This window comes from Martes martes (genome assembly GCF_963455335.1).
Source record: "Martes martes genome assembly, chromosome: 11".
NCBI lineage: Eukaryota > Metazoa > Chordata > Mammalia > Carnivora > Mustelidae > Martes > Martes martes.
Genome location: NC_137899.1, coordinates 47,559,504 through 47,703,682, shown reverse-complemented (window position 1 = coordinate 47,703,682; position 144,179 = coordinate 47,559,504). Strand labels below are relative to the sequence as shown.

The 144,179-nt window shown below is 39.2% G+C and overlaps 1 protein-coding gene across 2 annotated transcripts; it reads right to left on the bottom strand.

Moving 5' to 3' along the window:
- Positions 1–23,278: 23,278 nt before the first annotated feature.
- SCIN (scinderin) lies at positions 23,279–122,466 on the bottom strand. Of its 2 annotated transcripts, none has more exons than XM_080819076.1 (16): positions 115,528–115,843; positions 108,650–108,804; positions 102,854–103,015; positions 76,959–77,108; positions 56,251–56,343; positions 51,264–51,396; positions 50,755–50,843; positions 49,721–49,936; positions 47,533–47,654; positions 41,320–41,410; positions 38,653–38,823; positions 31,234–31,411; positions 30,834–30,955; positions 27,834–27,911; positions 25,627–25,687; positions 23,279–24,360 (listed from the first exon to the last, which is right to left on the bottom strand). In XM_080819076.1, the coding sequence occupies exons 1-16, from the start codon at positions 115,724–115,726 to the stop codon at positions 24,233–24,235; spliced, it is 2,148 nt and encodes a 715-aa protein (XP_080675202.1). In that variant the 5' UTR covers positions 115,727–115,843; the 3' UTR covers positions 23,279–24,232. The 2 variants fall into 2 exon arrangements, with proteins under 2 accessions (XP_080675202.1, XP_080675203.1); XM_080819077.1 differs by lacking the exon at positions 115,528–115,843 and adding an exon at positions 122,220–122,466 and having other exon boundaries at positions 23,519–24,360.
- Between the last annotated feature and the right edge of the window lie 21,713 nt (positions 122,467–144,179).

The following is a 144,179-nucleotide window of genomic DNA, read 5'->3' as shown; positions in this document are numbered from 1 at the left end:
TGATATTTATGTCTTGGGAATTAAACATGCATGTGTACAAAGGCAGAGTATATCTGCACATATGTACAATATTTATAGAGTCTCTTCTTGCCAGCACTGTGCTAGGCTCTGGGGAAATGAGATGCATATAGATACCTATTTATAAAAAAATGTAGAAAATGCAAAATGTTCTTTACCTGTTGTTACAATAGATCTCACTGCATGTTATATTCCTTCATGAGGTTAGTGCTCAACACACTATAAATTATTTAACCAAATACATAGAACACTAAAATTTGAATTTGCTTGGTTTTCCCTGTGTGTCTTCTATGCACATAACTTTAAGTGACTAAAAGAGACCAGGACACCAGATTTCTCGTGTGCCATCCTGAGGAGCTCTGACAACAAAACGTTTCACACTTGGAAGGAGGAAACTTTTGGTTCTTTCTTAGATTTTTAAGATACCCGAAATTATCTACTAGAGGAACTCTGGGGACTGTCCTGAGACGTCCGGACTTTCTGCATCATCCACGATGTTCTGGAATCACAGCCTTCGCTGAGGTAAGAATTAAAGGTAATTGCATTAGAAAATCATATTTTTTTCCCCAGGAAACCCTCAATTTCAACACTGTGGTCTGCACGTAGCAGTTGAGGTTCGAAGCTGCCAACAAATGAAATGAATCAGTTCCACTTAGTTAAGCAGAAAGGGAACATATAAAATGTCAGATAGCTCTTTGAATCTGCGGGAGAGCCAGAGACCCTGGCTTAGGGGCTGCACAGCCAAAACCCATGCCAAACTTCTTTCAGGAATTTCCTGTACTAGCTCTTTCTATGATGTCACCTCACGCTCCCTCCTCAGCCCCTGGGCTCCCACGGTAACTGCTCTCACAGAAGTCAGCAAAAGACTGTCAGAGCCGCATCCGACAGACAGTGCTCGGATTTTATCTCCCTTGATCATTCAGCAGCTTTGAGACTGAAGACTCTTCTTTGCCCCAGTTTCCTCAGATACCACAGTCCAGTCTTGTTTTCCTTTCCCTCCGTCTTTGGCCTTTTCTTCTGAGGGTCCTTGGAAGATTTTATTTTCTAGTAGGGAAATTTTCTTTTAAGATTTTATTTATTTTTTTTTGAAGAGAGAGAGATCACAAGTAGGCAGGGAGGCAGGCAGGGGGCGGGGGTGGGGGCAGCAGGCTCCCTGCTGAGCAGAGAGCCCGATGCAGGGCTCAATCCCAGGACCCTAGGATCATGACCTGAGCTGAAGGCAGAGGCTTAACCCACTGAGCCACCCAGGCGCCCCAAGTAGGGAAAATTTTTTGAGTGTTTTTCTTTCACAGCCTTTGACCTTGACCTTCACCTTTTCTTTCTCCACAGACCTCTTAGGGCTTCCGCATTTCCTCTTACTGTTCCGAATATCATCTAAATGATGACGACTCCCAGATCTATATGCTGGAGACACAGCCTAAGCTCCTGATCTGTGTTGCCAGCATTTATGTTCGCATGAGCTCATGGACATCACAGACTGAGAACACTCAAAACCGAGCTCATGTTCCTCCCAAGAGCTTGTCTGTTTCCACACTCTCTCTCTCATGAAGTGACAACACCGCTTGCTCAGCTGACTAAGCCAGAAAACTGCCATCACCTTTATTCATCTATTTGTCTCACCCTTTATATCCAGCCATAGGCAAAGTCCCTACTTCAGTATCTCTCGGGACTATTCACGTCTCTCCATCTTTGAGGCAGCTACTCTAGTTTTTACCATTACTGTTCCTGTCTGGATGGCTGCCAGCTTCAATGGTGGTTCTGCCTCCATTCTTGCCCCTTCCAGTGCATTCTCTACCCTGCAGCCAAGGAAACTTTCTATTATGCAAATGTGACGACTGGCTTCTTTCTCTAAAATCTTTTAGTGGTATCCCGAAGGCTCCTAGGGTAAAGTCCAAACTCTTTAACGTGTTTCAAGGTCTTCCACTGATCTTGTTTCTGCTTTCTTGTCAGCCTTAATCTTCATACACAATGCACCAGCCGTCTGCACTAGATGAGATTACACCCAACTATATGTAACTAGTGACCCAAAATCACTGAAATCGGAGGGAGGGCCCATTATTATTTACCATATCAAGAAATTCAGGGGTAGGGAACCTGGGTGGCTCAGTGGGTTAAAGCCTCTGCCTTCGGCTCAGGTCATGATCTCAGGGTCCTAGGATCGAGTCCTGTATCAGGCTCTCTGCTCAGCGGGGAGCCTGCTTCTCCCTCTCTCTCTGCCTGCCTCTCTGCCTACTTGTGATCTCTGCCTATCAAACAAATAAATAAAATCTTAAAAAAAAAAAAAAAAGAAATTCAGGAGTAGACAGTTCAGGGTTAGAACATTGACTCTACGATATCATCAACCTCCTAGGCTCCTTATTATATCTTTCAACCCTACCACCCACAGCTCGGGCTTTTCTCCTTATGGTTACTTCATGGTTTCAAGATGGCTGCTTCATCTCCATATTCCAGATAGGCGAGAAAGGAGGAAGCAACAGCGAAAAGAGATAGAAGCTGTAGCAGGAGAGTAAAATTTACCCAAATCACCTAAACATCTGCTTATGTCTCACTGGCCCGAACTCTGCCAAATGGGCCTTAACTGTAAGTCAAGCAAAAACATGTAGTATTTTTTGTGTTTGTTTTTTATCTTTTAACCTAGATGGTTTTCTCCTTTGAATAAAATCAGAATTCTGTTCATAAGAAAAAGTAAAAATTCCATATGGACTAGGGACACCTGGATGCCTCAGTGGTTCGGTGGCTGCCTTCAGCTCAGGCATTGTTCCCAGGGTCCCTTGCTCAGTGGGGAGCCTGCTTTTCCCTCTTCCTGCTTCTCTCCCTGCTTGTGCTCTCTCTCTCTCTCTCTCTCCTTCTCCCTCTGACAAATAAATAAAATCTTTTTTAAAAAAATTACATATGGACTAAATAATAGCATTTAGCATAGGAGCTTTCTCTGAATTCCTGAAATATGAAACATTTTCTGCAAGGACCTTGTGTCATTACCCCTGTTACTCTTTCCCCTGGAACAGTTTTTCATGACGCTTATTTGACTGGTTAACATCTACTCATTCTTCAGGTCTAGCTTAATGTTACTTCTTGTAGAGCATCTTCTGTGAGGCCCTCCTATCCTACTCTCCCTCAAATTTCAGACTAGCCTCCTTACTACTCTCAGTATGATTGACTGTTTGAAATGTGATATAATTTTTCTTTAATGCTCTGACTTTTCCACTATACTCTGCCTATTTTGATCACCACTGTATGGTTTTGTTTTTTTTTTTTTTTAAGATTTTACTATTTATTTGACAGAGAGAGAGAGATTACAAGTAGGCAGAGAAACAGGCAGAGAGAGAGAGAGGGGGAAGCAGGCTCCCTGCTGAGCAGAGAGCCCCATGCAGGGCTCGATCTCCGATCTCCATCGAGGCTTTCACTCTGTGCACAGTTATACAAGGAAATTTGAGTCGTAGTGTTCATTTGTACCTGTGAATGTGATCTCATTTCAAAAAAAACATTCTTGCCGATGTAACTATGGCTCTGGAAATCAGATCATCCTGAGTTAATGGGGTGTGCCCTAATTCTGGTGACAAGTGTCCTTATAAGAAGAAAAGACAGTGAAGGAGGCCTTGTGAAGGATTGGCGATGAGCCAAGGAAGACCTAGAGCTTCCAGAATCTGAAAGAGCAGGAAGGAGTCTGCCCTAGAGTCTTCACAGTGAACGTGACCCAGAGGACACCTTGATTCTGGATTTCTGCTTCCAGAGCTGTGTGAGAATAAATTTCTGTTGTTTTAAGCCACCAAGTTTGTGGTAATTTGTGATGGCTGCCTTAGGAAACAGACAATTTATGAGAGTAATAAAATAGCTACAACTAAATTATCTGATTCGCAATCCTCCCGACTCCCTCACCCTTCTAAGGAGGCAAGGCTCTCCCCTCAGCTCGGCCAGCTATCGCGTGCTTGTTCGCTTTTGTTGCTTTGGGGCTTGATCATGTTGAAGGGCGAAAAGGAGAGTAACAGTATGAGCAGGAACTGGGCTGGCGGCTGGGAAGAGATTAAGTGGGAAATACAGCAGCTTCTGCGAAGAGGAGATTTGGGGGAAGGCCTGCTCTGTGTTCTTCTATATTAAACCCCCTTTTGTTGCCTTCTCAAGAGAACTTCAACCAGCCCTGGAACAACTTCAGAGGCTTCCTGGAGCAGGGTCTTTTTCTCTTTAGTTAGCATTATTAACTCAGATTAGTGTGGTGGTGAGAGGCACGTAAATTAGGTTACATTTTTATAACCAGAAAATAAAGGTGATTTCTCCGTGACAAAACAAAATATGTGTGTGTGTGTGTGTGTGTGTGTGTGTGAACACCAGGGTACTCTTGATATCTTGTATTCAGAGATGGCTACAGATGTTCAGGAAAAGCAAAGCTTCTTTTACTTCCGCCCCGACCACGGGCGCCCCGACCCACCCAGACTGACAGCACCAGGATCTGTGCCTCCAATTGGACAACAGATGTTTTCTGCTTGTCTCGATAGCTTTTATCTCTGCATGATTTACCTGGGAAACTGACCCCGAAAGTATTATTCCCTTATCTAAAAATGTAAATTACTTGTCAAATCTGCCTTCTGGGCTCCGTAAGCACCAATCCAGCCATGATCTGCTGTAGCCTAGAGCAGAGGCAGAGAACCCCCAGACTCTTCTGTCTCTGGCCCCATAGCCTGCACACGTTAGCCCTGCAAGTGTGCCGTGATCTACAGGCAGGGCGTCTCCCCAAAACAACAGCAGCAGCAGCATTAGCAGTTTTATGAAACCCCTTAAATCCCAGCAGCCAATGTAATGATGAGGCCCAAACCTGAGAATACCCCTGCTCTGAACACTTAGCTTTTGTTAATTCCCATCTGATTCTGAATGAGTGAGATCATCGTGCATACCACACACTTACATATAGCAGGCTGCATCTATAAAAATTCCAAGGCTAAGTGTGGTGTGACCTGCGTAAAGCTGGGGGCTGTATACTTTGCATGCAGAGGGCAACCAATGCCCAGGATTTGCCACGGTACCATTTTAGCCAACCACCATATTAAACATATATAATGTGGTTTAGAATAGGGACATTGGTTTGTATTATGTTTACTCATGTTACCTGTCTCCAGGTCAAGTAGTAGTCAAATGGATTATTCAAACATTTTCTTCCCCTGGTGACCACAGAGACACTTATTCTGGATTTTATTTCCTTCCTTAACACAAAGCTATCATGGTGGTGTCATGTATTGACACCAAAATGGCCCATGGTCTCTAGCACACCTCTTACCTCCACCCCAGACCTCACCAGTTAGGGCATCTCCTGACTTCATGGACAGGTCTCACTATCTGACATGTGGCTTCCGGCTTTTGAAGGTGGTGCTCAGACATGGTCAAGTCTATATTTGCCTGTCTACTGTTTAACCATCCATAGAGAAGTGGGTTCAACCCATAGACAAGTGGGTCAGTAAATGTGCTCTCAAAAAGCGTATACAGCAGCCCTGAATCGAAAAACACAGCAGCTCCATCCAGAATGGGTCACGCTCTCTAGCAACTAGTTCTGTTTTCCATATTCCACGAACCCTCCAACTTCAGTGACACCCGGAGGTAATTTGGATCTGAAAAAAGTGATAGGATTGATAATAAATACCTCCAGGACTCCTTCCATAGGCAGAGGGCAGGGAGAAGCAGCAAGCTAGAGACAGATCATACGAATGAGCCTTGGCAGCAGCTTTCGCCACAACCTCCCTTTCCAAGCATCTGAGCCTTCTAAAATGAGGGAGACAGTCACAGTCCCCCTCACTTCCATTGCCTGCCTGCCTTTTTCATCTTGTTCCCCGAACTCTATCTGACATGAGCTCCGTGATGCATAATAAACACCTAAAACGTTAAGCAAGACTGTTTTCCAGAAGATACAGTTGCTAAAGACTCCTTATTCAGCTGCTACTTCCCGTTCATTGGAAAAGGAAGAGGTCAGGAGGGATTTCCACCTGTTAGCATCTTTGGTGGGTCAATGTTCCAGTGACAACTTGTCCCCATTCATCTCTTCCTTTGACCATTCTAAGGAGCTGAGGGCCATCCCCTGTCGTTCTTGTTCCACTGAAGCCAGGGATCATCAGTCCCCTGGGAGGAAAGATCTTATAAAATACATCCCAGCACACGCTAATGCCAATGTCAGATAATTAGGAAAATTGAAATGATCTCATTCTTGTTTATTTGTTTACTTGGGAGTTGACATTAGCTAGAATAATTTGGATAACATCAACATTAATCTTAATTCATGAATTATTAAAACAGACTGTGTCACAGCAAATTTGCAGGAATAATATTTTAATTCAGTACTGTTCATAATCAGTATGGAAATGCATTTTATGATCAAGCATTTTTAATAATTTCATTTTTATCATAATAACCTTAAACATAATCCCTCTAAAGAAAATGGACTTTGTCAAAGTAACTACATCAAAAGACCAGTGTTTTTCAGAGGTTCTAGAAAACATTATGACTACTGAGAATTATGAATTCTCATTCTGGCATTAGGAAGAAAATGTATTGGAAATCATCATTCCGAAGAGATGGAGACAGGATGAAATATGTGCAAATATCATAGTCCATTCTGTGCTGAAAATGACATCTTAATTCAGGACTGGTGTTATCAAATAAGTCAGCTGCCATTCACATCAGTATGACAGAGAAAAACACAAGTTGCAAAGCACAAAGCAAATAATACCTCCAATTTGCCTTCCACTGATTGCATTATACAAGGAAATGGTAAATCAGTATGTTCATTTCTTCACCAATGCAAAAAAATAAATTTATCACTTAAAAATTGTTATATCTTTTGGTGCACTTTTTGTATGCATTATCTGTTGGGTGTATATCATGGGGTGAAATTTCTGGGTCCTGGGGTATGTATGGATGTATTCATTTTAATCAAAAGCGGAAGTTTTTCAAAACCAAGCTATCAGTTGCAACTTGAACCAGCACTGGCTGAGACTTCCAGACACACCACACCCTCCCTAGGATTTTTACTTGGTATTGCCAAGTGAAATATTTTATTTTAGCCACTCCCTAAAGAAGACTGGAGTTGAAGCACTTTTTATAGGTGTAATGGCTTCCTTTGTATCATTTTTCATATAAAGTTATAAGCCTCTGGCCCCACCCCCAGGTTGTTTGTCTTACTCGGGGACAACAGCCAGCTAGAATGAATGGTCATTCTACATATGCTGGGCATATGCAGGCCTTTGAATCCAAACCCTGTTCAAATGCATCAGGCTTAAAGTGCACGTTAGGGTTTTTGCCCTTCTAATTGAAAGTAAGTTTCAGCTTACTGTTTTGTAGTCAAAGAGTTGGTTTCTCTACACAGCAGTATCGGTTCACAGCGTGGAGCTTTGGGAAATGGCTGGTCAAGCTCCCTCGAGGCTGAATGATGAGCCTGGCGGACAGATGCTTAATGTTCCAATCTATAGCGGGCTTCTCACCATTACTAGAGGCCAAACGTTCCTAAAAATACAGTACAGAGGCCATTCTCTTTACCAGGAGGAGTAGGTGGTGTGAAGAATAATTCGAGAAGCTACTGAGATAGGAGATAGGAATATTCAGAATTATGCTGGAGTAAGTACAGTGGATCTCTAAATGGCTCTCCAGGGTGCCTGGGTGGCTCAGTGGGTTAAGCCTCTGCCTTCAGCTCAGGTTTTGATCTCAGGGTCCTGGGATCGAGCCCCGCATCAGGCTCTGTGCTCAGCAGGGAGCCTGCTTCCTCCTCCTCTCTCTCTGCCTGCCTCTGCCTACCTGTGATTTCTCTCTCTGTGTGTCAAATAAATAAATAAAATCTTTAAATGGCTCTCCACGGCAGAGCACTTCTGACTGGCTGTATTTTCTTGTAGGGAAGCGTATCATATTTTTTTTTCTTTGATGCTCTCTGAGAGCATATGTTATTGCTGTGATGCATTCAGAAATCACATTGCGATGCTTTCTTCTCTTCTCTTTCTTTTGGGCAGGTTACAACTCCACAACCAAACTGATTAATCAATTTAGGCTTTCGCAAGCTTATCATCTTGCCACCTATCCTGTCTGAGATTGCCATTCAATAGAGGTTAACTAAGATCCTTCTCTATGCCTTGAAATCAGAGATAAGAAAAAGCCACTAGATAAACTACAGAACCATAGTAAAATACAATTTACACTGAGTCACTAATATTGCTCTTTATTAATTTTATGAAAAAGTACTAGGGCGCCTGGGCGGCTCAGTGGGTTGAAGCCTCTGCCTTCAGCTCGGGTCATGATCCCAGGGTCCTGGGATGGAGCCCCGAATCGGGCTCTCTGCTCAGCAGGAAGCCTGCTTCCTCCTCTCTCTGCCTGCTTCTCCGCCCACTTGTGAACTCTGTCTGTCAAATAAATAAATAAAAATCTTAAAAAAAAAAAAGTACTGTTTCCTTCTCACCAGCCTTAAACAAGTACAATATTAAGCTTTCCTGATCCTTACAAATATTTTTTTATTATTTTTCATTTCATTATTATTCCTAGAAAAATGTGCTTTCCTATATTGGTTTTATCGAATGCTCAAGGGCCGTCTTCATTAGTATACAGATTAAGCTTCTGTAGCAAGAAGAGTCCTTTTTAGGGAAACATCTATTAGGTTAACATCAGTACTGAGTCACTTGGCCAGGATGGGCTCCAAGTAAGGCTGAGAAATTTTGGTTTTACCTCATCAGCCATGTATTTGCTAAAATTTTGGTCGATGCTATGATTAGAAGGAATGAAGGGATACTGAACACTAGGGTACCCTAAGTAGCTTCTACCATGACATATTCATATGATAACTCAGTTATCCCCTGTCTCTTTCATCCCACACACGTCCTTTCCAAGAGGGAGCAACGCAGAGTTCACTGCCGTGTGTCCAGCCCCCAAGTCCCCACACACAAGTGCAAATATCCTGACATACAGCGATGAAATAGAATCAGGAAAACCATAAGAAAGATTCCTACTTGGACATGCAAAGACTGGGAAACCTACAGAATCACTTGTCTTGAGATCTTTCTGGGCAGAAAGGGTGAAGACTACCCTTACTAGTGGTGGAAAAAGTTCCTTAATGAAATCCTGCTTCTCTCTCTCTCTTTTTTAAAAAAAGATTTTATTTATTTATTTTTTTGACAGAGAGAGAGAGACAGTGAGAGAGGGAACACAAGCAGGGGGAGTTGGAGAGGGAGAAGCAGGTTTCCCGCTGAGTGCGGAGCCCAGTGCAGGGCTTGATTCCAGGACGCTGGGATCATGACCCGAATGGAAGGCAGATGCTTAACGACTGAGCCACCCAGGCACCTCATCCTGCATTTCTCTCTGAAAAGCACCTTGTCCTTTTGGTCTCCGGGCTTTGCCCTTTGGGAAACTCTCTTCCGGCCCAAATTCCCGGAGGCACGACTCCTATGCATGTTGGAAAGCATCCCTTCTTTTCCATGTAGATGGGATGATAGACAAGGAGTTCTAGGTTTTGAGCAGAATTTAGCATGAGTTTCTCAGCTCTCTGCTGAGAGGATCTCAGGAGATGCTTTATGGCTAAATAATCACAAATGTTTGTAGACTAGACTTGTAAGTTCTTTAGTGGTATAATTGGCTCAAAATCAGAATTGACTCCTTGTCTACTTGGTTCCTGGTAGTTGTATATGAAAGAAACCGCAACTGGAGGCTTTATCTGGATATCATCGTAACAATCATCCCTCTCTCCCTTAAATTGAGAGCAGCTACAATGAGAGGAAAAACACCCTTAATCTGATTTTGGATTGGCTCACATTCCTGGCTGAGACCACTTAAAGGAAGGCTCCTGAGCTACAACTTTATCTACTGTTATTTTGTTTATAGAAACAGTTGGCTTTTCCAAGTTACTAATCCCTTAGTCAATTTAGATTAAAGGCCACCTGCTGAGAAGAGAGCAGCCTTAGATCCCCTTTCATCTTTGCTCTAAACTGATTAATTCCCGCCTGACTTCATCTCTCTCTTAGAGCACATTGCTAAAAGCTGCAAGGAACCCCCAGCACACATTAACATTCTGCACTTTCTCAACCTTAGCAGGCATCTAATCTGCCTTCTTAGTTACCACTGGTAACAGTTTTATTTACTGTTTTACCATATAAAGGATTACGGGTATCTCAGCCTATAATACCTACCTACTCACTCGTAGCACACCTGTCATTAAGGCAGGTTGCCATATATTAGAACAATTTTAATTTGTTTGTATTTATTATTATTATTATTTTATATTAGAATATTTTTAGGAAAAACTCTACTTCTGGAATCGTTTTTTATATTAATGAGGGTACAGGCTGAACTGCTCTAAAGAGACTCCAGGATACAGTGGCTCAAATATGGCAGGATGTAATTTCTTTTTTATTTATCAATCTTAAAATAAGCAGGTCCAAAATCTGTCATCTACTACATGAGGCTTCTGTCTCTGGGCCCAAGGTAGCCATTCAGGCTCTCATCACTTTCCAGTGAGTGGGAAAGGGAACAGAAAAGTGGAGGACAGATAACTTCCTTTTTAAGGAATTGACTAGAAACATGCCCTTAGAACTCAAAAGAACTTCTGCTCATATGTCAGTGGCTGGAATTTGGTCAGACGACCACACCTTGCTTCTGGGAACGAGAGAACGTGAACCTTGAAGGCATGTAACTGGGTTTCTATCACTAAAAGGAAAAAGGCTAGAATGGATAATACAGACTGATTAGCAGATACAGATACCCCATTAATATTTTTTTAATTTAATAAGTAGGGGTTTTTGTTTGTTTTTTTTTTATTTTTTTTTTTTTTATTTGACAGACAGAGATCACAAATAGGCAGAGAGGCAGGCAGAGAGGGGAGGGGGAAGCAGGCTCCCTGTTGAGCAGAGAGCCCGATGCAGGGCTCAATCCCAGGACCCTGAGATCGTGACCTGAGCCAAAGGCAGAGGCTTAACCCACTGAGCCACCCAGGCGCCCCCCATTAATATGTTTTGTTCCCCTCTTGCTTGTGTTTTTGACATCACTTTAAGAGAAATAGCACACATGTAGAAACAGTATTTTTAGTTCCCAAGTTACATATAAAATTACATATTTTCAATCTCGATTTCATATCTTTTGAGTATTCAGACTGTTTATCAGCACCAAGTCACTATCAATAAAAATATTTTTTACTTGCAATACATTCTGCTTTTTTATTGTTCTTTGTCCCTTAAGTTCCACTCAGTCTTTTTCAGAGCTAGAGAGAACACCTCTTTGGACTTCTACCTTCTACTTTCTGAATGTTCAATATAATTACAATGTCTTACTGATGTGCTGGATTATAGAAAACTGTATCTGGTAAATGCAAAAAGTGTGTGGATATATAAAATGGTTAATAACATTCCAACATCCAAGAACTTCTTCCCCAAAAACATCTTCCGTAAATAAAGTAATTTTCCCTACCTTCTACTTAGGTGTTGTTTATTTAATTTTTTACTTCTCACCTTTGCATATACAGTAAATCTCATGGAGCACAAAGTATTTCAAATCAGGAAGAGAGTTTCTGGCGCTCAGGTTTCTTCCCCATTGCCCCACGCTCACCACCATTATTGTTTTATTTATTCTACTCAATCCTTGAGCTTCTCCCAACAGCCCCTCCTCTTCCTGCCAAGGTCTCTATGAGTAGTGAAAAATTAATTATGCTTAAAACTCCATTCCTCAGCATATCCACCTTTTGACACGCCCATGAATTTTGGTTTTGCTCACGCAGTTTATCTTGTCTTCTCCATATTCTGTACATTGGAGACTGGCCATGCTCTTGTTCATTGTCTCCTTCTCTTGTCATTTGGCTTAGCCTGGGGTGGCCGCTAATGACCTCCCCTGGTTTCCGGTGTTTTCCCAGCATCCACACTCCCCAGTGAAAGCTATCTTGTATGTGGATTGTAAGATGAGGAGGCAAGCAAATGTATGCTTACCTATTAGAGAACCCGAGGTTAAAAAGTAATTAAGCAATTTACCTAATATCCCCATCCCAACTAGTAATGATACAGCCAGGGTCCTCCCAACGTTTCTTTTAGTTAAAGGACCTATGAAGACACCATGCAGTGTTTAGTGGGATGTTGGTATCAGAACCAACTACATTGCTTTCTGACAAAACAAAGGAAGTCCAATAGATCAGTCACCTGTCCATTATATTTCTATTAGATGCCATCATAGGGATGCCCAGGGGGGACTCTGGTTCTGCTGAGACTGGAGCTGTTTCCTTTCTGTGGGAAAAACCAGGCCTGGAATGAAATTACACCCTTTCCTTTTTGGACTCATGTAATGATCACCCTAAAAGTCCATAAGTACTAAAGACATTAAAAAATAAAAACCCATGCAGCTAGAAATTCTAGGATCGTAGAATATTCTCACTAACTACAGAGTACCTGTGATCCTTACCAGGAAATAGAACATAATAACTTTGCTGTTGATGTTTTTTTTTCGTTAAAAGCTGTGGAATTATTATTTGGTGGCTATTTGTTCCTACACATTCTTTTGAGCTTATGGCAGTTTGGTACTAGAATATGAAAGGATTTGCTCCTATGTATCATTTAGAAAATTCCTTGAGAAATATATGGTCTTTGGCAGCAACTTCTTTTCCTAAGGAATCTCATCATGGGAACATAAAACAGAGGGTTGTGTGGATTCTGGAGGGATGGTTAGGCTTTATATAAATTTTCTACTTTGAGTAACTGATGACCTCTTGGGGCCTAAAACATTACAAAGGCAAATATAAAATACAGACTTAAATGAGCCGCTGATTCAAGGATTGTAAAACCAGATGTTATCTGTAGTGCCCTCAGAAAGGTTCATGTAAAATAATACTTGACCTAATAAAAAATATGACCTTTTTTGAAGTACTTTTATATTCAGAAGTCAAAATTTCAAATAATGATTCTTCTCATTCAAACCCGGGTTGAATATTATGTACCATTAGAAGTCTGTTGGCTAACCTCACCGATGACCTGCTGAGACTATTATCATTCTAGCAATGTCTCTACTGTATCGAAAATACAGGCATTCACAGATATCCTGTACCTGAGAATAGAAAAATGCCATTCTCAAAAACCAAAGCTCAAAAATCTCTTATCAAATTGGATTCTTCAGTTGTTCAAAATATTTTGGTTTTGGCTAAAGCCCAGTGAAATATTATTGTACCTACTCCCTTGTCCCCATAATTGTCCCATATTTACTTTTGTCTTTTCCAGTAGTGTTACTATAATCATACAGATAGCAACTGCCTATGTCAGCCCAGGATGAAAGATTTCCTTCTGCCTCCATATAAGATTCTCAGGTTGGAGCAAGGACAGCAACTTGGCAAGAACTGGGAAAGAAATGAAATGCTGACCAGATTTCCTTCTAGCTACAATTATATTTGTCGTCTGTTTCGGAAATGAGGTGGTTTTTTTTGTTTTGTTTTGTTTTAGGATTTTTGTTTATTTACTTGACAGAGAGAGATCACAAGTAGGCAGAGAGGCAGGCAGAGTAAGAGGGGGGAAGCAGGCTCCCCGCTGAGCAGAGAGCCCTATGTGGGGCTCGATCTCGGGACCCTGGGATCATGACCTGAGCTGAAGGCAGAGGCTTTAACCCACTGAGCCACCCAGGCGCCCCCGGAAATGAGGTTTTAAGGCTGAAGGTAGAAGAGATGGAAGAGAGTTGGAAAATCTGTTTCTCAGCTTTCCCCTAATATGCCAACCACTAGAACACTGATTTCACTAGATGCCTTCTTACCTCGTGTGGTAGGTAGAATTTACAAACCCTCAAAGACAACCACAACTTGCCTGGAACCTGTGGGTACATCACCTTACATGACAAACGTAGGAAGGAGTCGAGGTAGGAAAGTCAGTCGGAGAAGGGGACGTTACTAACGGTCACATAGCAGAGGTCAGATAGGGAGAGAGAGAAAGATTTTTGAAAATGCTACACTGCTGGCTTTAAATATGGAAGAAGTGGCCACAGGCCAAGAAATGGAGGAGGCCACTAGGAGCTGGAAAAGACAAGGAGAGGGATTCTTCCCCAAGAAACACCAGAAAAATCCAATGCTGGTGATCCATTTTATAATTATGAGCTCCAAAACTGGAAGACAATATATTTGTCTTGTTTCAAGCCACTAAATTTAGGATAATTCATAACAGCAGCAATAGGAAATGAGTACACATCATTGATGATAAAATTGATTGAAAATTGATTGTAAAATTGATTCAACATCAATTTTAAATATTGCATCTCAAAATTGTAGTGATTAAAACTGAAGAAAAGGCTCTACACACACACACACACACATACACACACTGGTGTCCATATATTTTAATATCTGTTAAATAAGTAAGTCTTAGGTATAGGTTCCCTATTTCATGATGAAAGAATATGGCAAATTGAGTTAATCTGAAGATCTCATTTGTCCTTTATGTGAAATATCATGTTAAAAAATGCAGCTGTCCTATCATGTGGTAATATCTCATTTTAGCTTCTCTCCTTAAAATTTCTCTGGGGTAACTCACTACTTTTTTTCCATTTTGAAATGCAGATCCTCTAGGTTTGGGATTCTTGGACTTGGTGACGTCGACTTGTTGGACTAAATAATCCTATGTCGCAAGGGGCTGTCCTGTGCTGTAGGATGTGGCCTGGCACCCCCGGGTTCCACACGCTAGATGCCAGCAGCTCTCAATGTGCCTTAGTGTGGCAACCCAAAATGTCACCAGACATTGCCAAGTGTCCCCTGGGGAGCAAAATTCACTCTGGTGGAAAGTCACTGTTTTAGGGAATGCACAATTTGGTGAGAAATGCCCCTCAAGCATCCACTACAATATTCACAAGAATATGAGTATATTGTGGGAACATTATCAAAAAGACACGGGTTGTTATGTGACTAAAGGAGGCTGACATCCTCACCGTCATGAATGCCCTTGGACTTCTTGCCTCACTTTGGTCTTTTTCTCATCTTCTTTGCTGCTCCTCCCCACCTCTCGTGCGTCTTCACGGTGGAATATCCTGGGACTCAGCTATTCTGTCAGATGCCTTCTTTATCTACACTCACACCTCATGTCATCACGTCGGCTCTCACACCTTTAAATGTAGCCATGCGCTGACTCATAGCAAATATATGTCCCTGGCCATGAATTCTCTACTCAACTTGACTAGCCCACCTGACAACTTCCACTGACAGTCCAATAGGATAAGCATCTCAAAAGGGAACATGCTCAACTCCTCCTTCCCAGTCAAACGCCTCCTCCCACAGCATTTCCCAGCTCAGTAAATGGCAATTCCCCTGAGAGTCAATTTCTCTCATTTTCTCACAGCCATTATCAAATCCTTTATTCTCTTATTGGTTTCATATTCCAAACATATCCAAATCCAGTCCCTCCTCACCACTGCCACCATCAGCTCTGGCCTGGATGACTACCAAATCTCTTCACTGGCCTCTCCTTTCAAGTTTGCCATCCTCAGTCTCTTCTTGACTCAGCAGCCAAAGCTATCCTCTCAAAATGTGAGACAAATCATGTCACTTCACCGTATCTTACCCAGAGGAAAAATGAAAGTACCACAATTTCTAGGTGATCTATGCTTCTACTACCTTTCTGCCTCATCTCCCACACTTCTCCATCCCTCTCAATCCTCTCCAGCCACACTGGCCTCCTCACAAAGCCTTGAAAAAACCAAGCAGCTTATTTTCCCTCTGGTTGAAGACTCTGCTGGATCTGTCCAGAGACACATCCAGGGTATTAGTCATTGGTCATGATTCTCCAGAGAAACAAATCCAGTAGGAGATGTGTGTGTGTGTGTATAATTGAGAATGATTTTTAAGAAATTTGCTCACGTGATTCTGAAGGCAAAGTCCCACGATACTCTGTCTATGAGCTGGGGACCCAGGAGAACCAGTGATGTAAATTCCCATCTGAGGACCAAGCCCTGAGAACCAAGAGAGCTGATGATGTACATCATAGTCCTAGGGCAGAAAGCTGGTATTTCAATTCAAGCAGTTAGACAGAGAGAGCCAATTCAACCTGTCGCCACATTTTTGTTCCATTCAGGCCCTCTACAGATTGCATGATGCCCACCCAGGCTGGGGAAGGCCAACTGCTTTACTCAGTCTACCGAGTCAAATGCTAATCCCTTCGAGAAACACCCCACAGATAACCCAGAAACGATGTTGAACCAAGTATCTGGGCATCTCATGGCTGGGTCAATGGGACACAAAGTTCACCATCACAGACTCATCCCCTTACTTCCTTTAGATCTCCGAACAAATGTCAGCTTACAGAGGCCTTTCCTGTTCCCTCCATCTAACATGGAATCCCTCATCCCACAAATGTTATCCTCTCTGGCCTTAGTCTTTTTTTTTTTTTAATTTTTTAAATTAAAAAATTTTTTTTTATTTATTTGATAGAGAGAGAGAAAGATCACAAGTAAGCAGAGAGGCAGGCAGAGAGAGAGAGGAGGAAGCAGGCTCCCCGCTGAGCAGAGAGCCAGATGTGGGGCTCAATCCCAGGACCCTGAGATCATGACCTGAGCCGAAGGCAGAGGCTCAACCCACTGAGCCACCCAGGCGTCTCTCTGGCCTATTCTTTTTATAACACCTATTGCTATACAGCAGAAGACATATTTGAGAATTTGTTTCTTTTCTATCTCTGTCCACTAAATTGTAGCTTCACTGAGGACAGGGCATCCTTAACTGTCTGCTCTCTGCTGTATCACCAGGTCAAGGATATACATGAGGATTGATTTATCTATCTATCTGTATCTATATTGTATAGATACATTATAACAGATATTATAGATGTATATCAATACAGATATATAGATATAGATAGATATCATACATATATCAGATAGATAGACAGACACATAAATATGCTAGGATATACATGCCAGGCTATCTTGGCATGTAGCAAATATATTATAAAAATCAATATATGATTGCACTCTGTTGAACCTCAAATTTAGAGGATAGTATAACATATTTCTAGAGTGAGAACACAGCCACATTTGACCTGCCTAGAAGCACTATTCTTTTTCAATCTAAAATAAAAGTAAATATGACTATTTTTCAGTGTTTTGACCAACTAGTAAAGTCTGTCTTTATTAACATGGAGGAAGAGTGCCCTCTACTGAGCTGTTTAGATGTACGCAGTTCTAAAGTCTTTTTTAAAAATGTCTTAATTTTTGTTTTAATCAGGCAGAACATTGATTTAATGAAGTTGAAGAGAGTTACAAATAGATAATGACCATTCTTATTGCTTTAAAATAAAAATCTATGTCTACAGTAAATGGAGAATAAATCTTATGCTGTGGGCATGCAGATTTCTTGTACCGGGATAATTACTACCTCAAATTTGATTCAAGGCTAGAGTAGGACATGGAAAGAAATTTTAAGTCAAAGGCATGTTTGGCAATTATCAAATACTGTGTTTGAAAGATAAACAATTATCATTTTTGCTGTTCCTGCATATAAAAATAATATAAGTATGCTGCCTGGTTAATGAAGAGGGCTCCAAAGCTGGAGAGAGCTGTGTTTGATTTGCAAAAGGCTCTAGTAGGTCTCTACCCTTGCTGCATATTATAATCACCAGGGAGCATTTAAAGACTATTAATGCCCAGATCACTTTCCTTTTTTTTTTTTTTTAAGATTTTATTTATTTATTTGAAAAAGAGAGATCACAAGTAGGCAGAGAGGTGGGCAGAGAGAGAGAGGAAGAAGCAGGCTCCTCCCTGAGCAGAGAACCCGATACAGTGCCTCCGTTCCAGGACCCTGGGATCATGAACTGAGCTGAAGGCAGAGGCTTTAACCCACTGAGCCACCCAGGCACCCCTCCAGATCACTTTCACCAAGAATATTTCTTTTTCAATCTTTGAGCTTTTTAGGTCTCTGTCTTATTAAAGTGGGTCTCCATGAAGGGACCATTGTGCTTCTCTATCTCCCCAGGGACTTTGCAAATGTCAGCGGGCATTTTCAGTCGGTTCACTGTTGGTAGAGGAGGAGAGTGCTACTGGTATGGGGTAAGCAAGGGCCAGGGACTCTACAAATCAACGTGTAATGCTCAACCCCTCCCCCCGACACACTTAAAACAAAGAATTACAAAATCTCAATAGTGCCAAGGTTCAGAAGCCCTGCCTTATTACACTACTTATAACCCCCAATAAAATTTGGAATAGAAAAGATTAGAACAAACAACTGTATTTTGCTCCAGATCTTACTGAGAAACGTTTGTTTTCCTCTTTCAAATAGGATGTACATTTTCTGCAGATCAAGAAACTCCCATTCTACTCCTACTTCGTTGGGAGCTTTTATTATGAATGATCATTTATTAAATGCTTCACTGCATCTATTCAGATGTTCATATGGTTTTTCCTTTTTAGTCTGTTAATATGGAGGATTCTTGACACAGTCTTAAGTGTTAAGGTGGGTTCCATGACAAACTCCTTCAATTTTTACATATTGTTGGATCCAATTTGATGTATTTTAAAGGTTTTGGTATTTATGTTTGAGAAATGCTGGTATGTAGTTTTTCTTTCCTATAATCTGCTTCTTCTTGGTATCAGGATAATATTGGCCTCATCAACGAATCAGGAAATGCTCTCTCCTTTTTCTTTTTATCACCTTTTAGTATGTATATAGAATTGGTTTTATTGCTTTCTTAAATGTTTGATAGAAGTCACCAGTGAAGCGAAATAAGTTAATCAGAGAAAGACAACTATCATACGATCTCCCTGATATGAGGAAGTAGAGAGGCAACATGGGGGGTTTGGGGGTAGAAAAAGAATAAATGAAACAAGATGGGATCGGGAGGGAGACAAACCATAAGAGACTCTTAATCTCACAAAACAAACTGAGGGTTGCTGGGGGGAGGGTGGTAGGGAGAGGGTGAAGGGGTTGTGGACATTGGGGAGGCTATGTGCTATGGTTAGTTCTGTGAAGTTTGTAAACCTGGTGATTCAGAGACCTGTACCCCTGGGGCTAATAATACATTATATGTTTATAAAAAAATAAAAAAATTCAAAAAATAATAAAAATATGCAAATCTGCAAAAAAAAAAAAAGAAGAAGAAGAAGAAGTCACCAGTGAAGTCCAATTAAGCCTAGGCTTTTTTCTGCTAGGAGATGTAACTATGAATTCAATTTCTTTAGCATGCACGCATTTTGCTACGTAGGTGGCTGGAATACTTTGAGTTAACCTGACTAGTCTGTCTCCCAAGGAATTTGCCTGTTCATCAATGTCAAATTTATAAGCATGAAATTACGTCTCTTATTTTTTTAGTGTCCATAGGTTCTATGGACTCTTTTTTTCCAATATTAGGAATTCATATTTCTTCCCTTTTTCTGGAGGAGTCCATATTAGTCATTCCCATCTCCCTGCTTTCTTTGGGTTTAATTTGCTCTTCTTTCAGTTTCTTAAGGTGGAAGCTTACATCATTGATTTAAGGCTTTTCCATTTATGTTACATTAACATTTAATGCTATAAATTTCCTTTTAAATACTGAGTTAGCCAAAAATTTGATAGTGTGCATTCCAATTTTCACTGAAATAAAAATAGTTTCTCATTTCCCTTGGGATTTCTCCTTTCATCCAAAGATTTGGAGATTAGCCAGATATCTCCCTGTCGTTCACATCTTGTTTAATTTCACTGTGGTTAGAGACCATCGTATGATTTTTCAATTCCTTATATTTGTTGAAATTTCTTTTATGGTTCAGAGTATTATTTTCTGTCTTGGTGAATATTTTAAATGTTCTTGCAAAGCAAATATACATGCTGCTATTACTGGTGGCATGTTCAGTACGTATCAATCAGGTTAAGCTGGTTGAGAACGTTGTTTGAGAACTCTATGTTCTTACCGATTTTCTTCTCACTCTACTAGCTGTTGAGAGATGATTTCCCCATTGAGATGTAATTCCGTGTTTTCTTCTGTTTTTTTTTTCATAGTTTCCTTTTCAGTTTAACTTTTTGAACCATATGGACTTTATCTAGGCACATACATGAAAATGTGGATCCAACTTTTTCTTTTTCTTCTACCAGAATCAAAGTAGCTTATCATTAATATTTTAGGTAGTATGGTAAGATGGTATTTGAGAGAAAATTATTCTAGATAATTTGTAAAATACATAGCATACTTTAAAAATATCTAATGTAAGTCTTTAAAACTAAAAGGGAAGAAGTCATAGTGGAGAATAAAGACAGCAAGAAAAGTTTTGATAACACATTTTGAACTACAACATATGCATCCTGTACATATAAAAGGAATACTATTATTCTTTATTTTGACTAGAATTCCATCCCTCTGAATAATTTGTCTAATGTGGAGATTATTTTGAAACCAATTTTCTAGTGGTCTTGCAAAATAAAACAAATGGTAAGATAAAATAGTAGTTCATTTTTCATAGATTCCTCATTTTCTGGCCTTTTGCTCAAAGTTAATGTCACAGTCTGATTTCTTATTTAAAATTTCTGATATTGGGGTGCCTGGGTGGCTCAGTTGGTTAATTATCTGCCTTCAGCTCAGATCATGATCCCAAGGTCCTGGGATGGAGCCCCATGTGTGTGGGGGGGGGTCCCCTGCTCAGCAGGGAGTCTGTTTCTCCCTCTCTCTCTGCCCCTTACCCCCTCCTCGGCTCTCTCTCTTTAGCTCTCTCAAATAAATAAATAAAATCTTAAAAATCATTAAAATTCTCGAGATGTGCTACTTCTGCCTAGAATATTATTTCTGGTTAGCACTTGGTTTTCCTGGATTCACTAAATTTTGTTTTCTAGTCATGCATTTCATACAAAAAGGAGTGTGTTATATTATTTCAAGTAAGGAAAGGTCTGTAAAAGCACTAGTCACTGAGGACAGCTATATTTTTTTTTATTTTTCATCCCAAAAATCCTTGAGGAAAATCAAAAAGAAGAAATCTAAAGTTCATATTAAAAATTAATAAGCAATAACTCCATTCAAGAAAAATAGAAAGTTATGAAACTTCTCTATCAATTAGGCTGTACAAAACTGCAGTTTAAATCCAGAAGATGAATTTCCGTGAGGATTTACATAAAATCTGAGTTTTAAAATGATACAGTATCATGGAATAACCACCCTTCTATAATCCACCAATCGCCTTTTTAGAAGTAGATGGTTCCCCTCCCCTCATAATGATTTTACATGATTTGCAGGTGTTTCTTCAAGCCATAACAGCTTTGGGTATGAAACTCAAAAACAGCAATTCCCTAGCTCACCCTTTCTAGGTAATTTTTATAAATCTTCTTTTTCCCATCTCTCCACCAGCTGCCCTCCACTTTCCTAAATGTCAGGTTTATAAGTCTTCTTGACACAGAAGCCATGGTTGCTGGTAATTTCTGCAGCCACCTCCAGCGTTGGAGCTGGGCACCGCTGCTCAAGACATCCATCCTCCCCACAATGCTTGCGTTGACCACCTGGCTGGCTCCTTCGCGGTCACCATCTCTGCCTCTGAGGACTTGGGTTTGGGTTTACGAAAGCAATCTCTTCATAGCTCAGGCTTAAAACAGCAGTTCTGCTTAAGATGAATTTGTTCTAGTTCAGTGGTGACAGGAGAGAACCCTAAGGGATCTCCCTGCTTCTTCAGAATTTGGGCGTGACAGAATGAAGCCATTCTATCAGACATGCTCCCAGCACCTGTGTTCTTGGGATTCCCTCAGACTGGCTGCGATCACAAGGTCCATTCTTTCCCCATCGAGTCCATGTTTTGTTATCATCTACCCCAAAAGACCTTCTATAATGACTCTATTAAAATTGTACTCTGCCCCACTCTCGCCTAATATTTCCTGTCCTCCCTCCCTACACGTCTTTCCTCCATAGAATTTACATTCTGATATATTTTATATATTTTATAGTCCTCGCTTATCCACAGGGGATATATTCCAAGATCCCCAGCAGATGCCTGAAACTAAGGTTAGTACAGAGCCCTATACATAGTATTTTTTCCTATACGTGCATAGCTCTTGTTGAGGTTTAATTTATAAATTAGCTCTTAGGAGTGCTTAACAATAATAACAAAATAGAACGATTATAATATACTGTAATAGAAGTTGTGTGAATGTGGGCTTTCTCTCTCTCACAAAGTCTTATTGCACAGTCTTATTCTTCCTGGGGTGATGTGAGATGATAAAATGCCTGTGGGACGCAACAATAAATGGACGAACCATTGCGTCGTCGCGTTCAGCTACTATGGGCCTTCTGAGCTTACCTCAGGAGGATCATCTGCTTCCAGACCACAGCGGACCGTGGTTAATGGAAACCGTGGAAAGCAAGACTGAGGGTAAGTGGGGACAACTGTATCTACTTCCTGCCTTTGTTTTTGTTAGCTTCTTCCCTGGACTATAAACTCCATGACAGTTTGGATTTTGTCTGTTTCACTCATGTTGGATCCGAAGTGCTCAGAATAGTGCCCCACACCCGGTAGATGCCCAATAAAAAGATTTACTGACTGAACAGTCTCTAGAAGTGCAGCTTCTCGCCGCTTCCTCACCACTCACACAAGCTGTGGGTCCCCGCACGACCGCTCGCTTTTCTGCCACAATGGTACGGGGCTCGATTCTGCATGCCAGGACCCATGCTGGGACCCAGTCTGGAACACAGTCATCCTTCATTTCCCCCAGAGACAGAGTGAGAATTCCTCAGATCGTTCCTTGGCTCTGAGTCCCCTTTCCATGGAAATGTGACTCCTGCTCCTCCACGAGTCACCTCCTAGCCTACTGCCAAAGTTCGTTTCTGTTTTACTGGTGCTCCTCCTTCTGGCCCAACTCCTATCTTCTGGGGTCTGTTAAATTATTTAAACAAGGAGGCCATTAGACTGACTCGTGGCTCTAACGCTGTGGAGACCTATGCAGGCAAACCAAAATCTAACCCTACAGATGCCTCAAGGTTACAAAATCAAAACCTGAGGACAACCACTCACAAACGGCCAACTGGGCGTTCAGCCTAGCCAATCAAGAATTTCCTTACTTTGGGATGCCTGGGTGGCTCAGTCACTTAAGCATCTGCCTTCGGCTCAGGTCGTGATCCCAGGGTCATGGGACTGAGTCCCGCATGCAGCTCTCTGTGCAGCAGAGAGCCTACTTCTCCCTCTGCCTGCTGCTCCCTCTGCTTGTGCTTGCTTGCACTTTCTCTCTCTCTGACAAGTAAATAAATAAAATCTTTAAAAAAAAATTTCCTTACTTTGCTTTAATTTTTCTCTAGAAAAGTCTTGCCCTGCACTTCTGCTGGTAGAAGGCTCCTAACTGCTTTTAGTTTGGCACTGCCCAATACAAATTGATTTTTGCTCAGATAAACTCTTGAAATGTTTAATACTGTTCATCTTTAACAGGGCCCAGATTTCATACGCACTGATATTTAAAATCTTTCATAATTATGTAACCTTGGAAAAGTTGTTTAATTTTGACTACTTAATGAGGATGAATTAAGAAATATTAAATTCGTATTTATTTATGCATAGAAGTATTTAACCTTAAAACTAATTGTGTCATTAACTCACATGTCATATTTAAATAAAATGTCACAACAGAAAACCTTTCCAAAAGAGATTCATTTTAATGATGAAAGACAGCATTAATGAATTTTTTCGTACGTAACCTTTGTGGTATTAAACATGTACTGTCAAGTACATATATCTAACTGGATGAGACTATAATTATTTTGTCATGAAAAAGCTGTGATTTCAAAGGCTTTTAAAAAGGCAAACATGGTAAAGTTACTCTTAGAAGATGATAATTAGGAGTGAATGGTATCAGAGTCACACTGACTGAAGAAGGCAAATAACAAACATTTAAACCATCTTAACCTAAACCTCATTGCAAATATACAATTCTTTTGAACACAGCACATGGAAAGGAGAATAACCTCCAAGGCATTATGGCTTATGTCTCTGGCATATAAAGAACTAGTTTGGCTAAAGTTTCCTGAATTATAAAATTCCCTGATAAACTCCTCTGGATTATGCATAGTTTTTCAAACTTTTAAAAGGTCATACAAAAAGAGACAAATGAGTTTTCAGCAGAGCTAATATTGGTCCATAACAAAAATTTACTTTAGGTTATTTTAAAATACTGACATAAGAAAATTCTAGTTTAGAAAGAATTCCAAACCAATACAAGGCATTAAAAAATTGTCATAGGGCTGAGGTTAATTTTCTAAAGTCAAACAAACAAAAACCTTTCTTCTCCTCAAAACAGCAATGGGACAGTGGCTCCAAAATTTTTTTTTTTTTTCCTACAAAAACCTGTTTACCACCTTCTGGAATCCCAGCCCAGGAACCAGCCTGTAAATGTGGGTGGCTCATGGCCCTGTTTTACGATGACTATTGGTGTTCTCTTGTCTCTTCCAGAAGGGTCTGTCTCAAGATACATTTTGGCTATAAAGAATTGAAAGATAAACATATTCAGTTAGTTGTTTTTAAAAAAAAAATTATTTAAATTCAGTTTAATTAACATATACTGTATTATTAGTTCCAGAGGTAGAATTCATCAATTGCATTTAAACACCCAGTACCATTACTTCAAATGCCCTCCCTGATGCCCATCAGCCAGTTACCCCACCCCCCACCCACCTCCCCTCCAGCAACCCTCTTTGTTCCTTATAGTTAAGAGTCTCTTATGGTTTGCTTCCCTCTCTGTTTTCCTCTTATTTTATTTTTCCTTCCTTTCTTCTGTGTTCATCTGTTTTGTTTCTTAAATTCCACATATGACTGAAATCATATGGTATTTGTATTTCTCTGACTGACTTATTTCAGTCTTAAGTCTTCTGACTTAGCAGAATACACTCTAGCTCCCTTCATGTTGTTGCAAACGGCAAGATTTCATTTTTTTGATGGTTGAGTAGTACTCTATTATATATATGCATATATATACATATATATGTCCCACATCTCCTTTATCCATTCATCTGTCGACGGACACGCGGTCTCTTTGCACGGTTTGGCTATTGTGGACATTGTCGCTATAAACACTGAGGTGGTTATGCCCCTTCAAATCCCTATATATGTTTCCTTTGTATAAATACCTAGTAGAGCAATTGCTGGCTCATAGGGTCAGTTAGTTTTGATTAAACTAAAATAACTATGGAGTGAAAAGTCTCCCAATAAAAATAATGAGTCAAATTTTCATTGCCCTGAAGAGCCAAATACCGTTCCATATGAACAATTCCTTATTGATTTCTCTCCTCTGCCATGGATTGCACATGAGAGTCTAATGATTGCCTAAAAAGATTTCAAACTTTATAGAATTATCCTTATGGCATAATTATTCTTGTACTTTTCAAAAATTAAAAAAAAAATTGTTCCAGAAAGAGCAGCATTACTCAAAAAGAATTTTTTAAAAAATCTAGGTTATCATAGTTAGAGGTTTTACTAGTTCTATAATAAAGTGAATTTGAAGTTTTCAGAATAAATTGATGTAATCATGTTCTAAATTAGGTAACACAACATTTTTCTTATTCTTATTCTGAAATACTTCAGTTCAAAAAAATTCCATTACACTTCAGTTCAGAAAGCAAAAGCTTATTAGATTCTGCCCAGTTTTAATATGTGATTTTGAAGAAAGTGGTGAAAAGAGCAGTCAGGATAAATGCCATAATAAGCACTCAGGGTAAATGCCATCATTGTCCGTGGGATCTCGCTTACCAGACTTCAGAGATTCTGTCCTCTCAACTTCATTGGCGTCTTTGCCGACCCAAATAAAAATCTGAAAAATGAAACAACAATAATACGTACTGTTTGGGGAGTGCTGGCTCGGTGCAATGCCTGTACCAAGAGCTTCTCACGCATGGCTCACTTCATCTTCACAGCAAGCCCCCAAGTTAGGAACGTGGAGAAGGAAGTACAGGGAAGGTGGTCCATCACTTTCCCAATGTTTGCATTTATTAGGAGATACTCAAAACTGATATCCAGCCAGTTTGGCTCCAGAATTCACATCCTGATATTTCCAGTTTATATAGTATTTTCTAGTTCATACACTTGCTCAAAACAACACATTGGCTGTTTTCTGCAGCCGCCCCTTTAAGGTATGTATGTAAGGCAGTCATTATCCCCATATTATTTTTCTCCTGCAGGGACCTCAGCCTCCCTTGCAAAGCCTCCGCCTTAAGCCTATAGTGTACACCTAAAACTGTATCTTCTAATACATTGGTAAAAGTGCTACAATGTTTAGTATTTAAATATTGAGGTTTTAAAAATTTTTTTAGGTTTTTTAAAAACTGATATAATTAAATATTCTGTATGTATCCTTCTTGTCAAATGCATAGGTTGTGAACTTCAACGCTGAAACATTCTCTTGAATTACCTTACATTTATTTATTTTTAAATATTTTATTTGTTTATTTATTTGAGAGAGAGAGAGGGCACATGAGAGAGCAGGCATACCCAAGAGCTTGGGGAGGGCCAGAAGCAGCTCCCCGCTGAGCAGGGATTCCTGATTTGGGGGGCGGCGGGAGGGAGAGGTGCAGCTGCTCAATCGCAGGACCCTGGGATCATGACCTGAGCCAAAGGCAGACACTTAACCAACTGAGCCATCCATGTGCTCCTTATTTTATGATTCTTCTTTTAAAAGGATTTATTATTATTACTTTTTTTTAAAGATTTTATTTATTTATTTGTCAGAGAGAGAGAGAGCGCGCAAGCACGGGTAGACAGAGTGGCAGGCAGAGGCAGAGGGAGAAGCAGGCTCCCCGCCGAGCAAGGAACCTGATATGGGACTCGATCCCAGGACGCTGGGATCATGACCTGAGCTGAAGGCAGCAGCCTAACCAACTGAGCCACCCAGGTGTCCCGATTATTATTACTTTTTAAAAGATTTTATTTATTTATTTGACAGACAGAGATCACAAGTAGGCAGAGAGGCAGGCAGAGAGAAAGGGAGAAGCAGGCGCCCCACTGAGCAGAGAGCCCGATGCGGGGCTCGATCCCAGGACCCTGGGATGATGACCTGAGCTGAAGGCAGAGGCTTTAACCCACTGAACCACCCAAGCACCCCTATTTTATAATTCTTAATACACAAAGATGTTTTTATTGACATGATGTTTTAAATTTCATATCTACAAATATGTGATCCATTCACCTGGGGACAATCTGTGACTAGGTTTCAAATTCTAATATGTTAATTCTAGACCAAGAAGCTAAGGGATAATATAACCAAATGATTTTAACAATTAAGAACAGAGCTAGAAGTCTTTACTTACTGGTGTTGACTCTAAGAGTAGGCCTAATTCAGATGCAGGTATCATAGTTGTTCCATACATTTTAGTTCCTAATATATCTATTTTCCCTTCTATTATTATCAGTTTACACAAAGGCTAAACAACAACAACAACAAAACCCCAACTATCAGATACGGCATGCCAAATCCCCATTCATTTCCTCCTAAATAAAGCCACACATAACAGCAACATATTTTCTGTATAGAGTCACAACTCTTCTGCGTCTGTTTCTTCCCCAGGGGAAAGGTCCCCTATGGTGACTCCTTGTTAGATTTTAAGAAAAACTCTAAATCTTTGACTTTGCCATGGTACTGTACGCCCAAGGCATTGTACCCACTAATGCATTTGCTACTTAAATGAATGGATGAATGCATTAAGAAATGAGGAGTGAATGAATTTTACACATGAATGAAAAATGGAACTTTTATGCCTAAAACTACACAGCCCCAGACGGTAGCATGGAATTTTTTCCACATTTGGAAATAATTTGCAACAGGTATCAGTTTTATTTTTTGCCAAACTGTGTTGAGTCTTTCTAAAATGCAGCCTAAACCCACAAGTCCATTTATTATTAGACTTGCCATTTTTCAAAGCCAGTTTTGCCAGCTCCCAAATACACACCAAATACGGTTTTACCTGTTCCCAAGCATCTAGTAACATGACATCATCTTCTGCTAAATCATCCTGGGTGAACTCTCCTGGAACCTCTTCAATCTGAAATGTTTGAAAAAGCCTTAGGATCAAAGAGTAAAGCAATAATTTTTCTAATACTAGGGTACCAATGCATTGTATTATTTTAAAGCACCATAAAAATAAAGCTTGGTAGTCATTTTTTTGTTCTTTCTGGGTAATAAATATTTAGGTAATTATTTGTTTGTTTAATCGTCTCTCACAAGCTGACGGAATCTGATCTGGGAAGCACAGTTCTTACGACAAACATGACACCTGAATGCATCAGGGAATCTATAGTCCATTTGACCACAGTTCTACTGCCAGTCCCTTGTGACAAGCTGCTTCAGAGATCTCCGTTGCCTTCCTAGTCCCTAAAGACATTTGAGTTTATGGTCTAAGTATTCAGTTGTCTTTTATTTTGTAGGTCAAGATTATTATAATAAAATCAATAGGTCTGGTCACTTTCTAAATCAACAGTTCTTTTTTTTTTTTTAAGATTTTATTTATTTATTTGACAGAGAGAGAAAGAGAGCCCAAGTAGGGGGAATGACTGGCAGAGAGAGAGGAAGAAGCAGGTTCCCTGCCGAGCAGAGAGCCTGATGTGGGGTTCGACCCCAGGACTCCAGGACTATGACCTGAGCTGAAGACAGATGCCCAACCGACTGAGCCACCCAGGCGCTGCCTAAATCAACAATTTTTGACACAATGCTATTCCATATGCAAAGTTTTATTATTATTATTATTTTAAATGTGTTAAATCATGTTCTCTGTAGTTAACTTTAAAGTTTGCTAGGGAGGGTTAGTTTAATGCACATACTACCAGTGGGCAGATATTAATCCAAAGTTCCAAATTTTTAAAGGATTCTGGATAACGAAGCCCCTCACCCTTAGGAAGGTATGGTAGACGGGACTATAGTTCATAACTCTTCACTCCTTCCCTCTGCTGTGTGACTCTGTAGTGCAGTCAAGTAAGTGGAGATAGTCTTGGCCTTGGCCATGTCATATTAGCAAATGTGACTCTTCAAGGACCCTCTTGTGCTCCTGGGCTCAGTTGTGGGAAAAACAGGCATGAATCCAACCTGTACTCCAAAGGAGAACCTTCCAGCTGGGCCAGGCCTGGGTAAACCTGGTCCCAGGCAATCTGCAGCCTTCTGACCTTAATACATATTTATTGTAATCTGATGAAATTTTGAAACTGTTATATAAACAACAGACAAAAACTACTTACAGAAGGCAAAAACTTAGTTTATATCATCTTTTTTATGGAATATTTATCAATCACATAATGACTTAAAAAAAAAACCAAAAACTTTAAATATCACTCCATGTCAGGCACTGTTCTAACTCCTTTATATGAACAATTAATTTAATATTCACACAACTCTCTGAAGTGGGTACTAGGATTATCCCCATTTTACTGGTGAGAACACTACAGCACAGAGAGGGTAAGGAACCAGCCCAAGGTCACAGCTAGTAAGTAATATCACCAAGTAAGTGATATTGCACAGGCAGATTGGTTCCAAAACCTATGCTTTTAACCCACAGGCTCTGCTGTCTTATGTGAATCTATAGGTCTAAGGCCTGCTTTTTGATGATGATAACTAGATCAAATACTTGCCAGTCACATTTCTTTTCCTTAAATTGTGAAGGGAATAGTCGGAGTTCCAAATATCAAAAAAGAAAATGAGTAGGTGTAGAGGAAAAGTATATTTCCCTTAAATATGTTCATGACAAAAACATATTTTTTTAAACCTGTTAAAAAAAACAGATTTTTTTAAACCTGATTGAGAACAAAGCCTAGGTATTATTTTTGTAAAATACATCTTCATTGGAGACAAGCATGTTATTTATAGCAATAATAACAAATAATACTAATAAGAAATTACAGAAGCATTAATTGAAAAAAGTTGATTAGATGCCATATCAAATCAACAGTCAAAAGAGTAAAATAACAGATTTTTTTCTGGCAAGTTTTTAAAATACAAGGATTTCCTAGAAAGTCGGTGAGCAATGTGGTGCCCAACAACCAAATATTTATCACAATTTGAATCTTTAATTTAAACCTTCAAGTTTTAGGTCAAATCTCTAATAATCTTCAAGTGTGGTTTGAACATGAGCATTTTCTTCCTCAAAGCATTTTATTTCTAGCAAGCAATGTAGCTGGGGAATGATTTAGACAATTCATGTGTATGTGTTGAAAAATAAAGCTTGTATTCACCAGGACATGGTGACCAAATCTTTGTATCAAATTTTATATAAGAAAGAAGTCTGTTCTTTAAGCAAAATATTTACTCAAAAACCTAGCATGTCAAACAGAGAAAACAGAATTTTTACGCTTCAACTGAGATGAGGGGCTGCACCCCAGGATATTTTAGAGCCTGATATAAAATCAGTCTTGTACACCAGATACTTTGAAATGTCTACAATTCAAAGCCTGTGAATGACTATAAAATAAAACCTTCTTGCTGATTTCACTCAATTTGCAGGTGCATATGTAGCTTTCTATGATTCTGCCCAATGATCATAATGTTTTCATAATATTTCTAGTCAGTCAACATGGTGAAACTTTTTATTCCCTAGGACATTGAAGTGTAAAACTGACACAGTTTGATCAGAAACCACCACGGTTTCCCACAGAAAGTGTCAAATTATTAAATTAGTAAATCCAACCATATGCATATTCATAGAGCTACAGTCTCATGCTGACACAGGTGCCAAGTAGTTGACATTTTTAAAAGCAGCTTGATTTATGTAGTACTTTACGGTGTTCCTATGCTTTCACATCCATTATGTCATTGACTCTTAAAATGAACTTTTGTAGAGGTAAGATGATCACCTGTTTGCAGATAAGCAAGCTAAAACTGAGAATCAGAGCACTGACATGGCTGAAAAGTGTTAGAGCCCCATGAGAACGCCTCTCCCAATATTCTTCGGTTCTACCCCCATGTTTTGTAAGACACTCACGATGAATCGTCCAGTTTTGTTAGAGCAGCCGTAAAGCCGAGGTGGATGATCTTCAGCCTGGGTTTCTAGCAGTGGAGAAGTCTGGTAGTGTTTTCTCCCTCCAAGGGAATCCCAAAACTCTTCTGTGAAAAACACAATGAGTTAGCCAATACACTTCCAGGAGCCCAGAGATGGTCTTGCCTTTACATTAACTAATGATATTATTTCATCTTGACTTTAATGTTAAGAAATTACTTAAATATAGCAGGTCCCATCACCCACTTTTGCAACTAAGGGAAGGATCTGTAATGCCCTATAATTGTTACAAAAGTCCTGTTTATGAAAAAGTTTTAAAATTACATGATTAGCAATTATACCAAATACAAGTCCTGGCTAGTGTCCTTGATCCCACAGTACACACCTGGTTCCTCGCCTTCCTGAATCTTTGTGGTTTTGCATTTGAGGACACTTGCCACATACTCTGCTCCTCTCTCCTCCTCCTGGCTGGCACCTTTTCCTATCCAGATGTAGCCATTGTTTTGTCGCAGTTTCAAGACAAAAACGTCATTGGAATTCAAAGACTGTGCATCAACATCTACCTAGAATATAAAGAAAAATAACAGAGGAATTCAGATTCGCCGCTACTCCCTCAATAAACACGTCTGAAAAGTTGTGACAGGAACAAACCATCCATTACCTTCTGTCCTGATCCCAGGGTGGCACCAGGACACCACTCTGGCATTAGAAACAGTAGTAGTACTTTGCTCTGTATCACTTATATGTTCAACTGCCCACAGACAGTGGCAGAGGGCTCTAAGAATAAAGTTGGCCAAACTTAAGTGAGAAGGAACAAAGATAATATTTAAAGAAACCATAAGAATAAGCATCGACTATAAGTGATGTTTGGAAAGTGGGTGTGATAGATACAAATGACACACATAAAGCAAAGATGTTCAGTTTTGGGGACACGTGGGTGGCTCAGTGCGTTAAGCCTCTGCCTTCAGCGTGGGTCATGATCTCAGGGTCCTGGGATTGAGCCCTGCGTCCAGCTCTCTGCTCAGTGGGGAGCCTGCTTCCCCTTCTCTCTCTGCCTGCCTCTCTGCCTACTTGTGATCTCTCTGTCAAATAAATTTAAAAAATCTTAAAAAAAAAAGATGTTCAGTTTTTCTTTCCCCTATTTACGAGGTTTTCCAAATAATCAAAGGGATACCTACCCAAAACAATTTACAGATTTAATGCAATCCTTGTGAAAATGCCAACAGTATTTTTCCACAGAGCTAGAACAAACAACCCTAAAATTTGTACAGAACCATGAAAGACCCTGAAGAGCCAAAGCAATCTTGAAAAAGAAAAGACTAGATGTATCACAATTCCAGACTTCCAAGATACATTACAAAGCTGTAGTGATCAAAACAGTATGGTACTGGCACAAAAAGACACATAGATCAGTGGAACAGAATAGAAAGCCCAGAAATACAGCCACACTTATGTGGTCAATTAATCTTTGACAAAGGAGGCAAGAATATGTAATGGGAAAAAGACCGTCTCTTCAACAGATGGTGTTGGGAAAACTGGACAGCTACATGCAAAAGAATGAAACTGGACCACTTTCGGGTGCATGGGTGGCTCAGCTAGTTACGTGTTTGCCTTTGGCTCAGAGCATGATCCTGGGGTCCTGCGATCAAATTCTGCATCAGGCTCCCTGCTCCATGGGGAGCCTGCGTCTCTCTCTTCCCCTCTTTCTCTCTCTCTGTCTCTCATGAATAAATAAAATCTTTAAAAAAAAGATTTAAAAAAATTGGATCACTTTCTTATACCATACACAAAAAGTAACTCCAGCTGGATTAAGGCCCTAAATGTGAGACCTGAAACTACAAAAATTTTAGAAGAGATAAGAGGCAGCCATTTCTGACACTGGCCGTAACAAAGACTTTCTAGATATATCTCCTGAGGCAAGAGGAGCAAAAGCAAAAATAAACTATTGACACTACATCAAAATAAAAAAAAACTTCTGCACAGCAAGGAAACAACTAACAAAACTGAAAGATACCCTACTGAATGGGAGAAGACGTTTGCAAGTGACATATCCAATAAAGGGTTAGCATCCAAAATATATAAAGAACTTAAGTAACTCAACACCAAAAGAACAAATAATCCAATTAAAAGTGGGCAGAAGACACGAATAGACATTTCTCCAAAGAAGATGTCCAGATGGCCAAAAGGCACATGAAAAGATGCTCAACATCACTCCTCATCAGGGAAATGCAAATCAAAACCACAATGAGGTATCATATTACACCTGTCAGAATGGCTAAAATAAAAAACACAAATGTTGTTGAGGATGTGGAGAAAAAGGAAACCTGGTGCACTGTTGGTGGGAATGGAAACTGGTGCAGCCACTGTGGAAAACAGTATGGAGTTTCCTCAAAAAGTTAAAAATAGAACTACCCCATGATCCAGTAGTGGTGCTACTGGGTATTTACCAAAAGAATCTGAGAACACAAATTCGAAAGGACACGCATGCCTATTTTTATTGAGCCATTATTTACAGTAGCCAAATTATGGAAGGAGGCCAGGTGTCCACTGATACATGAGTGGATAAAGAAGAAGCAGTATACATATTATTCAGCCATAAAAAGCAATGAGATCTTGCCATTTGTAACAATATACGTGGATCTATGGACTATAAGACTAAGCGAAACAAGCCAGGCAGAGAAAGACAAATGGCAGGTAATTTCACTCATATGTGGAATTTAAGAAAGAAAACAAATAAGCAAAAGGAAAAAAAAAGAGAGACAAACTGAAAAACAGACCCTTAACTATAGAGAACAAACAGGGTTACCAGAGAGGTGGTGGGGGGAGGGACGGGTGCACTGAGTAGTATTTGGAAGTGTTCAATCACTATATTGCACACCTGAAACTAATATAACACTGTACATTTACTATACTGAAGTTTTTTTTTTTTTTTTTTTTTAAAGATTTTATTCACTTACTTGACAGAGATCACAAGTAGGCAGAGAGGCAGGCAGAGAGAGAGGAGGGGAAGCAGGAGGCTCCCTGCTGAGCAGAGAGCCTGATGCGGGGCTCAATCCCAGGACCCCGGGATCATGACCTGAGCCGAAAGCAGAGGCTTTAACCCACTGAGCCACCCAGGCGCCCCTATACTGAAGTTTTTTAAAAAACACAAAAAACCCACAAAACATAAAAATCATAAAATCATTAAAAAATCAAAATCATGGGGCGCCTGGGTGGCTCAGCGGGTTAAGCCGCTGCCTTCGGCTCGGGTCATGATCTCAGGGTCCTGGGATCGAGCCCCGCATCGGGCTCTCTGCTCAGCAGGGAGCCTGCTTCCTCCTCTCTCTCTCTGCCTGCCTCTCTGCCTGCTTGTGATCTCTGTCTCTCTCTCTGTCAAATAAATAAATAAATAAATAAATAAAAAAAAAAATCAAAATCATAAAAAATCATAAAACAGGGACTGGAATCCAATGTTGGCAAAGAGATAACAATGCAAATTCACTAAAGGGTTCTCCAGGCTCAGATAAATTAAAACTCAAATTGTAAAAGGCTATAGCAGATTAGTAACAGCACTGACATGCCCTTTCCTTTCAAGCAACAAGCTGTGGCCACTGTCTGGGATCTGCCCAGGAAAGCACAGCTGTGCTCCCTGTGGCCACGGAGGAACGAGGAGGACCCACATGGGCCCGGACTCTGTCCTAAGGAGGAGGCAGAAGGTGGAACATCAGGGCAGGACAAGCAGGTGCAGTCTCAGGCCTGGGAGTGAGCCCAAGGGCCCCGTGATGGGCTTGTGCCTTCATGTCTACGGTCTTGGGATTCTGTGACTCTTGTCAGACTCTGCGAGAGCCTCTGTCTGACCACATGGCCATGTGACTATGACAGGATGTGTATGACTTTCGGCACCACCGTGGGCCTCATGGTGATGAAGAAGAAGCAGTGAGCACGTCTGAGATGGAACAGCCACGAGAGAGGAAGGAAATACAAGTCTGGTGTTCTGAGGGCATTTCAAGAAGGTGCCAGATGATGGTGTTTGGCCAACCGGGTCAAGGTGCCGTCAACTATGCAGACAGCTGAATTTCACCAGGTTCACCAGGACCCTGTCTCCAGAGAAAGCCCTAGAGGAGGAAGGAACAGTTGTTGGAACTTGTATTTTTTATTTATTTATTTTTTATTGAAGTACCGTTGACACACAATCTGTTAGAAATGTTAAGGATGTGTTCCAGGGGTTGCTAACATTCAGGGATGTGGGTATCGCCCTTTTGTAGGAGGAACAAGGCCTCTTGGACCCATATTCAAAGGAATCTACCAGATGGGATGATGGAGACTGATAGGAACCGGCACGGCCAGTTTCTCCTCCGAATGTCTCCTTTTTGGCACAGAGGGAAGAGCTTGGAAGATAGAGAGAGAGAGGACAAGAGACGCAGACACAGACTAGTGTGGCTTCAGGGAAGTAGTTCCAAAATAGAACATCATAAAGCTTTAGCCTCCCAGGAGATGAAAACAGAAAGCCTTACAATGATGTTGATGAGCACACTTCAGAGAGTCTGGGAATGTGAAGGCCAGTTTGAGAGGTTACAAGCCAACAAAGAACCACACCGCAAGCAGCTCATATGCCTCCTAAACACATGCCTGCTGGGAAGGGACTAGGAATGCAAGTGTTCTAGACTCTCCCATCTGAAGCCAGTTGAGAGTGCCTGCAGAGGAAAGCTCAACCGTTAACTTGACAGATGAAAAAAAAAATTAGTCATAATAGAACATATGAGAATCCATGTACAGAATGTTCTAGATGAGGTCAATATACATGATGGCATTTAAATGATAAGACTGAACGAGATCGCCATGGAGAGGGCCAAGACTGAGCCCAGGGGTTTTGTTTTTTTTTTTTTTTTTTAAAGATTTTATTTATTTATTTATTTGTCAGAGAGAGAGTATACACAAGCAGGCAGAGAGGCAGGCAGAGGCAGCGAGAGAAGCAGGCTCCCCGCTGAGCAAGGAGCCCGATGCGGGACTCGATCCCAGGACCCTGGGATCATGACCTGAGCCGAAGGCAGTTGCCTAACCAACTGAGCCACCCAGGCGTCCCTGAGCCCAGGGGTTTTGGAGGACGGGCAGAGGAGAAGCAGAAACCGGACTGGTATAAGAGGTGGAGTGAAAACACTCTTCAGAAACTTGGAAGAAATCCTGGTAAGTGTGGTTGCTTCAGAGGCCTAGTGAAAAAAAAATAGTGTTTCAAGAAGCTAGGGAAGGGTGACTGTGGCAAAGGCCAGTGGAAGGTTAAGGAAAGGGGTTAGAAAAGATACTTCTGTCTCCGTGAAAGGCAGGCACTAGGTAACAGGCTAGGAGTGGCTGGACTGATGCCCAAGGAGAGTGGCTTTCCGAAGAAAGAGGCTTAACCACCAAGACAAGGGAGGGACTGAGGCCGATGCTTTTGAGGCTCTGTGCTCTCTTAAGAAGGGCGGAGAAAGGATATGGTAGCTGGGAGGGTTGGGGTTAAGAGAGGGTTTTTAATGGAAAACGGGAGTGTTTTGAAGGCATGCTTATCTGAAGTAAATGATCCAGAAGAGAATACATTGATGATAGAGAAGAGAAAGGTTACTGCCCGCCATAATGATGAACAGGAGGTGAAGTAAGAACACGGGACAGGGGCACCTGGGTGGCTCAGTGGGTTAAGCCTCTGCCTTCGGCTCAGGTCATGATCTCAGGGTCCTGGGATGGAGCCCCACATCGGGCTCTCTGCTCAGCGGGGAGCCTGCTTCCCCCTCTCTCTCTGCCTGCCTCTCTGCCTACTTGTGATCGCTGTCTGTCAAGTAAATAAATAAAATCTTAAAAAAAAAAAAAAAAGAACACGGGACAGAGGGGAAATCCAGGAAAGTCCGCAGGAAGTCAAGAGGGTTGGGACAGAAGTTGGGGGTAGTGGTAGTGGTAGGAATTTGGTTTCAGGACAGGAGTCACATTTTATTTATTTATATAATAAATATGTATTAATTTATTTACCAATATATGACTTTTCACAAACATTACTTTGTAATACTAATTTATGGGTAAGAGTATATTGATATTAATTTATGAAATAATTTAGTATTTATATCTAAGTAACTATTATAAAATACTTATAAATTATTAAATATAAATAAATTGCATTCACTTCATGAAACAGGCAGGAAGGAGAATATATGTGTGCAGACAGGAGCACGCTGGTGACACTGGAGGGGAATAGATGAGGTGACTCTTGTGATTACATTTATGTTCTCTGAGAACTCCGACTCAGTGCTCAGTGGAGAGCAGGCGTGTTGGAGGTTTGGAGAGGGAAGACATGAAGGGTGTGTTGGATGGAGAGGGTTCAGGGACTTAGGTTTGAGACTGGAAATGGCTAAAATGTGCATCCTAGGGCAGAGGGACCAGACAACAGGAGAGGGTTGTCAGTGATTAGATGCTGGAAACAGATTTTCGAGGTGCTAAAGTTATAGCAAGTTTCAGTACAGGACCACATGAGTGTGACATAAAAGGGGTCAAGGACAAGACTGTTTGATGAGAGAAGCCAGAGGGATGGTGTCAGTGAGACAATGGCTGAAGCCACCAAAGAGTAAGAGGGGAAGGGCTGGCGGCTCCATGGATGACGGCACAAGGATGCTGAGGGACGGGAGTCTGATAAGAGGGACAAAAGTCAAGGAGGCAAGAGTGGGCCAGGAGGGTACCCTACTCGCCCCCATACCTGGTAAGAGGGCACTGAGGAAAAACAACTTGCACTTGCGAGGGCTATATGGGAATCTGTGTTCTCAGAGGACGCCATAGAGCAAGAAGGTATAGAGGGAGGCTGGTTTAGAGAAGAGATTGTAGGTGGAAGGTATGTCACGCCCCAGCTGGTTTCAAGGGCTCAGAGTAATGGCTTGTGCCAAGGGGAAGGGTTGGGAGGTGGGTCCAGGTGTGGGGATTACAGAATGTGGTGGGCAGTTTGGGGGTGACTGGGGAGACGTGGATTTCAACAGTGACGGAGATATCTGCATTATGAAATGTGATGGTTGGTCCCAGAGGTCAAAACACTCAGCCATTAAGCACCTGGGCCTGCTGGCTTGTCCATAGCTAGAGGTCTTCTTGTCTTCTGACCTGTGACATGGAGTTTGATTTGTTTCCCAGCTGCTGTCAGAGACAGCATATTTGGCTGGTTGAGTTATGGTTGCAGCCCAATACGGTGAAGCCTGCTTTCCACATTTGTTACACTTGGACAAACAAGGGTTTTCCCTCTTGAATTTCCCCTGTGACTACCTGACCATCACCTGCCATCCATCTTCCTCCAGGCCTTTCTAAACGATAAAGCTTCAGGCCTTTGACCATTTAATTTGTTACATTACTCTTAAAAATCTTTTTTTTTTTTTTAGTACAATGCAGTTGAAAAGTGTGAGAGGCCTGTTATCCAGAGTTCACTTTTTTTTTTTTAAGATTTTATTTATTTATTTGACAGACAGAGATCACAAGTAGGCAGAGAGGCAGGCAGAGAGAGGGGGGGAAGCAGGCTCCCTGCTGAGCAGAGAGCCCGATGCGGGGCTCGATCCCAGGACCCTGAGATCATGACCTGAGCCAAAGGCAGAGGCTTAACCCACTAAGCCACACAGGTGCCCTCAGAGTTCACTTTTTACTTGGTTCTCCTGCTTTTGTTTTGTGTCTGTGTGTGCGTGTGTGTTTTGTTTTGTTTTTGGTGAACAATGGATTAATTATCAAAATAGAGGGAATCTACTTGCCAATTTTTTGAAGACTAATATTTGTTGACGGCTCAGGTCCACAGGGAAGTCCATAAATAGGGCACGTTTGATTGAATGTATGGCATTACCTCCATGATTCTGGTGATGGATGCCAGGTTTCTCCGGACTTGAAAGAGGCGTGTAGGGGGAGCAGGTGCCTGACCTCCTTTCTTTGATGTTCCATTCTTGTAAATAATGAGCGGTTTGTCTTTGAACAAACTCAGCAGGTGCGCAGGCTCTTTGCCTTGGGAGACTCGGATCTGGGAGCAGGGAGGATAAAAGAAACGTAAGGAAGGATGCTATGAAGGAGGATTGTATTTCTACACGTGTTAGCTTCCCTTTTGAAAACAAAGCAAAAAATAAAAAGTATATAAGAAATCAAGAGCAGGAGGCATGGCGATTAACAGAAAATATAGGTGAATGCTAATGAAGCATGGTTTTCTGGCTGAGTTAAGCGTCTTTGACTCCAAACACAGCACACTGAACTGTTTCTTCCAGGGGGAGACAGCATTGTATGGCACCGTGTCCTGCTTCCAGAAAGTCCAAAGCTGTAAGTGTGTTCATGTACATCTCCAAAAGAGAAAAGACAGCAAAGTGCTGATGTACACCATTGTTTGTAAAAATTACTCTTTTTTCAAGAGCACTGACACTTGACAGTTGTGTAGTGACACAGTTGTTTCAGAAATGTTTTGGATCTTGTTCAGAAGGTAAGGAGATGTGCATTTAAATGCTTCCAAAAATAAGACGACACCAAAGCATAGTCATTATTTCTACATCTCTGTAATCATGAGATGAAAAAATGATGACAATCTGGCTCCCAAACATCAAAATCTGGCAAAAATAAATAGAATTTTTTTTCTACTTTTTATTCATAGGGATGGTAATAGATTTGCTTGATATAAGCACTTTAAAAATATGTAATATAAGGACTTTTCAGGACAAGGAAATTAAAGAAAGTAAAAGGTAAATTATTTACTTTCACTTGTTAGTTTAACACCAGACATTGGATTAGAAATGAGTTTCTTATTTCTTACATAAATTGTTGATGCAATTTTTTACATAAAGAGTTCAACTTTTGTGTCAGCTCTCTATTTTTTAAATTATTTCAAATTTTCAATTATTTTTTAATTATTATTTAAAATTGAACTGTCTTATGCACCCTGGTGTGCCTTTCTCTAGAAGCCCAAGTAAATGGGAATACTGATGCACACACCCTAGCAGGGAGGCCGAGGGAGCACTAAAAATAATTAACCTCACAGATATCTTTTTTTTTCATTTCATTAAAAAAATTTTTTTTGAGTAATTTCTCTGCCCAACGTGAGGCTTGAACTCACAACCTCAAGATTAAGGGTCACATGACTCATGACTGAGCCAGCCAGGCGTCCCCCACAGGTATCTCCCAATTAGTAGACATTCAAGTAAGCAAGTAGCAACTCACAGAAATCTTTCTTAAGTCATAACCCCAAAGCTTAGGATGAGGTTAGCTAGGATTACTTAAAACTGTTGCTGGCCTGGCATTTCCCTTAACACTGAGAAAACCTCAATCGCCAACATAGAAAAAAAAGGGGGGGCAATAATTAAGATCCGTTTTTCCATTGTTAAATTAAAATAAAAGAGATAAAGGTTAAGTTGAAAATGTTTCACTACTGTTAGCATATTCTACAAAGGAATTTAAAACAGCCCATCTGGGAATGGAGTTGTTTAAACATTACTGTGAACTATACTGCCATCTAGTGATTAAAATAAACGTTACCATTTCATTGAGAATTTGGGATGCGAGAGGCTAACAATAGAAATTCATTCATTGGGTATATCAAATATTTTATTACAAAATACAGAATTTATAAGTCACAATGTATGTCTTCAAAGTTTTTGAATAATTTGGTAAGGAACACTTTAAATGTTAATTAAATGATACTCATGTCAGTTCTTAACTAGAAATATTTCATTCAAGAAGTGAATATAGGAGCACCTGGGTGGCTCAGTGGGTTAAGCCTCTGCCTTCGGCTCAGGTCATGATCTCAGGGTCCTGAGATCGAGCCCCGCATCAGTCTCTCTGCTCAGCAGGGAGCCTGCTTTCCCCCTCTCTCTGCCTCCTCTCTGCCTACTTGTGATCTCTGTCAAATAAATAAATAAAATCTTAAAAAAAAAAAAAAAGAAGTGAATATAATAGTTCAGGGGAAAGTAGAGTTCAGTGCATTTAAAGAATTCAGTCATCTTGCTAATTTGTAAAAATATTAAAAAGTTAATATGAAACTTCAAATTTTAAGATCTAACTTGCTTTATATATCGACTGTCAAGTACCAAGACAGGAAAGAAATCAGCTAGAAGACCAAATTTGGCGTCCACATCTTAAATTTTATGTACTAAAATATCTGACTTACCTCAATGTTTAATTATTATCTTTTAAGAAGTAATTACACACTTACAAAGATCTGAAAACTGGAAAGTGATCAGCTGGGAGTAATAACTTGGGTAGAACAGTTTTATGTCAAATAACTGTCAATTCCTTTGGTTCCTTTGATCTGTTACTAGTTTTTTGTTTTTGCTTTTGTTTTTCAATTTTGTTTGCTCCCTCTTTTCCAGAATCTGAGAGAAGTAGAATGGCATGAGAGTAGGAACCTTTAAGTTGCAAAATGAAAAAATATAATATTTAGGAAAGGCCAAATTCCCATCCCAACTGGAGAGGAAGTCTTTAACTAGTCACTGGGCTAGCAAATAATGCGGGTGAGTTCTGGGAGAGAAACTACCCCAACCTGCACAGCCTGTCCTCCGAGGGACCTATCCAACTGAACGGTCAGGAATGCAGATGTTGTCAGCTCATCTCTTGTGGCATCTGCTCCTTGCCTGGAGGAACCAAAATAAAGAAAATTAGCTTGTATTTAAGTTTTAAGACTTTCTAGTGTAGGCGTTTCAGAGATTTAAGTCATTGGGAAAGACCAAGATGAAACCATTTTGACATGATACGGCCAGGGAAGCTATCGTTTTTCTGAAAGTGCTAAGATTGACCCATGAATTGCCCTGTGTATTGCCTAGAACTCCACATGATAATTATATTTTTTATCCTCATTTTATAGGAAAAGAAATTGAGGCTTATCTCCTTACATAACCTAGCTCAGTAATCAGGTCTGTCTCATTTCAAGTGGGGGCTGCCTATTTTGGGAAATCATCTCCACAGTAAAAATAATCCATCTGAGTATATTATGAGCCCCATCTATTAGGCTGGATATTAGAAGCATCCCATCTTTACATCAACATTTGGTGACCATAGTAACAAATGTCTGGACCCAGAAAAATCAAGGAAAGAATCATCAGAAGTACGTGACGGAGTGGTCCCATTATGTCATGCTAACAATTCTTTAAAGGTTTTATCCATAAAACCGTAAGAGTGGCTCAGTTGCCGGAGACCCAGACAGGGGTCAATAAATCAGTTCATCCAGTTCATTTGCAATTTCTCTTTCTAAGGTACTTTGTGGCTATAACTCCAACCACTAGCTTAACCTGTACAGTAACCTTTGGGAGATCTGCTTGTTTGATGAGTTTGTGGGGGGAAAGCCGAAGCACTGAGCATGGTTTGTTTCCAGCCAATTATCCCACCTCTGCCTGACTAGGGGTTAGCAGGAAAAATACTAATCCTGGAATCGAATTTCAGAAGCTTAACCCTATTAGGATGTCAGGGTGGCTCAGTCGGTTATGTGTCCGACTCCTAATTTTTGGCTCGAGTCATGATCTGGAAGTCATGAGATCGAGCCCCGCATCAGGCTCTCTGCTCAGCGGGGAGTCTGCTGGAGTCTCTCTCTCCCCCTCTCTCGCTGCCCCTCCCCCCAACTCACACACGCACACTTGTTCTCTTTTTCTAAAATAAATAAATAAATCTTAAAAAAAAAAAAAAAAAGAGTCAACCATATCTTTTCTTCTGAAACCTTAAGAGTGACCTACTTGTCCAATACCCAGAATAGATTAGCAATAACCTTCCATCCTGGGCAATACACATATACACGTACACATACCCCAAAACACTGGGTACAGGAAACAAGTTTTGTTGATTTCAGAATATTTCATTGTACCACAACAGAGTCAAATGATAGAGAAAAATTCTACAAAGGGGGGGAAGACATGCTCATGTAAGGCACACATTCAAAAGAAAATTAAAAATGTTTTCCCTAATAAAGGCTTACTCATAAAAAATAGTCTTTTAATGCCAATAGCTTAAATTTTTCAGGAGCCTATAATGTTAACAAACACTTCAGCAAGCCTCTGGGAGCACCAAGTAGTGAGTAACACAGAGCTGGGGATGAGGGCTGGGTCTGTTACCACCTGTCCTTTCTCTGTCACATCTGCAGTTCCCTGCCTAGTTCTCTATTTCCTTTTTTTTTAATCTGTAGGAAAACATTCAACTGACTATAGACATTATCACCAAACTTTGTCTCAATTTCCATTTTTTTTCCTTGAAGTATTTCATCCAGCAAACCTAGAAACTCTCACCAAACTCCTGCCTTCTGATGCTCTTAATAAATTTTTCACTACTTACCTCCAGTTCCTCTTCCACTTCATGTCAAAGTGACCCTTGCTCCTATCCACACAGATTCAGACTCATTTGCTTTATGGATCTGTGACCCAGGGGGTCAAACACTCCACCACAACTAAGACATAATAAAGTTGCTCTTCACCTCCAGTTTTGAAAACCTACACTTAGGGGCAGTGGGGGTGGGAGGGAAGAACTCTATTTTGACATGATTTCTTCTTTATAAATCTTTGGCACTTGTTACTCATTTCAAATAAATGCTGCAGGAAAATAGAATTTACTGCTTTGAGAGATTCATCATTGCCATTGTTCAACGTTTGTTCAATTTCAACTACCTGACATTCCTGAGAAAAGATCACATTTTAGAATATAAGTGGTTTCAGAAATTTTTTTTTAAGATTTTATTTATTTATTTATTTGACAGACAGAGATCACAAGTAGGCAGAGAGGCAGGCAAAGAGAGGGGAGGAAGCAGGCTAACCCAGTGAGCCACCCAGGCGCCCCGGTTTCAGGAATTTTTTAAAAAGCCACAACAAATATGTGTATTCAGTAGTTGATTTAATTCTAGTCCTTCATCTTTTACTGTGCCTTGGACTTAACCATTTACATTTCTTGCATCAAAATGATCACATAACCTGGGAAGCTGTTTAGTTTGAAAGCTAATATTCAAGAGATCTACTTATTTTCTAAACGTCTCTACACTGCCTTTATACAAGCTTTTGAAGTCCTGCAAACCACACAACGTTAACAAACTGACATATTTAACATCCGTGAAAATAAGACTCTCAAAAGGACCCTCAAATATCTAACTTATCTCCTTGATATCTCAAAAAATGATAAATTCTCATCATAGGAACCTTGAACACATAAAATTGGAAAGAATAAATTAAATGACCTCTTCTTCCACCCTAGCCCCATCCCAAAGAGAGTAATTATTAAGAATATGGCATCTTCTCACTTTTTTCCTCTGAATTTTTTACAGTGAGGACCAAACCTGCCCTCCTCCTGAGTTTCTTATCTCAGTGAATGAAACACTACCCATGTGTGCATGGACCAGAAATCGGGGGCCACCTGTGATTTGGTCATCTTCCCTGTTTCCCATACCCAGTCTTTCCGATACCAATGCCTTAATACTACAAACTCATCTTATCCCTTCCCTCCCTGTTGCTCTAACACTGAGTTCTGGCCACATTATCCCTTGGCTGAATTACTGCAACACATTCCCAGTGGCTTCCCTGCCACCGACCTTCTCCCATCAGCCCATTCTCAAAGATGTCAACCAAAAATAATTTCTGTAAGAGGAAAGCCAATCATATTGCTCCCTGAGCAAACTCTTTGACTGGTTGCCAATGTCTTGAAAATAAAGTTCATCCTCCCTAGGATGATTCCAAGGCTGTTCACAGGTTGGCTCCTTCTGACTTCTCTGATGTTATCTTTTGCTCCCTAACTTTGCTCTAGCCATAAGTTGTTACTAGTAAATTAGAGCATATGTCCCCTGCATTGCTTAGTACAACTTCTCTATTTGCTTGCCTGCCGACCTGCTCCTCTGTTCCCAGTTAGATGTCACTTCCAGGAGGCCTAGGGGTGGGCTTGGTGTCTGGTCTAGAATTCCCCAAAGATTGAGCCTGGTTTTATCTTAAAATCCTTCATACTTCATTGAAATGCCTGTTAATCACCTGCTTCTTTTTAAAGTATCAAATCTTGGGGCTCCTGGGTGGCTCAGTGGATTAAGCCTCTGCCTTCAGCTCGGGTCATGATCTCAGGGTCCTGGGATCGAGCCCTACATCGGGCTCTCTGCTCAGCAAGAAGCCTGCTTCCCTTCCTCTCTCTCTGCCTGCCTCTCTGCCTACTTGTGATCTCTGTCAAATAAATAAATAAAATCTTAAAAAAAATAAATAAAGCATCAAATCTTGGGACACGGGCCATTTTTTTTTTCACCACAGTATCTTTAGTATCTATCTAGCACAGTGCCTGGCACATAGAAAGTGCTCGGTGAATACTTTCAAATGAGTTGAGAAAAAGTAACTGCATTTAACATTTATCATCCAATTTAGTCTGTCTTCGTTATAGCCACATAGTTGTTTACGTAGATGGTGAATTATCAATTTTTCAAAATATGCTCTTGAGCTGCTTGTTTCGTCTCTCTTGTTTGAGCTAAGTGCCACAGTCAATTAGATTTTTTTTATACACAAAAGAGAGTGGAGAGAAAGACCAAGAAACAGAATGTAAAAGAAAAGCTGACTGAGAACAACCGATTTATCCCTGTAAAGGCCATGCTTTCCAGAAACACTTTTCTGAACTAATATTTTGGAAGAAGAAATTGCAAAAGAAGGACAGAGCTTACACCAGGGTATAGGGGCACTCAGCTTTAGACTTAAAGAGAGGTGTTTATCAAAGTGTGAAATGCTCCTTCACCAGGTACAACAGTTGTGAATTTGGGCTAAGTTACTTCATCTTAAGTTACTCCCCTCCCTTTCTGTCTTTCAAAAATAACCTAGTTGTGAGGAAGAAACATAATAATGGAAACACCTAGCACTTTGCTGGCACAAACATGCTGCTCAAAAAAATGGTTGCTATGAAGATGACATCATAAACAGAGTCAAGTAGCTAAATACATTAATGATTGACAGGATGTGATGGGAACTGTTGCCTAAGGTGGTACAGGGCCTGTTAATCAGGAGAGTGCATGTGGATCATCTGGGGATCTTGTTCAATTGCATGTTCTGCTTTAGTGGGCCAAAGGTGGGTCCTGGAATTGTACATTTCTTTTTTTTTTTTTCTTTAAGATTTTATTTATTTATTTGACACACATCACAAGTAGGCAGAGAGGCAGGCAGAGAGAGATGGGGAAGCAGGCTCCCCGCTGAGCAGAGAGCCTGATGCAGGGCTCAATCCCAGGACCCTGAAATCATGACCTGAGCCGAAGACAGAGGTTTAACCCACTGAGCCACCCAGGCAACCCAAATTGTACATTTTTAACCAGCTCCCAGGTGATGCTGATGTTTCTGGTTCCCAGACCACCCTTTGGACACCAAGAGCCTATAGGATAAAGATGATCATCCCATCTCCTGAACTTGGTTGGCCTCAAGGCACCGGTCAGGGTAAGTGGTAAGTGGTTACACTGTCCAGATGGAGGTGACTGTCATCTGGTAGGACCCTCACCATAGAGAAATGTCACCATATCAACAGAGACCCGTGTCCATGTACTCTCAATACACCCACTGAAGGTTGCCATCACCATGTAGGCAAAAGTAGGATCCTGCTTCACCCCTGTACCTTCCACCCTGATTTCACTTAGTAAAAAGTTGGAGAATCTGACACTATATGATTTGTTGCAGAATCCCCATCCCTTTGGAACAGCCCAGCATGGTAGGTATACTTAACTTACCCGATTGGACATTGCCCACTGATCAGAGCCTTGGCACTGGACTCTAAGTAAACTTAACCTTCAATCAACTCAAATTATTATGCAAAACCACATAACACGTGGGTGTGCTGGCATTTTTTTTCTCCTTTATTGCCACAAATTTCATGGGGACCAAGAGTAAAAATGCATCAATTTGAGGTCCCTGGGGTATGAAACAGAACCATAAATGATATACGTCCCCCAGAGGTTTGCCTCACTGCCACTTTGCAGTTCCAATTACGAAGGACCTCAGTGAATCTTAATAATAAGAATGCATGGTAGTCAGTACTAGCAAACTGGAGTTAGCTTGCACAGGAGGCGAGATATTCAACCGCATATCTACTAAAAGAACACTACATTTGGATACCAAAATCTTGTTCCTAGACTAGAAAGGATGATTTTAAAAGAATTTATTTACTTATCTGAGAGAGAGAGTGAGAGCATGCATGAGTGGGGGGAGGAGCAGAGGGAGAGGAAGAAAGAGAACCTCTAGCAGACTCCCCGCTGAGCTAGGAGCCCAACTGGGGACTTGATCTCACAACCCTGAGATTGTGACTTGAGCTGAAATTAAGAGTCAGAGGCTTGACCAGCTGAGTCACCCAGGGGACCCTAGAAAGGATGATTTTTATCTAACCCTTCCTGCTTGTGGAGAAGAGCTACAAAATAGAGTCAAAATCATATTGAAAGAAAATACTATATGCATGCTATACAAATCTCACCGGGGTAACTATAGGATAATTCTACCCCTTGTTCCACGGAATTTTTTTTTAAAGATTTTTTATTTATTTATTTGACAGAGATCACAAGTAGGCAGAAAGGCAGGCAGAGAGAGTGGGGGGAAATAGTCTCCCCACTGAGCAGAGAGCCCAATGTAGGGCTCGATCCCAGGATCCTGGGATCATGACCTGAGCTGAAGGCAGATGTTTTAATACACTGAGCCACCCAGGCGCCCCGTCCTGTGGAATTTGATGAAATGTAACTTTGGAGTAAAATCTGTCCACCTTGACACTTGAGATTTTAAGAAAGAGGAGAACTTACCAGGTGTAGATAATCTGTCCTCTGGGATAAGTATAGAGTATAATGTAGCAGTCACCACCATAGAATTCACCATAGGAGTTCTGGTCAATTTCAATCCTACCATTATTTTCTACACGCCATATCTGAAAGGAATGGAATGTCCGTACCAAAATTAAAATTTTCTTGATCTAATAGTACTTCTCAGGAGTTAATTTTTTTTTTAGATTTATTGTTAAACAACTTTCAAATTACTTCTCTAACTAGCTTAAAAATTAAACAACAGGAAGAAATTTTATCAGTTTGACGATTGGTTCACTGATTTTTTAAGTGTTTATATATTTTTTGCATCCTCAGTTCCTCCAGAGTACTTACGTCAGTTTGGAGCCTATTAATACATACCTACTGTTCGATCGATTAGTGAAAATAACACGAGGCTCTGATGGAATAATGAACTAAAATACTCGGCTCAGAAATATGTCTCTTAACTTGCATAAAATATTTCATTCATTGGGAGACAACCTGTTTGTTTATTAAAAAAATTTTTTCCCTGCAGAGTAAAGCATGATTATTTCCTCAGGCAAGAGTGGCAGATAGGGACCAAATAATCAAGATGCCAATTGCTTGACTATTTTCAAGAGGTCCCATCTAGGCATAAGACTGAAAAGATAAAAGTAGGCAGAAAAATTTTTTTTTTTCCTGGCTTCTCATCCTCATCACAGATTAGAGACACTCCAAATTGGAGAGATGAGAGCTGTAGATGAACCAGGAAAGCAACACGAGGGCCTGCCAGGCAAGGTGCGCATGCGCAGCCTCTGGGGGACGGGGAGGATACACGCCTCCCCTTGAAATTTGGCGATGGAGGAGAGGCAGTGCTTTCAGAGAGAAGCACGACATCCTGGTGAGCAGAGGAGAAACAACAGCACTCCCGGGCTAAACCCAAAAGCCTAGAGAAAGCCCCCAGACTTCCTAAGTCCGGGGCCGACTCAGGAGGGCATCTCAGAGTCAACACAAGGAGACTGCCCCTGGGACCTGGTGCTGGGGAGCCAAATCTGCGACGAGGCCCTCCTGCTATGCTGAGCTGCAGAAAAGCGCATGTGAGCAGGAGACAGACCCAGACAGCAAGCTGATACCCCTCGGACAATGGCCATGTGGGGCCTTTCTCCCTCGCAACCCCTGGATAGCTTAGATGCACACCTTCATGTCTTTGAAAAGAGGCAAAACTACTTCTTAAATTTCTTTCCCATATACTTCGCTCCAAACATTGTAGTAAGCCTTGGGAATACAAGGATAAAATATTCAATTCCAGCCCTCAGGGAACTAAGGAGAGGGCCAGGAAGAAAAATAAACTGTTTCGCAGTCCTTAGATGATGGTTCTGTGAGAAATACCACTTATGGTTTGAACACAAAGGCTGTTCCAGGACGGACAGAAGGCTTCTCAAAGAGCTTCAGCTTGTGACTGAACTGAATTTTGCAGGAAAAGGAACGGAGACTTTAGCCAGAGGGAGGAGGGAAGAGCCCTCAGGCACTGGTAGAGTGAGGCAGCCAGGAGAGCAAGGATCAAATCCTGAAAGACCTTGCAGGCCCAACTGAAAACGGAAAGCCATTAAAATATTTTATAATAAGATGCAACATTACCCAGTTCTCATTAAGTTAGATGACTCAAGAGTAGAGAGTGAAGAGAGTTGAATTAGGAATATTTATTAGGGGGTTATGGGCAATTTTTAGTCAGAAAAAGAGAATTATCAACAAACAATTTGAATGGTCTAAAAATATCTGTGAGTTTAGCACGTACCCAATTTGCTTTTGTGAATGACTGTAAAGTGCAAGGAGAGGTCTAACTAATGGTTGCTGGTACATTCAGAGCTACTCGCCCTCACTGGACAATCCCAGTTCCAGGAGTGGGAGCAATTCTGGACCAGGAAACAAGATGGCTGGGTTCCACAGCATGTCTAATACTAATGAGGTGATCTTGCACAGATCACCTAACTTCTTGGAATCTCAACACACAGATTGTAAAATAGGATTGAAGGTCAGAGACTGTCTCTTCCAACTTTAAATTCCCTGATTTAATATACAGTCATGGACCACCTTTATTAATAAGTAGAGTAAAATGACAAAGTTTGTAGTCTTCTGAAGTTACATTTCCAGGCGTACTGGTATAAATGGGCTTGATGAAAACAAACAGACACAAACAAAAGCAGCCAATTACCTCCACTTTGCCAGAACCATCATCCACCATATTGTGCTGGGCAGCCATCTGGGGAGAAGTGTGTAGTTTTGAGGCATCAAATGGAATTTGTTTTATTTGAGCCACTTTCTCGGTGACATAGACTTTCCCAAAGCCATCACTCTGATCTTTCTCTCTCCAGTCCTTAAAGAACTGTTTAAAGATTGGTGTTTCCCCTCCTTCTGGAAGAACTTGAATCTAAAATTTAAAACAATGATAATTATTCTAAAAAGAAAATAGATGGAGGAAAGACATTCATCTAGGAGAGGAGAAAAAAACTAAGGAAAAGACTGTCTTGGTTTCTGTGATGACAGATGTAAACCTAGAAGCGGGGATCCGTGAGTCAATGTAAAATGGAAGATTATCAGATATGAAGGTGAAACAATCCACCTCTGCTTTTTGTCACAACTAAAGTGATTGCCACTGAATTTGGATGCTTGAAGTAAGAACAGAGTTCTGTCATGTTACCATTACAGTCAAATATGTGTGACTCTTATTCCGTATTAGGTTTATAAGAGACCTGTAACCTGGAAGAAATGATTTCATTGTGTTCCTTGTGTGAGGACATAAAACTGAAGAGAAAGGATGAGACTGAAAGACTCAGAAGAGGAAGAGTAACTAATCAGGTGTCTAAGCTGATGTCAGTGAAGCCAAATATTATCTGGCTATTAGCCCAGGTCTGCACAACCTGCTCTAAGGACTAACTGAAAAGTGCTCTCAGTGCATTCAACTGTGGTTGATCACCTTGACTGAAACGCCGTGGAGGAAGCAGATGGGGTCTTTTTTCGTAATGCAGCCCCATGGAAGGTCTGATCTCCAGTTTCTGCAAAATTCCATCCTCCACAAAGCTATGGTTTTGGGGACATGGGACACAGAGTGGCACACACACAAGGGAAGAATGGCTTCCATGCATAGGGTACTTTGACCCAAATTCTCACACAAGTTTTGTGGAGACAGGATGAGCTCCCACATTTTAATTATTTTTTTCTAGCCAGCTCATTTCCACACACACTTACTTGGGTATTGCTGGAATAATTCATTTGCTTTAGGAATTCTTCAGCTGTCTTCATTGCAGCTTTTCTCTCCTGTGGATTAGCATCTTTACCTAAATGGAAGATAAATGAAAAGGACAGAATATCAGAGAGGGAAAACATTATATGATTATGAAACATTTGCACACCCCAAGCAATAAACACGATTATCATTTTAATTTAAATATGACACTGAGCATGGCAAAACTGTCCTGGCATGTTAAATATATTTCATAGTATCCTAATGATTGCCATATATATATAAAAGATTCTTTTTATATTGTCCAATGCTTCCTTTAACCTGATCATTCTTGGCAAATGATACTAGCAGGAAGAAAACACAGTTTTGATATCTGCATTTTATATGAGCTATTTACAGATTAAGTCTCAAAATGATAGGCTTTCTTTTTTAAATCAGAAAAGGTTTCTTTACCTTTTCAAAGAGATAGCCATTAAGTCTGCAGTGTGGTTACTATGTCAATGGCATTTCTTACCCTTCCATACGAAAATTTGTTTTGCAGCACCATGGTCCAAAATAAAGCATTCTTCAGAAAGCAGCATCGCCATGGAGAAAGGGTTCTCTTCTGCAACCACAGTCACTCTCATAGATCCACTGGCATCTGAAACCTAATATAAAAGCCATGAGCTTGTTTGCAGATAATAAAAATGTTCTAAAATTACATCATGGTGATGTTTGCACAACACTGTAATTATAATAAGAACCATTGAATTGCATACTTTAAATGGATATGGTATGTAAGTTATATCTCAACAAAGCTATTTAAAAAAAAAAATCCATGAGCCAAGTTATACCCTAAAAGGCTTTTAATAAAAGATTTTATTTATTTCTTTGACAGAGAGAGAGAGGGAGAGCATGAGAGGGGACACAAGCAGGGGGAGTGGGAGAGAGAGAAGCAGACTACCTGCTGAGCAGGCAGCCCGATATGGGACTCAATTCCAGGACTCTGGGATCATGACCTGAACAGAAAGCAGGTACTTAATGACTGCACCACCCAGGCACCATACCTAAAAGGCTCTTATTTATTTATTTTTTAAAAATTTTAAAAAGATTTTATTTATTTATTTGACAGACAGAGATCACAAGTAGATAGAGAGGCAGGCAGAGAGAGAGAGGGAGAAGCAGGTGTCCCGCTGAGCATAGAGCCCAATGTGGGGCTTGATCCCAGGACGCTGGGATCATGACCTGAGCCGAAGGCAGAGGCTTAACCCACTGAGCCACCCAGGCGCCTCCCTAAAAGGCTTTTTAAAGGTCCTTTGGACAATCAACAAAACTAAATGACAATCCACAGAATGGGAGAAGATATTTTTGAATGACATATCTGACAAAGGGTTAGTATTCCAAATGTATAAAGAACTTACATAACTCAGCACCAAAACTCTCAATAGTCCAATTAAAAATGGGCATAAGACATGAACAGACACTCCTACAAAGAAGATATACAGATGGACAACAGACACATGAAGAGATGCTCATCAACGTTTATCATCAGGGAATTAAAATTCAAAACCATAGGGGTGCCTGGGTGGTTCAGTAGGTTAAAGCCTCTGCTTTTGGCTCAGGTCATGGTCTCTGGGTCCTGGGATCGAGCCCCACATCAGGCTCCCTGCACAGCAGGGAGCCTGCTTCTCCCTCTCTCTCTGCCTGCCTCTCTGCCTACTTGTGATCTCTGTCTGTCAAATAAATAAATAAAATCTTTTAAGAAAATCAAAACCATGGGGCGCCTGGGTGGCTCAGTGGGTTAAGCCTCTGCCTTCGGCTCAGGTCATGATCTCAGGGTCCTGGGATCGAGCCCCGCATCGGGCTCTCTGCTCAGCAGGGAGCCTGCTTCCTCCTCTCTCTCTCTGCCTGCCTCTCTGTCTACTTGTGATCCCTCTCTCTGTCAAATAAAAAAAATTAAAAAAAAAAAAAAAAAAAGAAAATCAAAACCATAACGTGATATCACTTAAGCCTGTCAGATTGGCTGAAATCAAGAACACAAGAAACAACAAGTGTTGGCAAGAATGAGGAGAAAAAGAAACCCTGATGCACTGTTGGTGGGAATGCGAACTGGTGTAGCCACAACAGAAAACAGCATGGAGGTTCTTCAAAAAATTAAAAATAGAAATACCATATGATCCAACAATTCCATTACTGGATATTTACCCCCAAAATGCAAAACACTAATTCAAAGGGACAGATGCACCTCTATGTTTACAGCAGCATCATCTAAAATAGCCAAATTATGGAAACAGCCCAATTGTCCACTGACTGATGAATGTATAAAGAAGATACGGTGTGTATTTAAACAATGGAATATTACTCAGCCATAAAAAAGAATGACGTTTTGCCATTTGCAGCAACATGGATAGATCTAGAGAGTATACTGCTAAGTGAAATAAGTCGGAGAAAGACAAATACCGTATGATTTCACTCATATGTGAAATTTAAAAAAACAAAACAAATGAACAAAAGAAGGAGAAAGAAACCAAGAAACAGACTCTTAACTATAGAGAACAAACTGATGGTTACCAGAGGGGAAGCGGGTGGGTGGATGGGTGAAATACATGAAGGGTTTTAAGAATGCATTTATCATGATGAGCACTGAGTGATATATAGAATTGTTGAAACACTGTATTGTACACCTGAAACTAAGATAACACTGTATGTTAACTATATGGAATTAAAAAAAATTCTTTTGGGGTAAAAAAACCATTAACACAAAGTTAAGTTTCAACACTGACCTAAAGAACCAGAAAATAATAATGGTAATAGTAATGGCTAAGGTTTGTTGAGATTTCCAAATAATAGGCACCAGGCGATGAACTTTACATGATTAGTTACTAATTTTTATAGCAATCTTTACAGCTAGGTAATAATCAAAGACTCACTGCACACACATTAAAGAAAAAGCTTAAACCTTTATTCATTCAGCATTTATTGAGTGCCTACCATAGACCAAGAGCTATGCTAAGAAGGCAGTGGCACATTACAGTCTATGCATAGAGACTATTTCCAGATTAGGCCCTGTAATTTAAGTATACTTTGTGTAAATTGTCAAAGTAAATTTCTTCTGTCACAAATATTTATTTAGACTCTCAAAGTTTGGAAACAACCACAGAACATTTCTTTTTTTAGGGGCTCAGTCAGTTACACATCTGCCCTCAGCTCAGGTCATGATCTCAGGGTCCTGGGATTGCCACATGGGGCTCCCCACTCAGCGGGGAGTCTGCCTCTCCTTCTCCCTCGTGTGCGTGCACACACACACACTCTCTCTCTCTGTCTCAAATAAATAAAATCTAAAAATAAAAAAAAGTTTTTAAAAGAACAATTTTTTTAAAGGTGGAGGTGGTATTGAAAAACTGGAAGTGATACTAATGCCCATGTCAGAATTCCCTGTTTTTCAAAGGCCAGCTTGTAGGCTGCAAGGTAATCACCCAGGTACTTGATAAATATGTGGATTCTGGGGCCTTCCCTAGATCAGTGGTCAAGGTGTGCAGCATTATGTTGGGGCTTGAATTCTGTTTTTGTTTTGTTTTGTTTTGTTTTTTAGATTTTATTTATTTTTTTGACAGACGGAGATCACAAGTAGGCGGAGAAGCAGGCAGAGAGAGAGAGGAGGAAGCAGGCTCCCCGCTGAGCAGAGAGCCTGATGCGGGGCTCAATCCCAGAATCCCGGGATCACGACCTGAGCCAAAGGCAGAGGCTTTAACCCACTGAGCCACCCAGGCACCCCGAATTCTGTTTTTTTATAAGTTGCGTAGGTGACTGCTTCCCAGCTGTGTTCTTCAATCCCCAATCAAATTTATATACAGACTTGGGTGTTTCACATATATGCAATACATTTTATATCCACTAGAGGGAGGAATGATTCAGGATTAACATCTTCCCATTTTAAAACATTTCTTCAGTTGCTAATGCTGTCCAAGTGGGAGAATGGTTTTATTTGATGATGTGGCATAAAAGATTTGTTAAGCTTTAAATGGGTTTTAGAAGCAGTAGTGAAAAAAAAAGGTGCCATGAAATCTTTATTTTTTAATATTTATTTATTTATTTATTCGAGAAAGAGAAGAAGAGAGAGCAAGAACACATGTGGGGGGGAGGGGGCGGAAGGAAAGGGAGGACAAGCAGACTCCGCACTGAGCTCACAGTCTGGTAGTCGTGCCCATCCCTTGACCCTGAGATCATGACCTGAGCCAAAACCAAGAGTCCATGCTAAACTAACTGTGCCACCGAGACACCCCCTCGAAGTCTTTAGAATAACAATTTCTGTGTGGTTTCTATTAAAATCATCAGTACTTAGCAGAAGTCATGACCACATCTTTTCCCTTGCCATCGAGGAAGAAAATAAGTCACTTACTCTTTACAAAACGCAACCTATTAGACACAAGTTAATAACTTGACCTTCATTCAAAATCAGTTTCTGAGCTCCAAGTTCTCTCAGAGCAGGAAATGTAATTCCTTCCTGTGGTGGCTGATGACTACTTAGTTCTTCAGGGAGATAAGCGGTCTGCTCCAAATCATGTGCTTGGAAAGTTACAAGGCGAAGGAACTCTTGCAGGATTCCACTGACTATTCTCCTCAACTGGTGTATCTGTGGCTTCTGTTACCTTCACCAGCAATAAAATCATAAAATTCTGGAGTTCTAAGGAACCTGAATAATCTTCTAAAGGAATCTGTCTCTCTTTTTTACAGATAAGAAAACTGAGACCCAGCATGGTCGTATCTTGCCCAAGGTCATCCGGTGGGCCATCACCACAGAGGTGACATGGAACTAGGTATCCAATGCCCAGGACAGGGTCGTTTTTACCCTGCTTCCTCCCAGCTTTTTGATTTGATAGCTTTGCCCTCCTGTAACAAAGAAAGTCTTCATTATGACTAAACATGATATTTAAAATAACGTGAAGATTTTATAGTTTATCAAAATTTTGGGGTTCCTGGGTGGCTCAGTTGTTAAGTGTCTGCCTTTGGCACAGGGCATGATCCCATGGTCCTGGGATCCAGCCCCGTATTAGGCTCTCTGCTCAGTAGAAAGCCTGCTTCTCCCTCTCCCACTGCCTCTGCTTGTATTCCCTCTCTTGCTGTCTCTCTCTCTCTCTCTCTCTCTCTGTGTCAAATAAATAAATAAAATTAAAAAAAAATTTATAAGAAAAAGCTTACTTAGTATTTTTATTCCATGAAGGAAACATTTTAAGAACGTCATACATCAAAATCTATCTTTGCAAACTAGGACGGCAACACTATATTATTTTATATAAGTTGTAGCAATAATTTCACTGATTTGACATTTTTAATAAAAATAACTAAAAGTAATAAAAAGAGGAATTTTAATAAACATACTAGAGGAAAGAATGGATTCTACTGACACACTTCTCTTTGCGAGCAAGGAGAATTATCAGCCGTAGCAGAGTCCCTTCCAGAACACGTCTCCCGGCTGCATCCAGTCTAGTGAAAACAATAGAACTCACTAACAGTGAACTCACCATGTAGAGTTTAGCCATTTTCCTGTTCGTTATGTCTGCTATGGTGTCATCGTCATCGTCTCCATCCGGAAGCTCCGGCTTTGTCCCTAAAACCTGGAAAAAAGTGAACAGATAAAAGATAAAGACCTCTCACTAAAGGATGCAGAGTTAAAAAAAAAAAAAAGCAACCTATCTTGTATTTCTAAAGACATAAATTATAACATATTTACAGTTTAAATGACCAGACTCAAACATTTCTCACCAGTCATACTGCATCGGCCTTTGCTCATGGATCAAATGAATGAATTGACTAAAGTAAACAAACACTGAGTTGCTCATGATGTGAACTTCCAAGAAAGTAAAATCCTACACCTGAAAGCAGAGGTGTTCATATTACTGAAGACTAGCGGGAATCAATTAATAGGTGAATTCTAAATTCACTTCTGTAAGAGATTTCTTGTGACCTCTGCTTCTTAGGAGCAAACTGTAGGTTGAATTACAACAAATCCTGGATCAAATTACTATTTGAGGGGAAAGGACCATTATAATTAGATAAAGGGCAAATCCTGGAGTACATAATGCTCTATTTCCTGCTGTATATTTGGCACTTACAAGTGTCTGGAGCATAAGAGATGCTCATTAAGTAATTGTCAAATGAATAAATGAATGTGTTTATGTATTTTTTGCATATATGATACAATCCAAAATTTAAGTATATAAAGCATTAGTAGAAAGTATTAGTAGAAAGTATATTTGAATCTGCTTTGATTTTCTACACACTACAAGCACAAAAAAAATAGGTATACAAAGGAACTTTATTTTTAAATTAACTGACACAAATATAGACTGCTAAGGACAGAAAAAAAATATAAACTTACCCTAAACAGTGTGACTTTTATAACAACATAAGCATAAATTCAAGTTTAGAAATGTGAAGAAGGTATCCATTTAGACTCAATAAATATATCATATACAGTGAAATTCCTTGCAGAATGTGTCTTATTGCTCTCTACAAGACATTGTATGAAAATACATTCTGCCAAATACCAGGCAACAATAAAAATGTATATAAATTCTAACTGGGCACTGCCTGGAGTTTCAAAGCACATTAAGGAAGTTATCTTCTCTGGGAACATGCTCATCTTTTTATTGACACAGTGATCAATAAAACATTTTAATTATTGTACATACTAAATGATTATAGTACAGTTTTTCTTTTTTGCTAAAAGTAGGATCAAGACACAAATTAAAACACTTGGAATCAAAGGTGCTTTTTTAAAACAGCTTTACTTAAAATCTTTTTTTAAAAAATAAATAAATAAAACAGCTTTACTGTGTTAGAAGTATGTATCTTCGAAGAGCAGGAAAAGCCTCTTTGTGTGCCCTTTTGTGATTCTTCTGTAACAAAGATAGTAGTTTGGAATCGACAATTTGTGTTGAGGACATATCTAGGACTTGGAAGTTTCCCAGGGGGCCAAGTGAGTCGGAGACTTGGAGCACACTCTAACTTTTAATTTTCAGACAACAATTCCCATATGAGCCAAGTTTCTTAATTAGCCTCTCAAAGGGTTGTAGCACAATTGGGAATTGAACCCATGGTATTTACCAGAAACAGGCTTAACTGCAGGGATAGGGGGATGCTGTACATTGTTAGATATCACCAAGAATCATTTTAAAATTTAGTACAACAACTAAGCATTTACCAAAAACCTCACTGGGGTATACAAATGAGTTTCTAACCATCTTCCTAAATCTGAAGGACTTTACATCTTGTCTAGAAAGAGAAAGATAACGAAACATGTTCTCTTTATCATTTATGCCATATATTTTGACCTTTGAAATAAACTATAAATACAGCTGTTCTTTTTTCTTTTTCTTTTTTTTTTTTTAAATATTTTATTTATTTATTTCACAGAGATAGGAAGAGAGGCAGGCAGAGAGGGAAGCAAGCTCCCTGCTGAGCAGAGAGCCCGATGTGGGGCTTGATCCCAGGACCCTGGGATCATGACCCGAGCTGAAGGCAGAGGCTTTAACCCACTGAGCCACCCAGGCGCCTCCTTTTTTTTTTTTTTTTTTTTTTTTTACAAGTGGGATAATACCTAAATTTTAAACACAGTCATTTTAGGTTTGTCAAGTGATTAGCATTTAACTTATGTAATCCTTGGTATGTGAAAAAACATATATTTTATAACAAGTTAAAGAGGAGGGGAGTGGTGACTGGGTGGCTCAGTTGGTTAAGCTGCTGCCTTTGACTCAGGTCATGATCCTAGGGTCCTGGGAAGGGGCTCCCTACTTCTCCTTCTGCCTCTACCTCTGCTCCTCCCTTGACTTGTGCTATCTTTCTCTAAAATAAATAAAATCTTTTAAAAAAATTAAATAAACTTTAAAGAGGAAGGGAAAAAGGGAAGCCTTATCTGAGGATGTTTCTTAAAAATTTCATCTATTGTTCTAGCCAAGACCTGTCACTCAAGCTTGGGAGGCTCCCCACCCGTCCCCTTCCTTCAATTATTTTCTGTAAATTTCTACTTAAAAGTATCATCATCCTTTAACATGCTCCAAACTGAGCATAAAAGCAACCATTCTCAATTCTCCATTTGCATCAGTGAATCTCTGTTCTATTCACCTGGACTTCAAATCAGAAGGTCAGTTCTGAACACTGCCTGTCCTCCATATTGAATCTCCTACCCACTTGGTCATTAAATTCTACTTCTTTGTAATAATGTTTGGAGTCACCTTAATTCCCACCTTAGTGAAGTCCCTCATCACCTGAGCGATGGGTTACACCTATTCCTGTCGGTTCCCTCTGCATTCAGGCTCACCTCATTTTTTCATCCAGAAAGTTATCCTGTACACTGGCTGGAAGGCCCCTCATTTTATTTTACTCCCAAATTTCAAGAATATGACTCCAGAAAAAAGACTTACATCCTTTATCTGCACCAGTGACTCTTATAAAGCTCTGTGTGCTCAAGCAACATCTGGGTAACCTGATAAAATAAACAATCTCAACAGCCAGCTATTAAGTCATTAGCTCTGGGGTGAGGCCCAGGGAACTGCCTTCCAGATGATGCTGAATTGGCTGCTTATCGACAGAGCCAAAACTTGTGTCTGGATTCCAAAGCCCCTTCAGAGCTGGATGTTACCCATACCTGCATTATTTCTCAGCATTCTCTACCATCTCCCTTCTCTCACCAAGCTGATGTTTTCACTGTCCCTTGAGGGAGCCACACACTTGCCTTCCCCAGGGCTCTCCCAAATGCTGTATGTAACCTCTACCTAGGTTGACTACGTGTGGTAGAAGCAAAACTGAGCAATTATGCTTTGGTTGGCTCAGCTAATTATAATTAGCCCAGGAATAGTTACTGCTTATTGTGTGTCTACTGTGAGTCACACGCTGTGTCAGGAGCTTTGGACATGTTTCATCTTAATAAGAGATCCCATGAGCTAGATACAGTTATCCTCATTTTACAGAAAAGCTCACTGATGCTCAAAGAGGAGAAGTGATTGTTCCACAAAACTGTTAAGTGTTGAGACTTAAGTTATGTCACAGATCCCTTCAATGCCATAATTTCAATAATTTTTAAAAATTTTTCTATTTTTAATTTTTATTTTTTTAGAGAGAGAGAACGGAGTGAGGAGAAGGGGTAGAGGGAGAAACAGAGAGAATCTTAAGCAGGCTCCATGCCCAGCATAGAACCTAACCCAGGTTTCAGTCTCATGACCTTGAGATCATGACCTGAGCTGAAATCAAGAGTTGGACACCTAACCGACTGAGCCAGCCAGGCGCCCTTCGGTCATTTTCACAATAATTAGTTGCATACTTCCTTAAATCAAGAGAAACTAGGGAAGTTTTGGAAACAGACAAAAGGATTCTTTCCAAGGATGGTGTCTAAGGGCTCTTTTTGGTGATCTGATACCATAAAGTTACTTTCTTTCCTTGTCTTTGTTTTCTAATTCAGTAGAAGATTGATAGCAGCAAATGATTTTTGTCCACAGAGATGCACAGGAATTTTGTCTGGTGGAGATGAAACTAATTTCTGCCCTGTGGAAGAGGTCAGCTTGCATTTATCCACAAATTGATCTTAACACCAATACCCATTCACTTGTCTGTTCTTTGAATTCTTCTTCAAACTAATTACAATACCTTACTAGTTCTCTTATTTTTTAAAAAGATTTTACTTATTTATTTGAGAGAAAGAGAAAGAGAGCACGAGCAGTGGAGAGGGGCAGAAGCAGAGGGAGAAGCAGGCTCCCCGCAGAGCAGGGAGCCTGATGTGGGGCTTGATCCCAGGACCCTGGGATCATGACCTGAGCCACGCAGGCACCTTTTATTAGTTCTCTTATTAATGAATGACTTAAATAAAAATCTTTGATGTGGGTTATTTTATATTTGTATGAGACTCACGATTTTATTTGTTTGAAACTACCTTTTAACACCTAGTACCCATCTTGTCTAAACCACGTATATTGAAATCTATTCACACATTTATTGTCTTTTTTATGTATTACATGTCTTCAGCTTACATTTCTGAAGTGCTACTGTGTGCCATATTAGGGACTTTATAAATTTTGTTTAAAAGATCCTTCCAGGGGCACCTGGGTGGCTCAAGTCAGTAAGCATCTGACGCTTGCTTTCAGCTCATGCCATGATCTCAGGGTCGTGAGATCGAGTGCCACATGGGGCTCTACCCTGAGTGTGGAACGTGCTTTGGGTTCTCTCTCTCCCTCTCTTTCTGCCCCTCCCCCCACTCTTGCATGGGTGTGCTCCCTCTCTCTCTCTCAAAAAAATTAAAATTAACAAAAATAAAAAAATAAAAGATGCTTACATATCACTGCTTACCAGACACTGGTCTAAGAACATTGGATTTATTAAGTCATTTCATCTTCACATCAACAGGGCACTGTTATTATCCTATTTTACACCTCAAGAAACAGACTAAGTAACTTGCCCACCGTCATGCAGCTTACAACAGATGACAAAGTCAGAATTTGAACTCTGGCTCCAGAGTGGGTGCCCTTACTTAGCCCGCTATGCTGCTTCTGTGGGCACTTCAAAAAGGTCTTCGCAATTAATTGTTAAGGCCTGGTCTCTGGAGATAAAGTAGAAGGTGTTTTGCAGCAGCGATTGTAGAGGGAACACTCTTAGGTCTCCCTTTCTTTTTTTTGTTTTTTTTTTTGTTTTTTTTTTTCTTTAAGATTTTACTTATTTATTTGAGTGAGAGACAGTGAGAGAGAGAGAAAGCACGAAATGGGGAGGGTCAGAGAGAAGCAGGCTCCCTGCTGAACAGCAAGCTTGACGTGGGATTCGATCCTGGGACTCCAGGATCATGACCTGAGTCAAAGGAAGACATTCAACTGACCAAGCCACCCAGGCATCCCTAGTTCTTTCTTTCTGATGAGAGCAATACCAGCACGTCTATCATGCAGCACACACGCTAGCTGATATGTGACAGAGTTCCTCCCTCCTCACTCCACTGCTGTTGTCATTTCTCTCCAAATCCTCTCTCACTCCCCTTCCTAGCAACTCTGCCCATGCTGTGGGCATCAAAGGCTGACAGAAGGAAGTTCTTCCATCACGTCAGGTGTTCTGTGAGCAAACAGCCCTTCAAACAAGATACGACAGTGTTCAACCAACCTGAGAATGCGACCAAGGAATGTAAAATAAAGCAAAAAATAATTCTTCATCCATAAAATTGTTACAAGTTAGGAGTCAACTGACAACATCCGATGCTGGGAAAGATTCTGTATTCTACTAAGAGCTCTCTGGTAAGAAGTAAGTAACAGAAATCCAAGAAAGAGACCAATTATTAAACCCAGTAATTCTATTCCAGTGGTTTATTCCAAGGGAATAATTAAAATACATGCAAAGAATCAACCTAATAAATACATCACAGCATTTTACAATAGTAAAAAACACAAACCATATAAATGTCCAACATGAAAGGGATTCATTCAATAAATTAGGCTGTATCAATTGAATGGAAAACTACACAGATATTAAAGTATTATAAAAATTATGTGATGCAAGAGGAAATTTGGAAAGAACCCAAATACATGGAGACTAAACAGCATCCTTCTAAAACATGAATGGGTCAACCAGGAAATTAAAGAAGAATTGAAAAAAATCATGGAAACAAATGAGAATGAAAACACAATGTTTCAAAATCTGTGGGACAAAGCAAAGGCAGTCTGAGAGGAAAATATATAGCGGTACAAGCCTTTCTCAAGAAACAAGAAAGGTCTCAAATACACAACCTAACCCTACACCTGAAGGAGCTGGAGAAAGAACAACAAAGACAGCCTAAACCCAGCAGGAGAAGAGAATTAATAAAGATCAGAGAAGAAATCAATGAAATAGAAACCAAAAAACCAATAGAACAAATCAACAAAATTAGGAGCTAGTTCTTTGAAAGAATTAATAAGATTGATAAACCCCTGGCCAGACTTATCAAAAAGAAAAGAGAAAAGACCCAAATTAATAAAATCATGAATGAAAGAGGAAAGATCACAACCAACACCAAAGAAATACAAACAATTATAAGAACATATTATGAACAACTCTATGCCAACAAATTTGACAATCTGAAGAAATGGATGCATTCCTAGAGACATATAAACTACCACAACTGAACCAGGAAGAAATAGAAAACCTGAACAGACCCATAATCAGTAAGGAGATTGAAACAGTCATCAAAAATCTCCAAACCTGGGTGGCTCAGTGGGTTAAAGCCTCTGCTTTCGGCTCAGGTCATGATCCCAGGGTCCTGGGATCGAGTCCCGCATCGGGCTTTCTGCTCAGTAGGGAGCCTGCTTTCTCCTCTCTCTCTGCCTACTTGTGATCTCTGTCTGTCAAATAAATAAATAAAGTCTTTAAAAAAAAAAAAATCTCCAAACAAACAAAAGCCCAGGGCCAGATGGCTTCCCAGGGGAATTCTACCAAACATTTAAAGAAGAACTAATACCTATTCTCCTGAAACTGTTCCAAAAAATAGAAATGGAAGGAAAACTTCCAAACTCATTTTATGAGGCCAGCATCACCCTGATCCCAAAACCAGACAAGGATCCCATCAAAAAAGAGAATTACAGACCAATATCCTTGATGAACACAGATGCAAAAATTCTCACCAAAATACTAGCTAATAGCACCCAACAGTACATTAAAAGGATTATTCACCACGACCAAGTGGGATTTATTCCAGGGCTGCAAGGTTGGTTCAACATCCGCAAATCAATCAATGTGATACAATACATTAATAAAAGAAAGAACAAGAACTATATGATACTCTCAATAGATGCTGAAAAAACATTTGACAAAGTACAGCATCCCTTCCTGATCAAAACTCTTCAAAGTGTAGGGATAGAGGGCACATACCTCAATATTATCAAAGCCATCTATGAAAAACTCACCGCAAATATCATTCTCAATGGAGAAAAACTGAAAGCTTTTCCGCTAAGGTCAGGAACATGGCAGGGATGTCCATTACCACCATTGCTATTCAACATAGTACTAGAAGTCCTAGCCTCAGCAATCAGACAACAAAAAGAAATTAAGGGCATCCAAATTGGCAAAGAAGAAGTCAAACTATCACTCTTTGCAGTTGATATGATACTATATGAGGAAAACCCAAAAGGCTCCACTCCAAAACTGCTAGAACTTGTACAGGAATTCAGTAAAGTGTCAGGATATAAAATCAATGCACAGAAATCAGTTGCATTTCTCTACACCAACAACAAGACAGAAGAAAGAGAAATTAAGGAGTCAATCCCATTTACAGTTGCACCTAAAACCACAAGATACCTAGGAATAAACCTAACCAAAGAGGCAAAGAATCTATACTAAGAAAACTATAAAGTACTTATGAAAGAAATTGAGGAAGACACAAGGAAATGGAAAAATGTTCCATGCTCCTGGATTGGAAGAATAAATATTGTGAAAATGTCTATGCTACTTAAAGCAATCTACACATTTAATGCAATCCCTATCAAAATCCATCCATTTTTTTCAAAAAAATGGAACAAATAATCCTAGAATTTATATGGAACCAGAAAAGACCTCGAATAGCCAAAGGAATATTGAAAAAGAAAGCCAAAGTTGGTGGCATCACAATTCCGGACTTCAAGCTTTATTACAAAGCTGTCATCATCAAGACAGTATGGTACTGGCACAAAAACAGACACATCGATCAATGGAACAGAATAGAGAGCCCAGAAATAGACCCTCAACTCTATGGTCAACTAATCTTCGACAAAGCAGGAAAGAATATCCAATGGAAAAAAGACAGCCTCTTGAAGAAATGGTGTTGGAAAAATTGGACAGCCACATGCAGAAAAAAGAATTGGACCATTTCCTCACACCACACACGAAAATAGACTAAAAACAGATGAAGGACCTCAATGTGAGAAAGGAATCCATCCAAATCCTTGAGGAGAACACAGGCAGCAACCTCTTCGACCTCAGCCGCAGCAACGTCTTCCTAGGAACATTGCCAAAGGTAAGGGAAGCAAGGGCAAAAATGAACTATTGGGATTTCATCAAGATCAAAAGCTTTTGCACAGCAAAGGAAATAGTCAGCAAAACCAAAAGACAACTGACAGAATGGGAGAAGATATTTGCAAACAACATATCAGATAAAGGGCTAGTATCCAAAATCTATAAAGAGCTTAGAAAACTCAACACCCAAAGAACAAACAATCCAATTGAGAAATGGGCAGAGGACATGAACAGACATTTCTGCAAAGAAGACATCCAGATGGCCAACAGACACATGAAAAAATGCTCCACATCACTCGGCATCAGGGAAATACAAATCAAAACCACAATGAGATTCCACCTCACACCAGTCAAAATGGCTAAAATTAACAAGTCAGGAAACGACAGATGCTGGCGAGGATGCAGAGAAAAGGGAACCCTCCTACATTGTTGGTGGGAATGCAAGCTGGTGCAACCACTCTGGAAAACAGCAGGCAGGTTCCTTAAAAAGTTGAAAATAGAGCTGCCTTACGACCCAGCAATTGCACTACTGGGTATTTATCTTAAAGTTACAAACATAGTGATCCGAAGGGGCACATGCACCCGAATGTTTATAGCAGCAATGTCCACAATAGCCAAACTATGGAAAGAACCTAGATGTCCATCAACAGATGAATGGATAAAGAAGATGTGGTATATATACACCATAGAATACTATGCAGCCATCAAAAGACATGAAATCTTGCCATTTGCGACGACGTGGATGGAACTAGAGGGTATTATGCTTAGCAAAATAAGTCAGTCGGAGAAAGACAACTATCATATGATCTCCCTGATATGAGGAAGTGGAGATGCAACGTGGGGGGTTTGAGGGGTAGGAAAAGAATAAATGAAACAAGATGGGATCAGGAGGGAGACAAACCATAAGAGACTTTTAATGTCACAAAACAAACTGAGGGGGGCCAGAGGAGGGGGGTAGGGAGAGGGTGATGGGGTTATGGACATTGGGGAGGGTATATGCTATGGTGAGTGCTGTGAAGTGTATAAACCTGGCGATTCACAGACCTGTAGCCCTGGGGCTAATAATATATTAAATGTTTATTTAAAAATTTTTAAAATTAATAAAAAAAGAAAAAAAATTATGTGATGGCCAGGAAAATGTTCATGATATCTTAAGTATAAATTTAGCTTGCAAAGCATTATCTACTGTAGGAACTCCTTCTTGTGAAAGCACAGAGATACATACACAAAAACAAAGATTAGGAAGGATTTAGTTATTTTTTCCTCAAAGGTGCAAATATTTTTTTTCTCTATTGTGACTATGTATATTTTGTAAAATTTCAATAATAACAAACAGGTAGTTGGGGGTATCTGGGTGGCTCAATCGTTTAGCATCTGCCTTGTTAAGTGTCTGTCTTCGGCTCAGGTCATGATCCCACAGTCCTGGGATCGAGACCCTCGGAAAGCTCCCTGCTCAGGGTGTAGCCTGCTTCTCCCTCTGCCACTCCCCCTGTTTGTATTCCCTCTCTCTCTCTCTCTCTGTCAAATAAATAAATAAGATCTTTAGGGAAAAAAGGTATTTGTCTTTAATAAACAAATCTGTAAAAGCTTTTATTAAACAAAAACTACTATTTATTTTCTCTCCCCAATGGAAGAAACAGTTGGCATTTCATTACTTCAAATGGAGAAATTCTAACTCCCTTTAAACTTACAATCTACCTTAGGCTTCTTCCTCAGACTTCCTCATTCGGTTCATCAAAGCATAGTAACTATTCCTGATGGATTCCTAAATGCTCTAGGCATTTTGATCAGAGAAAATTTCCTTAATGTAAAGACCTAGAAGTGGCCACCAGTGACAAAGGGGCCTCATTTTTTCAGCTAGAAATTGAGTGATTCTAAAGGTCAGAGGTGTTATTTTGTTACAGGTGTGAAATGAGTAGAAAAATGGGAGCATCTCTATCTTCTCTCTGTTTGCCAGTAACATAATGGAAATGTTTAAAACAACTGAAGGCACTACTCTACATCAGAGAGGCTGGAAATTTGTGGAAGTATACTTTTGCCCTATGCCAAAGTAGAACTTCTGTTGCGCTGTTCACTCTTTGCTTTCAACCGTTCAATTCAAAATAATTCAGAAGTTATTTATATTAAACCATTATAGTAAATATACCAACTTTTTTTAGATTCACAGTCCCCTAGCTTCAGATTTTCTGAGTTCTCATGACATGGGTCAAGACCAACCTTAGTGCCCTGTGTTTTTTCTCAATGACCCACTGTGACTTTTTCTTTTAAAACATAAATGGGCCTATGTGTAAATTTGTTTTAGAAAGGACTGGTAAGTTAAGAAAAAAGTTGCTCTCTCTTCAAATCTTTACTTAACTTTCACATTTGCCCCTGCCCTGCCTTTATTTATTTATGTTGAAACTTATAGTCAGCCCCACCTATTTGGAATATGGAATTCCAACATTTACCATCTTGCTCCCTCAAGATGCACTTTCTCTATTTTAACCTTCTACAGAAAAGTCAGGATGCTTGGACAATTTGCAGTGAGTATTCAGAGTGAATTGTAGGAAAAGAAAAAATATGTGTTCTGGAGGGAGGACAATACCCAACTCAAAACTCCAGATCACTCTGGATGAAAATGTTTCAAGTTGGTGACGAGTCCCCAGAGCATTTAAAATAGAGAGTCTTGTATGCTTCTCAATTGTGATTTCAGCTTGACAGATGAGGAAAATGAGAATGAGAGAAGTTAGGAGTTCTGTCTGCCTGGGGTCAAAGTTTCATAAAGAGTAAAGCAAGATAATCACATCAAATAATGGGCAGAAGACATGAACAGACACGTCTCCAAAGAAGACATACAAATGGCTAATAGACACATGAAAAAATGTTCATCGTCATTAGCCATCAGGGAGATTCAAATCAAAACCACATTGAGATACCACCTTACGCCAGTTAGAATGGCCAAAATTAACAAGACAGTAAACATGTGTCAGAGAAGATGTGGAGAAAGGGGAACCCTTTTACACTGTTGGTGGGAATGCAAGTTGGTGCAGCCACTTTGGAAAACAGTGTGGAGATTCCTCAAAAAATTAAGAAATAGAGCTACCCTGTGACCCTGCAATCGCACTACTGGGAATTTACCTCAAAGATACAGATGTAGTGAAAAAGAAGGGCCATCTGTAACCCAGTGTTCATAGCAGCAATGGCCACGGTCGCCAAACTGTGGAAAGAGCCAAGATGCCCTTCAACGGATGAATGGATAAAGAAGATGTGGTCCATATATACAATGGAGTATTATGCCTCCATCAGAAAGGATGAATACCCAAATTTTGTATCAACATGGGTGGGACTGGAAGAGATTATGCTGAGTGAAATAAGTCAAGCAGAGAGAGTCAAGTATCATGTGGTTTTGCTTACTTGTGGAGCATAAGGAATAACACGGAAGACATTGGGAGATGGAGAAGAGAAGGGAGTTGGGGGAAATAGGAGGGGGAGAAGAACCATTAGAGACTATGGACTCTGAGAAACAAACTGAGGGTTTTGGAGAGGAGGGGGTGGGGTTTTGGGTGACCCTGTTGGTGGGTATTAAGGAGGGTACGTGTTGCATGGAGCACTGGGTGTGGCGCATAAACAATGAATGCTGGAACACTGAAAATGAAATGAAATGAAATGAAATGAAATGAAATGAAAAAAGAGTAAAGCAAGGATGTAAACTCCAGGCCCCCCAACTCCTACTGCAGTGCTCCTCAAAGCAACGGAGTCACAGTCTTCTTAATGTCATCACTCTAGTAGGCATGGCTGTTTCTGCTCTCACCAGAAACAAAGGAAGCTATCGGGTCCTAAGAGTTAACATTTTAATTACCTAGAAATTCTCCTGTCTTATTCCTTTCCCTAACTGGAAAAAAAAAAAAGTTAATTGTTAACATATGGTGTATAGATACAAATTATAAAAGCAAAATATAGCCTTGTTATAATATATTTTCTTTCTTCCAGGAATTTTATGGCTTAGGTCAGACAAATATTTGATAATAGGAAAGACATACAGAGATATAAAATTACAGGCAATTCTGAGAAAAGCTGTGACCCCATTTGCCTCGCTCCACCTAATCTTCCAACATTTGCTCTCCGGATCCCAGTGTGTGCTTCTCTGCCTCTGAAATACTTCTATCCTGTTACTGATAACTCAAATAAAAAGGGTAATGTGATATAGCAAATAGTGGGTAAAGTTATTTTAGACTGAGAGAAAGCATGGGAAGTACATGTTTGGATAAAAGGATAAAGTGAATGTCTGCAAGAGAGGTTTGGTTATTTAATAATCTGGACTGCCCAATAGAATCTTCTGTAACTGACATATTCCATATCTGTCCAATCCAATATGGTAGTCATTAGCTACCTCCAACGACTGAGCACCTGAAATGTGGCTACTGTAGCCAGGTAACTGGGTTTTTTATTTTATTTAATTTTAATTAATTTAAACAGCCATTCGTGTTTGACAATGTTGTGTTTGACAGCGTAGCTCTAGAGGACTCAAGGAACGCTGTGACCTTGGAAAACTCACCATGATGCAGGTCTGTTCCTCAGTGTGACAGTAACCTCACAATAGGAGAGATTAGATTTAGAGTGTACAACTCACAAGAAAGCCAACTCCGAAGTTATTCTTACATGGAGAGCAAATTGACAAGTTACTATACAATGGAAAGCTAACTTACAAGATACTGTAACATGGAAAAATGTAACTCACAAATTATTAAAATACATAAGCCAGAATGCCAACTTATTAGAGTGGTTATCTTAACTAGCTATGTATTAGAACCATCTGGGGAGTTACAATAACAACTACTAAAGTCTGAAACTGAACCCAAAATTCCAACTGAAGCCCTGGCATGGTGTATTTTCAAAGCCCTCTGGGCTTGGTTCTGTGATACATTCAAGTTTTTAGTGGCATCAGCTTTGTTAATCCGGTTCATCCATTTCAACCATCAAGACAAATCTGCCAAGCATTTCTGATGTTCAAATAGCTTTGTAGGGAAACCTTCCCTGGACAAATGGTCATGTCTGGGAGTCAGGAGGCTGCCCCAGAGCAAATCTCAGGTAAAGATTTTAGCCCACCTGATCTTTTTGGAAATCATTAATTTTTCTTTTCTTTTCCTTCTTTTTTTTTTTTTTTTTTTTTTTTGGTAAGACCACAAACCCATTTCGACATTTCTATCTAATTAGTGCTTGAATAGAGATTCCCATTGTTTGCCTCTGGAGTTTCTAATTAGTATGTTTCACAATGACCATCACCCCTTTCTTCCTGACAATCCTCTTTGGTAGAAACTGGCACTCTGAGTTGGATGGACCCACTCCTGAGTGACTTTGTGACTTTGTTTCTACACTTAAAATGGTCCAATAATTAATGCCATTCACCCATCATGATGATTAAGTGAAATAATGTATGTGAAGTGACTATCACTACACCTGACACGCCGTGAGAACTCCACAAAAGTCAGGTCTCCTCCTTTCTCCACCCATATATACATTGAATGAAACCTGCCTTTCTTAAAGGGTCATTCTCTCTCCTTGGTGTGACCTTGCCAGTCACCACCCTGATTCTTTGCATGATGATTTTACCACTAAACTTCCTGCCATACACCTCCCCGTGGACTTACATTTACTTGTTCACTTACTACTTATTAAATAGTTATTACTTGTTTATGTCTCGATCTAATGATGTCATTAAGTAGTCGCTATGTCTTGACCATGTATCCTTGTCAAAGTCTTTTATTTTAGATTTAAAACTACACCTGGAAAACAGATTGAAATATCCCTCTTCAAGCAAAACCAGAAGAAGAGTCTCCTGTGCCTCAGCAAGGGAATCATAATGTTGAGAAGGAAAACAAGACAGAGTAATCTCTTCTCTTCTTCGAAGTTTCTCCACAACTGAGGTATGTAGGATCCCATTAGTCCTTGGTTATAAGGCGGATTCTCTGGTCTTCCTATGTGTTTCAATCCTCTCCCCCCATTTAGTCCTGTACACATGACCTTATCTTGGGGAGTCAGCACACATCAGCTACAGTTTATTTATCAGTAAGGTTGACGTATGGAGTGTCTATGATGTATCAGCACCGTAAGAAAGAGTTGGGGCTATAATGATGAATAAGTTAGCTGTGGCCCCTCTCTTCAGTGAGCTAACTTTCAGGGCAGGGAGGCTAAATAGGTTTGGCCTGTCCTTGCTAAGTGCCAGAAGCTCCTGAAGCAGTCTACAGGAAAAGATTCTGAGGTGGCTTCCAAATTTTGTGAGTAAGTCTAACATGACCCGCCAGCTATTACACTCACAAGCAAGTAGGAGAAGTGGCAGGACACACTCCATTTGTTTTCAACCCCAAATACATGAAAACTGCCTGTAAGAATTCTCGAATTCAGAGATGTGTAGAAAGTGTATCTTGTCCGGGGAGGATCACCCTCTTCCTCTCAAGACTGGCTCTCTATCATAATGCCTCTGGGCTTCTCCCCTCATCACTTATTGCTCATTTTCACCAACTTTGGTGATTACCAGAGGAAAAACTACTATTGGTTGGTTGAGGGGAAGAATGAAGAAGAAACTACCTTTCTTCTCCAGATTCTTCTTTAGAGGCGACAAGAAGACAGACCTACACAGAGCATCCCTACTCTGAGAACGTGAGCTAAACAAACTTCTGGGAGTATTTTCTCATTGTCCCTTATCACTACATACACATATGCACATATTTACACAAATTTATTCCATTTTATCTCCTCTATCCCTTTAGGGAGAAGTAAATAAACCTGATTTATATATTCTCTTTAATCAGATTAAGCCAAGTTTTATGGCAAGAGAGTTGTGAAAGCTTCCTCTCCATCTATATAGTTCAGAATATTTCCCAACACCAAAATTTAACCGAACAAACTCCAAAAAGCTTTCATATACTCTGAGGTGCTTGAAAAATATTTCCATACTTTTATACACACATTTAAAAATGTATTTTCCTTCCAAGAAAATGTCTTCCCAATTACCCTGTATTACCCTGCCTAGTAAGGATGAAAGGTTTCATGCTGACAGTAAGAGATATGAAACAAAGGGACAAGCCAATAGACAAGCTGAATAGAAACATTATGCTACTAAAGGTATTATGATAAGGGATACATAAAATAGGTATGATTGTCAAAATTATGTGGCATAATTTTGGTAGTTCTAAAATAACTTCACAATGGATCTCTATATGTTTAAGATGGTTCCTCTCTCTATATGTTTAAGATGGTTCCTCTGTAATGAAGACTGCCTTGTGAGTCACCATTCTCCCATTCGCACTCTCCCTTGGGCGAGTTAGGCAGCCTTTCCATGACTTACTTCCTTCATCCATAAAGTAAGGATATAGAGATCCCATTGGTGCTCAGCCCATTCCAACTCATTACCTCAGAGATCATCTGTAAGATAATTTCTTAAAGGTCAAAGACTTTTGCTCTCTGATGGTATTATCTGGCCACTGAGCTATACTGCATCCATACACAAGGAAGGCCGAAATTCTGGGAAGTTAATCCCCAAGGAGTGACCCTCAACCAATGAAAGATGGGAATTATTGGCTAAATCCTGAAGCAATGTCAAGTGCCTATGGGCTTATTCTGAAGGGTGATCCATACAGTTTTCATAGGGTCCCTCTGGGACTAAGTCCCAGTGCCCCACAGCAGTAAATTACTTACTTGCCAACAATAAGCGTCACTTTACTCCTACTTGCTGCTTCCAGGATCATCTTCCAAAGAACCACCTGCCCTCAAGTCCTTGTATAGAGTTGGCTTTTGGAGGAACACAAACCAATACAGGGGGTAACAAACGTAACCACTTCCTGGGGCTGTGGTGAGAACTAAATGAGCTCATTCTTGTAAAGCCCATAAAAGAATGCCAGTCACATGGCAGGCACTGGATGTTTGCCATGATGGTGGCAAAAAAAAAAAAAAAAAAAAAAAAAGCCTATCACAAATTTTTTCCTAGATGATGAAATTTTTGGGTTAATAACAAGAAGTACTTGTATGGGGACGCCTGGGTGGCTCAGTGGGTTAAAGCCTCTGTCTTCGGCTCAGGTCATGATCCCAGGACCCTGGGATCGAGCCCCACGTCGGGCTCTCTGCTCAGCGGGGAGCCTGCTTCCTTTCCTCTCTCTCTGCCTGCCTCTCTGCCTGCTTGTGATCTCTGTTAAATAAATAAATAAAATCTTAAAAAAAAAAAAAAAGAAGTACTTGTATGATGTAAAGAAAGTGCTGCTAGAAAGATTAAGGAAAATTCCACCTGCTAGGGAGCCACTTGCCTTTAAACCCTGCAGAACAGCAAGATGAGAGAAATTAAGTCATCACAAAGCAACAGAGCCCCATGACAGTGAATATCACAGCAACTGGTATTTAATTGTAGTGCATCTGCTCCTTGCTTTGAGATGCTTTTTGATTAACCTATTTGTCTTGTCCACATGCACTCTGTCAGTCTTCATTAAAATCTATATTCAGTTTTGGTTTGCTTTTCAGTTGCCAGCATTCATTGATATTGAGCACTGATATTTAATTTCTCCACTATGCCTGGCACAGGACTTCATTTCCCTGTATATTTGCATGGCTCGTTTGTTTGTATGCAGGTATTTAAACATTTTAATATTTTTTTAACAGTATGTTAGTACTTTTTTCCCTGATTACTAGAATGTTATACCCAGAACTGAGGATTGCCTCTGGGTTTCCCCTGGAAATATACTATATTTACCTCAATGAGCCATGCTTTCCTGACAAAGTCACTTTAAAGTCCATTTTACAGATAAATATGTATATGCATAATTATACAGGTTACATATGTAGTATACATATGTGCACATATATATAGTGGGATAAGATGAAATTGTCCTAAAATAGCTGAAAGAAAATATACTCTTACTGTTAGTTTTTTATTGTATAGTATCACTAATATTATAAAAAGCATGAGGAATAATATAAAGAAAATGGAACCTGGCATTCTAGTTTTATATTTTTATTAGTTTATCAAGTCCAGTATGGACTTTGTGGGGACAAAGATCTATCCTTCTATATAGTCCATCTGTCCTAGAACTGTACTATCTTATTTACAAGTCTTATCACACTATTCCCTCACTTCAGGCACAAACTAAAGGAAAAACTGCCTCATTCAGACATGACTGCCAAGTGATATTAATTTGGGTTCATTAAATAAAAGTGATACCTTGATCAGTAAGGTCGCAAGTCTTCGTGTTGAACTTTGGTATGACAAATTGGAATATTATTTGAAATATTATATTGCAGCATATGGTTAACTATACTGTTACTGTATTTCTTATCTTTGTTCAGAATATTTCAACTTCCTGGGGCTCCTGGGTGGCTCAGACAGTACAGCATCCAATTACTGGTTTTGGCTCAGGTCATGATCTCAGGGTCCTAGTGTCAAGCCCCACATCAGGCTCCATGCTCAGCTGGGGTCAGCTTGAGATTCTGTCTCTCCCTCTGCCCCTCCCCCCACTCATGCACACATGCGTGCAGGCTCTCTCTCACTCAAATAAATAAATCTTAAAAACAAGAATATTTCAACTTCCCCCACTGGATGAACTGGCAAGAAACAAAATGTATACCTGAATGAAATCATGTCCCTTATCTCTATCACCAATATTTTATTTTTTTTTAAGATTTTATTTATTTATTTATTTGACAGAGATCACAAGTAGGCAGAGAGGCAGGCAGAGAGAGGGGGGAAGCAGGCTCCCTGCTGAGCAGAGAGCCCGATGCAGGGCTCGATCCCAAGACCCTGAGATCATGGCCTGAGCCGAAGGCAGAGGCTTAACCCACTGAGCCATCCAGGTGCCCCTCTGTCACTAATATTTTAAAACTGAAGTTATATTTTACAATTTTTTTCTTCAGGTTTGCATTTTCTTTTTAACTTTAACAGTGTAATGTATTAATTAAAGTATTAATTTACTGCTTAATCTTTTTTTCTCTCAAAACTCTAAATGAAATCCAACAAGCAAGCAAACGTATAGGCACACAGTTGGGGCCCTCAGGCTGTGCCTTCACTTCCTGGTACAGAATACAGACTCCTTGGCAATTAAACACAGGAACTGCCTAAGAGACAAGGTAGGATCACTGATTGCTGGAAACCAAAGGGACCACAGAAGCCACTCTGTCTAACCCTGCACTTTACAAATGAGGAACCAGAAACAACAGAGGTTAAGGGACTTCCTGGGGACCCAAGATGACAGAAGAGAAGCTAGTCTGATACCTACCAGAGCACCCCCTTCACTGCTCCACCAGGACGAATCTTGGTCCTGAGTCTACTCTTTGCAAAGCATCGTTATTAAAATAAGACATTATAATCAATTAGAAACACATCTTATTTATAGATTTTTGCTTCCCAATATGAGATCTGGAAGACTTTAATGGTGATTACATCTCCAGAACAGAGGTCTTGAAAGAATATTAAAAGTTCAACAAATTGTTTTGAATAGTTTTCAAAGTCTAATTTATTAGCAATGTTGTTATGACTATTGAAAACTCAGTTAATCCCTAATTTTACTTTGTTTTACTTTTAGTTGGACTTTTTTTCCTGATCACAAAAGGAAAACATGTGAAACAATAAAAAGTAATAATAAAAGGAATACACGTCTATTATAATACATTTTGAAAACGCAAGGACAAATAAAGAAAAAAAGAACAAGGAGCCATATCCCAAGAGTCGAAGACAATATTGGTAATATTGGCAATGTTTCAGCATATCTTTCCCAGGTATATATATATATATACAAATATACAGCTACATACCTAAATATAAACTTATATATTAAGATATTATAGTATATAAAATTTTATATCCTGCCTTTTCTCTTAGTATTTGACCATGAGCATTTTCCCACTGAATAAAAGTCATTTCTAAAACATCACTAACATGAAAGTCTGTGTTTAGTGGTTATTAAAATAATAAAGTTTAAAGACATTATGACAATAAAATTATCCCATATAATTTTTGTTCACTGGACAATGTAGGCTATTACTACATCAAGTAACTCTAATGCATGAAATTGCTCTAAATCAAAATTATTAAAAACATGTTTACAAGACAGTTTTTAGAAAAACTTGAGTGCAAGGATGCTTGGGTGGCTTGTTGGTCAAGCGTCTGCTTTCAGCTCAGGTCACGAGATCAGGGGCTCCCTGCTCGGCAGGGAGTCTGCTTCTCCCTCTCCCTCTGCCTCTACCCACCCTGCTTGTGCACTCTTTCTCTCTCTGTATCTCTGACAAATAAATAAAATATTTAAAAAAAAAAAAAGAAAAGAAAAACCTGAGTGCAGATAACTAAAGTCATTGAGTAAAATGTGTATTCTCCCAAGAAATGAAAACTCACAGAGATACCACCTGCTACTATTAAACACAGAAAGATTCAAAATGATATTATTATAACAGTAAATCTTCACAGGGTTCTGCAAAGTCATGAGGGAATAAACATTGGTACAAACATTTAGTGCCTGACATACCACTGTAGTTCAGTAAATATTGTGGAATGAACATATGGAAATCAATGTATCAACATGTCAAGACACGTGAATATGATTATGCCCTTAACTCATAATCTTTTTTTTTTCTTAACTCATAATCTTAAGGGAAAATATAAAATATATACACTGAGGCACTCACTGCAGTCTTTTTAAAGGGGAAAAACTGGTGGCAACTAAATGTCCAAGACTGCTATAATTGTTAAGTAAATAACAAAGATATAAAGAGCTGTGGAGATAATTTTCAAATTAATTCAACAAGTATACTAAAATCATAGGGGCCTTGCTGAGAATTCTTAGTTTAAAATTGAAATATTTAAAATATTGATGTATTCATTCTCTTAAAATAAGATTTTATTTCATTCTTTTATTAGAGTAACGAATGCTAAAAATTGAGGAATATCACAGCATCAAGAAATATATTCAGAATCCCACATGAATAAACTTTTGTTTTCCTTCCAAAATATATTATTATAGTCAAGGTCGAAGTGTTACCCATCTGACCGCCTACAGGACAGAAGATGGAGTCAGAGCTTCCTCTGTTGGTCATACCAGTGGTGAAAGAAAAGAGTACTGACTTTCTACTTTCTCTATATCGTGACTTAGATAGCCTTGATGTTTCCTCTTACCTAATCTTACCCTAGGCCCAGTATTAGAGAATTTGTTAAAACTAACACACACACACACACACACACACACCCCACTGACAGTGGTAAACCCTTAAAAAACAACTCAAGTCACAATACCTTTCTGAGCTCTGATGGCTCACTTCCTTCTTCTACCACAATCAGTTGAGATCTTCCTTTTCTCTCATTGTCCCGAATGCCAATGGCAACCTGGCTTGCCTTCAGACGCTCGTATTTGTTGCACGAGGAACCACACCATTGGTAAATTTCCTAAAAGAAAGAGACAGATCTTTTGACCCAGAAATATGTGGAGGACATTTAGCCCTGTTGTAATACTCACTGTGAGTATTAGGGAAAAAACAAAAAGATATAAAAAATAAAATGAAAGTTATCTATTGTTGCGGTACATATAATTTTACATGCGTACACCTCATTCTGTATCGGTTGCTTTCAGTTAGTATTATGAAGTAACCATTTTTTACGCATGGAAAATATAATTATATATTTCACCATTCTTTGTGTGTATCCAGTAATTACAATTTATGAAAGTATACTTGTATGTTTTACCTAAGTTTAAAATAATAATTTGACCATATTTCAGAAAGGTAGTAAAGAATCTGTCACAGTAATGTGCTCTTGATGATTATAAAAATTCATCTAATGCTTTTGGCAATTTAATGAATCTTATCAAAAGCCATAAAAAGAATTAAAACCTTTGACCCAGTAATATCACTATCTGGAATTCATTTTAATAAGTTATTCATAAAGATTAGGAAGAAACCATATATACAAGGGGTTTTATTGCTATATAATTGTACTAGTGAGGCATTGGGAAGACATTAAATGTTCTATAATAGGATAATAGTTATATATATTTATGATACAGAGAAAAAACAGATAATATCAAAGTTATATTTTAACATAGACATTTATGACAGTTCAGTGTATTCTAAAATCAATAGATTATATTAGTTGCCATTTAGATTAAAATATTGTATATTTTAGACTATATCAGAAGATACAGATACAAATGTAAACTAATAATAAAACATCATTTTCTCCATTTAAAGTGGTTTTCATGAAAGAAAGAAAAATGCAATGGCACCTATGCTTGGCAGGGAAATAGGAATGAGTGTTGTCATTTTCTATTTGGGTTGCATAAACTGATACAGTCTTTCTGAGGGAAATTTGGTTTCGTATCGAAAAATTACATGTGCTTTTAGGATCAGGAAATTCAACTTCTGGGAATCTATCCTACGGAGGTATTCAAACATGGTTTACAAAAACAAGGAAGGAGAACAGAAACCCCACAAATGTCCATCAGTAGGGGGATGGCTGTGTAAATGTTGTTATATGGAGATTTCGGACTGTTCTTTAATGCCTAAAAACTGAGAAAAGTGTTTAAATACCAACACAGAAAATCATTCAAGGTATACCCTCAAGAATAAAATAAAGTCACAGAATAATACAGTTCCATTTAAGTGGAAGCAGAAACAAAAGCTCCCTTTCTGTGTTTGCGAAGAAAGATTTTTAAAGATACACAGTTTCAACAGATGGAGAGAGACATGTATACGCAGGAAGAAAACCTTCAATTTTTATCTAAGTTAATAGTTTTTCTTCTCTCTCTTTTTTTTTAATGTCACATGTATTAAGTGCCTGCGATGAGCTAGATGTTGGGGATAGACAGAAGAGTAAGAGAAAGCTGGCAAGGACAGATTGACGTGTAGACAACCAATGCTAATAATATATTTGTACTACACTTGCTTTCAAAATGGTTCCACACGGAGTTTGTGCACAGTCCATTTTGGAGAGGTGATTAACGCAGTGGGTAAGTGTGAAGAAGACAGATCCGGCTGCAACTTACCAGCTATACAACCTTGTTTTTGCAGTATTTAAAAGAGCATGGCATGTCTGTCAAATAAATAAATAAATACTTTTTTTTTTTTTTTTTTTAAAGGGAGCGCCTGGGTGTCTCAGTAGGTTAAGCCTGTGCCTTCTGCTCAGGTCATGATCCCAGGATCCTGGGATTAAGCCCTGCATAGGGTTCTCTGCTCGGCAAGGAACCTGCTTCCTCCTCTCTCTCTCTGCCTGCCTCTCTGCCTACTTGTGATCTCCATCTGTCAAATAAACAAATAAATAAATCTTTAAAAAAAATAAAATAAAATAAAAGAGCACGTCAATTAACAAGAGCAAGATAAAAGAGCACCCAGCATCCACAGAAGCCACAGAAGCCACAGAAAAGAGAATGGCTCTTTTCTCTGAAGCTAAAATATTTCCAGTCCAGAGTCATTTCTTTATTCACAAATGTTTACTGATTGCCTAAAATGGGCTCTCTTTCCGGCCCTGGACACCCAATTTTGAATTACACAGGCCTAGGGGTGACTCTCTGATCCCTCACCCCATCCCTAGGTTCCTGATGCAATTATTCCATATTCTTCTTCAAGAATAAAATATACATTTTAGCAATTTGAGTCTTTATAAGAAGAAAAATAAAAAAGACTATGCCTTGCAAATCCTTTCACTCTAGACCCTGAACCAGTCTATGTAGTCAAGGGGTAATATCTTTTCTGTTTTTAAAAGAATGGTGCACTGCTGTTGTTTCCTCTCTAATTTCTTTTCTACATCTAGGCATCCGAAGAGGAGACTCACATTTGGAATCCATTTGAATACTATGCCCAGGTCAGCAATTCCAAAGAGTGAAAACAAATGGTGCCCAACGACTCATCCATGCCTATCACCGTGCATTAAAACCAGGTGGTGGTGTTGGGCGCCTGGGTGGCTCAGCTGGTTAAGCAACTGCCTTTGGCTCAGGTCATGATCCTGGAGTCTCAGGGTCGTGCTCACCGGGAAGTCTGCTTCTCCCTCTGACCCTCACCCCCTCCACTCTCTCTCTCAAATAAACAAACAGATAAATAAATAAAATCTTTAAAAAATAATAAAATCGGTGGTGGCGTTGGAAGGTGATTCAAAACAAAAACAAAAACAAAAAAAAACAACAGAAACCTGAGCACTTTCAAAGGATCTGCAACATCTAATGACCCAGTGCAGCCAAGTGTGCTTCTCTGCTCAGTACCCCTAGGCTCTTGGCTCAGGTTTCTTTCCCATCTTATCCCATGAGATTTTGCCCATGATTCTTTTCTCAGTGGGTCTGAGAAAGCAAACTTCTAATATCTACATTATAGTGAAATACAGGAAGTGGATCAGAAGATTAGATCTCTAGATTGAGTCTTTATAAGAAGAAAAATAAAAAAGACTATGCCTTGCAACTCCTTTCACTCTAGACTCTGAACCAGTCTATATAGTCAAGGGATAATATCTTTTCTGTTTTTTTTTTTTTTTTTTTTTTTTTTTTTTTTTTTTTAAATTTTTTATTTTAATAAACATATAATGTATTTTTATCCCCAGGGGTACAGGTCTGTGAATCATCTGGTTTACACATTTCACAGCACTCATCATAGCCCATACCCTCCCCAATGTCCATTTCCCCACCACCCTCTCCCGTCCCCCTTCCCCCCCGCAACCCTCAGTCTGTTTCTTGAGATTGAGTCTTTTATGGTTTGTCTCCCTCCCAATCCCATCTTTTCATTTTTTCTTTTCCTACCTCCCCCCAAACCCCCCCACCTTGCATCTCCCCTTCCTCATATCAAAGAGATCATATGATAGTTATATTTCTCCGATTGACTTATTTCGCTAAGCATGATACCCTCTAGTTCCATCCACGTCGTCGCAAATGGCAAGATTTCATGTCTTTTGATGGCTGCATAGTATTCCATTGTGTATATATACCACATCTTCTTTATCCATTCATCTGTTGATGGACATCTAGGCGCTTTCCACAGTTTGGCTATTGTGGACATTGCTGCTATAAACATTCGGGTGCACGTGCCCCTTCGGAGCACCACGTTTGTATCTTTAGGATATATACCCAGTAGTGCAATTGCTGGGTCGTAGGGTAGCTCTATTTTCAGTTTTTTGAGGAACCTCCACACTGTTTTCCAGAGTGGTTGCACCAGTTTGCATTCCCACCAACAGTGTAGGAGGGTTCCCCTCTCTCCGCATCCTCGCCAGCATCTGTCATTTCTTGACTTGTTAATTTTAGCCATTCTGACTGGTGTGAGGTGGTATCTCATTGTGGTTTTGATTTGTATTTCCCTGATGCCGAGTGATGTGGAGCATTTTTTCATGTGTCTGTTGGCCATCTGGATGTCTTCCTTGCAGAAATGTCTGTTCATGTCCTCTGCCCATTTCTTGACTGGATTATTTGTTCTTTGGGTATTGAGTTTGATAAGCTCTTTATAGATTTTGGATACGAGCCCTTTATCTGATATGTCATTTGCAAATATCTTCTCCCATTCTGTCCGTTGTCTTTTGGTTTTGTTTACTGTTTCCTTTGCTGTGCAAAAGCTTTTAATCTTGATGAAATCCCAATAGTTCATTTTTGCCCTTGCTTCTGTTGCCTTTGGCGATGTTCCTAGGAAGAAGTTGCTGCGGTTGAGGTCAAAGAGGTTGCTGCCTGCATTGTCCTCAAGGATTTTGATAGATTCCTTTCGCACATTGAGGTCCTTCATCCACTTTGAGTCTATTTTCGTGTGTGGTGTAAGGAAATAGTCCAATTTCATTTTTCTGCATGTGGCTGTCCAATTTTCCCAGCACCATTTGTTGAAGAGGCTGTCTTTTTTCCATTGGATATTCTTTCCTGCTTTGTCGAAGATTAGTTGACCATAGAGTTGAGGGTCTATCTCTGGGCTCTCTATTCTGTTCCATTGATCTATATGTCTGTTTTTGTGCCAGTACCATACTGTCTTGATGATGACAGCTTTGTAATAGAGCTTGAAGTCTGGAATTGTGATGCCACCGACTTTGGCTTTCTTTTTCAATATTCCTTTGGCTATTCGAGGTCTTTTCTGGTTCCATATAAATTTTAGGATTATTTGTTCTATTTCTTTAAAAAAAATGGATGGGATTTTGATAGGGATTGCATTAAATGTGTAGATTGCTTTAGGTAGAATAGACATTTTCACAATATTTGTTCTTCCAATCCATGAGCATGGAATATTTTTCCATTTCTTTGTGTCTTCCTCAATTTCTTTCATGAGTACTTTATAGTTTTCTGAGTATAGATTCTTTGCCTCTTTGGTTAGATTTATTCCTAGGTATCTTATGGTTTTGGGTACGATTGTAAATGGGACTGACTCCTCAATTTCTCTTTCTTCTGTCTTGTTGTTAGTGTAAAGAAATGCGACTGATTTCTGTGCATTGACTTTATATCCTGACACTTTACTGAATTCCTGTATAAGTTCTAGCAGTTTTGGAGTGGAACCTTTTGGGTTTTCCACATATAGTATCATATCATCTGCAAAGAGTGATAGTTTGACTTCTTCTTTGCCGATTTGGATGCCTTTAATTTCTTTTTGTTGTCTGATTGCTGAGGCTAGGACTTCTAGTACTATATTGAACAGCAGTGGTGATAACGGACATCCCTGCCGTGTTCCTGACCTTAGCGGAAAAGCTTTCAGTTTTTCTCCATTGAGAATGATATTTGCGGTGGGTTTTTCATAGATGGCTTTGATAATATTGAGGTATGTGCCTTCTATCCCTACACTTTGAAGAGTTTTAATCAGGAAGGGATGCTGCACTTTGTCAAATGCTTTTTCAGCATCTATTGAGAGTATCATATGGTTCTTACTCTTTCTTTTATTAATGTATTGTATCACATTGATGGATTTGCGGATGTTGAACCAACCTTGCAGCCCTGGAATAAATCCCACTTGGTCGTGGTGAATAATCCTTTTAATGTACTGTTGGATCCTATTGGCCAGTATTTTGGTGAGAATTTTCGCATCTGTGTTCATCAAGGATATTGGTCTGTAATTCTCTTTTTTGGTGGGATCCTTGTCTGGTTTTGGGATCAAGGTGATGCTGGCCTCATAGAATGAGTTTGGAAGTTTTCCTTCCATTTCTATTTTTTGGAACAGTTTCAGGAGAATAGGAATTAATTCTTCTTTAAATGTTTGGTAGAATTCCCCTGGGAAGCCGTCTGGTCCTGGACTTTTGTTTGTTTGGAGATTTTTGATGACTGTTTCAATCTCCTTACTGGTTATGGGTCTGTTCAGGTTATCTATTTCTTCCTGGTTCAGTTGTGGTAGTTTATACATCTCTAGAAATGTATCCATTTCTTCCAGGTTGTCAAATTTGTTGCCATAGAGTTGCTCGTAGTATGTTCTTATAATTGTTTGTATTTCTTTGGTGTTGGTTGTGATCTCTCCTCTTTCATTCATGATTTTATTTATTTGCGTCCTTTCTCTTTTCTTTTTGATAAGTCTGGCCAGGGGCTTATCAATCTTATTAATTCTTTCAAAGAACCAGCTCCTAGTTTTGTTGATTTGTTCTATTGTTTTTTTAGTTTCTATTTCATTGATTTCTGCTCTGATCTTTATGATTTCTCTTCTCCTGCTGGGTTTAGGCTTTCTTTGTTGTTCTCTCTCCAGCTCCTTTAGGTGTAGGGTTAGGTTGTGTATTTGAGACCTTTCTTGTTTCTTGAGAAAGGCTTGCACTGCTATATATTTTCCTCTCAGGACTGCCTTTGTTGTGTCCCACAGATTTTGAACTGTTGTGTTTTCATTATCATTTGTTTCCATGAATTTTTTCAATTCTTCTTTAATTTCCTGGTTGACCCATTCATTTTTTAGAAGGATGCTGTTTAGTCTCCATGTATTTGCGTTCTTTCCAAATTTCCTCTTGTGATTGAGTTCGAGCTTCAGAGCATTGTGGTCTGAAAATATGCAGGGAATGATCTCGATCTTTTGGTACCGATTGAGACCTGATTTATGACCCAGGATGTGGTCTATTCTGGAGAATGTTCCATGTGCACTAGAGAAGAATGTATATTCTGTTGCTTTGGGATGGAATGTTCTGAATATATCTGTGATGTCCATCTGGTCCAGTGTGTCATTTAAGGCCTTTATTTCCTTGTTGATCTTTTGCTTAGACGATCTGTCCATTTCAGTGAGGGGAGTGTTAAAGTCCCCTGCTATTATTGTATTACTGTCGATGTATTTCTTTGATTTTGTTATTAATTGGTTTATATAGTTGGCTGCTCCCATGTTAGGGGCATAGATATTTAAGATTGTTAGATCTTCTTGTTGGACAGACCCTTTGAGTATGATATAGTGTCCTTCCTCATCTCTTATTATAGTCTTTGGCTTAAAATCTAATTGATCTGATATAAGGATTGCCACCCCAGCTTTCTTCTGATGTCCATTAGCATGGTAGATTGTTTTCCACCCCCTCACTTTAAATCTGGAGGTGTCTTCGGATCTAAAATGAGTTTCTTGTAGGCAGCATATTGATGGGTTTTGTTTTTTTATCCATTCTGATACCCTGTGTCTTTTGATTGGGGCATTTAGCCCATTAACATTCAGGGTAACTATTGAGAGATATGAATTTAGTGCCATTGTATTGCCTGTAAGGTGATTGTTACTGTATATTGTTTCTGCTTCTTTCTGATCTACTACTTTTAGGGTCTCTCTTTGCTTAGAGGACCCCTTTCAATATTTCCTGTAGAGCTGGTTTGGTGTTTGCAAATTCTTTCAGCTTTTGTTTGTCCTGGAAGCTCTTTATCTCTCCTTCTATTTTCAATGATAGCCTAGCCGGATATAGTATTCTTGGCTGCATGTTTTTCTCGTTTAGTGCTCTGAATATGTCATGCCAGTTCTTTCTGGCCTGCCAGGTCTCTGTGGATAGGTCCGCTGCCAATCTAATGTTTTTACCCTTGTATGTTACAGACTTCTTTTCCCGGGCTGCTTTCAGGATTTTCTCTTTGTCGCTAAGACTTGTAAATTTTACTATCAGGTGACGAGGTGTGGACCTATTTTTATTGATTTTGAGGGGCGTTCTTAGCATCTCCTGGATTTTGATGTTTGTTCCCTTTGCCATATTAGGAAAATTCTCTCCAATAATTGTCTCCAATATACCTTCTGCTCCCCTCTCTCTTTCTTCTTCTTCTGGAATCCCAATTATTCTAATGTTGTGTCGTCTTATGGTGTCACTTATCTCTCGAATCCTCTCCTCGTGTTCCAGTAGTTGTTTGTCTCTCTTTTGCTCAGCTTCTTTATTCTCTGTCATTTGGTCTTCTATGTCACTAATTCTTTCTTCTGCCTCATTTATCCTGGCAGTGAGAGCTTCCATTTTTGATTGCACCTCATGAATAGCTTTTTTGATTTCAACTTGGTTAGATTTTAGTTCTTTTATTTCTCCAGAAAGGGCTTTTATCTCTCCGGAGAGGGTTTCTCTAATATCTTCTATGCCTTTTTCGAGCCCGGCTAGAACCTTGAGAATTGTCATTCTGAACTCTAGATCTGTCATGCTACCTATGTCTGTATTGATTAGGTCTCCAGCCTTCGGTACGGCCTCTTGTTCTTTTTTTTGAGGTGAGTTTTTCCGCCTTGTCATTTTGTCCAGGTAGGATTTGCTTTCTCCTGCTGTGGAATTCCGCTGTTCTTGGTGACTGAAGTTGGTTTTGGATCGGTTTCTTGTTGATCTTCTGGGGGAGGGGCCTGTTGTAGTGATTTTCAAGTGTCCTTGCCGCAGGCGGAATTGCACCGCCCTTGCCAGGGGCCGGGCTAAGGAATCCGCTCGGGTTTGCTTTCGGGAGCTTTTGTTCCCTGAGCGCTTTCCGTAGAGTTCCGGAGGACGGGAATGAAGATGGCGGCCTCCCAGTCTCTCGGCCCGGAGGAGCCGAGAGCTTGGGGTTCCGCTCTTCAGTGCGCTCTCAGAGCAAAGCGCCCAACAGTCCCGCCTCCCTGGCTTGCGGTCGCGCCTCGAGGAAAGCAGTCAATTGTTGGAGCTGGAGAAAAGCGCCGGGTCGCTTTTGTCTCTGTGGCCTCCGGCTGCGCTCCGAGCCCACCCAGCCTGCGACCGGCACAAGGTAACCCTGGGCTTAGAGCTCACTCCTCGGCTTTGTCGCTATAGCCGGCTTCCCCGCTCCAATACCTGTGAGCTCTGTGGCACTCAGACACCCCCAGTCCTTCTGTGACCCTGCGGGTCCTGGGGTTATGCTGACCCCGCCTGGGTTTCCCCCCAGTTTAGCCTCTGGAGCGATGTCTCCCAGTGGAGCCGACTTTTAAAAGTCCCGATTTTGTGCTCCGTCGCTCCGCCGCTTGCCGGGGGCCGGCCCCTCCCCCCGGGGTGTATCTTCCCGTCGCTTTGGATTCACTTCTCCGCAGGTCCTACCTTTCAGAAAGTGATCGATTTTCTGTTTCTGGGATTGTTGCTCTTCTTCTCTTTGATTTCCCGTTGGATTTGTAGGTGTTCACAATGGTTAGATAAGCTATCTAGCTGATCTCCTGCTACCCGATGTCGTCTCAGCCTGCTACTTCTCCGCCATCTTGACTCCTCCTCCCATCTTTTCTGTTTTTAAAAGAATGGTGCACTGCTGTTGTTTCCTCCAGACTTATTCGCACTTGATCTTAGCCAAAAGGCCGAGAAGCGATTCCTCCAGACTTATTCGTAACTTACACTACTGATTTGCTGTGCATTTATCTAATTGTCCAACAGATGTTTGTGTTCTCCCTACCCTAGTTGTGTAAGTGACTTCTCATCGACTTCAAAGAGATTATATAAAATCACACTAAATTTTATTAGCTTCTGTAAAGCATTATGCTAGCTTGGTAAAATGAGTTTAGAAGAGAATTGCAGATAATAATTTGATGAACATAATTATTATTTAATGTAGAATTTTACAGTAGTCCATGCATCCCCAAATATTTTCTATGACATGACCTTGGGTTGGGAGTTTTTATGTGCAGTATCAGTTCACAGATAAATTTAGTTACAGAAAATATTCCTCACCATTACAGATGGACCTCAGTTTCTACTTTAAAAATGGCAAAAAGAACAAAGCTGGAGATTCCCCAATCCATGATTTCAAGATATACTACTAAGCTACAGTAATCAAAATGGATGAGTGCAGAAGTAGACACATAGAACAGAACAGAGAGCCCGGAAATAAACTCATGCTTATACAGTCAATTAGTCTATGACGAAAGGGGCAAGAATATGCCCTGGGGAAAACATAGTCTCCTCAACATGTTAGGAAAACTGGACCACTGCATGCGAAAGAGTAGAACTGGATGACTTTCTTACACCATACACAAAACTGAACTCAAAATAGATTAGAGACCTAAATGTAAGACCTGAAACCTTTACATTCCTAAAGGAAATCACAGAGAGGAACCTCTTGGACATCAGCCTTAGCAATACTTTTCTTGATATGTCTCTTCAGGCAAGGGGGAGGAAAAGCAAAAATGAACAACTGGGATCACATCGGACTAAATAGCTTCTGCACAGTGAAGAAAACTATCAACAAAATGCAAAGACAAATACATGATTTCACTTAAATTTATCTAAATCTTAAAAAAAAAGAAAAAATCCAGAACTACACAAAAACCAGAACTACAATCAGAAATACGGAGAACAAATTAGTGGTTGTCAGAGGGGAGAGGCGTGGGTGAAATAGGTGAAGGAAATTAAGAGGTACAAACGTCCAGGTATAACTAAGTCACAGGAATGAAAAGTACAACATAGGGAATATACTCATTAACATTGTAGTAATGTTGTATGGTGACAGAGGGTAACTACACCTATCATGGTGAGCACTGTATAATGTACGGAGTTATCAAATCACTATGCTGTACACCTGAAACTAATATAACATTGTATGTCAACTACACTTCAATAAAAATTTTTTTTAAATAGCAAAAAACACATCTAGGAAATGCTCATAAAAATAATTAAACTGTTAAAAGTAAAATTTTCCTTTTTTTTTTTAAATTTTCCTTTTTAACTCAAAGATGACCCAGTCACTAAAAAAGGTGTTGCAGAAAGTTTCTTATTGGGGGGCACCTGGGTGGGTCAGTGGGTTAAGCCTCTGCCTTCGGCTCAGGTCATGATCTCAGGGTCCTAGGATGGAGCCCATCAGGCTCTCTGCTCAGCAGGGAGCCTGCTTCCTCCTCTCTCTCTGCCTGTTTCTCTGCCTACTTGTGATCTTGGTCTGTCAAATAAATAAAGTCTTTAAAAAGAAAGTTTCTTATTGGCATGGAAATGAATGCTTTGTGCTATGCTTACTCTTTTATTATTTTCAGTTAATTTTGTGCCATTCTTTCTATAAAACTGACATGTTATCTTATTTCCTAGACTTAATTTTCAGTGATGAATTCAGATAAGAATTACAATTAAAAAAATGGACTTTAATTATAAATTGTCCAAAGCCGGAATTATTTAAAGAGTAATATTAATTTAAAAACCCTCTTTTTTCAAGGCTACTTAACTTTTTCTGCAAATATATTTCATTCAATCATGGCAGCAACACATTAAAACGTGCTTTAGATTTTAAATAGAAAATCTGTTTGGATTTTTAACAGAATTTAAGCAGTTCATTAAATTTGAGCAATTTAAATTCTATCATGGATGGATGGTGCAGTTAGGACATCTCATTTTAACAAAGCTCTACTGTGCTAAATAAATGTGTATAGTACTATTAATAAGCTGCACTACCAACACTTACTCTATTCAGAGGTAGCTGGGTAAGACCACTTCTTCGCTTCTGTGCACAAGGAAACTCTGTGCTCAATTGGCCCTGTGCTTGAAAAACGCTCCCATAATTCAACTTACCCTGTTTTTTGGAGGGAGTGAGCTAAAAAAAACCAAGAACGCTACACAGAGCTAAAAAAATACCCGAATTGTTGTAACAGGTGATGCATACTATTACAACAACAAGAAAAAAAGTAAAATTTAAAACAGTAAAACATAAATTGTTTTAATAAGAGTAAAACATAAATTGTTTTATTTATGATACTTTGATGGCATTTAGATAAAAATTCTTTGGTAAGGCTGATTTAAGCAGTTGAGACCCTGAAAATGATAAAACAAACATGGTTTCAGAGGCAACTATTTACACTCTAAGATTCTAGAGAATTTAACAATTCAACACTAATTGTTATACTTCTTTGGGGGAAGGGACATAAAGCCCCCTGTCAATATGGAAGGATTGATTCAATTCAGAATGAAATGCACTTAAATTTTGGCCAAAATTTGCTGATATACAAATTACCCATGAACAACCTGTAGTTGAAGTTTGTCCAATTATAATTAACTCTGAATACACAAACTAGTAAAGGAAAACAAAATTACTCTGGATAACTGGAAAAGTAAATGAGGGAGTAAAGACAACCGTTACGGGCAATTTGTTTGGACCACCAATAAGGGAGTGAGTGGTATTTATGGAAACAACCATACTGGGGACAGAATAGAGGTTTCTAAAATTTCCCTTAAACTACATGGTCAGAGTTAACAAGTAAAACATCAAAGTGCAGCCAAACCTCATTTGGGGGCAGGAAATAAGAGGAGAAATAAAACAATGCTCAACGATGCCCTTGAAGGGAAGCAAGATTTTAGAAGCTGAGTTTAAAGGAACACCCAGAACAGCCCATGTGATGTTGACTCAAAACATGTGCAAAAAATTCAGCATAAACTTGTTACTCTTTTGTCCTTTGCTCAGTTATTTATTCTAAATACATCTACAGTTTTATGAAAGGAGAAGGGAGGCCAGACCTCTTGCTCTCCCTTGCCTCTACTGGCTTTATCTTTACTGTGCTTACTTTTCCCTTAGATCGAGTTAACAAAATATAAAAGCTCATTCAGATATCCTCTTTGCCTGAGGCTCTCTAAGCATAACTTAAACACCATAAATGACTTGTGAGATACCTCTAGGAATCTATCTTTTCCTATTTTTAAACTTTAAACCATGACTTTTGGGGGGGGGGTTAGATGAGCAGGTGTTTATTTACATCCTATCTTGTTGTTCAAAGCCAAGGCAACTCAATATCATTCCATGATGCATATACGTATTTTTTAAAAAACCTCTGACTGAAGAATGGGAGATGAATGGAGTGGTTATGCATGGCCACTAAGGGCTTGGTGAACGTAGGAGAAGAGATTGCCTGTGAACTAGGGCAGAGCAGTGGCTACGGAAAAAAGAAGAACCAAGGGATAGCTTGAAGGTTAAAGCCTACAGGATTGGTCAACAACGCCCTTCGGGTGTAAACTGGAGGACAAGGAGAGAGCGCCATGACTTGGACCCTCTAGCTTGGCTGCTGATAGTGATGTCACTTACTGAGACCAGGTGACAGCTTTTGGAGCATTGTTTTTTGTAGTGATAAGGAGAGTTGGTGAAATTATGGTTTCTATACTCTTCTGAGTATTTGGTGAATCAAAGAAGTTTTATAGTCACATTTCATCAAAAATAACTTCTGGCAGCCACACAAATTGGTGACTTAACTATTTTTAACTGATCTGGTTTTTTCAGACGTGTAATTAACCCTGAATTTTCCAGCACCTTTAGACATTTCCCATATTGAAATGGTTCTCAACGTTAACTGTACAATAAAATGACCCGAGGTAGGGCCTAAAAAGGACTTACCCAAAGCCCCATCCCAAAACTTTAAAATCAGAGTCTTTAGGGGGTCATGTTATACAGTCATCAGTATTTTAAAAATCTCTCCCTAATGATTCTAATGTGAGCTTGTAAGAATGAAAACATAAATCCTGATACCTTGGGAGCAGTCTTTCCTAGTATCCTCATCTATTCTCTAATTGTAATGTGTGCGTCTCCATTCCAGCCCTTCCTTTCTTCTACCTCATCATACTCCAAGCTGTGTATGTGTCTGTGCCTCTCACCATTTGACAGCAACTATCGGTCAATGACTATCTGGTTTCCATCTTTATACTCTAGCACCCAGCACACACCAACTGCACAGTAAATACCATTCATCCCTACTTCTGTTGAAGGGTAAATTTTAGAGATTTAACATTAGATTTATTTTTCCCATTATCTTTTCTTATTGCCTCAAGGCTTTCTCCTTATAAAACTAGTGGAATGGATTACTTTCAGATAATGACAAATTTACCCAGAACAAAGAAGACTTTGCTCATTTTTTTGTTGTTATTGTTCTCAAATGAACATTTTTAAGTCATAGTGGAGACAAAAGTCCAAAAGCCAACACAGGTCTAATTTAAAAGAACCTTAATTTTGTGAGAGTAATGTTTTCTGAGGGAAGGAGTTGAGGATGCAGCAATTTACAGAAAATTGGTTTTGCATATCAGGAACCAGAGTCTTGGTCTTAGGGGTTAACACCGCGAAACAGTATGAGACTGGTTGGTCAGGTCCAAGAAGAGAAGAGTATGGGGATTACAAGAGAACTAGGAAACTTGATCAGATGCAGTGAATCTCTGACAAGAGCTCAGTACATTACCCTCCAACCCATTTGTGATATACTCATCCATGACCTTGAACATTAGAGTAGAAACAACTGCAGGCATTGTCCACGCAGTCAGACCAAAGAGCACTGGTACAATGTGGGTACAGTATCCCCATAACAGCATGTGGTATGGGAAAAATAAGGCAGAATTCCAGAGGGGCTACTATAATGGCTGACAGAACCAGAAAGGGTAAGATATCAAAAGACCAAAGTAAGGCCATAGATATTTTCCAGGAACAATCTTGGGACAGAGGCCAAAGTTCAAAGCCCAGAGCTCAAGAACAAATGAAATGGCAAAGTCTCAATGAATGTTAGAGAGGAATGAGGGCTAAACACTGCAAACCAGACTCATTTCCATTCTCAACCTGGTCCCCCATCCCCAGGCCATAATATCACACATACACACCCTCTATACCTGGGGGATAGAAAAGGGGATGGGTGGATAGGTCTGATTTGCTTTCATGAGAAATGAGGTTCACCTTATAGGACAAGACTATTTTATTTTTAATGCTTGACACTGAAAAAATAAAATAAAATAAAAACAAAAAAGAAATAGAAACTTAACTATGAACTCAGGTTGAGCTAAAGGTGAAAAAAAGAAAATTATATCTCTATCCACATGATTGCATGAGACTGTACATTTGTTGAGTAACTGTAAGTTCTGGGCTTTCTAATAAGGACAAAGTGAGTGAGTGAGGTTGATAAATGAAAGGACAGGAAATGTGGAAAGTGGCAAGACAAGTCTGCAAGTTGACAAGAAATAGGAGATAAAGGTTTGTTTAATTCTCCAGGGGTGTGAGGTGGGACAGGGGAAAGAGGGAGGAAGAGGCCAAGAAATACATCGTAAAAGGAGCAATATCGGAGTTGAATATTTAAGGATGAGATGATATCAGACACTTACCAGAAAAGTGAGGCAGAGCAAGAGTGGATTTTAGGAAAAGGAAACAATGTGTGCAAAGCAAAAGCATGGTGACTTGAGGGAAAGTGTCATGTGCAAGGACAAGGAGATAGTATCTCAGTGATAAAGAGCATGGGAAGGATTCAGGAGACACTCAAGAGGTAGAAGAGAGTAGGCCCAGTGAGCAATTGAATGTAAAGCCCCCGGGAGAAGTCATCTCGATGACTTCAAGATTTGAAGTTTGAGGTCTGAATGATGGGTAGCTCCATTCAACAAGGTAAGAACAATAAGAGGAGAAACGATTTTGGAATTAGAGGGTGAAGTTAATGAGTTTAATTTTTAGACTTGTTGAGTTTGAGGTTCTTGTGATACACACAAGAAATATCTGGGAGGTAGTCTGAAATGCTGACATAGATCTCACGTAAGAGTTCTGAGAGAGACTGTAAAATTGAGATTTACCAGTGGATGAACAGTTGAAGCTTTGGGTGAGGGCAAGTTTGCTCAGGAAGAATGTATAAAGAGACAATGATCAAAAGTGAAATCCTTAAAAACAAACAAACAAACAAACTTGAGGGGGTGGGCAGACCATATGAAGAAGAGTGAGAAAGAATGGCTTGAAAGGGAGGAAAAGCAGGAAGCCAGGGGTGGGAGGGAGTGAGGCTGAAATAAAAGGGAGTAATCAACAGTGTCAGTTGGAGTAGATAAGGAACAAAGTGTCCCCTGGATTTAGCAGAAGACATTGCTCCAATAGGATGAACATTATTAAAGAAATGGTAGGAGTGAAAGTCAGAAAAAGAGGGCTGTGGACCAAATGGTAAATGAGGAAGTGCAGACTGCTGTTTCAGAGCAGCAGGAGGGAACAATGAAAGAGGGGGCAATAGGTTATAAATAGAAAGGCGAGTGGGGCAAAGCTGCATAACTGACCAAACAAGTTAACAAGGAAATGGAACATGCCCAACAGCACAATTAGTAACTCACCGCAGAAATTCCTCCTCCTGTGAAATCCAACTCTCCCCTAGTGGTTGGCTCTGACACATATTTCTAAAAGAGTTAGTTCCAGATCCCAACTTTGAAATTATGGATTCTTTCCATTATCATCCACATTCTGTAGTTACTGATGGTTTTGTTGTAATATATTTAGATATGATTTTGTTAGCCATTTCTACAACTACTTCAACCACCTCATAGCCTTAAAAATAGTGGGAAAATGATGATTGATAAATTCACCAACATTAAAATTCACAGTTCAAAGATTCAGTAAATTCCAAATTGCTAAGATTTCCAAAGATTCAGTAAATTCAAAATTGCTAAGATCTAGCCATGTCCCATACTATTTTCTGAGAATACACTAAATATAAAATAGCTTATCCAAATCATCCTCTACAATGTTCATGATTTCTTAACATTCAAAGTGATTAAATAGGGAATTTTATAATCTCATGCTTTTGATCGAGGTGGTTACATGGTCATATCAGGAAATATTTACTGTAGTCTCAAATCCTATAATAGCATATGTTTCAAAGGTATATGGCATATCATATTAACAATAGTGATTGCTGATCAAAAAAGTTGACTTCCTCAAATCAAATCAAAATATAGGATTTGTTTATGTCTATAACCTTAGATTTGGCCAGCTGGCTCTAAATGGATGAGAACTTTAGAGGTCCAACCTACTTTTTTCATACCTGGATAATAAAACAAACTTGAAGAAATTACACTGGCTTCTTTTTGTACTGTCTAATGCAGAAGGTAATTACGAAATCATGAACTCATTAAGATTTTATGGTAGAGAAAATTTTGGTTTCATGTCCTTCTTTGTTTACTGTGACATACCCCAAAAATACAGTCTCCAAGGTAATTGCAAGATCTTACCGCCATTCAGGAATCATTGGCAACATACCAACTGATTAAAGTTTAGTAACATAAAAAGAGATCATGTGAATAAATGAGAGTATATGTAGTACTGCTTGATTCCTACCAGGGTATCTCTCGGGGTATGGTGTACTTCTACAACATAAGAGACAATCAACTATCTCTGAAACAAAATCATTCAAAATGTCTCTAATCAGGCATGAGAGCAGGAGACAACTTGAAAGTCATTAAAGGTAATTAACTCGGGGGGAGGAGTCAAGATGGCGGAGAAGTAGCAGGCTGAGACGACATCGGGTAGCAGGAGATCAGCTAGATAGCTTATCTAACCATTGTGAACACCTATAAATCCAACGGGAAATCGAAGAGAAGAAGAGCAACAATCCCAGAAACAGAAAATCGATCACTTTCTGAAAGGTAGGACCTGCGGAGAAGTGAATCCAAAGCGACGGGAAGATAGACCCCGGGGGGAGGGGCCGGCACCCGGCAAGCGGCGGAGCGACGGAGCACAAAATCGGGACTTTTAAAAGTCGGCTCCAGTGGGAGACATCGCTCCAGAGGCTAAACTGGGGGGAAACCCAGGCGGGGTCAGCATAACCCCAGGACCCGCGGGGTCACAGAAGGACTGGGGGTGTCTGAGTGCCGCAGAGCTCGCAGGTATTAGAGCGGGGAAGCCGGCTATAGCGACAAAGCCGAGGAGTGAGCTCTAAGCCCGGGGTTACCCTGTGCCGGTCGCAGGCTGGGTGGGCTCGGAGCGCGGCCGGAGGCCACGGAGACAAAAGCGACCCGGCGCTTTTCTCCAGCTCCAACAATTGACTGCTTTCCTCGAGGCGCGACCGCAAGCCAGGGAGGCGGGGCTATTGGGCGCTTTGCTCTGAGAGTGCACTGAGGAGCGGAACCCCAAGCTCTCGGCTCCTCCGGGCCGAGAGATTGGGAGGCCGCCATCTTCATTCCCGTCCTCCGGAACTCTACGGAAAGCGCTCAGGGAACAAAAGCTCCCGAAAGCGAACCCGAGCGGATTACTTAGCCCGGCCCCTGGCAAGGGCGGTGCAATTCCGCCTGCGGCAAAGACACTTGAGAATCACTACAACAGGCCCCTCCCCCAAGAAGATCAACAAGAAACCATCCAAAACCAACTTCAGTCACCAAGAACAGCGGAATTCCACAGCAGGAGAAAGCAAATCCTACCTGGACAAAATGACAAGGCGGAAAAACTCACCTCAAAAAAAAGAACAAGAGGCCGTACCGAAGGCTGGAGACCTAATCAATACAGACATAGGTAGCATGACAGATCTAGAGTTCAGAATGACAATTCTCAAGGTTCTAGCCGGGCTCGAAAAAGGCATAGAAGATATTAGAGAAACCCTCTCCGGAGAGATAAAAGCCCTTTCTGGAGAAATAAAAGAACTAAAATCTAACCAAGTTGAAATAAAAAAAGCTATTCATGAGGTGCAATCAAAAATGGAAGCTCTCACTGCCAGGATAAATGAGGCAGAAGAAAGAATTAGTGACATAGAAGACCAAATGACAGAGAATAAAGAAGCTGAGCAAAAGAGAGACAAACAACTACTGGAACACGAGGAGAGGATTCGAGAGATAAGTGACACCATAAGACGACACAACATTAGAATAATTGGGATTCCAGAAGAAGAAGAAAGAGAGAGGGGAGCAGAAGGTATATTGGAGACAATTATTGGAGAGAATTTCCCTAATATGGCAAAGGGAACAAACATCAAAATCCAGGAGATGCTAAGAACGCCCCTCAAAATCAATAAAAATAGGTCCACACCTCGTCACCTGATAGTAAAATTTACAAGTCTTAGCGACAAAGAGAAAATCCTGAAAGCAGCCCGGGAAAAGAAGTCTGTAACATACAAGGGTAAAAACATTAGATTGGCAGCGGACCTATCCACAGAGACCTGGCAGGCCAGAAAGAACTGGCATGATATATTCAGAGCACTAAACGAGAAAAACATGCAGCCAAGAATACTATATCCGGCTAGGCTATCATTGAAAATAGAAGGAGAGATAAAGAGCTTCCAGGACAAACAAAAGCTGAAAGAATTTGCAAACACCAAACCAGCTCTACAGGAAATATTGAAAGGGGTCCTCTAAGCAAAGAGAGACCCTAAAAGTAGTAGATCAGAAAGAAACAGAAACAATATACAGTAACAATCATCTTACAGGCAATACAATGGCACTAAATTCATATCTCTCAATAGTTACCCTGAATGTTAATGGGCTCAATGCCCCAATCAAAAGACACAGGGTATCAGAATGGATAAAAAAACAAAACCCATCCATATGCTGCCTACAAGAAACTCATTTTAGACCCGAAGACACCTCCAGATTTAAAGTGAGGGGGTGGAAAACAATGTACCATGCTAATGGACATCAGAAGAAAGCTGGGGTGGCAATCCTTATATCAGATCAATTAGATTTTAAGCCAAAGACTATAATAAGAGATGAGGAAGGACACTATATCATACTCAAAGGGTCTGTCCAACAAGAAGATCTAACAATCTTAAATATCTATGCCCCTAACATGGGAGCAGCCAACTATATAAACCAATTAATAACAAAATCAAAGAAATACATCGACAGTAATACAATAATAGCAGGGGACTTTAACACTCCCCTCACTGAAATGGACAGATCATCTAAGCAAAAGATCAACAAGGAAATAAAGGCCCTAAATGACACACTGGACCAGATGGACATCACAGATATATTCAGAACATTCCATCCCAAAGCAACAGAATATACATTCTTCTCTAGTGCACATGGAACATTCTCCAGAATAGACCACATCCTGGGTCATAAATCAGGTCTCAATCGGTACCAAAAGATCGAGATCATTCCCTGCATATTTTCAGACCACAATGCTCTGAAGCTCGAACTCAATCACAAGAGGAAATTTGGAAAGAACGCAAATACATGGAGACTAAACAGCATCCTTCTAAAAAATGAATGGGTCAACCAGGAAATTAAAGAAGAATTGAAAAAATTCATGGAAACAAATGATAATGAAAACACAACAGTTCAAAATCTGTGGGACACAACAAAGGCAGTCCTGAGAGGAAAATATATAGCAGTGCAAGCCTTTCTCAAGAAACAAGAAAGGTCTCAAATACACAACCTAACCCTACACCTAAAGGAGCTGGAGAGAGAACAACAAAGAAAGCCTAAACCCAGCAGGAGAAGAGAAATCATAAAGATCAGAGCAGAAATCAATGAAATAGAAACTAAAAAAACAATAGAACAAATCAACAAAACTAGGAGCTGGTTCTTTGAAAGAATTAATAAGATTGATAAGCCCCTGGCCAGACTTATCAAAAAGAAAAGAGAAAGGACGCAAATAAATAAAATCATGAATGAAAGAGGAGAGATCACAACCAACACCAAAGAAATACAAACAATTATAAGAACATACTACGAGCAACTCTATGGCAACAAATTTGACAACCTGGAAGAAATGGATACATTTCTAGAGATGTATAAACTACCACAACTGAACCAGGAAGAAATAGATAACCTGAACAGACCCATAACCAGTAAAGAGATTGAAACAGTCATCAAAAATCTCCAAACAAACAAAAGTCCAGGACCAGACGGCTTCCCAGGGGAATTCTACCAAACATTTAAAGAAGAATTAATTCCTATTCTCCTGAAACTGTTCCAAAAAATAGAAATGGAAGGAAAACTTCCAAACTCATTCTATGAGGCCAGCATCACCTTGATCCCAAAACCAGACAAGGATCCCACCAAAAAAGAGAATTACAGACCAATATCCTTGATGAACACAGATGCGAAAATTCTCACCAAAATACTGGCCAATAGGATCCAACAGTACATTAAAAGGATTATTCACCACGACCAAGTGGGATTTATTCCAGGGCTGCAAGGTTGGTTCAACATCCGCAAATCCATCAATGTGATACAATACATTAATAAAAGAAAGAGTAAGAACCATATGATACTCTCAATAGATGCTGAAAAAGCATTTGACAAAGTGCAGCATCCCTTCCTGATTAAAACTCTTCAAAGTGTAGGGATAGAAGGCACATACCTCAATATTATCAAAGCCATCTATGAAAAACCCACCGCAAATATCATTCTCAATGGAGAAAAACTGAAAGCTTTTCCGCTAAGGTCAGGAACACGGCAGGGATGTCCGTTATCACCACTGCTGTTCAACATAGTACTAGAAGTCCTAGCCTCAGCAATCAGACAACAAAAAGAAATTAAAGGCATCCAAATCGGCAAAGAAGAAGTCAAACTATCACTCTTTGCAGATGATATGATACTATATGTGGAAAACCCAAAAGGCTCCACTCCAAAACTGCTAGAACTTATACAGGAATTCAGTAAAGTGTCAGGATATAAAGTCAATGCACAGAAATCAGTCGCATTTCTTTACACTAACAACAAGACAGAAGAAAGAGAAATTGAGGAGTCAGTCCCATTTACAATCGTACCCAAAACCATAAGATACCTAGGAATAAATCTAACCAAAGAGGCAAAGAATCTATACTCAGAAAACTATAAAGTACTCATGAAAGAAATTGAGGAAGACACAAAGAAATGGAAAAATATTCCATGCTCATGGATTGGAAGAACAAATATTGTGAAAATGTCTATTTTACCTAAAGCAATCTACACATTTAATGCAATCCCTATCAAAATCCCATCCATTTTTTTTAAAGAAATAGAACAAATAATCCTAAAATTTATATGGAACCAGAAAAGACCTCGAATAGCCAAAGGAATATTGAAAAAGAAAGCCAAAGTCGGTGGTATCACAATTCCAGACTTCAAGCTCTATTACAAAGCTGTCATCATCAAGACAGTATGGTACTGGCACAAAAACAGACATATAGACCAATGGAACAGAATAGAGAGCCCAGAAATAGACCCTCAACTCTATGGTCAACTAATCTTCGACAAAGCAGGAAAGAATATCCAATGGAAAAAAGACAGCCTCTTCAACAAATGGTGCTGGGAAAATTGGACAGCCACATGCAGAAAAATGAAATTGGACTATTTCCTTACACCACACACGAAAATAGACTCAAAGTGGATGAAGGACCTCAATGTGCGAAAGGAATCTATCAAAATCCTTGAGGAGAATGCAGGCAGCAACCTCTTTGACCTCCACCGCAGCAACTTCTTCCTAGGAACATCGTCAAAGGCAACAGAAGCAAGGGCAAAAATGAACTATTGGGATTTCATCAAGATCAAAAGCTTTTGCACAGCAAAGGAAACAGTTAACAAAACCAAAAGACAACTGACAGAATGGGAGAAGATATTTGCAAACGACATATCAGATAAAGGGCTCGTATCCAAAATCTATAAAGAGCTTATCAAACTCAATACCCAAAGAACAAATGATCCAGTCAAGAAATGGGCAGAGGACATGAACAGACATTTCTGCAAGGAAGACATCCAGATGGCCAACAGACACATGAAAAAATGCTCCACATCACTCGGCATCAGGGAAATACAAATCAAAACCACAATGAGATACCACCTCACACCAGTCAGAATGGCTAAAATTAACAAGTCAAGAAATGACAGATGCTGGCGAGGATGCGGAGAGAGGGGAACCCTCCTACACTGTTGGTGGGAATGCAAGCTGGTGCAACCACTCTGGAAAACAGTGTGGAGGTTCCTCAAAAAACTGAAAATAGAGCTACCCTACGACCCAGCAATTGCACTCCTGGGTATATATCCTAAAGATACAAACGTGGTGCTCCGAAGGGGCACGTGCACCCGAATGTTTATAGCAGCAATGTCCACAATAGCCAAACTGTGGAAAGCGCCTAGATGTCCATCAACAGATGAATGGATAAAGAAGATGTGGTATATATACACAATGGAATACTATGCAGCCATCAAAAGACATGAAATCTTGCCATTTGCGACGACGTGGATGGAACTAGAGGGTATCATGCTTAGCGAAATAAGTCAATCGGAGAAATATAACTATCATATGATCTCTTTGATATGAGGAAGTGGAGATGCAAGGTGGGGGGGTTTGGGGGGAGGTAGGAAAAGAAAAAATGAAAAGATGGGATTGGGAGGGAGACAAACCATAAAAGACTCAATCTCAAGAAACAGACTGAGGGTTGCGGGGGGGAAGGGGGATGGGAGAGGGTGGTGGGGAAATGGACATTGGGGAGGGTATGTGCTATGATGAGTGCTGTGAAATGTGTAAACCAGACGATTCACAGACCTGTACCCCTGGGGATAAAAATACATTATATGTTTATTAAAATAAAAAAATTAAAAAAAAAAAAAAAAAAAAAAAAAAAAAAAAGGTAATTAACTCTATAAAATAAAGATAATTTACTATTTAACAGATAATTTCCTTGAATCTCATAATAGAGGCTCTGTCTGAGCCTGTACTTATGGGCCATACTCCCATAGCAGACATTACCCATGGGAAGAGAGAATATGTCACTGGAATTACCATTTGCCTGCCACAGCACCCAACTATCTAACCCATGTGGAAGCTCCATACTTGCTCAACAAAATAATAAATGATTTCATTAACAATACTACTTTGAGAAGATACTAAACTAGATTAGACATAATCCTGAACTGAGCAGATTCGGAAACTGCTGCAAGATACCCTGCTGTAGAACCGTACCATCGTATATCCCACCAAGTTAGCTTAGAGTGAAAAGAATGTAAATTAAGAACAGAAAACCCCAAGTTACCACTCAGCCTGCATTAATATAAGTGACTTGCTCCCACCCTCTACAGCTTTTTGTCTCTTGTGGAAACCACAATGACAACTTTCATTTCCAGACGTGACTCTGTGTCAGGGGAGACTGAATCATAGTCAGCCAAGGTTAGAAGTACCATCAGAAATCAGAGTCAAGATGAAAACAATAAATGAGGAAGTCAAGGCTTCGGAGCAGTTAATGACTCACTCAAGGTTAAAGAGTAGATAGTTAGAAAGATGAACTGGAAGCCATTCGTGGTAATTAAAGAGATGATTTCAATTACATTACACATGAAAGTTATTTTAAGAAAGAAATATGTTCACGTAATGGCAATGAGGAATTACATGACCAGCTGGAAGGGTCTCTTCTGTTTCGGGGCCCCAGAGATCATCTAATCAAATACCCGACTTTTATAGGTGAGAATCTAAGATTAAGCTCAGCTTGGATGAAAACTGAGGTCTCTTTTTTCTATGAAAAAAGCTATTTTATATGTTAAAACACTTCCTAAATTATCAAGGGACAAAGAGCTATAAAAATGTTAGGAGAAGCCAGTTAGGAGAATGGATTACCACTTAAAGTTGAAAAGGGCTCTTCCAAGAAATTCACAGTGAGGTTCAGGGCAGTGGTACTGCCGTTTTGGGTGCAGATGTGTAAGTGTGACACTGAGAAATGTACTTTGGGTGTTACTAATATGATGATGGCAACTGTGCACACAAGCTGGTGTGATCCAAGATAGTCAAATTATACACTAGCAGTAATAAAACTACAAGTATATCCTAACTGAGAGAAACGCATGAAGTTTATAGCTTGGGTCTATTTTCCAAATGATTTATAACTTTGCACACTTAATCTCTGTGCAGTTGCTAAGTTAATATAGCCTTAACAGAACCTTGACTGTGTGGCTCCATTTTCAAAATCCTTAGTGTCCCTTCTCCATGCAGGTGGCATAAACTCTTTTGGCTTTTTCTGATGTTTTCCCCCAAAATACTGTCCATGAAGAGGCAGTAAAATAAATGCTCAGGTGGGAATCAGATATCCTCAGGGTTGAATCCTGGCTTCACCGTTCACTGGCTGTGCACTGGGAGGAAATTCCACAGCCCGTGCAAGCCTCAGGCTAACTGAAGCAGCACAGGTCAGAGCAGGTCTCTGTACAATGCTGAGCGCAGAAAGGTTTGTGACGATGAGGAGGATGCTGATGTATATGGCTTAATGAGAAGGGCATCTAAAATGCTCTGGGCTCTCTTGTCTTCTCTGCTTTGCCCATGGGTTTGCAATGGTAGAGAATGCCTTTTATCCTTTTTACAAAGTTTAAAAGACCCAACTTAATCCCACCTTCTAGAGTCTAGCACAAGACCTTGCAATACTTCTTTTCAAGATAATAATGATTTGGGGTGCGTGGGTGGCTCAGTTGGTTAAGCGTCTGCCTTCAGCTCACATCATGATCTCAGGGTCCTGGGATGGAGTCCTGTATCCAGCTCCCGCTCAGCAGGGAGTCTGCTTCTCTGTCTGCCCCTCCCCCTTGTACTCTCTCCCTCTCTCTCTCAAAATAAATAAATAAAATCTTCAAAAAAATAATTATTAACAAGTATATCTGAACTTAGAGGGGCCTCTTATACTGAAAAAAAAAACAAACCTAAGTCAGATATTGCCCATTTCATTAAGATGATACTTGGTATTCATACTTGTCTTTTAATATTCTAAAATAGTTTAAAAGTATGAAATAGTATGGTGTAGTATATGTGTGATATATATCCCAAAATAGCCCCTAAAATCTCCTCAGGCAGGCTGTTTAGACTCATCCTATGTCCATCTGAAATCCTAGAAACTTTGTTTTCTGGGGGAATTAATTTGCCCCTGAAAAAATGTTTTCCCACACCCAATTAAAGACAAAAATAATTAGTGGAAGCTCTGTTCAGACAGAAGGGTAGATATATTAAAAATGACTCAATGTGTGTTCTATGGTAGGAAGAACTAAATCACTACTCCATTCTAAACCTATCAAAGAGAATAAAAACTTTGAAGTCTCACTTTGTATGATTTAAGTACTTGCCAATTCGTCATATGATATGATTGCCTCTCACATAAACATGACCTCTTCCCCACGTGCAGAAAACGGGATTATCTTCCCCAGCACATACGTCTGATTTGAGCTGAAGACGAGTCGCTCTCCTTTAGACGTCTGCCTGTGTACGTAACACTTACTGTGCCAAGGTCAATGATGAAGCAGTCGCCCTTGTTGAAACTGTCCCAACTAAGGGGAACTTCCGTAGCCCTGACCACTCTCCGACCCTTCACATGCAGGAGCCTCTTAGCGGTCAAGTCATTTGTGAGAACATGATTCAGTCCAGATGCCACGCCTCCAGCCTGGTCAGTGGGGGGTTAGACAGAAAACAAAACAAAAACAGATGAGGTTTCTAACTAGATACAAAAACATATAAAACCACAGGTGTACACGCCTAAACTGCCTGTCAGGCCAAGATAAAATAGCCACCTAATGGCATGTGAAACATTAAGTATGCAGAAGAGAATACCTTGGAAAAATCAACACTTTTTTTTTCTTTTAAGGCCTTTTGCCCTTCCTGTTTTAATCATTCAATTTAACATCAAAAGTATTTACTAAGAACCTTCAGTGGATAAAACCTGTGACATAAACGAAAAGAAGCAGTAGTTTGTGTCCTTTGGGAACGAATGATTCTAAAACCAGTTAAGTGAGAGGCAGACAAGATTTCTAGCAAGAAGAAGACAGGAGAGTAGAGGAGAGTCAGAGCTAACAAGAGCAAATGAGGAGAGAACTAGCCACCCCAAAAATTCCCATGTCCCACACTGTGTTAGGACACAGAAGTGGAGTTGAGTTCTGGCCAGGGATGGGTGGATCCCATTTATGATCTTTGTTTTAACATTATAAAAATTGTTTTTCCTTATTTCTCTCTGTCTCTTCTTTCTTTCTCTCCCTCTATCTTTTTTCTTTCTATGCCAGGCCCGAGTATTTATACCCTAAATTTGGTTGCATATCCAAAAACAAAACTATATGCAATTTTAAAAATGCTAAGGAAAATAATGAACCATATCAAATACATCTCCCTGTCTTCTTTGAAACCAGCTTTTACCTTTTCACTTTTTCCTTTAATTAAATGCTAGAAATTATATCTTTATTTATTTCCACAATTAATTATGAGGTAATGTGCATAATAACGATGCAGTGTTAGCAAATCACTTTTATTGCTCGAAGGCCTCCTATATTAATACGGCAAGAAAATTAGCACTATAAGAAACCTATAAAATGATTAAGCATATGACTCTTCCTTTTAGCCCAGGTCATGGCCTTAGGGTCATGAAATCGAGCCCCAAATCGGGCTCCCTGCTCAGTGTGGGGTCTGCTTGTCCCTCTCCCTCTGCTCTTCTCCCTGTGCATGCTCTCTCTCTCAAGCAAATAAAATATTCTTAAAAAGTTTATTCATAAACATATATAATACATCCAAAGAAAGACATTAAGCTGCCTATGTAACTATTAGCACATGTTTGAAATTTCCACTATTTTTTTTTTTAAGTTATTTACTTATTTGTCAGAGAGAGAGCACATAAGCAATGGGAGTGGCAGGCAGAAGGAGAAGCAGGCTCCCCACTGAGCAAGAAGCCCAATGCAGAAATCGATCCCAGGACCCTGGAATCATGACCTGAGTTGAAGGCAGACACTTAACCACCTCAGCCACTCAGATGTCCCGAAATTTCCACTGACTTTAAATTACCACCATTCTCCAGGAAAAGACCTTCATGAATAGAAAGGTTTTATTACTATAAGCTAAAAGCTGACTTCAGGAAAATTGTAACCACAAATTTTATGAAATATATAACAATTTCTCAGTCCATAATTTTATCAAGGTTGCCATAAATAAAGTATTATACAATAAAAATAAACACAAGTTTTCATCCACATATTACTGTTTTCGGCCATTTCACTTTTTAAAAAAATAAGTACCTTGTGATCTGATAAACAGTGTAAGAACATTTGATCTGAAAAAAGTTACAAAATATAAAACAGACTGAGGATACTTATATAACATTTAAGCTACTGTCATATGTGATATCTATATATATGTATATATATCACAGAGTGATATATTTAACATTTAACAGTATTTTTAAAAAATTTTATTTATTTGACAGACAGAGATCACAAGTAGGCAGAGAGGCAGGCAGAGAGAGAGGGGGAAGCAGGCTTCCCACTCAGCAGAGAGCCCAATGCAGAGCTCGATCCCAGGACCCTGGGATCATGACCTGAGCCAAAGGCAGAGGCTTTAACCCACTGAGCCACCCAGGTGCCCCTTTAAAAGTATTTTAAAAATTAATTTTGTCTTAATAAAATTTGATGTAAAAAGGCAAAAAGAAAAACTAAGTTTCATATATGTTGGTACTTCATAGTAAGTATTTCTGGAATAGTGTTTGAATTAACCCTAAAAACTCCCAGTCTCTTTCTACCTTTGCACAGCAGAATGAAAGCAAAGTGGATGATCCTTTAAATCATTGACACTATTAACACAGTTTTGCTGACTGATGGATGTTTGTCAGTTGCTATTTACAATCATGGCTGAGAGCCAGGTCTTACTGAGCTTGGGAAAGAGATTTAATATAAGGAAGTAGAGGTAAGGGACACCTGGGTGGCTCAGTTGGTTAAGTGTCTGCCTTTGGCTCGGGTCATTATCTCAGGGTCCTGGGATGGAGCCCCAAGTTGGACTCCCTGCTCAGTGGGAAGTCTGCTTCTCCCTCTCCCTCTGCCTGCCGTTTCCCCTGCTTGTGTGCTCGGGCTCTCTCTCTCTCTCTGACAAGTAAATAAATAAGATCTTGAAAAAGAAAAAGAAAAAAAAGGAAGTAGTGGTAAATATTACTCCTCTAGAACTTCCTGAGCCTAAAAAGCCTCGTAAAAAGAAACCTCGGGTCCATTAAATGACATGAGAAGATGGTCTTAATGTTGCTTCGCTGAATCTTTACCCTACACATGGCCACCTAATATGGCTGTTGCTGTCTTGGTAATGGTGGGCTTTGTCAAATTGTGTCCATCCCAAACAGACATGAAACCCTGTTTCACAGAGTAATCTTAAATAAAACAATTCACCTTGATATTTGAGCCATTTATTTATACTGAGAGCATCATAGTATAGTGATTACCAGTTTAGGCACTGAAGGTAGATGGTCACCCAGTCACATATCCACTATTAGAACTTGTTAAGTTACATAATTTCTCAAAGCTTTTGTTCACTTATCTTAATAGGGTGACAATGATAGAAACTGCACCACGGGTGTTATTTAGATAAAATGAAATAATATACATGAAGTGCTTAACACACTCTTGTAAGTATGAAATTAAGTACAACATTTGCCATTCTGGGGTACCTGGGGAGCTTAGTTGGTTAAGCATCTGACTCTTGATTTCAGCTCAGGTCATGATCTCAGGGTCATGAGATAGAGCCCAGTGTCAAGCTCTGAGCTCAACATGGAGTTTGGTTGAGATTCTCTCTCTCCCTCTGTCTCTGCCCCTCCCGCCAGTTGTATTCTCTCTCTCTCTCTCTACTCTCTCAAAATTAATAAATAATATCTTTAGAAAAATAGTCTTTACTCTTCTGGGTGGCAAATTATCTTTGCTTCCAAATCTCTTATCAAGTATTTTGCAACTGCACACATTGTCATCTGCTCAATGTCACTAACGATAAGACAGTGAGCAGATTTTTTTTGCTGATAAATTTGACCTTCATTTGCAAATATCCTCTTACAAAAAATGCTGATTTTTAAATGATTTTGATCTTGATAATTAGAAGATAATTACTTTATAACTGTAAAATTGCTTTTTCATGTTCACTTTTAAATATATATCCGAAGTCTGATTTCAGAGGTCCTGCTGATAGCCAGAAGGATTAATAATATCACAAGTTCCTACTGACTGTATATGCACTATATACGTATTTTATTATTTAATTTGATCCTTAATCCTTACAACACCTATATGAGGAAGCTGTTGTTATATCCGTTATATATTTGAGGAAACTAAGCACAGAAAGCTTACATACTTGCCTGAGGTAAACAAGTCATATGGAACAGAAATGGGTTCATAACCGGGATGATGTCCTATTACATGCTTTCAGTAACTATAAGACCCAGCTTATTCAAAATGTTGTTTCATTGACATAAAGGAAGTTTGAGAATCATTTGGCATAAACTGTAGAAACTCACGTGAATTAAATAAAATGAGAAGTCACACATTATTTCCTACTTAGGGTTGTTTATAACCTAGAGTAAAAAAAAAAATCACTTCAAGAGAAAAGGGGATTTATGAGTGTTTATCCTCATCTCAACAGACATCACAAAATATTCACTAAGGCTCTGATCAGGCAAAAGTATAAATAAACCCTACCATTGTAGTAGATAAATTTAATATATATTCAGAATTCTAGTTTAGCTCTGAGGTCTTAGGTCTTCAGTAAGCTAACAGGCTCAAAGGGTAAGGTGTTGGGGTCTGCAGAAGACCCATTGGAGCATGTCTGGTTTTGAAAAGGATTGCTACTGAAAAGTTTGTCGAGGGAGGTATTTCTCACATGGTAACTGAACACTCTTGGAGGCAGGGAAGATCGTGAAGGGTGGCCAGTCCACAAGGGCCATAGACCCATAAAGGGTCTATTACCATAGAAGGTAATATCTTTCATTGAAGGTTGCCTTAAAAGAAGGGAGCTTCCCTATGACCCTGCAATTACACTACTGGGTATTTACCCCAAAGACACAGATGTAGTGAAAAGAAGGGCCATCTGTACCCCAATGTTTATAGCAGCAATGGCCACGACCAAACTGTGGAAAGAACCAAGATATCCTTCAACAGACGAATGGATAAGGAAGATGTGGTCCACATACACTATGGAGTATTATGCCTCCGTCAGAAAGGATGAATACCCAACTTTTGTAGCAACATGGATGGGACTGGAAGAGATTATGCTGAGTGAAATAAGTCAAGCAGAGAGAGTCAATTATCATATGGTTTCACTTATTTGTGGAGCATAACAAATAATATGGAGGACAAGGGTAGATGGAGAGGAGAAGGGAGTTGAGGGAAATTGGAAGGGGAGGTGAACCATGAGAGACTATGGACTCTGAAAAACAACCTGAGGGTTTTGAAGGGGCAAGGGGTGGGAGGCTGGGGGAGACAGGTGGTGGGTATTATGAAGGGCACGTACTGCATGGAGCACTGGGTGTGGTGCATAAACAATGAATTCTGTTACGCTGAAAAGAAATAAGAAAAAAAAAAAAAAAGAAGGGAGCAACTTAACTTGTTTTCATTTCTTTTTCTCCCAGAGGAAAGCCGGTTAATGATTAGTGTTTCAGGCCAAAACACATAAATTGTGTGCACGTGTGTATAGCAGTGTAGGTATACTTGACTTGGTGAGGCTGAACCACACATATATTTAACTCAATGGTTCGCTTCATTTGCATCATTTCCAAGATCAAACCACACTATTTGGAAGATGTGTGTATAGTTTTTTCTAGTAACTGGAATTATAGTTGTTACAAATATTGCATCACGATATTCTAGAACAATTGAGATTCCCAAGTCTTGGGTCATCTGCAGCAACTTCAGAGGTTCTCTAGAACGGCATTAACAAAAATTGCGAATACCCAAGTTGCCAATATTTAATTATTGAAAGAATTCCACAAAATTTTAAAGGGCTTTCTTGTGACATTACTGAAAGCTCTTAACTTTATTAAAAATTAACCTATTAAATGAAATCAATCTAGAACGTTTCACATACTTCACATATTACATCCATGTTCCATAAACACATATTGAGCACCTCCTATGTATCCAGCAGGTACTGGTATATCATCAGTAAACAAAACAGATTGAAACAAAAACAAAACAAAAAACCCAGTCCTCAATGAACTTTCCTTCTCTGAAGACATGAGGTGTGGATGGATAGGAAGAGAAAGGGCGTCATAATGGAAATAGTTCAAATGCGATACCTTGTATTTCAGGCCTCCTTTGAAATAGCCAACAAAGTCAGTAGATTCATAGCCTTGAAATTCTCTACTCTGCACTGGCTTGCCACCCAAGTAGTCATCCATCTGAACAGTGAAGATGGCAGCCGCTGTGCTTTCATCCTGAGTACACTCCTTTCCTGAAACAGCAAAACACAGCACTTCATTTACCAAGCAAGGAAAACAACTAAGACAGAATTTTTGGTACGAAAAGCTCTGAAATTTTCTTTGAATTTCTTGAATTATATATACATCAACACAATAAATCGTTTTCAGCAGAACAATCTTTTGACAGAAATGTTGTAATATAAAATATTATTTTGTTAATAGCTACAAGAATTGTTTTGTTCTTGTTTTTCAATTTTTTTTAAGATTATTTATTTATTTATTTATTGGACAGACAGAGATCACAAGTAGGCAGAGAGGCAGGCAGAGAGAGAGAAGAGGAAGCAGGCTCCCCGCTGAGCAGAGAGCCTGATGTGGGGCTCAATCCCAGGACCCTGGGATCATGACCTGAGCTGAAGGCAGAGGCTTTAACCATTGAGCCACCCACGTGCCCCTTGCTTTTCAATTCTTTTAAAAAACTGTTTAAAAGAAGCACCACTGGGGGCGCCTGGGTGGTGCAGTCGGTTAAGCGTCCGACTCTTGGTTTCGGCTCAGGTCATGATTTCAGGGGCATGGGATGGAACCCCATGTTGGGCTCCATGTTCCATGCAGAGTCTGCTTGGGACCATCTCTCTCCCTCCTTCTCTCTCTCTCTCTCTCTCTAAAATAAATAAATAAATAAGTCTTTTAAAAAAAATTCACACACACACAACACTGATGTCTGTATATGTTCAAGAAGATATAGCACTATATTCTAGTAGGATACAGATTCATTTGCTAATCAGAGCAGACTATGAGAATGGTTTCCAATTGTTTTAGCCTCTATTAGCATCAGTCTGCTAATATGTTAATATTTGTAAGGAATATGAACATCATAGGCCACAGATAAATAGCTTTAGAAAAGCAAGTGGTTTTTAGAATGGGAAAATGAATATCACTTGACCTTATCCCTAGTTTTTAGTCGTAGTGCCCTCACTTCATTAGCTTATTGGGTGTAAGATTATATTCTCTAAGTGGAAAGGGAGGGTAAGAGAAAGATGCTAACATCTGTTGAATGTGAATGTAGGTATTATTAACCCAAGAATTTAACACACAACACACATTTAATTTTCACAATTCTAGTATAAATCCCATCCGGGCAACCTCACTCAGGTAAAAAAAGCAATCCTCCAGAACCGCCGTCTTCCGTGTACACGAGGATCTGAGCCAGCCCTGAGGGAAACTCAAATTTTAGAAAGCACACTTCAAAACTCTTACTACATCTGAGCTGTGTAAAAATCATAAATAATTCTAGAAATAATAACAGCCGACATTTATACATTTATAGTATCCTTGATATGGGTCAGATACGGTGCTAGTGGTTTACATGGATGATCTCATTTAATCTTCAAGCAAACACATGCAGCAAAAGTATTTTCTACCATGTACAACAGAAGCAGTAAAGGCTTCGACAGGCCAAGTAACTTCATAAAGTTGATCTTTGGTAGAACATGACACAGAGGCGTGTTTCTGTGATTCTGGAGCACAGGTTCTTAGAAACTACAACACCAATCAATAGTTTTTTTATACTCAGACTCTCATCAGCAGTAACATATTGTGGTGATTAGGTTATGCTATTTTTCTTCCACGAGTAACTGATGTAGAAAATTTAGAAGCCGTAATAAAACTACAGTTCACAGGAAACCCCAACTGAGAGCATTCACCAAAGCGGAAGAAAGGGAAACAGCTATATTAATGAAAGAATTGGATTTCTTTACATTCTTCCCTTACTTTCAAAGAGAACCTGTGTAGCAACTTATCGTCTCAGGAAAAAAAATCCACTAGCTGTAGGAGTATTTGACATAGTATCAATTTTGCAAACTTGTTGTGGTCAAAGGAAAAAAAACAACACCACCTATGCAACTTTGCAGTCTGAAAAAACCCTAGTGCCATTCTGCCCACTTTCCCATCTATAAATGAAAATACGAATAAGGACACAGATGTAGATTTGCACAGAGATGTTTTAGAGGGAAATTTAAATCAAGGTTAATATCAAAAGCATTAAGCATAATGTGTTTGACATAAACATTCTTACTTGAGCACAAGTTGAAACGCAGATTTCTTTAGATGGATGTAAATGGACAGGCATGCAATTAATGAGCGAACTGGAATTAAGTTAATTAAATTATGCTATCGTCTTTTGATGCTTGTGTACTGAGCTGGACTAAGGAATATCAGTATGAATAAACTAGAATCCTTGTTCTAAAGAAGTTGAAAGATCCTAAAGAAGCCAATACCAGCTTTTGAATGTGAAAACTAGAATGCAATTCAATATCATGATGCAATTTAGCAATGTTTGGAAACATATGCACTTGCTCTATGAATTCTGCTTATGACTTCATTTATTTTCCCTTTTCTGATATCTTGTACTAATGTCTTTCAAGTTATGATATGTTCTTTTGTGTTATGTTATTTTATATTTTGTTGCTTTACATTATATTTGTACATACATGGCAAATTTCCTAAAATTGTTTTAAGGATGTGATGACAGGTACATGATCTACATGCTAAAAGTTATAGAATGTTAATGAAAAAAAAGCAAAGACCTTAATAAATATAAAGACACAGTGTTCAAAAAAAATAAAAGGCATAATGTTCATGGACTGTAAGACCCAATATAATAAAGATGTCAATTTTCCCCAAGTTGATCCACAAGTTTAACACTATTCCTATAAAAATCATAGGAAGGTTTATTATGGGTTATTTGTTTATTGTAAAATTTATATGAAAAGGCACAGTCCCTGAAAGAGTTAAAACATCTTGATAAAAATAAGATCAGAGGAATAACTCTATCTGATACTAAGGTTTCCTGAAAGAGTTAAAACATCTTGATAAAAATAAGATCAGAGGAATAACTCTATCTGATACTAAGGTTTACTATACAGGTACAGTAATTAACACAGAATTGTATTGGTAGGAGGAGACACATAGATCGATGAACCAAATTTCCTCCAATGATCACATTTTTCAAACTAGAGTATAGTCTGGTATACCACAATATACTAAAGCAGGATCATGGATGCACAGTACAGCACAGAATGCAAAAACCAGTATATTGACACTGATATAATCCACTTACTTTTCTCATATTTCTCCAATTTTCCTTGTACTCATCAATGTGCAGTTAGTTCTCTAAATCACCTGTAAACTCACATATTCATTATCCCAGTCAAGATACTATATAGTTATATCATCAAAAAATCCATTATGTTGCTCTTTTGTAACTACCCCCATCTCCTCCTCCCCACCCCATCCTTAACCTCTGATAACAACAAGTCTAAACTTGTTATTTGAAAAATGTTATATAAATGGGATCATACAGTATGAAACCTTTTGGCATTGGTCTTTTTCTCTCAGAATAATTTACTGGGGATTCATCCGAGTTGTATGCATCAATAGTTTGTTCCTTTTTCTTGCTGAGTAATATTCTCTGTTACAGATATGCCACAACTTGATTAATCAGTCACTTGTGGAAGGATATCTGGACCGAATCAAGTTTTCACTTATTCAGATAAGGCTGCTATGGACATGTATAGGCTTTTACATGAATATAAATTTTCATTTCTCTGGAATAAATGCCCATGAATGCAATTGCTGGGTCATATGGTAGTTGCAAGTTTAGTTTTGTAAAAAACTGTCAAACTCTTCTTCATAATGGTTGTACCACTTTATATTCTCCCCCAAGCAATGTATAACAATCCAGTTTCTCAGCGTCCTCAGCAGCCCTATTTATATATAATAAGTTCCTCGAATTGTACTGTATATTGTAACCCAATTCTTTGGATTCCCAGTGTCTTGCATAGAACCTAGCACAGACTAGATATACCACAAATGTTTGCTGCTCTTAAATACAGTTATGTAAAATTTAAAACTGGAAAAGAGAGATGAGGAGGGAGGGTGTTTGTAGCTTATGTCCAGCATGTGACTGAGTAGCTTTATCATCCAGCTGTGCTCAGAGACAGGAGACTCCAAGTAACGAGAAGCAGAAGTCGGTACATCTAAACTGCTCGGTACAGAACTGAAATGGCTTTTATGGAAGGACCAGTGCAACACCTTTTAAGTTATATGCAACAAATTCTTACTTTGTAAAATAAATAAAGGAAAAAATAGTAAAAGGAAATAATCTGAGATATGCAAGGGTATCATAGAAAGCCTCTAAGAGAGAGGGCAGGAGAGATGACTCTTCCTCTCCTCTATTTTCTGTCCTGCTGCTTCTTGCTTCCCCTTTCCTCCTCTTACATGTCCTGTTTCTTGATTTTCATCCAGGTACTTCTCCAACCCAGTCTGAGTCTAACTTCATTCCCCTCCATCTTCCTTCCAACTGATTTCCTTTAGTTGACTTCCTTTCCCCCTGAACTTTCAGCTCTCCCTCTTAGAACTTTTCCTCAATCTGCCTCTCTGATTAATTCTCATGAATTCATCCAAATATAGGTCTTAGGGTAGAAGATTTTGGATGAAATCCAGCTTGCTTCAGGGAACTAAAGTAGGAAGAGCTGTCAAACAATTTCATCTAAAGGCCAAGTGGACCATTTTACTCTAAACTTTTCCATGCTCCCCATGATTCTCTCTTGGACAAAATCCTTCCAATTACTATCATTTTCCTCTTTTCTTTCAAAGCTTCTCTCCTTCCCTGCTTCCCCATAACTACAGACACTGTGTCTTTCATAGCGTTTAGCTGTTCTACCTGTGTTATTATATCACTTGTCTTATTCTATCTTTGAGATTACAAACTTTCAGAGAAAGTCCATAAATTATTCACATGCAAAAATGCCTTACACAATGCTGGGCACATTGAATAACTACTAAATGAATTAACTTATTAATTAACACACTATTAAGTTCAGTTTTAGGAGACCTTTAAAAGCATGAAGTGTTTCTGCCCAAAGCATTTCCTATTACAGTTTTCGAAACTGGTGAGCACTAAATGAATAATGGGTTAATGCGCATCTATAAACCATAAAAAGCAATTTAATGAGTGAGTTTCTTTGGGTAAGAAAGAACCTACAGAATAACCACCCCCCAAAAACAAACAAACAAAACCCACAAACTGTGTTCAAAGCCTCTTGCAGTCCTCTGACAAACTTAACTGTTGTCTACAACAAGATATGAAGTGCCCTCGCTTCTTAATTCACCAAAATTACAAATGTGGCATTTCAGACACTTTTATTCATTCTAGATCCAAGTTCCAAATAGAAAGACCAAGATGAGGACATTACTATTCTATCTGGCATCATTCATTCATGAACATGGTTTTATATTAAGGTTTCAGTGATTTCTGGTATAAAATGTAAATAGATCACTCTTTATCATAGGAATAGTGACACTACACTGGGAAACCAAAATGTGTTTGGAAACTCTGCTTGAGTTTGGTCAAGCAAGCACAAAATTTTAACCTCAAACGCTATAATAAAAACAATCCATCTCCCTCTTTGTATTTCTCACTGGGAGTGTCTCAGGTGTTCCCCACCATTGAGAACAACCCTTCTTAATGGTTTCTGCCATTTCATTTCTTAAAATCTTCAAAAGTTAGAAATAAAAACGACGGCTTTTCAAGGACTCCCAAATGCATATATATGCGTGTGGTTTTGTGTGGTCTCCCCGCAGGCTCAGGAATAAAGCTAAAAATAACAAACTCGAAGTCCGGGAGAGGCAAACCAGTTTGAAAAGAAGGCCGTAGGTCTCGGATAACCGGCACGTTGTTAGACCGGGTGTGCCCACTGGCCCAGGATCTTACAGGGAGAGGCTGGGCATTCAGGATGTTGACGAGTAAAAGTAGAAGGTGGAAAATTAGAACACACAAGGCCCAGTATTCTGACAACCTGGCGCAAGTGCAGCCCAAAATAATTGCTACTGCTGGAGAAGCTGTTTTGTTTTACACTGTGTCCTTGTTCAAATAGATAAGTAGCAATAATAAAAATAACTACTAGAAAAAAGAAACTCATTTAAATAACACATAGGCCATAGAAAGCTATTTATTTATATTGACAAGGTCTGTATTTTTTTTTCTCTTTTCCATCCAGGGTCGCCAACATCCTGACCAGCAGGAGTTTCTGTTAGCTGGCTGTGTGAGCAGTGTGGAGCGAGTGGATTCTGACTTAAAGTCGCCCAGAGCATTAACTGCCTAAATGTGTGGAGAAATATAAGCTGGGGCCCAAGGGCAAAAAATAAAAACAAATTAACCAGAGACAAGGGCGGCGGGGTGTGTATGGGGTGGGGGAGTACTTCTCGCCAGCTGCGGAGGATGCCTACAAACTTGTTTGACTTCATCTCCTTCCTGACGGGGAGATCAGGACTGAACTTGTCGGAAGGTGAGCGGGACTTGGCCAGAGCCAGGGTGCGCTAAGCAGCGGCCCTGGGCAGGAGCGGGGTTTCCAACTGGAAGGTGCAAGGGACAGAAGCTAAAGAAACCAGCCTCCAAGGCCGGGAGACCGCCCTAACAGAGGTCAAAGCCCGTGGGGCAAGACTGCTCCCGACAGCTCTGTGCCCCGCGTTTGCAGCGGTGTTTGCACAGCGGACTCCGGCATGGGGAAGGCGGCCTTCCCAAAGACGGCCGCCCGGAGGGGACACGACAGGCGCGACGGGTCCCCAGGCCCTTCCCGGTTGCGGCTCCCCTCTCCCCCGACCCCACGCGCACCTCCAGCCTGCCAGTCTCAGCCTCCCGCGGCCTCGCCCCTCCCCGACCTGAGCGCGTCGGGGTCCCGCTGCCTGCGCTCCCTTACCCAGCCAGAAGTGCAGGCGGTAGGTGAAGCCCTGGCCCGCCTTGGCCGTGTGCAGCACCAGGTAGGCATCCCCGACGTAGAAGTCGCCGTAAGCGCTCTGGGGCACCGGCACGAGCTCGAGCTTCTCGACCCGCCAGACCTGCAGCCCAGCCTGCTTGCCAGCTCGGGCGAACTCCTCGTGGTACAGCCCCTGGGACATGGCTCGGACAGGCTCTGCTCCAGCAAAGGGGTGTGCGACCCAGTCGATCTTGGAGTCGGACTAATCCGAGACCTGCAGGAGGGACCCTGTTGGCCGCGGTTTTATAGGAGTCGCCCTGCGGGGAGGCGGGGCTCGGAAGCAGGAGGGGCTAAGTGCCGGAGCCCCAGTCGCCGGGAGTGGGGGGTCCCTTCGCGTTCTCATTGCTGCGCCTCGTACCGAACTCCTGCGCGCTACTCCGAGTTAGTAGGAGAATCAGAATCTCAGAAATCGAGAGATGCGGAGGGAATTTACAGCAATTCCTGAAAATGCCTCCTCGTCTAAGGAAGGACATTTCTTTCTGGTAACACGTGGAGGAAATCAACAATTTAAATTCCAGTGGGCGCATACTTCTTTTAAAAAAAGAAAAAAAGAAAAGAAAAAGTCTGTCCAAGCAACAGTCATCGTCATCACCAACTCCTTCATTTCATTGGCCCGTCTCTCCATGCCTGATAGCTGAAATTTCTGTCTTGATCGTTCCAATTTGAAAATGCCGTGAAAAACAAAAATGTCAGCTTTCTTGGAAAGGATGAAGAGCTGGAAGGCTGATGGTCCCGGGCAGGGGACTCAGCTCTTGTAAATCCCCTGGGCTTCAGAAGCTGCGGTAAAGCTCTTTACCACCTGCCGCCTTTGGCTGTGCGGTATTATGCGCAGTTTGCCTTGTGAGTTACCTGGTACCTGGCTTCAAGGGGCCGATTTCTCATTGTTTACCTTACAGTTTTTGCTTTTGCAGCACTGTACCATACATGTTGATATTTACTCCTTATTTTGCGTTCTTTTAACCACAGCTGGTATGGCAAAGGATTTTGTTATTGAAAAAGCAAATTGCTCAGGATCTGAAGATTTAAGAAAACTGATTTTTATGCATGTGCATTTTCTTTCACTGTTTCCCAAATTACAAGAGTCCCCAGAAGGTCCCTAATCATGTACAATTCAATTTTTCCTTAATTTATGTTTTTATGTAGGTATTACATGACTACAGGAAAAAATGTACAAAAATACAAAGTTGTGAAATAAAAAATTTAACTTAATTTCACCTGCTACCCAATTGCTTTCCCCAGAGGCAGCTAAGTTACCAGTTTCTTATGTATTTTTCCAAAAATACTCTTTTAGCTACAAGAATATAGGTAATATTTCTATTTTCTAATATAAATGGCATTATAACACTGTTCTTAAAGAATATATCAATATATATTAATACACAGTGCTCCTAGAGCTGCCTTTTTTGATACTGTGGTAAACAGAAATATCATCTTATAAATGTACTGTAGCTTATTTAAACTGTCCAAGTTCATAGACATTTAAGATTTTTCTGTCTTTTGCTAATACAATGTTGTAAACAACATTTTTGAACATACTTCTTTATACACATCCATTATTGTAACTGAGTTAAATTCCTAGAAATATAATTGCTGGAGGGATTGGAATTAAATGTATGTGATGATAATTATGAAACCAGTCACTACAATTTATTGTTCTGCAGTGATGGGCTATGGCACATCAATTCCTTCCTACATCTCTTGGTTCTGAGGCTTTTGGCAAGTTAGCAAATTGTAGTAAGTCTCAGGCTCCTCATCTAAAAAATGTGAAAACAATAGTATTTACCATAAAGACTGTTATTTGGATGAGATGAGATGACACACTAAAGCATGTGTCTGTTACATAGAAAATGCTCACTCATCAAAAGCTATTATTTTTGTGGCAGTCAGCTTTCTGTTGCTCCTGTAGGTACTTTCTCCACCATTCTTCAGCCTGCAGTTTTCCCTCAGGGCTGACTTGCATGGATTAAAGCAACTGGTCTTTGATAACCTCAAGCTTAGGGTTCGGTTGGAAATCAAAAGGAGAAAGGAGAGTGAGGTCAGAATATTTGAGGTGGTCCCTTCTACCAAAAGTCACTGTAACTCTATGTCACTTTTTCTCTTTTTAGTTTCCAGCAACCAGATGCATTATCCTTCTTAGTTTTTCTGTCCCTCTACTTCTATGTATAGCCTACTAAAACAAAACAAAACCCCAAAAACTTCTGGCCTTTTCCTATTTTGTGAGTATCATGTGCTTATAGGTTGAGATCTGATTGATAAATATCATTAGCTATATTCTATTTTTTCCCCCCTCCTGACCAAAACAATAAAAGGTAGGTATAATGAGGCTCATTTTATAGATGAGAAAACTGAGTAAGGCTCTGGAACTTGTCAAAGGTTGCCCAACTGTAAATGGCTGAGGAGGAATTCAAGGCCACCATGTCTCATTAGGAAGCACATGCTGTTTACAAAACTCGTTCTTTCAGTCCAATTATTTAGTTAAGATTTGCTCACATAAATATACTTCATATTTTTATTTCTCCCAGTTTATCCCCCAGAGAAACTTCTGATCTAGTATGTCTCATGTAGCACCAAGTTTAGTTATAACTTTGTCACTGAGTCATTATATGTCTTGGTTTCCCTATCTGTAAAGGAGAAATTGTTCGTTCTCTTCTTTCTTCTTGTGAAAAATTATGAGAACTGGTGGTCTGGACACAAGATAACTTAAAATCAGAGTCATCACTTAAGTTCAGTTTCAGTTTTAGTAATAATTTCTTTCCTGCTAGTGAAGGAATTCCTTTTAATGAAGAAATAAAAAAATAAAAGGGAATAATTTCTTTTTAGTGAGGAAATAAAAAAGAACTTTGGTACAGATAAGTGGAATTTCCTCTTTCTTAGGCCAAGACTAGGGTAAGACAAATGTAGCACCTGCCTGGGATGCAAAATTTAGGGATGCAACAAAAAGGCTTGGGAATCAAGATCAAATCTCAGTCTCTCTCTCTCTCCCACTCCTCTCTCTCTCTTTTTTGAGAGGAGAGGGAGAGAGAGAATCTTAAGCAGACTCCATGCCCAGTGTGGAGCCCAACAGAGAGTTCAATATCACAACCCTGAAATCATGATCTGAGCTGAAATCAACAGTCGGACACTTAACTGACTGAGCCACCCAGGCACCCCAAGATCAATTCTCTTTTAAGGCAGTATTTTAACAAATCAAAATTGATGCAAAAATCATGATAAAAATTAAAATTTTTCAAATAAAGGTAGAATTGTTCATAATGCTCTCTGGGGCCATATTGGAGACTAAGGGAAAGGAAAAATACTGATCTTTCTTTACTTAAAATTTCGATATTTGGGTTGTCATTTTTCTGCCTTAATTTTGATATTTTTACAAGTATCACATTGAAATATTATGGATCTTAATCACTTTTTTTCCCACTCCCCTTAAATTTGTGCCTGAGGCAAGTAAATCACTTCTGTCACACCAGTTCTATCCTGGCTAAGCAGCCTCCAGACTTAAATTTGCAGCTTCCTGCTAGCAGACATCCCTAAAATGATCCTGCCAATTTCAAGTTCAGCATGTTCAAAACAATCTCATCATTCCCTCCAAATGTGCTTCTCCTCCTCTTCCTAATTTCATTAACTTGATGCAATTTTGACTCAGTATTCTCATTTTATCTCCACATTTAATCAACTGGGGTACCCAAAATGTTTCTTAGTCCATCCCAGCTGCCCACATTCTTGCTATGACTCTGAGTCCCATCTTCGGGAGAGGCATGCCTCAAAGTGAGGGACCCAGTGTATATTAGGGCCCTGATGGAGGCTGAATAATGGCTCTTGAACTTTTCAACTGACTGAGCTTGGACAAGTTACCTAACGTTACTGTGTCTCATTTTTCTCACCTGCGGAATGGGAATACCAATTAAAAAAATACCTCATAGGATTGTCATGAATATTAAATGGATAAATAAACCTGGAATAGCACCTGGCATATAAGAAGTGACAATAAATTCAAATGAAGTTGATAGTGGCTAATCCATCTCTCCACATCCACTCCTATCAGAATAATGTCTCAAAGTCTAACGAGATAAGGACTGGCCATTTTCCATACAAAAAAGTTTCCTAAAACCAGATAACAAATTCCTTCCCATGCCTGTATTTTCTCTCTCTCATATCCTAGGTCCTTAAAAGTGGATTCTTTTCTCCCCTTTGTGTTATAGCCCCTCTTCTATGTATCTCTTAGCAATTCTTTAATATTTAATTAAAGATGCCCAGACTCAACAACATTGTTACCCTGGCTCCACTGAATTTCACAATCCTGCATGCTCCCGGTGCTGTTGATACACAGTTACCACACGGGAAAGTGTGTTTTCTCTCACAAGACTGTAGGCTCACTAAGTGACTTGTGTTTCATCATTTTCTTCTCTGGCCTTATGGTAATATACACTGAATCAATGTGGTTGAATAGTTGATTTTGGATTAAATTACTTTTTATTTTTTTAATCAATAGTCCATGTCTAAACAGGCAAGGTAATTAAGTCTTTCACCAAGAATTAGGAGGTTTGAGGTTGGAGACTGTGGTTAAATTCAAGACAGGTGTTCTTCTAGAAAGCTAGTGCTCAAGGGGAAATGTGACACAGTTTAATTCTTGAAATAAATAACAACGTTAAAGGATATAATTGATTCATTGTGCAATTAATTGGGATGAGTTGATAAAAAATAAAAACATACAAACAAAAAAAATTGTTTCCATGTGATCTTCATTCCTCAAGTTGCAGAACCTCAGAGCTCAGGCTATCTTATTTTATTTCCATCACTGAATTGTGACCACAGAATTGTTGAAATCAAATACATGCAGAAGACAGAAGTGTATAGTGTGTGAGTGTGTGTGTGTGAGTGTGTGTATAAATATATATTTTTTCTTTCAGGAGAAGGAAAATCTTCAAGGTTGGCATTTATTTGCTTTCTTTTGTCTATAAATAATGAAATAATGTAATTAAAAATACATTTGTTTTATTGGTAGTCCTGCTAAAAAGCAATCACTTTTGTTTGATTTACCAAATGATTTGAGAGTTTAAGTATGGAAACTAGAGTCAGAAGAGTTCACTGTTGTGAGGATTAAAAGTGATAATGTGCCACAACTGTGAGAACACGATCAATAAACACAGTTAATAATTAGCAAGAGCCCTTAGCACCAGTACCTATCAAAGCTGTGTGATTATTAAAAATGAAAATGCACTCTAGGGAAGTTGTATTTAAATTGTTCCTGACCGTACTAGACAAACTAGAACTTAAAAAAAAAAATCACCTTTTTTTTTTAGCTTCAGTCAGAACCTATGATTTTCCCTTTCATTAATTAATTTATTCAAAATTACACATACACTATGAAAACATGGTCATGGCTCAGTACTATGGTGAAGGTTTTACTGGTCTTGAAAGTCTGCTGTTTTCATAAATAATTCATTTCTTGTAAACCTACTTATTACAGCAGGTTGATTCAGCAACTTTCTTTTGACTATCTTCATTATATATAAAAAATTATTTATTATTTTTATTATATAGGAAATAGCTAACTCCTGCAAGACTACTGAGAGAAAACACCATCATTATTTTAGGAGTTCACATATTAGAGAATGCCTATGGCAAAAGGAAAGTTTGAGGATCCAAATTCCCACAGAGATTTATGATTTATGTTCATTTTTGCTTTAAGTTTGTGTTTATGCAGATAGAGATCTAAAGATCATTCTGGTTTTAAAATATAAAATTGAGGCTAAAGTGCTTGAGACAATAGCAGCTTTTTTTGGCCTTATTTTTCTAAATGCATCTATTTACTAATTATCACAATTAACATTTCATTCAGTTTTGTTTGTGTGTTGCCCTAACTTTACCAGCCTCTGAGAAAAAACTTCAGATTTTCAACAACTACTTAGGATATTTGAATGTCAGAATTCTAAGACCGTAGAGAATGATGGAAGTCAAATAAAACCAGATCATCATTTTGTGTCAGGTACAAAGTAAGCTTAATTAATTCACCTAAATCATTTTGTGTCAGGTGCAAAGTAAGGTTAATTAATTCACCTAAATCAAATGGCAGGTTGTTTGAAAAAGTTAAGATGCGCAGACCTGGGAGGGGAGGAGCAGGATGGCAGAGCAATAGGAGACCTGAATTGTGTTTGGTCCCAGGAACTCAGCTGGATAGTTCTCAAACCATTCTGAACACCTACAGACTCAACAGGGGATTGAAGAAAAGAGTAGCGGGAATTCTAGAAACAGAAAAGCGACCACTATCTGGAAGGTAGGACGTCCAGAGAAGTGAATCCGAGGCAACATACGGGAAGATTGGCCACGGGGGGAGGGGCTGGCTCCCCGCAAGCGGTGGAGCAGCGGAGCACAAAATTGGAACTTTCAGAATCTGCACCACTGAGGGACAACACTCCAGAGGCTAAGCGGGAGGTGGAGCCCTCATGGGGAGAGCATTGTCTCAGGACCCATGGGGACACAAAAAGACCAGGGGTGTCTGAGTGCAGCAGAGCTCCCAGATATCAGAGCGGGGAAGCCGGCTGCAGAGATGGAGCTGAGGAGTGGGGTCTCCGCTCGGGGTTACCTTAAACCGTAATCCAAAGAGCAGGGACCCAACAAGCAGCAGCTCTGGGGAGACTCACCTTCTTCTCTGGGAGGAGTGGCACGGAGTGTGGCAGGAATCAGCTGGGTTTGGAGACTCCAAACGGGGCCGTGCGTCAGAGATAGAAACGCTCGGTCACAGGCCGTGTGAGCAGAGTGCAGGCGGAGACCAGGGAGACAGGAGGGATTGACTGCTTTTCTCTGAGGGCGCACTGAGGAGCGAGTACCCCGGCTCTCGGGTCCTCCAGGCCAGAGATTGGGAGGCCGCCATCTTCATTCTCCTCCTCCAAATCTGTACAGAAAGCATTCAGGGAACAAAAGCTCTGGAAAGCAAACCTGAGCAGATTGCTTAATCTGGCCCCGGGCAAGGGAGGCACAATTCCGTTTTGGGCAAAGACATATGAGAATCCTGGCAATAGGCCCCTGTCCCAGAAGATCAGCAAGAACATCCAGCCAAGACCAAGTTCACCAATGAGAACTGCAAAACTTCAGAGCAACAGGAACACAGCACATAAAATTCATGGCTTTTTTCCCATGATTCTTTAGTCTTTCAAAGTTAAATGTTTTTAATTTTATTTTTTTTCTTATTCTATTTTTTAAATTTTCCTCTTTCTTTTTAAACTATTTTATTTTATCAATACCTTTTTAAAGGTCTTTTTAAATTTTCATTGTTATAGTCATATTCTATCCTTGCATTGTATTTAACCTTATTTCTTATATACATATAAATTTTTCCTTCTTTAAAATTTTGGGATACAGTTTCTTCTAATGGATCAAAGTGTACCTTTGATCTACCATATGGCTTTTTTCTCATCTCCAGTCTGATCACATTCTCTCCTTTTTTTCTTTCTTCTTTTTTCAAGCAACTTCTTATCTTATCAATTCCCTTTTTAGAATCTTTTAAAATTTTCATCTTTGTAATCATATCCCATCCCTTTATCTTGTTTACCCTTATTTTTGTATATATATATAAGTTTTTCTTTCATAAAATTTTGAGGAATTTTGAGGCAGTTTCTTCTAACAGACCAAAATACACCCAAAATCAAGTGTGTGGCTTATCATATATGTATTTTTTTTCTCTTTTTTCTTTCTCCTCTCTTCTCCCCCTGGTTTTGGGTCTCTTCTCATTTGGTTAGTGTATATTTTTCTGGGGTCATTGCTACCCTTTTAGTATTTTGCTCTCTCAGTCATCTGTTCTTATCTGGATAAAATGACAAGGTGGAAAAACTCCCCCCCACCCAAAAGAAGAACAAGAGGCAGTACCAAAGGCTAGGGACCTAATCAATACAGACATTAGTAAGATGTCAGAACCAGAGTTCAGAATGACAATTACGAAGATGCTAGCCGGGCTTGAAAAAAGCATGGAAGATACTAGAGAATCCCTTTCTGGAGAAATAAAACCCCTTTCTGGAAAAATAAAAGAACTAAAATCTAATCAAGTTGAAATCAAAAAAGCTATTAATGAAGTGCAATAAAAAATGGAAGCTCCTACTGCTAGATTAAATAAGACAGAAGAGAGAATTAGTGATATAGAAGATCAAATGACAGAGAATAAAGATGCTGAACAAAAGAGAGACAAACTATTGCACCATGAGAGGAGAATTTGTGAGATAAGTGATACCATAAGATGAAACAATATTAGAATAATTGGGATCCCAGAAGAAGAAGAAAGAGAATGGGGGTTGGGAAGAAGGTATATTGGAGCAAATTATAGCAGACAATTTCCCTAATTTGGAGAAGGGAACTAGCATCAAAATCCAGGAGGCACAGAGAACCCCCCTCAAAATCAATAAAAATATGTCAACACCGCATGATCTAATAGTAAAATATACAAGTCTCAGTGACAAAGAGAAAATAATGAAAGCAGCTTGGGACAAGAGATCTGTAACAAACAATGGTAGAAATATTAGGTTGGCAGCAGACCTATCCACAGAGACCTGGCAGGCCAGAAAGGACTGGCGTGATGTATTCAGAGCACAAAATGAGAAAAATATGCAGCCAAGAATGTTGTATCCAGCTAGGCTATCATTGAAAATATAAGTAAAGATAAAAAGTTTCCAGGAAAACAAAAGCTAAAAGAATTTGCAAACACCAAGCCAGCCCTACAGGAAATATTGAAAGGGGTCCTCTAAGCAAAGAGAGAGCTTAAAACTAACAAACCAGAAAGGAACAGAGACAATATACATAACAATCACCTTACAGACCAAAAAATGGCACTAAGTTCATATCTTTCAATAGTTACCCTGAATGTAAAAGGGCTAAATGCCCCAGTCAAAAGGCACAGGGTATCAGGATGGAAAAAAAAAAAAAAAAACAACCCAAAACCAAAAAAAAAAAAAGACCCATTAATATGCTGTCTGCAAGAAACTCATTTTAGACCCAAAGACACCTCCAGATTTAGGTGAGGGGGTGAAAAACAATTTACCATGATAATGGACATCAAAAGAAGGCTGGAATGGCAATCTTTATATCAGATAAATTAGATTTTAAGCCAGAGACTATAATAAGAGATGAGGCAGGACACTATATCACACTTAAAGGGTCTGTCCAACAAGAAGAGCTAACAATTTTAAATATCTATGTCCCTAACATAGGAGGAGCCAATTATATAAACTGATTAATAACAAAATCAAAGAAATAGATTGACCATAATATAATAATAGTCGGGGACTTTAACACCCTCCCTCACTGAAATGGACAGATCATGAAAGCAGCTTGGGACAAGAGCTCATTTTCAGACCACAATGCTTTGAAACTAGAACTCAACCACAAGAGGAAAGTTGGAAAGAACTCTAATACATGAAGGCTAAAGAGCATCCTATTAAGGAATGAATGGGTCAACCAGGAAATTAAAGAAGAATTGAAAAAAATCATGGAAGCAAATGAAAATGAAAGCACAACTGTTCAAAATCTTTGGGATACAGCAAAGGTGGTCCTGAGAAGAAAGTATATAGCAATACTAGCCTTTCTCAAGAAACAAGAAAGGTCTCACAAAATCTAAGCCTACACCTAAAGAAGCTGGAGGAAAAACAGCAAAGAAAGCCTAAACCCACCAGAAGAAAAGAAATCATAAAGATCAGAGCAGAAATCAATGAAATAGGAACCAAAAGAACAGTAGAACAGATCAATGAAACTAGGAGCTGGTTCTTTGAAAGAATTAATAAGATTGATAAATCCCTGGGCAGACTTATCAAAAAGAAAAGAGAAAGGACCCAAATTAATAAAATCATGAATGAAAGAGGAGAGATCACAACCAACGTGAAGGAAATACAATTATAAGAACATACTATGAGCAACTATACACCAGCAAATTTGACAGTCTGAAAGAAATGGATGCATTCCTAGAGATGTATAAACTACCAAAACTGAACCAGGAAGAAATAAAAACCTGAACAGACCCTTAACCAGTAAGGAGATTGAAACAGTCATCAAAAATCTCCCAACTAACAAGATCCCAGGGCCAACATCTTCCTAGGGGAATTCTACCAAACATTTAAAGAAAAATTAGTGCTTATTCTCCTGAAACCATTCCAAAAAACAGAAATGGAAGGAAAACTTCCAAACTCATTTTATGAGGCCAGCATCACCTTGATCCCCAAACCAGACAAGGGTCCCATCAAAAAAGAGAATTACAGACCAATACCCTTGATGAACACAGATGCAAAAATTCTCACCAAAATACTAGCCAATAGGATCCAACAGTACATTAAAATGATTATTCACCACGACCAAGTGGGATTTATTCCTGGGCTGCAAGGTTGGTTCAACATCTACAAATCAATCAATGTGATACAATACATTAATAAAAGAAAGAACAAGAACCATATGATGTGCTCAATAGATGCTTAAAAAGCATTTGACAAAGTACAGCCTCATTTATTTTTTTAATTTTTTAATTTATTTTTTATTTATTTTTATTTTATTTATTTTTATTTTTAAAAAAAATTTTAAGATTTTATTTATTTATTTGACAGAGAAAGATCACAAGTAGGCAGAGAGAGGAGGAAGCAGGCTCCCCACTGAGCAGAGAGCCCAATGCGGGACTCAATCCCAGGACCCTGAGATCATGACCCGAGCCAAAGGCAGAGGCTTTAACCTACTGAGCCACCCAGGCAGGTGTCTACGGCCATACCACCCTGAACGCACTTGATCTCAGCATCATTTCTTGATCGAAACTCTTCAGAGTGTAGGAACAAAGGGTACATACCTCAATATCATCAAAGCCATCTATGAAAAACCCACAGAGAATATCATTCTCAATGGGGAGAAACTGAGAACTTTTCTCCTAAGGTCAGGAACATGGCAGGGATGTCCACTATCACCACTGCTATTCAACATAGTACTAGAAGTCCTAGCCTCAGCAATCAGACAACAAAAGAAATAAAAGGCATCCAAATCATCAAAGAAGAAGTCAAACTGTCACTCTTTGCAGATGATATGACACTTTATGTGGAAAACCCAAAAGACTCCACTCCAAAACTGCTAGAACTCATACAGGAATTCAGTAAAGTGTCAGGATACAAAATCAAGGCACAGAAATCAGTTGCATTTCTATACACCAAAGCAAAAGAGAAGAAAGTGAAATTAAGGAGTCGATCCCACTTACAATGGCACCTAAAACCATAAGATATCTAGGAATAAACCTAACCAAAGAGAGAAAAAAATCTGTATTCAGAAAACTATAAAGTACTCATAAGAGAAATTGAGGAAGACATAAAGAAATGGAAAAATGTTCCATGCTCATGGATTGGAAGAACAAATATTGTGAAAATGTCTATGCTACCTAGAGCAATCTACACATTTAAGGCAATCCTTATCAAAATGCCATCAACTTTTTTCCAAAGATATGGAACTAATAATCCTAAAATTTGTATGGAACTAGAAACGACCCCAAATAGCCAGAGGAAAAGAAAGCCAAAGTTGGGGCAGCACAATGCCAGACTTCAAGCTCTATTACAAAGCTGTCATCATCAAGACAGTATGGTACTGGCACAAAAACAAACAGATCAATGGAACAGAATAGAGAGCCCAGAAATGGACTCTCAAGCCTGTGGACAACTAATCTTTGACAAAGCAGGAAAGAATGTCCAGAGGGAAAAAGACAGTCTCTTTAACAAATGGTGTTGGAAACATTGGACAGCCACATGCAGAAGAATGAAACTGGACCATTTCCTTACACCACACACAAAAATAGACTCACAATGGATGAAAGACCTCTATGTGAGACAGGAATCCATCAAAATCCTTGAGGAGAACACAGGTAGCAACCTCTTCGACCTCAGCCGCAGCAACTTCTTCCTAGAAACACTGCCAAAGGTAAGGGAGGCAAGGGCAAAAATGAACTATTGGGACTTCATCAAGATAAAAGGTTTTTGCACAGCAAAGGAAAGAGTGAACAAAATCAAAAGACAGCTGACAGAATGGAAGAAGGTATTTGCAAATGACCTGTCAGATAAAGAGCTAGTATCCAAAATCTATAAAGAACTTATCAAACTCAACACCCAAAGAACAAATAATCTAATCAAGAAATGGACAGAAGACATGAACAGACATTTCTGCAAAGAAGACATCCAGATGGCCAACAGACACATGAAAAAATGCTCCACATCACTTGGCATCGGGGAAATACAAATCAAAACCACAGTGATATACCACCTCACGCCAGTCAGAATGGCTAAAATTAACCAGTCAGGAAATGACAGGTGTTGGTGAGGTTGCAGAGAAAGGAGAACTCTCCTACATTGTAGGTGGGAATGCAAGCTGGTGCAGCCACTCTGGAAAACAGTATGGAGGTTCCTCAAAAAGTTGAAAATAGAGCTACCCTATCACCCAGAAATTGCAATACTGGGTATTTACCCTAAAGATACAAGTGTAGTGATCTGAAGGGGCACATACACCTGAATGTTTATAGCAGCGAATGTCCACAATAGCCAAACTATAGAAGGAACCTAGATGTCCATCAACAGATGAATGGATAAAGAAGATGTGGTATATATACACAACAGAATACTATGCAGCCATCAAAAAACACAAAATCTTGCCATTTGCAATGATGTGGATGGAACTAGAGGGTATTATGCTAAGTGAAATAAGTCAGTCGGAGAAAGACAACTGTCGTGTGATCTCTCTGATAGGAGGAATTTGAGAGGCAGGGTGGGGGTTCATGGTGGGAAGGGAGGGAAAAATGAAACAAAATGGAATGGGGGAGGGAGACAAACCATAAGAGACTCCTAATCTCAGGAAGCAAACTGAGGGCTCCTGGGCAAGGGGGGAGATAGTGTTGCTGGGTGATGGACTTTGGGGAGGGTATGTGCTATGCTGAGTGCTACGAATTGTATAAGCCTGGTGATTCACAGGCCTGTACCCCTGAAATAAATAATACATTATATGTTAATTTAAAAAAGAAAGACATGCAGACCTGCTTCTCACTTACCAAGAATCGCTTCTTTTAGCAAATTCTCTTCTTGACTCAGGATTCTTTATATGAATTTAAATGAAGCAATTGGGTATTCCTTTTACTCTTAGCTTCCTCTTACTTCAATATTTTGAGGTTTTCTTAAAATCATAGGCTTCTATGGACTATTCAAATTGACTGGAAGGATTTTTGAAGAGTTTTTGTTTTGTTTTTTAATGTATTTTAGAGAACACTGTTATGAACCTGGAAAAGGGAGCCTCATCACTTCCAGATCTACTCAGTCCCTCTCCTAAAGTGACAAAGATCAAAAGTAAGCCATTCAATACTTATCCCCTAGACACTTGGTGCTCATTTTTCCAACTGAGGTCCACTAAAGAGAAAATGGAAGGCAGTTTGTTTCATCGAAGAAATTGTGGGGCACTGAGATACTTGGGAGACATTTGAAGGCAAAAATCTTTTTTCATTTTTCCCACTATTTTTTTATTTTAATATTTATTATGAATTTTTCTGCTAACAAAGGTTACATTTACTGAAGATGATTTTTAAAGTACCAACTATGAATAAGTTTCAAATTAGCTCTAATCACAGATACCTTTTGACTTGTAATTTGTTTTGTCACCTGTAGTACATAGGTCTTTTTACTGGTTGTGGATGCTGTACACAGTGTAGAATTTCCAAAAATCCTATCCTCTCCTCTGGGAAACCCTGACTTGTTAGGCATGAACAAATCCCAAGTCATTGTAGAATTTTTAAAAGAATGTCATAATTTAAAATTTTCTTTTTATTTGAAAAATTATAAGAGAATTATACTCACACGTAACCATATCTCTCTTGCTCCCCATTTTGACAAACATTTTATTAATTAAGTATTGAATGTCTATCTTTGGCCCATGAAGTCTACCTCTTAGAGCTTGCAACATTTAACAATTTGATTCATATCCTTTTCAAATGTTTGAGTGGATAGACATATTCATGAATTATCTTTCTGTCTTTCCATCTGTCTACCTCTGTTCATCCATCTATCCAACTCTCTCCATGTTGGTGCTTAAGAGCGCAGGCTTTGGAGCCCACTGTTCTGGGTTCAGTTTCCTGCTTTGCCAGTTCTAACTGTGTATCCTGTGGCAGGTTCCTGGGATATTCAGTTTTCTTGTCTCTCAAGGGGAGACGTTTCATATAATAGAACTGTTGTCTTCCTTAAACAAGTTCAAAAGATAAAGTGCTTGAAAGAATTCTTGCCAGAGAGTAAAATTGTCAGTAAATGCATATTAAAATTCACACACAAATACATACATACATACTTACACACATTTCAAACTAAATGGAGAGCACATTCATATGCAGCTTGCTTTTATTTATTTTTGTAATAAAGATATTTATTTATTTAATTGAGAGAGCAAGAGAGAGTGTGCATGGGCTAGAGGGTGGTAGAGGGGGCGGGAGAGAGAGAGAATCTCAAGCACACCATGCCAGTCATGGAACCCATCCTGGGACTTGATCTCAGGACCCTAAGATCATGACCTGAGCCAAAACCAAGTGTCAGACACCTAACAGTCTAAGCCACCCAGGCACCCCCCTCATACACGGCTTGCTTTTCAAAAAAATTAGTAGATGATGAACAACTTTCAGGTAAGTATGCATAGATTTACTTCATTAAAAATAATACTAACCTCATTGTATTAATATACCATTTTTCTAATTAAATAATTTTAGTTCTTATAACAATAAAATTTGTTGATCATTTTAAATGTACATGTCCCTGTTCTGTAGATTTCTAAAAGTGGAATTTCTATGTCAAACGATTTCTATTATTTTAAAAAATGTTAAAATATTACAAATTACATTCTCTAAAACAGTATATAAGAATATCCCATTCCCCAGTTGGCAAAACCAAAAGACAACCAAATGGGAGAATGGGAGAGGATATTTGCAAACGACATATCAGATAAATGGCTAGTATCCAAAATCTATAAAGAACTTATTAAACTCAACACCCAAAGAACAAATAATCCAGTCAAGAAATGGGCAGAAGACATGAACAGACATTTCTATAAAGAAGACATCCAAATAGCCAATAGACATGTGAGAAAATGCTAAACATCACTTGGCATCGGGGAAATACAAATCAAAACCACAGTGAGATAGCACCTCACACCAGTCAGAATGGCTAAAATTAACAACACAGGAAATGACAGATGTTGAAAAGGGAACCCTCCTACTTTGTTGGTGGGAATGCAAGCTTGGGCAGCCACTCTGGAAAACAGTATGGAGGTTCCTCAAAAAGTTGAAAATAGAGCTATCTTATGAGCCAACAATTGGACTACTGGGTATTTACCCAAGGATACAAATGCAGTGATCCAAAAGGACACCTGTACCCCAATGTTTATAGCATCAATGTCCACAATAGCCAAACTATGGAAAGAACCCAGGTGTCCTTCAACAAATGATTGGATAAAGATGTGGTATATACATATACAATGGAATACCATGCAGCCTTCAGAAAAATGAAATCTTGCCAATTACAATGATGTGGCTAGAACTAGAGGGTATTTAAGCGAAATAAGTCAATCAGAGTAAGAAATTATCATATGATATCACTGATTTGTGGAATTTAAGAAAAAACAGAGGATCATAAGGGAAGAGAGGGAAACTAGATGAAAATAAATAAAACTAAAATAAATAAATAAATAAATAAATAAATAATATATTATTATATGTTATATGATATATTTTATTATATATCATATAACATATATAATAAAGTAATAATAAATAAATTAATTAATTAAATGAAACAAAAATAAATAAATAAAACTAGATGAAAACAGAGAAGGAAACAAACCATAAGAAACTCTTAATCATAGGAAACAAACTGAAGGTTGCTGGAGGAGAGGGGGTGGAGGGATGGGGTGGCTGAGTAATGGACATTAAGAAGGGCATATGATATAATGAGCACTGGGTATTATGTAAGACTGATGAATCACAGGCTTATACCTCTGAAACCAATAATATGTATAATGTTAATTGATTGAATTTAAATTTTAAAATGTTTTTAAAAATGGCCACCATAAAAAAGAAAGAATATTTGTTTCCCATACCGTAGCATTAAATGTTGATCTTTCATTGAAAAAGAAATTGTTTCCAATTTGATGCATGAAAATCTCATCTCATTTTTTGAAAATTTGTATATTTGTGATTCTTAGTGAGGTCATGCATCTTTCTATATATTTGTAACCTATTTATATATCTTATAGGAATTTCATATTTATTTATTTTTTAAAAGATTATTTATTTATTTATTTGGAAAACAGAGATCGCAAGTAGACAGAAAGGCAGGCAGAGAGAAAGAGGAGGAAGCAGGCTCCCCACTAAGAAGAGAGCCTAATGCGGGGCTTGATTCCAGGACTCTGGGATCATGACCTGAGCCAAAGGCAGAGGCTTTAACCTACTGAGCCACCCAGGCGGCCCAGGAACTTCATATTTTTATTATTTGTATATATATATATATCTGTTGAATTACACATTTTTAATAGTTTGTAAGTGGAGACTATTTTTCCTCTCACATGGTTACAAATATCTCATTTATTTTCCTCCTTTATTTTCCCCCTAGGAAGTCCTTTCTAACCTGATATTAAATATCATTCACATATAGTGTACTATATGGTGGTTTTGTATTTTCCCTTTAGATCTTGTTAATCCATTTGAAATATACTTAGTGTTACCATATGATGTAAAAATACAAATTTCTTCTTCCAAAGTGATAACTACATTTCCTAATATAATTTGTTCTATAACTCATAAATAGGTATTGATTCAAAATATTGTATTTATCATACATAAAATTCTTATTTCTTAGCTCTCTATTTAATCTACTTATTTATTCATTTATCTGTAGTATGCTTCTTTTATCACCATAATCATTTTTTCCCTTTAACTTCTGCTATGGCAGGTCTTCATAAATATATTTTTTCAAAATTTTCTCATCAATTCTTACATAATTTTCCATGTGAAATTAAAAATCAGTTGAACATTAAATTTTAACATAAGTTTAATTTACTGTTCTGGGAACATGATGTAATCTTGGCATTTAGTTATGTCTTGGTTTATGTAAGTCAATAATATTTCAGAATTTTAAAAAATTCTTATTTCTGGGGGCTCCTGGGTGGCTCAGTGGGTTAAGCCTCTGCCTTCAACTCAGGTTGTGATCTCAGGTTTCCTGGGATCGAGCCCCGCATCAGGCTCTCTGCTCAACAGGGACCCTGCTTCCCTCTCCCCATTTGCCTGCCTCTCTGCCTACTTGTGATCTCTCTCTGTCAAATAAATAAATAAAATCTTTAAAAAATTCTTATTTTTGGATTTTTTATAATTGAATATATAATACTTCTGTGTTTCCTTATGTGTGTTTGCGTGTGTGTGCATATAACTATATATATAGCTTATATAGGTATATAACTATACATATAGTTTTATTTTCATATATTGCTATTCTAATAATAGGCTCATCTTCAACATTAAAGGAATGAAAACTACACAATTACATCCATAGTTGGTAAAAAAAAAAATCCGGTAATGGTTGGAAGTTACTAGAAGTTATATTTTAGAATAATATGGAGTTACTGGAAAGTTTTTTATAACAACACGGAATGAAAGAAAAAATGCAAGATACAAAGTGATATGTTCACATTTGGTTAAATTGTAAATAAACAGATTACTTTTGAATATTTTGTATGTGCCATATCCTGTATACGTGTTTTCGTATGTACTACCAGTTTAAACACACAGCAATCATGTCAGATGGGCACAGCTATTACCATCTCCATTTTCAAGAAAGGAAAACTGAGGTAGAGAAGGGATAAGAAACTTGCACAAAGTTATGTGTGTACTCAGTGCTGAGCTGGTATCTGAACCCAGGCAATCTGAGTCATGAGCTCACCATCTGAACCATAGGGACCATCTAACATCTCTAGACTTCCGGATTAAACTATCTAGGCCCCTACCAGGTGAGGTAGCCTAATGTATGAGGAATAGTAAATTGATTTGACATGTATTTAGATTGATCTCAGCCAGACTGTTGTTCTTTAATCTGAGAAGCAAAGACAGAGACTGAGGGATGATGGGACCCTAGGGATTTGATTCTAGCAATTACATAAGTATTTTAAAAATCAAATAAAATATTCTAAATAAATAAATGCCAATAAATTTGAAATTCAAAGCAAATAGATATATTTCTAGAAAATGTCAAATGCCAAAATTAACACAAGAAGAAATAGAAAATCTTAATTGACCAATGTACTTAAATAAACAACATTGCTTTAAAACACTTTCCTTCTAGAAGTTTTTTGCACATGAGTTTTACCATGTATGTTTCTATTGTATACTAGTTTGTCTAGAAAACAGAAAAAAAAAAGAAAAGCTGCTAAAATTATTTTACTGGGGCTATTTTAGCATAAAAATCCCAATAAAGATGGTACAAGAAAATAAAATGATGGTTCCATTTCATTTATAAACATCAACATTAGTATTATAAATAAAATTTTATCCAACCAACTAAAAAAAGTGTTTTGTTTAAAATAATAATAAAATAATAACAATTTCAATAGATTAAAAAGAGATAAAATCCCCACATGTTCAACATTCTTAAAAAACTGGGTAGAAAGGGAATTTTCTTACTCTAATGACAACATAATACAGTATAGTAATAACATATCGAATGAAAAAATTTTAGAAGGATTTCATTTAAGGTTGGGAAAAAAAAAAGGAAACCAAGTATTTCACTATACTTCAACAGGACACAGAAAGTCTTAGGTAATGAGAAAAGACAAAAAAAGAAATAAAAGGAATTAGGAATTGTTAGGAAGAATTAAAACTCATTACTTGCTGATGATAATCTGAGAATCAAAAGTCTAAAGAATCTACTGACAAACCAATAGAACCAATAAGAGAATCCAAAGATTATCACATGATTAGAAGAATGTGATTGATATAAAATGAAATATAAATTCAAAAGAATTAAAATGATGTAATTATTATAAATCATTTTATAAGTATTTTTATAAATTTATAATAATAAAATTGGATGTGTCTATGATTTCAGAATAGAGACTTTTTAAACACTATTTAAAAATGGCATGAAATATAAAGGAAAAAATTGATAACTTTACTGCATTGAATTAAGGATGTGCCCTCAAAATTGGACCACAAATACAAAATCAAATCATCAACAGCAGACTGTGTGAAAATCTTTCAAGTTCTATAAAAACCAAGAATGTTAAGAATGTATACAAAGGAAAAGGACTCACCAAGAATAACGTCAAAGAACCTTATAGAAAGGTAATTTAAAGCTGTGGAGTAATTTGAGTGGCTGCTAAATACACGAGTGCTCATTGAACTGGGCCTTATGTTCACTGGAGGAACCACGTTAACAGCCAATATTTGAGTGCCTACAATGTCCAGCCACTATGCTAAGTGCTTTTAAAATATAAGTGCCCCAATTCTTACAGCAACTCTATGAAGTAGATATTATTATGATCTCGTTTTTCAGATTAGGAATCAGGAAGAGAACATTACACAAGTTTTTCATGGTACGAGCTAGAATCTGAATGCAACCAGGATGGCCTTGAGCCCACCCACCTAATCTCTACAATCACTGTGATTCTTGCTGGTGCTGTTACGTAATGCTGAAGCAATCAGCTCGCTAAAAATTTGGGATATAACATTAAAGGCTGCTGAAGGTGTGGGGAAATGAAAAATATCACATAGTATTGAGAGGCACACATCTAAAACAATGTAGCCATTTAGAAAACAGTCTGGCAATATTTAGTGAAAATTATAGGCACATACTTTGTGCCCCAAACTCTCCCTCTTGGGTCTATACTCCAGAGATGCTCTTCACAGACGCACCAGAACATTTGTACAATGATGGCCCCCAAACCATATTGTGGTAGACAGCAGTTGAAAGGCAACCCAGGAGTTCACAAATAGGCATCTGTATATGTAAAATGTGGCATTTGGATATGCATGAGAGGAATACTGTACAGAGTCAGAGCCAACGAACAGTATGGAAGAAATAGCTGTGTAACCACACAGCAAAACTATACGATCAAATAAAATACTAAGAAACAAAGTGTGACACCATTTATGCCATCAAAAGCATACCTATATTAGAAATAAATTTCAGGGCCGCTGGGGTGGTGCATTGGATGAGTAGACTGACTCTTTGTTTCAGCTCAGGTCATAATCTCATAGTCATGAGCCTGTGCTCCTCGTGGGGCTCTGTACTCAGTGCAAAGTCAGCTTGAGATTCTCTCTCTCCCTTTTCCCCTCCAATTTGTGCCCTCTCTCTCTCTCTTTCTCTGATTAAAGGGAGAAAGGAAGGAAGGAAGGAAGGAAGGAAGGAAGGAAGGAAGGAAGGAAAGAAATTTCAAGGATGCACATATTTCCCAATAACCACAAACTATGTGGATTGTTGCTTGGAAAAGTACAAATTAACTGTTTGTAAGTTGTTGCCAGGTGAATGTGGGAAGGGGATTGATGATGGAGGAAAGGATGGGAAAAATCACGAAATAAAATACTGGTTGACAACAAAAATTTGCCATGACCCAAGGTGTTCAGTTCTGTGTACCTGAGATTCAAAATCCCAAGGCAAATAAAATAAATAAATAAAATAGAAATAGCAACGAAATTTCAGAATCTATCTTTCTGATAAATATATATATATTTAATAACATAAAAGTTATATAGAACTCAGACTTATAATAAAAATTATTTAGGGATTTAGAGTCCTATAGAATAGCACAGAGACAATTATTGGAGATGAATATAGTGATTCTAATTCCTTTTATCTCTGCATACTCTTTTAGCTGTTTGACAAAAAGGAACACCTTTAACTCAGGAAGTGTTTCACATGAACTGTAAAACCTGGGTTACTAATTTACTATTTTATTACTACCTGGTTTAAGAACACATAGAAAAATACCTGTTTCTGTGACCTGAAATCTTGCAGCTTTACAAACGATCATTACAAAAACATCCAATGATTGTTAAGGAAAGTATGTCTTATGTTGCCTTTCTTTTGGCCTAGTTCCAAAACTTATAATGACCCCAAAATGTATTTACTTATTGAATCAAGGAAACAAGAAAGAGAAAGAAGCTTGGTACTTAAAGTAAGAAAAGGCACACACAAAAAATGAAAATATTTCTTCTCTTTCAGCAATATTCTAATGGTCTTAATTACTATCCTCTTACATAAATGACCTTTACTATGTGACTGCAATATTTATTTAAACAATGGCAAAAATGCAATGTATATATTCCTTAAAGACAAAAGGTAAAAAAGGTAAAAACATCCCATTATCATTTGGAGATATAGTAAAATATTTATGACTAAAATGTTACAATGTTACTTTAAAATCCTCCAGGAAAGAAGCTGGGGAGAGAGAGAGAAAAACGAAATTGGTAAAGTGATAATAGTTGTTGATATTGTGTGATGGGCATATAGGGGTCCCCTATTCTCTTAGGCCACCTTTTGTGTCAGGTTACAATTCTCCATTATAAAACATTTTTCTTAAAAACATAATGAACTTGGGCTTTGTGGGGTTTTAAAAATGATTTTGCGATAAAGGCCTTCTGAAATATTTATGAGATGAATAAAGCTTCTAGAGCTGCAGGGCAGGATACATTTGGGAGAGTTTATGATGCCATCCAGGAGGCCAGCCACATTTAGGATGAGGTATGGCCTGACACGTCTCTCGTTATCAGAACAACTGGCAGGTGTGGGCTGCTTTTTCTTATGGGTGGTGATCACGGGTGAGTTTTCTTCCTCTGTAAATGAGTGGGGCCAATTCCGGTCCACAGACCTTGCTTTCCCTCTCACCGAGCAATTTCCAAATTAAACCGGAGCTGATGAATATTTATTATAATCAAGTAACCTTGTAAAGGAAGAGAAAGGGTTTTGTTGTTGCTGTTGTTGTTGTTGTTTTGTTCGGTTTAGTTTGGGTTTGTTTGTTTGCAGTTTCCCAAACACACTGCGGAAAACAATTGCTCAGAAAAAAGATCGGTGAGGGAAATTGTTAAAGTTATTGACAAGTTTAAACCCAGTCATTTGTTTTAAGGAGGAATTTCTATATTAAAATACTAGTTGGAAATTAGTAACATGTATTTTTACGGCTTGTGACAATTAAAACATTTCAAGCTAGGAGTACTAAAAACTGAGGGAGGACGAGGAGGACCGCTCTGGAGGTCTGTGCCAAGCAGGCTTCGCAATAGAACCACGGAACCAGCTGGCTTCCTCCACTTGTCATGTCAAGTAAACCAAACTCATTCTTTAGAAAAGGGTCACATCTTTCAAAAGGTCATCAAGAGGTTAACTTTCTTGTGTCATTTGGATGGCCAGGACAGGTTTTCCATTTTTACAGCTTTCAACTTTCCCTCTTGGGATTATGCGACTCTAAAAAGTGAATCTTTTCTACAGAATGTGCGTGCTCAGCCCATCTGCTAAGAGAAGTTGAAGAGTTTTATGATGAAATTGGAATTCAAAAGTGTTAAGTTCTACTTCACTTAAAGGAAAATAATTTGACTTTTGAGTATTTTTACTTTGTATTTCAACCAATGAAAAAATGGGATGTTCCTCAACAGTCATTAAAAAATATGGCAATTATCTTGGCCTGACCTTTTATCTCCCATCCTAGAAAATGTGGAAAAGACATTCTTCAAACTACAGAGAAAAATAAAAAGCCACTTTTTAAAAAAGATTTTTTTAATTTATTTATTTGACACACAGAGATCACAAGTAGGCAGAGAGGCAGGCAGAGAGAGGGAGGAAGCAGGCTCCCTGCCTAGCAGAGAGCCAGATGCGGGGCTCCACCCCAGGACCCTGAGACCATGACCTGAGCTGAAGGCAGAGGCTTTAGCCCACTGAGCCACCCAGGTGCCCCTAAAAAGCCACTTTTGTGCCTGTGTCAATTTTATAGACAGACAAATATGTCCAATACTTTACTTAGTAGATTAGGAGATATGGTTTAGCAAAGTGGGTTTTCCAGTGATAAAATTAGAGATGAAAAGATACTTGAAGGCTGTTTCCTGCCTCCTGCATGGTTTTAACTCTTAGAGGCACTGAGTATAATAATTAAGAATCTGGACTTTGCATTACCAAAGAAACAAAGCTACTTATTTTATTTTATTTCCAGATACTCCATTTATGAGCAATGTGGCCTTTGACAGATTAGTAACCTCCTCAGCATCTCCATCTGTAAAATGGTGATGATGAATGTACTGGGCACATACATATGAAAACCCATGCACACTGTTGTACAGGTAAAATCAGATTGTATATAAAAATAACAAGTAACAAGTAACTAGCATGTTTATAGAATGTGCCCTGTAAACATTCATTATTATTGGCTCTGGGCTAGCATTTACATTTACTGTAAAATACACAGCAATAGGTATGTATGACTGGCAAAAATAATTGCTTTGAAAAGAAGTTTAAAAAACACATTTGTGGTGCAGAATGAGGCAAAATGCAGCATGTATGGGCACAGTTGAATGATTCTGAATTGCCCTGAAATTCCCTGAAAGAGACTGTTTTCTTGGTGGAAAATACTTTGGCTTTCAAACTGCATCTGGTTTGAATTAGCTTTGGAAATCACTGCTCTTTTTTTCTAAAATAAGTGCTTGACAATCTCCACATAATCCTGACAAAAATATCATTTAGGGTGGCTTCCTTTTCTTTTGGGATAGTCTCTTGATTGCTCAGAACTTTCACAAGCAGCTGGTTATGCACCTGGACCCTCATCGATTGTTAATGTGATTGTCTGACTGTAAGAATGTGAAAGGGCTCGTCTCTGGCTCACCGTTGTTATACAACTGTACTCAATCTAGAACATGTCTCCTCATCGCTTACAGTTCTTAATTATTAATATTCTCAAGTCGATATTATTGTGGCTCCAATAAAAAGCTTCTCACCCAATAGGTGCCAATATTTTCCCCCAAAACTATTCCTTATCTAATAGGACCTTAGTATATTACATTCATTAACCTTCCATTTTATTCCCTAGAGATATTGATGGAGACATCAAAGATAGGACCCAGCTGCTTATTGTTGGAGAAGAAAAGGAGCCCAGGCCTTTAAAAAAAATCGTAAGAGCTTTCCAAATATTCCTCGCTGGCTCAGCAGAGAATCTAACCTCTGTGAGACTCCGAGAGCTTGACAACACTAACCAGGCTGTGTGGTCCGCTGTCCTGTTTCACGCAGGACCTGTTCAGAGCATTTCAGTGAAAGTTTTAAAAGATCACACATTCTGGAGACAAACTGTTGAAATCAGTTCCAGTTCTATCACCTACTCTGTCTTAGGTATAATTGTTTGTGGTCTTTGAAAAGGGAGAAAATGAATTCTTAGCTGGTGGGATAGTTTTGAGGATCAGTTGAGTCATTCCATGTAGAGTGCTTAGAATAGGGCTTAGCACGAGGTGATGGCCAGTATGCATTAGCTATATCATCATCAATATCAACATAATCATCATCATTATCATAAGCCCCCACATAAATATACATATATACACATACATATAAATATGCGTACATGAACTAAAATGGTATGCTTTTTGGTTTTACTTTGCAATTTTTACTTACCATGCACTACTTTTTTCAGGAAGTACATAAAGATTTATCTCACTTAAAAATTGCTGTCTTCTGGCACATTATACTGATGCTCTAATCTTACATTGGGTACTTTTAGCTTTTCTTTCTGGGTTTTTTGCTTTACATATAATACTTAAACCCACAGGATTTTATATGTAACTTTGCATGTGAATACCACTCTCTCTGAAGGATGGATTTGTAGACGTGAAGCTAATGGATAAATTATATTTCTATTTTAAAAATTTGATAGATACTTCTAAAGTATTCTCCTAGTATATCATGCCCATTTCATTATTCTAAAAACCGTATAAGTTGGTTCATTTAAAATACTTTGGCAGGGACGCCTGGGTAGCTCAGTGGGTTAAGCGCGAGCCTCCGGCTCAGGTCATAAGCCCAGGGTCCTGGGATGAGTCCTACATCAGGCTCTTTGCTCAGCGGGGTATCTGTTTCTTCTTCTGCTTGCCACTCCTGCTGCTTGTGTGTGCTCTCTCTCTCTCACACACAAATAAATAAAATCTTTTTAAAAAATAAAAAATAAAATACTTTGGCATAGGGTGGCTCATATATATGTGTATGTGTGTGTATATATGTACATACACACACACACACACACACACACACAGTATTGTAGTCACCTTCCTCGGAGTGAAATACATGTGAAGTCAGAGCTAGAAATTGAGAGTTGGATAAGACTTTAAATATTATTTGGTCCACAGTCCCATCTTGCTATTCAGATGACTAAGTTCCCCAAAAAGAAAACCAAATTGCTGACCCCAGTCTAGGGGAATTTGATTTGAATGTTAAAGCCTGATGGTTGGTCTGAAATTGCATCAGCTGGCTAGACCATCTCTTTCCATGACATTTCCTGCCACATGGGCCTATATTAAGCAATTTGACTGGTACTATTTTCATGTTGAGCTTCCTCTTCTAGATATTTTTACCCTTCCCTGAAATCATAGGTTTTACAGTATTATTTCAGATAGATAGAAATTATTTTTGCACCCCTTATCTTTAAAAATATGTATATTTTTTCAAAGCTCTGAAATAGTTTCTTCAGCTTTTGGTCTGGCTCAAACCTTCTTCTGAAAATAATAAAGTTTAATATTCCATCTATAAATGTCTACAAGACACAAAGAAAAACACACAATTTGATTCCTAAAATGTGTATGTATATTCCTAAATGTGTATATATATACATACATATATACACATATATACACACACTTGACCATAATCTTCAAGAGATAATCTGTAGGGGCGCCTGGGTGGCTCCGTGGGTTACAGCCTCTGCCTTCAGCTCAGGTCATGATCCCAGGGTCCTGGGATCGAGTCCTGTGTTGGGCTCCTTGCTCAGCAGGGAGCCTGCTTCTCCCTCTGCCTGCCTCTCCCCTTGCTTGTGCCTGCACTCTCTCTCTCTCTCTCTCTGACAAATAAATAAATAAAACCTTTTAAAAAATAGCTCTTAAAAACACATTTAGTGTACTAAATAAGGTAATACTGTAGAAAAATTCTATTTGCTATCATTTAATGTCCTAGGAGCCAAAGACTACAATTCCTGATTAGAAGTGTTATGTATAGTGACTCAAAACTCGGAAATAAGGTGAAAGAAGTACAGCACAACCTTTCAACATCATCTTGAGGCACTGTTTAACAAGTCCATCCAATGATTATTTAATCATCTCAAACTACACTGTCTAACATGGTTACCACCCACCATTTGTAGACATTGACCACTTGCAATATGGCTAGTCAGCATTGAGATGTGCTAGAAGTATAAAATGGACACCAAATTTTGAAGACTTAGTAAGAAAAAAGAATGTAAAATATCCTATTAATAATTTCTTATATTATGTGTTAAATTGATCATAGTTTTCATATAATAGTTTACATAAAGCTATTATTAAAAACATTTTTTACTTTTTCTTTTTATTCAATGTACTTACTGGAAATTTTTGAATTACTTGTGTGGCTGGTTATTTTATTTCTATTGGATGGTGCTGATCTAGAGAATATAGCCTTGTGTGATTCACTATTTATAATTAACTAAGTCCTGGACTCTGCAAAGGTACACAGAAACTGGTAGATTTAGTTGCAGTAGGAGTGCAAATGATTTCTCGCTGGTAGAAAACATAACCCCACAGGTTATGACTTTATTGCCCTGAAAGACAGCAAGCTGTTTTGTAAATAATCTGGGAATCTTATTACAATATTTTTAAAACATGTGTATAAGTACCCAGAATCTTAAAATGATCTTTTAGCCAGCTTCATCAACTTCTTGACTCCTTTATTAATGAATTAGTAAACCTCTAATGATTTAATAGATATGGTTGAGAAGAGATCGTTCCAATTAACAGTAGATGTGAAAGAAAGTCTTTTTCAACTTTCCAAAAATGACACTTCGATAGGAAAAATTTCTTATTATGCTTACAATCTTTGAATTAGTTTAGCTTTACAGGAGATAGCTTTACAATCTGTCTTTTGTAAATTAATTGCACTGTTTTTCTTAAAACTCAGCTATGACACAATTTAACATTGTTCTGGAAGTCACGTTACAGTTCACAATTCAGAAACAATGTGCAAACAGAAATATAACCAGCAGTTTATGGTGTGACCTTTATCCATTGTCTTCAAGGATGTGAACACCGTATCATAGAGATTTATGTTAATTAGACCACTTCTCTCACGCATCTTTGAGCAGTTAATCATTAACCTTCCCAGCAAGCCTTCATGCTAAGCCTGTGTTTGCCTGGCAATGATGAAAAGACTTAGCAATCATGGAAGTGCATGCATTTTCCCTAAAAGCTTCCTTTCTTACCTCAAGGGATAGTATTTCCATTTCAAGTACAATGAATAAGAATCTTAAAATTTCAACATTCCTGACAGATGCAAAGCAATGTAAGTGCATACTGCTCTGCAAAGATATTAATTTAGAAATTGGTTCATTTCCACCTATTGTAACCTAGAAAAGAAAGGTACATGGAATATATACATACTCCAGTTCTCTGCAACTGCTGGTGGATAACTTCAGCTTTATTGGCTCCTTCCAGTGGGAATCATCAACTAGGTCATCTACGCCTTATGCAGCTCTCAGATTATTCCATTGAAGCTAGTCATTCAACAAAGCTTTCATGGGCATCTACTATACATCAGCTACTGTACTTGGCACTGGGGCACAGCAGTGAACACTGACAAAATCCTGGCCTTTCTTATTAGTACAGAGACCCTAATGGCTGAAGAAGAGGAAAGGAAGGCAGTAGTGGATGATTTCAGTCAAGTAACCAGGACAAGATAGCAAAAGACCATGTAGGATATTTAAAGAACTTTGGCTTAAGATGTGAAAGATACTGGAAAGTTTTTAAGCAGAAAAATTACATGTTAGGGATTGCATTTTACAAGAGTCAAACAACTCTAATGCTCTGTTGAGAATAGATTAAGGTAAGGGTAAGCCTCTGGGAGGCCCCCAGATAGGAGGCTATGGCGATAATTCAGGTAAGGGATAATGGGGATTTTGCCATGTATTTACTAGAGATGGTGCAGTATAGTTGAGGTATGGTATAATCCTCCGGGTGGACTGCGCGGACCCCACCAGTTTACCTCTTAATGGTTTCACGCCCTCTTGAACTCTCTCTTCAAAGTTCTTTTCAACTTTCCCTTATGGTACTTTGTTGACTATCAGTCTCTTGCCAGTATTTAGCCTTAGATGGAGTTTACCACCCGCTTTGGGCTGCATTCCCAAGCAACCTGACTCCGGGAATACCTGGGCCCTGCACGCTGGGGGCCGCTACCGGCCTCACACTGTCCACGGGCTGGGCCTCGATCAGAAGGACTTGGGCCCCCCCACGAGCGGCGCCGGGGAGTGGGTCTTCCTTACACCACATTTCCTGCGCCCCACTGTGGGGTGGGGATTTGGCGCTGGGCTCTTCCCTGTTCACTCGCCCTTACTGAGGGAAT

Coding starts and splice junctions, on each gene's coding strand:
- SCIN (XM_080819076.1), bottom strand. CDS start 115,726: ATGTCCCAGGGGCTGTACCACGAGGAGTTCGCCCGAGCTGGCAAGCAG. Junction 108,805..115,527: donor CCGCCTGCACTTCTGGCTGG/GTAAGGGAGCGC, acceptor TTGCTGTTTCAG/GAAAGGAGTGTACTCAGGAT. Junction 50,844..51,263: donor ACAAATTTTCGTATGGAAGG/GTAAGAAATGCC, acceptor TCTTCCATTTAG/GTAAAGATGCTAATCCACAG.